Below are 139,047 nucleotides of genomic sequence, written 5' to 3' on the forward strand. Positions count from 1 at the left end.
TCTTCTACATGGACTTGGAGCTGCTGAGGCCAAGACCAATTCAAGTTATACTCTGTTCTCTGTGTTTTATAAGCTTTATTGGTACTTGCTTCACTGTGCAACTGCAATATACAAGCAAGAAAATTTCTTTGTATTTTACTGATGTATCTTCCTCAGCAAGTTTTTGAAAGTTAAAATGGAACTGATCACTGGACTTTTAGATTAGGCACAGCATACTGTAAAATCTTAACCTGTTACCTGATCTGCGTTAACTCTGTAGCACTTTCATTTAGCATATGGCCCAGGTATGGATGCAGAGAAATACATTTCATTAACTATAAATTTAGCAAAATTAAACTATCACACCAATTTAAAAATGCTATTTTAAAGAAGATTTGAAACGTACCCACATTGTTTCTGTTCAAGTATATTTGCAGTATTAGGACCACAAATCATCAAATGAAGTGTTTTGAACATAAAACCAACACAATTAAAGAAACAAACCACTGCAATTTAATAGCAACAATCTCACTTTACAAGATAGCAATGATGGAAACTTTGCAAAGGAATGTGAAAAAGAATGCAATTAAAAATGACAGACTTAAGACAACAGAAAACTTGAAATTAAATAGCACAATAATTCTAGTATGCGGAAATTTTATTCAGAATGTTTACTTATGCAGCATTCTGATTAATAAGTGACACTGTATTACCAGCACTTACTGACATCTGATAAATACTATGCCCTTAAAGTAGTATTTTTCTGTTCAGTGACCTTGCAAAACTGACAATAAGTAACCCAGAGCCCAAAACCAGTTCACAGGTGGTCAGTACAAAATTCCCAAACAAAACAGGAAAGAACCTGGCACATACACAATGAGTCAAATGTAATTTAGTGCTAAAATGATGATTTCAATATTCAATGCACTCCACAATATTTTAGATTCCTTTTACAACATATACCACTTTCAAACATGAACCAAAGCAAAACGGTGATCTGGCTTTGCGGCTGGAAAGGAGCATTGACCTGGGAACTAGGACACTGGGATTCTACTCCTGGCTAGAGATCAGGTTCCCAGGTACATACAGTACGATGGAAATTACAAGACTCGCTTTCTATGAAAACCTTGAAATTTACTGAAAATAAATCAATGAATGTGAGTTGGGGCTTCTTATTACAAATTAAATAGGAACTATATAGCACTTAAATCACTTTGGAGATTACATATTAACTTTAGTGAGCATGACTGCTGCTAATCTGCATAAAAATAACTGAATGAAACATGATAAACTGAATGCATACGAAGGATTCCATGGAAGTGGAAGTCACATACTTCCTCTTCTTTGAAGTCAATTCATGAAAAAGTGAGAAGAGTGCAGTGAGTGTGAATACCCATAGAAATCTCAGAAAGAAAACTGGCCAATGGGAATTGTGACTCCACAGGGGAATTTTGGTGATACCAGGATTTCATTTCCAATGTCTTCAATGATACTTAAGCAAATTATTATGTACTTATCAAGATACAGAGGATGCTTTTCTGAAAAGGGGTCTAAATTTCAGTATTGACTTAAGCTCATGAGAACTGCAAAAGAAAGTAAGTCACATGAGCATAAATATGCAGAGGAAAAATGAAACCAAAGTATTTTTCTTCTTAAATAACATAAAATAATGTGATAACCACTAACAGAGAAAAAAAATCCACAAAGATACTTTTTGCAGTTTATTTTCAATTATAATTTTTGGATAACCAAGCAGCTCTGTATGGAAAAAGCACAGAAGAGTAATTCTGGCACTTTTGGATAGTACATTTGTTTTTTCCCCAAATTTTTCTAGACACATTCAGTCTACTTGCTCAGTCGATAGTCCATTTTATATGAGCATGATTAGCTCATGTGATTCCAGAGGAAACTAACAATATATACAGTCAATGAAACTATCCTCTTGGCTACTCTGGGCCCTTTAAAATGTCTTCTAAGTCTATCCTGGCTAAACAGAATCCACAATATACATGATAGCTACAGAATACACTGTATTGAAATGAGAAATGCTCAGCACAAAATGGGACTCTTGGCATGCAGCTTAAAATAAAAGGTAGAAGTTCAGAAGTTTATAAAATCTCAAATGGGGTCAATTAAAAGGACTTAGCAAAAGAAGGGACTGTTCATTGTTACTGTAAAAAAGGCACTTTGAGAAAATGGTACCAGAATTGGAGGAATCTTAGTCGACACAAAGTTCAGTTTGGTTTCATAAAAAGGCTTCAATGCTAAGGGATGCTACTCAAGTTTCCTGCAGTTGTACATTAAAATAAATTGCTGAGTAGTTTATAATAAAGGACATAAAATGTTTACAACCAACTTGTAAAATTAAGAAAAGCATAGTATAAGCAAAATATTACTAAAAGCAGCAATGCATAGCCTTTCATTGAGATAATGCACAATTTTGGACACCATGTGTCAAATTCCTGTTTTTAAGATACTTTCAGTAGCATTATCAACATAAAATTGGCGTACAAAACAAAAGCTTTACCAGCTCCCATTCATAAGGAGATTGAGGTCATAAACCAACCAAAACAATTTGTCAGTATTTTCAACATCCTGGATGACCAATATCAAGTATATGGAATAACAATCACACTCTTTGTTCAGCTATCTCACTGGAGGCAGCTGTTAAATCAGAGGAATGATTTTAATTCTTTTCTAACATTTACACAGTAATGCATTTAAGTTCTTTCAAATGTTGCTCACCACAGTTTGTTTTTCTCTTTTCTCTCCACAACATAAAAAAAGAAGAAGAAAAAAAGAAAAAAAAATATCAAGCACTTCCACAGAAAGGATATTTGGCAATTTTATACTCCACTGAAGGGTGGATTTTCACAATAGCTCACTTTAGATTGAAAGTCATTAGTGGTCTTTCCTCTCGTTTCTGCCAAGGACTCTTCTTATCTTCACCTTGGTCATCTTCCTCATCCTCCTCATCTTCATCATCATCATCTTGAACGGATGTTCCATGTTCAGGACTAGTTAATGGCTCTGGTTTGGTGTCCACAGTTCTGGTTTCCTCCTGCAGGCTGGGCAGCTGCACGCCACTTCTCTTACTGGTGCCTTCTAGGAGGCATCGGAGAGCATTGTCCTCAGGGCTACAAACTGCTGTTCCACACTCGCTGCCACTTTGGTCCATATCATCCAAGTACACAAGCTGTGTGTAAGCTGTGCTATCTGAAACCTTCCGCTCTCTCTGCTGGTGCTCCTGCACTGGGGGGTGACTCTGTGGCGCAGACAGATGATCTCCTCTTCCCTTCCGGGCAGATTTTGGTTCGTTCATGTCAACACCAGAGTCCAAACTGGCATCGTTACTCCCGTTCCTACCAGCTCTTTGGAGATCAATGTATGAATGTCTAACGTGAGCATTTGAACGCCCATCTAGAGAAACAAACCATGCTCGGGGATGAGGCAATGGCTTCCCACCTCCTAATTCCATCAAAGCCTTTTCTGTAAGAAGCTGCACTTCGCTATTCATCTGAGCCAGGGATGCATCGTTCAGAGAGGCAGGAATGGAAATAGATTCAGACATGGAAGCATTTTGCTGACTCCACTCAGCCGCACCTGCATCTTGCAAATGTTGCTGAGATATTGCTTGGGATGCCAACTGCTGGGGCTGCAGCTGCTGGGCAGGGTGCGGGAAAAGCCGTGCGTGAGGGTTAGGAAGCTCAGCCTGAAGTCTTTCTAGATCAATCTGCTGGTCAGCTGGGACAACCAGGGGCTGGCTAACAAAAGGGTGTTCTCCGGGCAGCTTCATGTAATGACCTGGGATGACCAGTGCAGGCAAAACCTTTCTGTAAACACTGTCATTGACTTGGTCAACAGAATTGCAGCAGATTAACTGACCTGGTCGAGGGAAAGACGTAGGTCTTTCAAGGTGATCAACTGAACGAGACATCATACAATCAGTAGGTCTGCAGTCCAGCAGCTCTTTTTCAGGGGCTGAAGGTGTGGGGTATATTTGTTCCTGAATATTGTATTTACTTCCAGTAGCAATATGGTTCATAGATACTTGAATTTCTCTCTCCTGCTTTTCAAATAAAGGCTGAGACAGCATAGCATTGTAACTTCTCCTATATTCATCTTTGATAGGGGACTCATAGCTTTCAGATGTTTCTGTAGATTTTCTTGTCTTTAGAGGAAAACTATCTGCTGACTTGTGGTAGTCTTTTCTTAGAGACCCACTGGGAGTCAGGTCATCCAAGGAAATTCTGCTCTTGTCTTTCTCCTTGTCAGAGAGCAGTTCCTCTCGGGAACTAAACTCCTGGGAAGTACTGAAGGAGTGCTTGAGCATAGGTGTATGCATATCTGCTTCTCCAGTAGGTGATACCATCTCCATGTGGACAGCACTGATTAATTCCTTTGCCCCTGAGTTTTCAGCGTGTCCATTGCTGGCAATGGACAATCCACCTGGAAATTCTGACTCACGACGTGAAAATATTAAATTTATATGGGACATTGAAGTTGCTTGATCCTTCTTAGAAGTGTCCAGTGCTGTCGAAAGCTGCAGTTTCTTATGATGTTGACGGGGTCTTAGACATTTTCTTCTATAAAAGCCAGTAACAAAAGAAGTTATACATTTATGACTGTTGTACACAGAAACAAGAGAAGCAAGTGTGTCTTAACAGAAGATTTTTAAGCAGTGGTTAGTATTAGGGGAATTGAACTTTTATTACATAATCTAAAAATTAAAAGCTTATCCCAGCAGCAAAGATAAAATTAAAGAATAACTAATGTCATTTGGGAAATATCTCAAGTACCAATTACAAACTGGAGTAAATGTCTAGAGAAGGCAAGTATAAAATCACTCATTAGTAGGCATTTGCTGATAAATTAACATTTGTTTTAATACAACGCCAATAGAAAGACCATTTGCAAATGCTTAACAGGTACAGAGATCTTGAACCTATGTCCATTTTTGACAGGAAATTACATGGAGAACACAGGTAATGATGTGTGTGATTCACTTAACTACCATCCTCCCAAAGGCAGGGATTCATATGCTGCATGTAACCAGGAAGACAGGAAATTTAATCTCACTGTTTCTTTCTTTTTCAAACATTTCCTTGCCTTTTTTCCCCCCTTCAAAGGAAAAATGTTTCAATACAAAAGTTTAAAATTCCATAAGCACAAAAAAAAGCTTGTATTTTCAACATGAACTAAGTAACCGGGATGGTGAATCTTACCTGCAATAATACAAAAGCAGACACAGCAAGACTAGAAGTATGAGAGCCATCCCTCCTAAAATTGCCAGAAGAAACATTGTGTGATAGCTGGTAATGTCGTGTGTCACAACGGGACCTGGAAGGCCAGAAAAGAGAATTTAGACCTGTAATAATCTGCAAATAGGAAGAGGAACAACAGTCGAACAAGGAGAGGGACACCTTCCCTTATTATGAGGGTGCTAAGCAACACTGCTGCTCATAGCCCTGGAGCCTACTGAGCGGCCCATCTCTGGAGAAGGGAGCAAGTTGTGGAGAAAGCATGTGCTGATTTTCATGACTGCAAGTCCAACTAGGTCATTCTAGTAGAAAAGCAGTTAGTTTCAATGGGAGCATGCATCAGTGAATGCTGGTTTTCAGGTCCTAATGCTGACAGTGTGTGCCAAAGCTCTCACCACTGTAGAAAATCCATCAGAGCATCTCCCAGCACAGTAATGCACGAAGCAACACTGTGGGCAACAACTGCTTTTTAACGTCTCTTCACACCAAACAGTACAGGCACTGCAGTCTGATTTGCTAGAAGATGTTGGTGCTCTGAAGTCTAGATCAAGCCAAACCAAGCAGACCTTCAGTAGCTTTAATTAACAGGCCACTAGTGAAACAGTGTTGTAACTCCAGGTTTAAATAACGCTTAGTAAATGTTCTAATACACAGAGGAATGCATACATGTGGACAACATCTGTTCACAATTATGCACATGTGACCCAGCTGGTTTATAAAATCCTTATGATGATTTTGAAATAAAGACCCAAATTTTCTTCTGCAGGCAAGGAGGTACAGCACCAGCTGGCAGAATAACATGCATGTACTGTGAAGGACAGCAAACTTGGCCAATTTAGAGGGCAAAACCTCATGTGTGGATCTTGAGTGGTCTGTAGAGCCACTGCTAGGAAAACGAAGATAATTTTTGTCCATTTTTGAGATAGGAAATCAAATACATTCAAGTTGGAGATAAAATATGCAAAAATACATTGAATCATTAAAAGTAACATAAATTATATTGCATTTGGGAAATCTCAATATTTATACATTCTGTCCCACCACTACCATTACATAATTGATTTTACTGTTGCTTTAGGACATTAAGCAAAAAGAAAACAAGATAAATCACTTGAATTTTTCATGAAAATGTTGTTCCCATTGTAAGAATGTTTTAGAAACTCAGATCTAACCCTAAAGGGAAGGAAAAGTAAAATACAGGTAGAAACTCTGCCATACAAGGTAAATCACAGGGACAATTAAGCCTTCTCCTGTTAAGAGTAACAGGCCTTATAACTCGGAGTTACAAGCACAATCCAATGACTAGTGGAACTTCCTTGCAATCTGGGACAGAGTTGTTCTGGGAAATGTTTGGCTCAGAGCAGTTGCTTTTTCTTCAGGAACAATTATTTTGTAAAATTCCATTAAATTTAATATGATAGCTTATTCAGATCTGCACCTGCCTCTAAATTCAGCAATGAATCAGCTTAATATCCCAGCATTTAATATCTATCATTTAATAGAACTTCAAATAAAAAGCTCGCATATTATGAAACAACTTCATGATATGTATAAGTAGACTTTAAAACCTGTCTTTATGTAGGAGTTTGTTTTGTTGACTATTTTTAGTTTATTGAGCTTACACAGCCAACGCAAGCATGTTTTCATTTCTACTGGATTAGATTTTTAGCTGGAAAACCTAATAAAGAAAATCTGTAAGGAATTCTATGTTGGTATTTGGGGGGTTTTTTTGTTTGTTTTTGGGTTTTTTTTTGATTGACTGGCTCTTTTATACACAGAGATATCTCAGATTATTGGTGGCTGAAGAGCTAATACCAAGAAATCTGAGGCAGACACAGACAGAAGAAGCAGAAGTTGCTAATTAGAAGTTGTTAATAATCTCCAAAACACATATAATTAATGCCTAGTTCAAAGCCATTTTTTACAGTTATGCCAAGAGGTTTGCAGATGGCAACTACTCAGCTCTGTACTAATGCCATTCTAATATACCTCCTAGAACTCCTAGCCCAAGTTATTCAGTGTAAATTAATCAGTCACCAAGATGATGCAAAGCATAACTCTGGGCAAAATGGGCATCCTCAGTGCAGAAAGAAAAAAGTCTCAATCAGTCAATCAATCCACATATACATTAGTAAGTGTCTAACCCAGGATAATGCTGGTTTTAGGTAAATCCATATCTCTCTGAGTTTCTGTACAGAAACTTCACAGCACCTGTTTTTCTACCTGCTGGAACACCAACACACTGATGCTGTGACTCCCATCATTATCTAGCAATGGCTGTACCAGGCAGTGGTGACACAAATGCATCACAAAAGCAGGAACACTTTGAAATGTTCCCCATTGAAACGACACAGATATTTTGAGCACCAGGGTTGGCCCACACAATCCTGAAAAGATTTTAGCCCTTCACTTTCAGATTTCTCTTTTCTAGTAATAGATTATTGATCAAGCTGTGGCATATCAGATGAAGTAGTTCTGAAAAATATTAACATTATATTTGAATAAATAATTACCCAGTGCTGCAAATATCAATAAAATCCAATCTTACCTGGGATAGTAGGTGACATAGCTGCAACCCAGTAGCCCAGCTGAGGTGCAATATAAGTCCAAGTCAACTGATTTCCTTCTTGTTGTACAATGCCCAAACTACTCTTCAGCCACGTCCCTGTAAGCGTACAAATTGTAGGGAGATGTTACAGATATTCACACATTCCTCTGCAAACAAGAGGAAAATCAAGCAGTAACAAAACCTATCCACGTGCAGCAGAGATTGTGTGTGTTGCTGTGAAGTGGGAAGTTGTGCCTCCTGGTCACTTGGCATTTGAGAGTGCCCATGGCTTTCTCAGAAGCAAAAAACCCCCAAACTCAAAACCTTTAAGATTAAATAAAACTATTAAATCTTCAAAACCTGTTCAAAGAAAACATTATTATATTGGGTTCCCCTGTTTTGAAGCTGGATATTCCTGAAGCTGATTATATGTAGACAGCCCATTTAAAAAATGTAGTTCAAGTGACATCACATCTCTTAGACCACACCTGAGCTCTACACACCACCTTTCCACCAGGCCTGGCTGTCGACTTTTACAAGACAGAGGACAATGTTTCCTCCAAACGGTTTTCCTATACAGAAAGCAAGCTTAGTTACTGTCAATGACTGGAATTACATTGAACCATCACCGTGATTATCCGTTAATCATTCAGTATCTGTGTAATACCCCCAGAAATACTGTTTGGTAACAGATGATGAGTTTTTTTAAAACATGTTTCTCAAGGAAAACAAAATACTTTTAAAAAAAATGATGAAATGATAATTCCAAAATAAGTAAGAGTAACGATTTGAAAGCAACGTGTTTAAGTTTGCATAACTCTTGAGTCGTCCAGATTGACAATCTGCACTAGTTGAGAGTTTCTCTACTTCCTGAAGACTACTTTTATTTAAAGGGTTGGGTTATGAAAATCCTTACAACTGAACCAGCCTTTTTGTAATTCATTAAGATCCCTGATTCTGGGGCTGTCACCTTAGTTTCTGATGTAACAATTGCCCAGAATGGCTTGTAGATTTAATAATTGCTCAGAATGTTCCTGTATTCATCCTCTTTGAACAAAACACAGAACTGCTGGCCTTGATATAGAGAACAATCACTGAAAGGCCACCTCTGGTGCCAGGCAAGTGTTTCCCAAGCCTGCAGTCCTGGCTAGGCACCTCCAGTGGGTGCCATAATAGAGGGCTTGGTCTCCTTAAGGCCTCATGTATTGTGGTGGCCACCACCAGGATGATGACCTGTGTAGAGAGAAGGGTTAAACCACTGTGCATTTCTGCAGTGCAGTTCTCTATTTCTGTGCTGAAGGGGGAAGAATGCTGTATTTCCCTTACTCAGCTTCAAATGCTCACTGGAAAGGTAAGCTGCATCATGTACTTGTGATTTCCCTCCCTTTAAATAAGTCTCCTGCTTGTTATTCCCAAAATGGTGCTTTTCATCAGATGTCACTTAGGATTAAGCAACAGCATTTTGGATGACAGTCATCTGAACACTCAGCAGTGAGTATAGAACACACAGAAGAGGTGCTGCAGCTGGGTTTGTTTTCATAATACATTAAAGATCCTCATGATTTCTTCTGTGTTCCTCAGATTATCCACCCGTGCAAACCCTCTACACATAAGAATGGCTTTTCTGAGTATTTATTTCCTCCTTGCTACTGATTTTTCCTGTATAAGACCACCATCTTAGACTAATAATAAACCCACCTGAATACAGTGAAAGGTTTAAAAGAATACATGGTTGAGAGGATTTCTAGATCTAGGTGACTACTACTGCCAGACGTCAAGTGTATTTGCAACCAAACTGAATTTGTGGGCAATGGGGAAAAGGAATTACTGATATAATTATCAGTTTTTCCAAGTATCATTTCCAGTCTGTAGAGGATAGCAGTCACCTGTTATTTCATAAAGAAAGTCACACAAGACAAGTAATTTTGATTTACAGTACTAAAAGGGCCCAAATCTGTGTACTCAGATTTGCATTCATGGCATTCATAACTGCTGTAGCAGAACATCTTGACGTAGTCAATCATTTACCTCTCTTAGGGAAACATTTTTTGGAAAAATAGAATGGAATTGTCCACAGTTATGTGTGAAATTTCTGGAAAAACTAAGAGAAGTAGATTTATTCTTCTCCACTAATGTGGCCACTAACCCTTCAGATTCTCTATCCATACACTTTCACGGAAGATGTCATACTAATAGCCCTGAAGGTGAAAAACAGTCTTTAAGGTCACAAATTGCTTTTATCTTGTCTCGAAAATATCATTTGGTTTAAAAATTCTGTAACCTTGAACCTTGTCATTTTTCTTTTTCTGCAAGATACACACCAACTATTGAAATACACAACAATGTGAAATAAAACTTTAACAGAGAGATAAAGTGCTAATACAAAAAAAAAAAAAAAAAGGAAGGCCCTGGGTGATGAATGCATCAAGTTTCCCATATTTTTTTATCATCTCTAAGCCCTTTAAATTCCCACGCAAGCAGAACACAGACGTAAGTAATATAGCGAAGTTCGGAACCTTCCATGTCTATTTCCATAGCTGCCTCCCCGAGCAGAAGCTATTACCGATCCCCTCACTAGGGGGAACTTGTGTCCAGCATGCCTTACCCACATGATGCTGCACGCCAAAGAAGGCAGTCCCGCTGCCTCCCGAACAGCCTTTTGCTCAGTAATGCTCTGCATCACTCAGCGATCAAGAAGCTCAGAGAGGCTGCAGGCTTATCGCCGCGAGCAGAGCTCTGCTGCCGTCCTGCCCAACGAGCAGCAGCTCAGGTGGGAACAACAAGAATCCCTTATTTGCAATGGAAGAAAACAGGAGTCTACTGCACAAGCCTCAGAGAGGTTTCACACTTGTCTGCTGCTCACTTAGTTCACCTGTTCTTGCTAATCACTGGACATCGTCCGGGCAATGTGCTGGTCTCCATAAACTAAGGAAAAATGTAATTCCCTCTCTCTGTTATGGGTAGTTAAGAATTTCAAAGGCATAAAAGATATACCAAATACTGGTCATCTTTAAACAGAAGTGATGCAGCTTTTGTTGACCATACTCTACAAATCGGTGTATTATGACAGAAAATAGTAACTTTTAAATGGCACTGTGCCAAGCTCCTTCATCAGGACAACACCAAGTGCGAGTTCCTATGAACCATGAGAACACAATCTCATCATCAGCCCTTTTTTAGTATTTTCATTGTCCAACACTTTGGTGCTAAATTTGCCTCTTAAACTTTCACCATCTCTTACCAGCAGTCCACTAATAGAGCATCCTTGCACATCATGGGATGAAGAAAGTAAAGAACTCCACCCTTTACAACAGCAGCAACAAAAAAAGCTTTGAGTGGAAACAGCTGAAAACATAAAGTCCTGTATTGTTTCTTTTGTGATCAAATAGCTGAAAGCCAACCTAGTGTTACTGGAGGGAACTGACATACCTCCAGTATTCTGCAAATCCATCAGCATTTCCAGGTTTCTTATATTCCATCCTTTATAGTTCCTAATTTCCTGGTTGCTTTTCAAGTATCATTAAACAAGCAGTGTTCTTGCAGCTCCTTCCATGCAATGCCTTGCTGTAATGACTAATGTTGGACCTTCTATTGAGCTAAACCCAATTGCCTGGTCACGACTGGCTGTGCTCCTACCATTTCACACTGCCTTACGTGACCAAGAGTTCATTGCTGTGCAGCCTTGAGAATGAATTCCCTATCCTGCCTCAGATTCCTCCCTGGAGTGGAAAGCAAGATGTTTTCCTGTACTAAAAATGAAGCTAATTACATTTTATGTCCTCACACACTTGCTGCTGTAAGCAAAGGAGAAGACTGGGGCAGTCAGTAAAGAACTTTGTCTATTTTTCTATCCATTCCTATGCAGTAGCCTGCAAATGGAAGAAGAGCAAGCAGCATTCATTCTTTCTGTGTTGTCAGGATTACAACTGCAGAACTAAGCAGGAGAATTTAGAAGGGAAGAGAGGTCTTTCCTCCCTGTATGCTGTGTTCTAATAATTTAATTTGTTATTTTCCAAACATCCTGTAACATCTACTTCTTCTCCCCACCCAAGTCAGCAAAATCAATGAGCTTCACTGCTTATTAATATTTGCACTTGATTTGTAATAATTGTTAAGTAACAAGCATACAGGATTGTTAAAAAAAAAAAATCCGAAACCAGTAAAAAAAAGCTGGATGTAATGGAAGTGATCATTTTCGTTCAAGACTGTGTCGTTCCAAAGGAAACTTGTCAATGCCTCTCTGGAGCAGAAACAGCAAGCTCAGTATAGTTTGTAAGCAATGCATGATTTGGGCCAATTCACCATTAATTCTTAAAGACCTTCTGGTGTTTCACGGAAAACTTCTATATATAGAGACATTCTTGCTTATAGATCATTTTTACATTTCTCTTCCTCTTTTTCCTCTCTTACTGCTCAGTGGAGCCAACACGCTGATCCAAGATTCAAGTCAGGGAAGCTGTCTCCTGGCTCAAACTAACAGCAGGGGGAGAACCTAGGCACTTAATGCTTTTCTCACCAAAATTATACTGCTGGTTATGACTTTTTGGAATAAATGATGTAATTTAACAAATTTATTCTTCATTCTTTCTTAAAAAGCTTTTGAGGCATCTACCCAACACTCATTCATATATGGAACTCAAAAGCCAGGTAAGAGAACACAGCAAAGAACATAAAAATCAGAGTACTTTACAGATACAAAAAACTATCAGATAAAGAAAGCTGATGTCCATCTGACTGCAAAAAATATCAGAGAAGTTCAAGATTTCAGCAGAGCAGGACAGATAAATTCTGCTGGAGAGAAGCATCTTAATACTTCGCAGTAACTTTGACTGTGATTAACACATTTATCTGAGGCAGCATTTAGGACATGCCAATGGAGGCCAGAGGGGGGTTATCACGAGCAAATTTAACAGCAAATGGTTTGCTCAGTTTTGCTCATTAAATCCCTATTTCAAGACACATTCAACATTAAACAACACCTTTTTGTAACTCAATTTGATTTACTTCTGAATCAGACTGAAAAGTGGCACTTTCAGCAAGGGGAGTGCCCAGATGGACAGCTGTTGCAGAGAAGCCACTTAAGAACAGCTATTCTACACTATCCCCCTGCACAATCAGGTCACTGCAGGTATGGCTGGTTTGCCCAGAAAAGAGACATCCTGTTTTCTTCAAAGACATCAACTATTCCATGTGACAGCTTGCTGGAACCCGGCAGCATGAATGGATCTGCTTCCATAGTCTAGATACATGATGGCTCTGAGTAAGACATTGCTTCTATATTTTAAAGCTAGATTTTATTATTTTAAATAGATCTGTAGTGAAATCTGGGAAATCGTATGTCCCTCTGGCTTCCATGTGTGACTGTGCATGCTGACAATCCCATGCTGCTCCAGCTCAAGCAAATGGCAAACTTCCCCCTTGGCCTTCGTGAGGCAGGAGTGCCCCAGAGCACCATCTGCACTAGGAGAGATGCATGGGACTCTTGCTACAGCCAAGAAGGAAGGGGTCAACCCCCCCTCCTGTGATCTGGCTGGGAGGGGAGTTCTCTTGCTGGCACCCCAGCAGAGAGCTTGGCTCTCTGGGAGGATGTAAAATGCTGCTTGCTTCAGGCTTAGCTTCCCAAGCTGACCATTTCAGAGCCTTCCAGATCAACACTGCTGCAGGGACTTCTGCTGATTTTGATTGTGTGTTCTTTCTATCACTGACCAAAATAGTTCTAGTAAGTAACTGTCAGATCAGTGTGCTGCAGCCAGCAGCTTCCCCCAAGGACAGTCATAAAGTCCAAATATACTTGTGCTTAAATATATGGTAGCTATGGTGGTTTATTTCTATAAATTACTTTTACATGTGAGCTTTTGGTAGAAAATTCTTCCATTGATCAAATACTGTTTGCTTTTCCTTTTGTTTCTTTTAACTGGCAATAGGATCATCCAATCCCACTCAAGCAGGGAACCAAAACTGTTTTATTTACAACAAGAATTATTTCCATCCAAGCGGATTGACAAGTAAGAGAATTTAATAAGAAGAAGAGTAAATTAAACATAATCCCATTATATGAATTTATTTTTAGTCACAAAACTGTCTTCCCTGGACAAAAGCACTTTGGAAAGAAAAGAAAGGTACTTGTAACTGTACTGTTCTAATAGCATAGATGTTTTAAATAAATATTCCTTAATGAGAAGTGCTTTTCTTTCAGCATGGATCTTTTTTGTGCTGTCTATGATGTCTTGTAAGATTGCCCTGCTTAGGCAGAGATTCACGGTTAAACAGAGATATATGTGTCAAAAGGAATGAGGCAGGTTGTTATCAGACAGGATAGGACAGCAAAGGATATTCAAAATATAGCAGAAGTGCTTCTAGAAGTAATTGATTTAGACACTGCAAATGGCAGCCTTATTATGAAGAGTTAATCAAGGGCAAGTTGGTGAAAAGAACTTCCTAAAGCATGTTATGACATACATAAATTGTAGCTTTTCATTCTACCAGTTGAAAGCTTCTTATCAGATTTCTTCTTCCAACTGAAAATCACCTCTAATCTGCATCAGGAGGGGAAGTTCTACTAGAGAGGGATGGGATTTTTGGTTTTACTTTTGTTCATTTTCTAAAAAGCTAAAAGCTGAAATGGAAGTTGAAAATTCCTTCCTGAATATTGGTGGAGCTTACTCTCCTCATCACCTTCCCCCCAATACACATGGGTTTAAAAATTCATAGTATTTAAGTTAATATTACAATTTTGTTTTCAGGGTTGCTAGGCAACAGCAAAAAATAAACGTCCCTGCTCTGAGAGCCCATACCCTCATTATTCTTCCACTCTTACAGAATTTGTTACACAACCCTTCCAAGGCTAAATCCTGCTCCTGTTTTAGCAGCACCATTATTATTTCATTAACTAAAAGGGAAATGCTTCTACCATCATACCTTGAAGATTTGGCAAGGAAATACACGAGTTCAATTTATTATTGTGCCTGAGAAGCTCTGTGGGGTTTTCCATCTCTTCTCATTTTTCCCCTTAAATCATCTGTCAAGTGTTTAACAAAAGAACACACCAGTTTTCATATTTAATAATCTTAAATATATCTGGGCAGAAGGCAGGGCATTTTGCACACAGAAATGCTCGTATTGCTTTGGTCCCCTCAGTATTTCCTTCTAGAATGCCAGAACAGAAGTGACTTACTAAAGAAAATTACTTCCATACATAATTACTGGTTAATAATTGTATTTCAAAAGGAAAATCTTAGTTATGCCTGTTGGATCACCATCGCTAGTTACTGGTATATGTGAAAGATACCACCTCTAGAATTTGCTTTACCATGTTATTAATCATATTCAGCCAGTTACTGACAAAATTTTTAGAACAAGTAATAAATAAAAACACATGCACAAAACACTGCATGCCTTTTCCTTCCTTCAGCCTCACATCACACATTCAGTTTCTATTTTTCAAACTGTAAGTGGAAGCTGAGAGAGAGGTTTTCCCAAGTCCTCAGCCTCCTTCCAGCCCCATCCAGACTACCCACTCCTGCTTGGATTCCCACCAATCTCCAGGTCCTCTTCAACTGAGGCAGTTGCACAAGCACAAAGGTCTTTTCTCCACTTCTGAAGTTTTGATGCCTGCTTCTTCCTACCTTCTCCTGCCATGGCTTCTATAGGTGGAGCTACAGGGCTATCTACACGATACTGCATTATAAAAACCTGCTCCCAGAAGCCAGGGATCTGTTTCCAGTTTTATTTCCTTGACTACATACTAGTAGATTATTTGCACAAAGATCACTACACCTTGGCACCAACCTGATTCCTTCAATATTCCCTTAAGCATCGCCATCATGCCATACCTCATCTGCTTTGCTATAAATGCAGCTTAAAGGGTGTACATGGTCGGCAGAGAATTAAACAATCCATTCATTCCCTTTCCTGTGTGTAAGCCACAACATCCATTTTGAAAACACACACTAATAAATAAGCACGACTATCTCCTATGATCCTCTCCAGAGGGATCATGAGAGTGAGAACATGCCTCAGTGAGCTACACTGTGAAGCATCAGAGGAACAGCTTCTTTTCCTTTCAATGCTGAGGTCTGTCTAATACTCTGAAATGGTGTCTGCACATATTATGTAGACATTTTACGTGGTAAAAAGCTGAGTTTGGTAGCTGCCATTTCTATGGCAACACACAAAACATGAAATTCTTCGAGAGCAGTTAGTTAAGAACCTGTATTCTTCGGTGTACTTAGTCTTAAGAATAATTAAAGCTTTCCAGCTGAGATTAAAAAGGAAATCAAAATCAAATAGTCAAGGAATTTTTAAACTACAGAAACAGCTTAACTTTGAACTTCTGTGGTTTTCACCTTTACAAACCAATCTGCATATCACCACTGAATCTGGTCTAGAACCACGTGTTCTGGATCTGATTATACCAAGCTCAAAACTTTGGGGGCAAGGAATGTGATTTCCTGGGCACATCCATTTCTCATGCATAGAAAACCCACTAAAACTCATGGAGAAGTGTATGAAGTCCCAGGCCATGTGTGCAGCTGCATGCACTCCAAATGCACATCATCTCTCCAAGGTCAAAGTCACAAACTCACACCCAGTGTCAGATCAAGCGACAGGTTGCAAATATTTCTGTAAAATGATTATTTTCTGTCAGTCACACAGGGTTATGAATGTGCTGGCAGTCAGAAATTAATCAAATTCACAACAAAAAGAAATGTTTTATTTTTAAACTATAAGACAGTATTTTCTTTGGGTGGATTATCACTGCTGCCACATGGGAAGCTTAAATCTGAGACTTATAAATCATCTTATTTGTGAACAATGCACAGTGAAGTAGACAGGTAGATGTACAGTAATCTGCTTACATTTTCTGCCTGACAGTAGCTGTCCCTCTCTCCCTATAAACACTATGAACAAAAAACAAGCATCATTTCACCTGTATGAAACTGTAACCAAGTTTAAGTGGGCACCAATACTGCTTACACGTAAGTATATCCTCGTGATTTCTTTTGAGCACAGAAAACGTTATCTTGTTTTTGCTGAGGAAGGAACATCTGGAAATTCTGGTTCTACAAAAATCAATACAAATTTTACCACCGATGGCAGAACATCACCCAGAAAAAACAAGTACCAGACTTTTAAATGCATTTAGAAATCTATTATGGCATTAAGTGCAGTCAGAAAGCAACAACCAAGAAGAGCAGAGTACATATTGTTTTTTATGAAGTTACAAGGAGTTCCCCAAGATACTTTTCTCCATATTCTGCCATCACTTTATTTGAACACATGGCCGAAATTTCAGGCACTGGGGAAATATCCTCCTCTGCAAAGAAGCCAGTCACTTAAAAACAACAAGGTCATATCAAAGACGTACAGCCAAGTGTCTGGGGAGAAGGAAGAACAGAGACATGGTATTCCAAACTTCATTTACATGTAGTGCACAAGCAGTAACATATTTTAGGGAGGATGAACAAAAGAGCTAAGGTTTAACCCTTCCACTCCAGAGTCCTTTGCCATGCAACTGAAAACAGTGTTCAAAGTATTTTCCTATTATTTGATGGGAATAATTAACTAGCAGCTGCATCATATCAATAAATCTCATTTTCATATTCTGAACATTGGAATATTTGGTAGAATTTTGAAGTCCTTCATACAGCTCCAGATGTGGATCTAGAGGTCTAGGTGCAACATAATGCGTTCATACCACATGGAATGAAACTGAGGACTTAAAATGGAGAAGGCTGGACTTACAGTTCTGCTCACTGAATCCAATGAAAACCAGACACCTTAACATAATCCATAAACCATTTAAATGGGGGCTGAGGAGAATACAGCTGAGCAAGTACTGTGTTATTCAGTCCAGCTGCTGGAAGCTGGAGATGACACAGGAGGCAGAAAGTTTCATTTCTACTGGGATCTATGGTATTTCTGACTGAGGAGGACAAGGCCAGAAAGTAGTTTTGAAGAGAAATTTGGTGTCCAAGAATAGAGAGATTAATTATACTGCTGTAAATCCTACTGACATCAAGGCAAATATACATGGAAGAAGTCATGATCCCAACCATTTGTTTATGAATAAAGAAAAAATGATTTTTTCAGCCCCCTCAGATTTTGAGAAAACCAACACAGCACTTGTTAGGAAAAAAACAAACAAACAAACCCCAGAAAACCCCACTGAGCACTCCTGATTATAGAAATGAGAATCCCTGTCTCTATGTTGAAACCTTTTAAGTGTATACTGTGAAATAAAACCACTGTCCCACAGTAGTGTGAAACACAAGACGTGAGTATGCCCACAGCATGGAGTGGTTAAGTTGCATTTCAGCATGTAATGTCTCCATAACATCAATGCATCCGTGTTTATCATTGCCAACACTCAGAGATGCTGCAGGAAAACGGTGGTGGACCAACACAAAGCAAGGTTACGTGTATTTCCTTACCCTTACAATATCTCCAGGGCATTGACAGCTGATCTTCATTTTATTAATTATTCAAAATGGCATTATTGCTTTAATTTGCTTGCTGTGCACACAAGGCAGGTTTGTTTCACAATGAAAAATCTCATTTGGAACAGTATGAAATAGATGCAGCAGATTGTCTTGTTTTGATGTCAGCCTGTTTTTTCTGGCTGCTCGTTTCATCAGTGTCAGTGAAGCCACTCTCAGCCTTAAGCAGACTATGCTGCTTTTCCTGCTTCCTTCCCAAGGATGGAAAGCATGGTCATGAAAATACAGATTGTTTATGGTAAACATCCTAAAAAGCCATTAGTTATTTTTGGCTGCCATAAGATGCAAATACGCCTCATTTTTGTGAAAACTATGAAAATCTCTGCACTTCCAGTCAGATGCCTCTGGGTTCATATTAGTTCATCATGAGCTCAGCAAAATGTATGAGATACCAAGGATTAAAATATCTCTGTAGTATTTCTGTCACTTCTCCACATCCTCTAAAAGAGAAAAGTACTTCTGCTTTTTAGAGCAGAAATTGTATTTGATGCAGTAATGATGACAACCACATGGACTTTAAACAAAAATAATGGCTTGCAAATGTCCACTGTACTGCTAATCCACGAGAGAGAAGGGCTGGAAGTGCCTGGTAAGATAGTCACAGTTTTCTATCTGTGGCATTTACTCACTGTTCAGAAAAAAGCATGAAAATTTAAGCCACTGGAAATCTACTGGAGAGAGACCAAAACATAACCAGCACTGAAAAAAGCAGCCATGAAATGAAAGGCAAAATCAGAACAATAAAGTTAGAGGTCCTGTCCTGACAAGGCACAGATCTGGCACTGCAGATGGGTTACAACAGCTTATCCGCCAGCTAAGGATTTCTCCAGTAGGGAGCCATCCCAGTCATTATCCATCCATCTCCCTTCATAGTCCAAGCACAACAGGGATGTGGAATTACAGGATACCACCATGTTCATGCTACATATGGCTAGTTTGACAGCCTTAGGGTGTTAAAGTAGCTTGCACAAGATAGTGTGGCTGCTCTACTTATTAAATTAAGCTACTCTAATTTAAATTGGTTGGGATGTGGCCAAAATTCTACTAGAACTGGCATGCTGCAGTCAGGGCTTAAAATGCATCTTTGTTCAACATCTTTGGTTGCACAGAAAGATGCTTACTTCAGCTGAAGTGTGAGCTGGAGCCTGAGCACATCATCTTCAATACCTTGCTCTCTACAGCTTTGTGAAGCCAAGTGGCCTGACAAAGACACATTTTGTTTAGCAGTCCTCATGCCTTCTCCTCCCAATAACACAAGTGCTCCAGTAGTTTGCCATGAATCAAACAAGGCTGAACTTGTCTCAAGATTGGGAGCCTCAAGCCTGCAACACTAATTAACCAACCCATACTATCTATACTTTTATATACATATATATATATATATTGCACACAATAGGGTAACTAGCTCTTTATATACAAAATTAAAAACTGTATTCCATACTAAGAGAGAACTTTTGTGGCCCCACTGCAGGGGAATGGAAATTTGGCCATAAATGAGAAGGTTCCATAATCAAAATCAGAACTATTTACTTGCAATGAGTAACTAGCAATGAGGCAGACTGCAGCTCTAGCACAGCTGACACGAAGGACTAGGGAAGGACTCCTTCTTATGGGGAAAGTAAGCTAAATCTTCCCTGTCACGTTTTTGGGGTTTTTTTTTGAACGAGGGAAAACAAAATAGTTCCTCGAAGAATTATTCAGTTTCAGGAAGAATGTAGTGAAACTTATTTCCAGGTCAGTACAAGAGAAGTGTCATTTCCACAGTTAAGGGAAAAGCCAAATCCATTCATTGCACTCTTGTCTCTACCATTCTACTTTATATCATATTCAAATTTACTCTTCACTAAATCTTACTGCTTTACCCTCTAATACAGGCAACTTCTGACAGAAGATTCATAGGCATGCTGTTTGAAAAGACATCACTTTTTTCAGCAAACAGAGGAAGGTAACAAGCAAAAACATTATTTCCCCCTTCAACTCTCTCTTCCTCCATTCCTCCAATACGCTGCTTTCATGCTTGTTCCTCTACTTCTAGGTGTAATCATCAGCTGACTCAAAAGATTTGCTTGCAGGACAAACCTCCACTGATTGTCTATACAGACCCATACTTCTGGCTCCTTTTTCTCTCAGCATCTACCTTTCTCACCTTCCATTCTCCTTCTTCTTAACAACCATCTGGTACATGCTTCAGAAGACACAGTACAGTAACGGAAGGGGGATCACTAAGACAAGACTTATGCACTCCTTTGTCCTTTAAAATCTGAAGGTGTAAAGAAGGCCAGTATAGTGTACCAGCCAGCAACAAAATAAAGAAAATAAAATAAAACAAAAACAAACAAACAAAAAAAGCCTAAAACATGTATTTCTGGGAAAACTCCTGTTCACAGTGACAAACACTATTCTGTAATACCAAAACTTAAAGTGCATTTTACAAATTTTATTAATTAGTCATTCTGCCATTTCAAAATACTTCATTAGTTTCTCTTTTTAAAAATTCATTTAAATCATTTACATGTATTTTCCTGACAGTATTAGTAAATCTCAAAGCGATTTACCAAAGTCAGTACTATGTTTCCTATCTGGCAGGCAGGAAACAGAGCCTGAGCCAAGAGGGGGACCCAAGGTCAGACAGCTGGCTGCTGGCAAAGATAAGGCAAGTTTCCATTTCTACACACTTCCAATTCAGTGCTACAGTGAATATGTCTCTCTTCTTCTGTGGCTGAAATGCAGTTCTTACAAGTTTTTAAATAAAATATTTAATAACTGAAAAATAGTACATTTACAAAAATTTTTGTTTAAAATTGGCACACAATGCTAAGTCAAGTATATTTGTATATATACCATATATTACTTGATCAGTAAAACTCAATTGTCTCTTCTTCTAGACAGAAAACAAAAGCCATCTAGGGAGCCACACTGAGATGACACCTACCAAATTTTTGGTCAAACCTCCATGCTGGAACGTGTGCATTGTGTTTCAAGTTGCTGTCTGCTGGCAGAGGCACTGTTACATAGATGGGGCCATTCACGGGCACGGGGGTCCCATCGCTGCTGAGGAGGTGGACGCTGACGGCGGTGACAGGGGTGAGGTCATACCTGGTGCTGTTTCCTAGTAAGAGAGGGAATGAACACTGTCACTACAGAATGTACAGAATTTAGGGGATACCTCTGTGGTTCAACACTGCAGTATGGCATCCATGTAATTCTCAACGGATGGTAGCAGCAATTTTCTCCCTGCCTTAGAAAATAACTTTAAACCAACCAGCCAGCCAGCCAACAATCCTCCCCTGCCAAAAAAACCCACACCCAAGCCATAAAATTGAAGGAAGATGTATTTGGTCTATTTTTCACCTAATTTTGGAAAAATGTGAAAACAAAAAAAACACAGTGTAAAGATCTCCTGCATGTATTTTTTCATGTTAATTCATCTTAAATAAACCTGTATGAGTAACACACTTTCATGGCAAAAAAAAATTATCTTACAAGTCTTTACTATAACCTCAACTGCCCATATTGTTAACTACCAAACACCAAAATAAAACAGTGGCACCTCACAGATGATCAGTCACATGTACAAGAATGCCAAGTTGCATTCCCTTTGGCCTTTCACTGAAAAGAACCAAGCTAAATGGATTATTAGAACAAACAATGTTATCTTCTTATCTACGACATTAATTAGTCTTTGTTTAAACTGAATGCCAATGAATGTAACTTCATAAGAGCATACTTCTAAAAAGCATTATAATCCTTCAATGATGTAACCAAATGAATCAATGACAGGAATCAAAATCTCAGATACATGTACAGAGGTGAAAAAAACCCCTTGAGTTTTAAAACCGAGCTCTGGAGCTCAAAACAAGAGCATGAGTAGTACAAATTGGAAAAGATGGAGCTTCCAGTTTTGCAAGAGGCTTGAGCCCCCCAGGCCCATGCAGCTGCTAAGAGCACCATCCCTGCTTCCTCTGCTGTGCTGGCTCCAGGGCTCTGCAGCTGCTCTTCCTGCCAGGGGGCAAACTGGGGAGAAGGAAGAGGGATGCCTGGCAGGGCACTGTAAGCCTGGTGCCGCACACTGCCTGTGAGGGCATATTTACACCCAGCAGTGGTGGCACACCACTTTGGGTATCCTGAGGTATCCCGGCAACAGTGCTCAATAGGATGAGTACACTTGAGGGAATGGTGGGAAAGCATTGAGACCTTTATGATTTCCTGTAACTCTGGTTAAATCTCAAGGAATGGCCTTTATTAAATTCGATGTCTCTGAGTAACAGTTCACCATGTAAAGACATTACCAGGAAAGGGCCTGGGGAAGTGGTAGAGCAAAGGGAAAAAAAGGTGACAAAACTTCACCGCATTTTAAATTCCTTGAATTTTGCAAGACTGGCTATCTAAAGAAATGGAAAATAACCAGAAGTAATGTGGCTCATTTATGAAAGCATCTAGTCTGAGGCACACTTTGCCCAGGTTTCCAGGTGGGTGTCAGTGTTACACAGCTGATGTGCAAGGGACACACATGCTGCCTTCACTGACTGTGAACAGAGGGGCAGAAGCTGACCTTACAGAGCGATTAAAGTACTGAGAAAACAGGCACTCTAAAGGTGGCCATGCAGGAGAGACACAGAGCCAACCGATCAAAAACCAGACAAGTAAGCTTTGAAAATTCAGCTAGGGTGTAGGGGAAGGTTGCCAGCCTACCTATGCATCTCTAAATATAAGCTCCAGTGGTGTACAATATTGTCCCCTTAACAGCTTAGAATATAAAACAGCAAGACAGAGGAAGGAATTGGAGGAAGGAGAAATTGTTTCTTTATTCCTGATCATTTAATACACTGCCTCTGCCATGCACCTATAACTTCTGTCAGATTGATGCCTGACCCCAGGACTTGGGCCACTAAGGTTCTCAGGCTGGTATCAGAGAAAATCCTCTTGCCAAATACTGTCTCCTGAAGACATTCTTGTGTGTACAAATTCCAAATGAAAAACGGTGTAACTTCAGATTCCAGATTAATAGAAAGGATTAAATAATGTTCTATATTTTGCATATTTTTAGATCTTGAAAGTTTTGAATTTTTCTTTTATTACTGTCTTGATATAGCGTATATCTGTAAAACTAACTTTTTAGTCCCAGAAAAACCATTCTGATAGTGAAACACTATTTTTAATTAAGATGCACTAATACTTTGCTCAGCACTGGACTGAACAATCTATATTAGAAGAGGAAGAAATTTCTGAAATCCACTGACCTCTAGCAAGAAGAAATAATTCTCCAGTTTGCTACCTTGTACAGTATGTTAATGCTCATTAAAAAGACAAAATGTTTCTCTTTTTGGTTGTGAAGGCAAATTAAAATCAATGCTTATGAAACTCTCGCATCCTACAAATCCGATAGGCACACACACAGATTAAATGGAAATGGACTTCGATAAATGTCAGCTTTCATTTATTTCTTGTCATTTTTGACATCTGGTGACCTGTAAAGAGCTTTAAAAATAATCAGATAAAATTCACTGTCAGTTCAGACATGACGCTTTATAAAGAAACAAGCAGCCATGAAAAGCAAGAGGAGTGATGGTTATCAGCCAGCGTGGCCCATTGAGGCAGATGATGGAAAGTTTTGTTTAGTTGGGTTTAAAGGACAAGATTTTGCGAAACCATCCTCCTGCTCTCCAACTGGTGATTAATAGAAACAATAAGACACTATACAGGCTTGTCACTACTTGCAGTGAAATTGTTCAAATTTTTATGCTTACAACATGCTGATTCATGCAATGAATTTTCACTGCTCTGTATTATTAATTCAACACCCAGTTGGGATTTTATGAAAAATGCTGAACTCATAGAAAATAGGTTTTAAGCTAAAACTACTGTAAAGACACTCCAGACAAATACTGAGGGACCTAAATGAAGGGACCTCACCAAAACACTATAGACATGTAAATAAACTGTGAAAGAACAGAGATGAAATTGGGGGGGAGGAGGCAGAGAGGGAAGAGACAGTGTTCTGCGGAATTCCAAAATTTCCCATGCATATCTGTGCTAAGTTTTTTTAGAACTCTAAAATTTGTAAGTATTCTTTTTCTCCTGAGAAAAAAAATATTAAAAAATCTCCAGCAGGTGTTGACCTCATTTTTTATGCTTTCAAAAGTTTTCCAGGCCAAGTCTTCACCAAGTTACCTGTAGATGCAGAAAAGGATGTCAATCCAACTTAAGGATTTTAAAGTTTCATGTTTCCACATCAGGAGAAGCTTCTACTAGAGACAAAGGACATTTCACTTCTACTATATACTGCATAATAAAATACATTGTATTTGTAGTCTGTGTTATACCATACTGAATACTACAGTATTTGAAAAACAAGGCTCTTCTCAGTCTCTTAAACACCATTTCTTTGCCAGTCTTTTTGGACCTTTACAATACAGTTTTACCTGAAAACTAAAAGTCAAATCCAGGGTGCCTGGGCTCAAGTAGAAAAGTTTCTGTCATGCAAGAATACAGAAGACTAAAAAACCTAAGGCTGCATTAATCTGTTTTAGAGGGGGCTAGGAGGTAAAACAGGAGAAAGACAATACCCTGGTTGTGCAGTTCCCATGAGATGGGATCACCTGAAGCCTTGGCAAGACCTGTGATCACTAAGTAAATGCAAGAATGGGAAGCTGGGTTGCTGAGTACTTAGGAATGATTTGGGAAAGAGCAATCCCACACACACTGCCAGCAGTTTGTTCAGTTGGTTTACAGATAAAAAGAAAGGAGATGAGGAAGTAGACAAACGAGGGAGATCAAATGCATTCCTTCATTTTAAAAAAGTTAAAGAGGTTTTGATCATGTCTGAGTATGGAAAGTCAGAGAAAATGGAAGGTTGAAGATGAGAATAGGAAAATTATAGGGAGATAGAACGAGATAGGATGAGATGTACTCACTGGAGCAGACAGAAGGATCTGAGTAAGGTTGCAGACACATTTCTTGTTGTAATAGAAAAGGAAATGTGCAGATTTGTACAAAGGGAAGAAGGGGGAAGCTAGCAAGTTACTATTTACACACATGACCTAGCATTCAAAGTCACTTAGATCAACACATCAGAAGTAAATGAATCCTGAGAAACAGCAGGGAGAGACCTCAAGGGGATATTCAGACTGCTTCAAAGCAAGCTCAGCTATGCCTCTGACATCCTCACAGGTGACTGTCTAACTCTGTCCAACACCCTCAAACAAGTAATTCTACAGCTTAAACTACCCTCTCCACAGCAAGCTCTTCCTAATCACTAGCCTGAATCTCTCTTGCTACACTGCATGGCCACTGATTTCTTTCTAACCTATTACAGGCACAGAAAACAAATTATTCTCCTTTCCACACAAGCTTTTTAAGAATTTGAAGGCTTCTGCTCTTCATTCTGCTATTTTTCTCTTACCTATGAAACACCAATTATTTCACTCAAGACCAAATGAAAAGTGGAAAAAAACTAGCAGGCAGTTGCAGTCATGAAAATGTATTACAACTTTGAATTTAACAGTGGTTGTGTTTCTAAAATGAATATTCATTGTTCTCTCTTTGGTGCTAGACGAATTTGCACATTTTGGCTACATTCAAAAGTATCAATGAAGCCATTGAAACAACACAGTATTAAATCCTTTATATGTAAGCATTTTATTTATTTTTAGAAAAAAAGATGAAGAATTTTATGGCATCCTTAAGTTAAATTCTCTCTTGTTCCTTCACATTAATTTCCATCTTTTATGTGCACATGCAGTCCATTTGGAGACTCAGCTCAGAACTAAAACTGTGACCAACTCATCTGATCTCCCAAGGCCAAGGAGTTTTCATCTTTGCTATTCAGTGGCCCCATGTAAGGGATAGCAGACCTTGCCCTCCTGCTCACTGGAACAGCATATTGGTAGGGCACATTGAAAATATCAAGTCACTCAAATCTGAAAGAATCTTTGCTGGAGTGGGGAATGGAAAAAATTATAGGATCAAAAGTCAAGCCCTGGACCAATATGAAATCAGAGCAAAACCAAAGTAGTGGGTTACCTGTTCCATTTCCATCTAATCCCTGCAAATAAGGGAAACTGTCCACTTCCCAGGGTGAACTGGCTGCAGTCAGATATGCTGTCAAATCACTGTAGCTAGTGTTCTCTGGCAATTTCACAGATCTTCTCTGAAAGTGAACTTGTGGCTGAGTCCGTGCACCTAAAAATATTAAAAGTGACTTTATATCCAAGGTGGGCAGAATATTGAGGTGTTCATATTCATGGAAGCAATTTTACATTTTTTTCATTATAAATTGCAGTAACTTGAGAAGGACAGAGACATTAGAAGGCCATTATGAAAGATGGAAAATCAGTATTTTTACATTTATTTTTCAGTTGTCATTATTTCTCCACAAGTATTCCAGAGCAAAATTGTGGAAGCACCTACTGTCAGGAGCTTTTCTGGCTATGTTGTTTCTCCTTCACTTCCATTACATGCCTCTTTAAATGAGCGTAACTGAAACCAAAACTAAGTTCAGAGGCAGGGTATGCAAAAGCTTAGGAAAGCATCCAGTTCACCATACTTGTTCAAATTTTGCTTTCCCTGAAATATCAAGATAAATGTAGTTTATACTTTTCAAAATTATTTTCTAAGAGACAGTTCTACCTGTAGTCTCAATTAAGTTATGGAACTTCTGTATTTAGATTTTGCAAAGCTTTGGCCGTGAAAACTAACTCTAGAATTGAGGCCGGTTACTATTGAAATAACTGGACAAAAATATTCACTTGCCAAACCCTGGGTGAAAAGATTTTCCATATTTTCCCATGCAAAGAAAACATCTAAATAGAACCAGATTACTTGGCATGTAGATTTCTATCTTTCCCTCTGTCTTGTACAGTGTCAGCATTTCTTTCAAGCTCACTAGGTGTTAATTGAAGGGCCTTTGCTGCAACATGATTTAAGACTGTTTCATGTACTACGGCATTTCATGTCTCATTTAAATCCCAGCTTATAAAGTCAATAGTCTTTTTCAAAGGATACTCACCATTAATACTGTTTAGCAACACACAGCAAGACTCCATCTGAAAGTCTGTGTGCACAACATGCAAATTAATTTTTAAATCAAAAGCTGTTGTATTCTCCAGAGCTCATTTTGAATACACACAGAACACTTCCCACACAGCACAAAATCAAGAGGCAAGCAGTTTTCTTCTTGATTCACATTGGACTATGTGATTCAAAGATGTCAACTCAAAACAACTTTGCATCTTTTCCCCCATTAGGCTCTAGCAGCACTTTTAGGTTACATGCAGCTTCACTGTGAGAAAGAATAACAAGCTTGACTTGCTCCTAAGCTTTGTAACTGCCAGTGTCATTAACCTAGAGACTGGAATCTTTTCTTGCATAATTTTCCAGCAGGAGCTCTAGCTGTTAGAAAACAAAACTCAACAGAACAAAATGTTGTATTGGCCAAGAAAAATGTCTGTGTACAGGAGTAAGCACCTCCAAAGAGCTGATTGTTGTTTAGCTGTCATTTCTTTGGCAATTCTGCACAAAAAAACCCTATAAAATTACTTTTATTTTTTAATTTCTGAAACATTTAAATGTTTACAGCAGGCTCTCAAGACTGACAGTATCCTTAAGTGTTTAATATAGTCATTAAACAACACCTATGTGAAATGGGAAGAAATCTCCCTTATCTGATTGCTAGACATAAATGGAAAACTATATAAAAGATTAAGTAAATTGACTGCAACAAACTCAGGCAGGATTTATCTCCTGTGTGCTCTGCAGTACTGTAGCAGTTTGCTGCACCTCGGGGACTGATGTGCTCAGGCACTCTGGAACCCCCTGACTGCACTGCTGAGTGGGCTCCTACAGCCCATGGGTATACGTACCCACAGTAACAATGCAGGAAAAAAAACCCCACAACAAAGAAACTGACATTAGGATTATCACCAATAGTTCAATGCAAAATTGTAGGATTTTCTGCTGTCTAAATCTCTGGTTAAGATGCATTATTCAGTTTGGCAAGAATTGGTACTTTATTACCAAGAACACAAACTAATCAAAAGTTAGAAAACAAGTAACTGTTGTTGAATCTGTGATACAGTAGGTCATGGGTTTTCTATAAAAAAAAAAAATTGGTGGATTTTAGCACTGACAGAGCCATGAGCTGCCAAATTTTCACTAGATAAGGAGGACCCAGAAAGCCAGCCTCAGTTCCTTCAATCCTACAAACAGTACAAATCCTTGGCTGAGCCCCGAACTTGGCAGGAAACCTGTGCAAGAATGAACTCAGATACAAGACTCGAGGGTGAAAAAACAGTTTCCTCTGTGATAGTGCATACACAGACATGTAATAAATCAGTGCAGAATAGGTAATTCACACCCTAGAAAAACAAATTCCTCCATACTGATGTTCACCCAAAACCTGCCACTCACCCTGACTCTCCCCTCAGTTCCTCAGTTGGGTCTCCCATGCCTGGTGAGAGACTCCAAAGGGGCAGAAGACTGGGAGCTTCCAGAGAAAGGCTTGTGAGGGAAGCAGCTACCAAGGCTTTCACCTTTTGTCACCACCTTGCTGGAAGATAATCCAACGTTCTCCTTTACCAGAGGCCATAGTGGATTTTGGGGCATATGTCTGAGGATAAATTTATTGAGGGAATTGGAAGTGGTACAAACCTGTGCTGACCAGACTCTTGAGAGTATTTTTCAACAAGTCATCACTTATCACTGGGAGTGGGTTATTAGTGTTGCTTCTATTACTGAAGATACCTAGTTTTTACTTCTAAAACCTAAGCACATTTAAGTGTAAAATGTCCATGTGAGCTCTTTCTACATGGTTTGTGCCATGAGGTAAATATTGCTGAGCACTGATCTTACCTTCTTTAAACAGCCTCTTGTCAACACATCAGCCAGATTTACATGCTGTCAGTTCCAGTTTGCCAGCTCACTCCTGAGGATGCAACCTCAAGGAGTCCCTGTAAGTCACCTCTTGTCACACTGAATGTGTCACATGTGGCACCACATCAGCATTTGAGGTTCAATCTGTGTGAAGTAACACCTGAAGTCTCACCAATTCATGCTCTGATTGCTCATAGGTCAGAGACAGATAGAGAGTCCTCATACAGCTTCCATTCACTGAACGCTGAAATTCAGCCCGTCACTGTGCTGGTATTAAATAACTTAAATGACCCAGTGGTTGGCAAGCCCCATCCCTCACAATTACTGACAGAACACAGCAGTGGATTGTAATGCCATCATGAAAATGAAGCTGCCTGCATCAACTCAGACAAACTTCTCGACTGCATAATACATTGTTTGCTTGATTAATTATTCAAATGCAATTGGTAACTTAGTGTACCAAGACAGGCCTTTCTTTCCCTTTAACTGGTGCTTCAAACACCAGTGTTCCCAGCCTGTTCCTGGTATAATGAGTTCTGGTTTGCTCTCATTTTTTCACTAAGGTAACTTCTGATCAGCTCTTTTGAAACAGTGTGAGGTTACTGGGAAGTAAATTAGAGAAATAACAGAGAAAAACTAGGTCACAAGGATTTTGGATCGAGACTAGAGACGCTCCATTCAAATACTGGAACAATGTCTTTCTTTTAGGCTTCATCACAAGACAAGTCCCAAGAAAAGAAATGTGGACTGGACCCATAAAATAGATTTTACTGGGCAAGACTGCAAGTTCAAATCCCGATCCTTAGCATACTCCAGGTACACTTTCTCCCTTTATCCTTTTTTTTCTGCTATCCCAGTAGAAGCAGTTACATTATTCTAATTTACATATATTGTTAACACAGGGGATCAATTCACTGAAGGAAAGAAGATTATGTTGAAAATATTTATGAGTTTCACTCAGCTGTTAAATGTCCCTCTAGTCCTTTAGCATCCCCTGGTTTTTTTTTGAAGGAAGCTGTGAACATGAAAATACGGTTCTTTTTCAGTTAATTGCATAATATCAGCATATTTGCCTAAGAATAAGAGTATTTAATACAGCATGATAGTGGAATACTGTTGGTAAACAATGTTTCATGTCTTGCCTAATGGAATCCCTTGTGTTTTAACACAGTTCACCGTCCATCTAATTTACCCCATTAGACAATGTCCAGCTCTCAATCTGCAGAATATATGTACGGCAGCTCTTTCTCCAGTTCCTTCTGAGCATTCCATCAGCTACATAATTTGTTTAATGCATTTTCAGCTCCAGTCGTATCTAGTGCTATCATTAATGAAAAGCCTATTGTGTCTGGAAGGCTTCTAACTAAAAAATATGTCAGGAAGGTATAATTGTATTATATTCTCTCAGACAGAACAAGGTTATCTTGGAATACTATTGAGGGCACCATCCCCTTGTTTATTAACTATCCAGTAGAGTTTAAAATGATGGTAAGCATAAGACTTATTGTGAATAAGACACCATTTATGCACAATAAGAGTGCCCACAGGAAGGATATGCCCCTGTTCTGGTTCAAAGTATCTTTTAAAACCCCTGTTCTTTTATTAGCAGACTTACCAGCCAGCACGTCAATTGAACTAATTTACGTCAGACCCCTAAGTCAGATGAACATTTTACTCTCCACTGTGCAGTTCAGAAAACACTGTTCCTCTGACTGATACTAAAGTTACTTTAACATCTGTGCTTGGCCTTACAAAGAGGTTGTTCAAACTTTATTTTTCTGATACAGTGGGTTTGAATGTGTAGCACTTAGGTTTGCAGATTGTCTGACAAGGGGTCCACAGGAAAAGCAAGTTTATACTGGGTATACAACAATGCAGATACAAGAATTTTCAGTTTTTTCTATGCCCTAAACATCTAAGTCTTTCACAAGTGGAAGTAAGAAACAAAACCAGAGAAAAATCTTAGACATTAAGAACACCAGGATAATCTCCATTTCATGGATGGTTAAATAAGGGTAGATGAAAAAACATCTAACAGATAGCGGAAGAAATTTAATCTCTAGCTCTCAAATGGCACACTGAAGTCCAAACTCATTTATTACCGTGTAACTTGAATTCCCTAGTCACAGCAGTTAGGGATGAATTCAGCTATTAATTTGGTAAAACAATCCCACAGAGAAGCATTCCTCAGGGAACTCAGAACCCCCTAGAGAATACCAGTCTCACTTACAGGACAGAATTCAGAAAACACTGGGCTGTCAGGCTTTTTCTTTAGTGTCCCTCAAATTTCAATTCCAAACCCCCAAATCCAGCATACCTTGAAATCCTGAGACTATCTGGACTACATCATCATAGACCATCAGAGTAGCTGAGCGTTCAGGAAGCAGGCCGAGGCTCAGTGAAGAGAACACTGTGGGAGAGAAGTGGTTTAAGTGGGATATATTTAAATTCTTATAAACATAATCCAACAACAACAGTGCTTACTTTCTTCACATTTTTGCAAAAGCAGGCCACCCAAATGATTAAAATCATATTGTATACATGACAGAAACCACATGCATTTTCTGAACCAAACAGTTAAATTGCCAGAGTAACTACTGAACTAAACAAAATGTTCCACGCTTTGACTCCTGCACGTCATGCACGGTAGCTCAAAGCACTGAAGAGTGCAGTGTAAAGCAGGGTTTCATGCTTTACATGAAGCAATTCCCAACTCCACAGAAAGACAGGAAACACACAAAGAGAACTGAAATGCTAACTCAGTCTGGCTGAGTTATTTTTCTGTGCAACAGCTATACTTTTTACTTAAGGAAGATTTTAATGAAATTTAACTTTTAAGTACTTTGAGATGCTTACATAAGTTGTACAGAAAGGCAAAGTATGATGAATAAGTCTGAATAATTTGCTTTAAAATGCAGCATGTACTTACTGAGTCACCACCTACACCAGGGAAGTGCTATTTATAGCAGAACTACTGTCATCCTACCAGTGGTGTGAAAGGAGACAGATAAATGGTATTTGCTGCAAGAAGGTTGCCTGCAAGGACCTCCCTTCCCACTGGGTACTGATTCTCCTTGCAGGGGGCTCTGTCAGTATGCACACACATCTTGGCAGAGTGAAAAACAGGATATAATTTCATGCCAAGTTCTTCAGACCCAGAAGACCCAAAACATGGAAGGAATTAGCCACAGAGCCCACCTGCCTCCTCTGCATCCATGAAAACAGTAAGGAGCATGACTGCCTGCAGTCCACATGTGGTTTTCAAAGATAGGAGAAGACTAATGCAGACTAGCTATTTTTGGTAACTGGGCAGCATCCCATACCTGGAGAGCACTCATCCTAGTCTGAAGTAAATGCAAGCTGAGGAAGGCATTCCCAGAAACAGACAACAGAAGATCAACACAAACTCTTCTGATTTTCTGGAGTTTTATGAATTTCCTTTAAAATAATACACATTACTTAATCCAAGACACCATATAGATGTTAGCTACCAATAGGAGACTCCACTATTTCTGCTTAAAGAAATATAGTCTCCTTTTAGAGATTGGAAATTTTAGTGTTTGGGAGAAGTATGGGAGAAAGGAGAAAAAACTATGAGAAACACACTGCAAACAACAACCATCTAAAAGATGGTCTTAATGATATCTATATCTATATCTATATAAACATTAAAAAAATAAATATCATGTTATTGCAAGTACAGCTGGGTATTTTATTTCCAGTGCCCAACATGTGAAACAGATCTACACATTAGGCAACATAAGAAAGCCCAGTGCAAGTAGCACTAAGGCCAGACAATTACAAAATTTGCCTTTACTCCAATAATTTAATTTGTATGAAGAAAGCTAATATAATTTAGACACCTTGGGGAGCTCAATACCATCAACCATGCCAACATCTTCTTCCATATCTGCCAGACTATAACGAATATATAACCTCTAAGCTTCCCTTGGGATTTTCTGCACAATCTTTTTTCAGCATGTCAAAGACAGAAAGACACAGCTTTTAAGGCCAGAAGGATGACAGTGATGATCCAGCCTTACTCCTGTATAACTACAGCCTTCCCTGAATTAATTACTGCTGCAGATTCAACAGCTGTACCAAAACTTGAAAATATGCTGTATGAAAACTCTGATTTTATTTTTACAGGCGACCAGTGGTGAAGAACACACCACAACCTAAATGTTCTAATAAATAATTATGAGGGCAGTTAAACTATGTGCCTCTTTACCCATCAAAATTTATAGAGGTTCGATTTCCAGCCATTTGATCTTCTTTTTATACAGGCCTGCTAGACAGAAGAATTCTCTCTTACCTGTTTCCTGTTCTCTATGAGGGTATTGATGGACTATGATCAAATTACCCCATGAACTTTCTTGCTAGTGAACAAAATAAATTAAGCACTTCGAAGTCTTTCCCTGTAAACTGTATTTTCCAATCTCTTAATCACCCCTGATAAAAGTCCACAGTTTTAAATATTCTTCTTGAAGCATGGATCCAGAGATGGACACACACTTCCCTGAATGGCTATGCCAAGGACAAGTCCTGAAATACTATACTCTGCTTTCCCAGTTTTTAACCTTATTCTACAGGCAAACAATTCCAGATGAGGTCTCCTCTCCCAGAAATATCATAAGCATCATCCTCTGCTCCTAAAACTGTATTTCACCACAGTGAATACCATGGTTTGCTTTGACTGACTGTCCTGGTTTGAGCCAGGATGCAGCTATTTTGTTCTCTGTTGCTGGTACAGTGCTGTGTTTTGGATTTGGGATGACAATACTGTCAGGAACACACTGATGGTGTTGGTGTTGCTGAGTAGTGCTTATCCTAAATCAAGGACTTTGCAGTTTTCCATGCTCTGTCAGTGAGAAACTGCAGAAGAAACCGGGAGGGAGCACAGCCAGGACAGCTGACCTGGCCTAGCCAAAGGGAAACTTTATACCCGAGAATGTTATGGCCAGTATATAAACTGGGGGGAGTTGTCTGGCAGGGGTCAACTGCTGCTCAGGGATGGGATGGGCAATTGTATTGTGCATCACTTGCTTTAACTGGGTTTTACTCCCCACACGCGTTTTGTTAAGTCATCGTTGTCTTCTTCTTCTTCTAAAATTTTACTTTATTTCAATTACTAAACTTTATTTCAATTATGTTCTTATCTCAACCCACAGTTTTTACCTTTTGATGATTCTCCTTCCCACCCCATGGAGGCTGGAGAGGAGGAAGCAGATGGTGGTACTTAGTTGATGACTGGAGTTAAACTATGACACTGCCTCTACCAACGAAGTCTGAACAGTGCTGTCTCAGCAACTCCCTCTCTTCATGCCATATACTGCTCCAAAAGGAGTGTCCTTTTAAATAAGGATTACCAGTCACAAAGGTTTTCTTCCAAATTTTTTACAAAGAAAAATCTAAGCGTAGTTAAGAGCAGACAGATGAACACATCTTCCATCACGAACACTTCAACAACTCAAGTGATGTTAAATTAATGAACTGTTAATAAGTGGAGTCATGGCTCTGCTGATAAATATTTTAATGGAAGAAGAGATCTTAAATGTTTTCCTCCTACCATTTATCACTATATAAATAAATAATCCTCCTGCTTCAGCAGTAAAGTGTTAGTAATTATTTTCGTTAATATAGGAAAAGCTAATTTCTACCAAATTATAAGAACCGAAAACCCTTGATGTTTACTCCTTGAAGCTACTACAACAATACCACAAGTTCAGTGGCTGCACATCCTTTCAGCATAACACTATTACTAATGCATATTGCCTGTGATGGAGGAATCCTGATCCTTTGGCAAAGCTCTGCTATAGCACTTCAAACATTACCACGCTTTAGCTTTCAAATCTACTCCCTGCTCATGGTTATCATTTTCCCATTTGAGGTAAATATGGCCAGAGTTCATTCACCACAGCACACAGGATGGCACGTCAGCTTAAACACTGGCCTGGCTTGAATGCTTCTCAGAGTGGGGAATCTGCTCTGCGGGGGACAGCTCCTAGAACTGCTAACAAGCATTTTTGGGAAATGAGGATCCGGCTATGTGGGTGTGCCCAGACTGCACACTGCAGAACAAAGATTGAGATATGCTGCCTGCTCCCCATCATTCAAATCAGCTTTAAAGTAACAACAAAACAACTTGCACATTTTTTCAAAGTTCTATACTGTGCTAGTTAAAAGTATGATAGGCATTTAAATACAGGGAATTTAAATACAAACAGTTCTTGTAGAGTTTTTTAAAGACTTTAGGCATCTCAATCAATACAAAATATAAAAGCCTAAGTATCTTAACTTTTATGTCATGTACCTTTCCAGGATCAATTCAAAGAACAATCCTATTAAATCTACATAGGGCATATCAAGTTGTAACTTGATGTTTCTTTAATCAAAGAAAGGAATAAGTTCAAGGTACAGGAAACAAAATTAAGGATTCTACTTCCAATTAAATCAATGGCAAACTATCTACCAGTATCAGTGGGGGAAGATCAGAGGTGAAACGAATCTACTTTCTGAGCTAAGTTCACGTTTCAGCCATGGAAAGAAAGATTTTGTGGAACCTATACAGTTACTGCTCTTTAAACTTCAATGATTTGCTAAAACAAAAGCACCCTGTTTCATTCCCTTCCCTCAAAATCAGTATTTGAGAAAAAAAACCAAGCAAAAAATGAACCAAACAAACTCCAGGCTATGGAAGAGTACATCTCATTCAAGAGACCTAGGGTATGAGTCAGAAAGATATGAGACCCAAGTGAAGGTTATTGCATACTTTAATCATCTAAAAGCACATGAAGTATGCTGAGACAGCTGCACTTCATCTTATTTAAAGAGAAGAAAATCCAAAGGAAATTTCTAAACAGAGTCACAGAACAATTATGGCTGGACGGGACCTCTGGACGTCACTTCTTCCACCAAGCAGGGGTTGTCCAGTTGAGTTCCGAATGTCTTTAACAGTGGAGATTTCACAACCTTTCTGCACAACCTATTTCAATTTTTCTGCTGCTGTAATTAATTGTTGCCTTTTACTTATTTGAAACTCTCCTGGCTGCAACTCTTTTCAGTTGCTTCTTATTCTTTCACTACACCCCAAAGAGCTTGACTTAGAGTCTTTGCTGTAGCACCATTCAGTAGCTGAAAACCATGGCTGAATACAGTGCAGAAAATTTGGAAGAAGTCACTCTTATCTTATCTGAAGCAAGTGAAAGCAGATAAGTAAAGAGCATGTTGAAATGCCTAAAGCATAATTCTGCGTTCGAAGAGATTCACGTTCCTTTCCCCTTCTGAAAATACAAATTTGCTACTTGACCTTGCAGCAAGTCACGCAGTCCTTCTGGCTATGTTGATATTAATAAATAAAATGGAACCAAGGCATGGAATTCAACACTGCCCTGGGAACATATACACTATTTAAATATTAGTGCACCTAAAACCTCACATGGCTTTGGCCCACGCTAAATATCAAACCTGAGACGTGTGTTACTTAGGTGTGATTTGGGTATAATACAAGCCTGGGACCATTCCCAAATTACATGGACCCTAATTGCAGCTGAGGATTACAAGAAAGGCAGATGAAACTCGGGATGTGATCTTCATGTAGCTGTTCCATCTCAAGGTTTGAAAGCCACCCTCAATCTGTTCTTTTTAGCAGTACAGAAATAGGCTTCATGACTCAATTCTTCCTCTCGAATAACTAATGTAAGGTTCTGAGGCATTCTGATAAAAACTAGCATGCAAGTATTATTGTTATATTTGTTTGCCTGTGGAAGAAGCAAAACCATGCTAATTAAGTCAGTAAAAATCCTTACATCTGGATAACATAATTGCCGATTAAAACTGTCCTGACATGGCTAAGAACTAAAAGACCAGGACTGTTTTGTACATTACAGCCTATGGTGCAACAGTTGTTGCTACACCTTGGAAGAGAAGCGTGAGTGCATCACACTGAAACAAGCTTCTTGGAAACAGAATTCCCATAAAGAAAAAGATCTGGAATAGGTTTCTATTTTCTATGGAGCTGTAGGAGCACCAACAGTTGTTTGAAAACTGACGTAGCACTGTATCGAGGACCTCCAGAAGGAGAGTGAATCTCTGATCAGCCTTGATGCTGCAGTTTAACCGAGGAACAAATGTTACTATCTTTGAAATGTACAGATGTTTCTCCTCCCACCCACGATCTCAAGCATTGAAACACATTATACAAAACTGTGTAGCTTCCTTTAGATGCAATATCTTACCTCAGAACAAAAATAAAGATCTCTTACCAGGCAATCTTACAGGTTTCCATGGTGCAGAATTTGGCACATATGCATGTTTACTAGCAGTCACTATCAGCTGATTGCCCAACTTATACTGAAACTTGAGGAAGGCAGTGCCATCTGCTCCCGAGGTTCCAGATGCAATGGAGATTTGGTTGGTAAAAATCTCAATGAAGGCTTCAGTTACTGGCTGATGGGTGCTGGCATCGCTTACATGGACCTTCAGCGTTACTTCTGTAATGACAAACAACCACAGTGATTACTGTCTGAAAAGCTTCTGTGGGAGGCAGCAGTTAGAACATGCAGACACACCAAAGAAAAGACACCAGCTCTGACATTTTGGTGCCATGTACAACTTTTTATACTGGCCTGAAGTTCTCCATCTCAGAAAGTCACTCCTCAGAAACACTGGAGAGTCTGTTACAAGCCAGACCAGGTCCTGAATAATTGCCCAACAGCAAAGTTCAGCTCTGGAGACATTTATCTTCCACCTGTGACCCACATGCTACTGGGCAGCACATCTCCAGGGCAGATGAGAGTAACACTCCCTTTGAGGGGCAAAGTGTCAATCACAGAGTACTGTTGTACTATGGCAATTCTATATGTGTGCTATCCAACATCCTGTGTTAGTCACGGACAGCAGGGCATGGAAACTCTCTGTAAGACCCCTGCCTTGCTGAGCCTCTGCTCCAGCCAGCCTTCTCCAGCAGCAGTGGGGAGAGGGAAAGGCTGCAGCTGGGGTATACTCCTCACTCCTTCCCAAAGCAATTCTCTCTGTGGACCAGGAATGGAGGAAATCTGCTGTGATGGAAGCCCAGGAAAAAAGTGGGCAATAGAGTAGGCTGTGCTAGAGTTGGGTATTTTCAGCTCTGGTGGGAGAGATTGCCCCAGCTGGCACAGGACTTCCCTGGTGATGTCTAATCAAGGTGGAGAATTCTCACAGGATTGTGTCCATGTCCTCAAAGCACAGGACAACCAGGTGGGATGCAGAGTGCTAGCAGTGACAGCAGCAGCCCCAACACTACTGGATCAGCCCCTATACTACTGGTGAGAAGCAAAGAAGTGATAGTTAAGGCAGCCAGGAAAATCATACATGTTGCAGATATGCAGTCTAAAGCCAACACAATGGACTACATTTTTCTTGAGTAATTTGCCATTTTTCCAGAAACTAATTACTAGTTTAAATGTTTACAGATGTACAGTATTTGTCCACTCTGGGCACTCCTATGACTAAACCATGCATTGTGTCACCAGGCTTTTGTTACATAAAATGGAGTGGCTTATGCAAGACAGTCCCTCTGGAAGGCATTCTTCTGTATTTATGATTATTTTTCTGTGCCTACAATAGTTCAAGTGCCTCATGCTCTAAAGTAGCAGCTGTTGTCTTTCTGCAATAACCATGACTTAAATGCAATGCTGTGTTGAAAAGACCCAGCAATGATCTACTGCTTTCACCAAGACACTCCTTGAGTTCTTTTCACTTCCAGTTGCCTATTCCTCTTAAACGAACACCTCCCTCCCTCTTTTCTCTCCAACTCTCCCGTTTATCTCATTCCTGTCCTAATGTCTGGAAATTCTGTTGTTCTTGCATGAAGTTCCCTGCCTCAGCTTACTCCACTCCCTAAGGTAGTAGATGGTATTTTGCAAACTCCCTTTTTGTGTCAGGAGACTTCAGCCTCTCACATGCAAGATCCTCCCACTCCATGTGCAAACATTTCTGCATGTGATACCCAGAAAAGAGAGCATAACCTCCTATTCATATATATTCAAAAACATTACACTGACGTCTACAGAACAGTACTGGTGGTACAGTTCTGTTCTATTACTACTGCCTTACAAGAACTTGTTTTTGGTGTAAGCCCCAAGCCAGCAAGACATGACACCAAGAAGAAAACACAGAACTTAACAAAATCTTTGTGGTGACTTTCAATAGTGAAAGGACACAACTGAGTATGCAGAGAAACACACTGTAACAACCTAAAAGTTTAAAAGGACATGAGGACCTAATATAAAAGTAACAGCACATCTGTCCTAAGGGCATTTCAGCCAGAAAGATCAATACCTTGGGCTCCTTCATAAGCAGAGACCACCTCTGTGAATCCTACAGTACTGAAAATACCAATATCAAGCCAGTCTGAACAAAAACCCTATTAGAGAAATTCATCATCAGAGCAGCCATTGCTTTAGAACTTGGCAATGGAGGATGCTAATTTAGATGGGATTTGCATGAAATATATTCTAGCTATTAAAGATTCTGGACTTCTTCCCAGTTTTGCATTCAGCAGTCAAAGGAAGTAATGTACACTGAAAAGCAGTATCCACATACTCTGGTGCCCAGTACAGAGTGCCTCCTTTGAAACCTTGCCTTGACCACCAGGCAACTTGTGAAATCTTGTGTACGTGAAAGGCAGCCACATTAATCAGCAAAGGAAAATATATATATTCATGAAAAAAAATATACAAACATGAGGACAACAAACAGTATAAGTTTTAATTTTCAAAGTGGAGGGATATGCTTAGATCCAAAGCCAGATAGCTGTGCTCTTAGCATTTCCCACTTTGAATTTCCTAGCAAAGAATGCAAGAATAGATGAGGTTAAGAATAATGGGTGATGCATTAACGAAAAAGCAAGAGAACATGACAAGCTGAACACTGCTGTTAGCAATTTCGGTAACATGGAAATTTAGCCTTTTCTAAAAACAACCACAGATAAGAGGGAACCAAGGAGCTTTGGAATATTAAATACTAATTAAGGAAGAGGGTAAGAAAACAACAGAAGTATTGTATCAATTAAATTCCTTATATACATCCAAAATTCTAGAATAGAGACTACTACTCAAATTGATCACGAGAAAAAAACAATAAAATTTTCCTGTACACACAAATCCATCTTTCTCTTCCCAAATCAGAGAGCTAGCCATGGGTATCTTCAACAGGAAATTTCTTTATCTCTCATTCCATAGCTATGTAAGGGCTTCTGTCTGCATACTTCTCTTTCTGCATCCCTCTCTCTTTCTGATAAGGAAGGACAGGGGCTTCCAAAATCCTTCTTCTACGCAGAAATGACAAAGGCAATCACCCAAGACCGAAGACTGACATCCTGAAAGGCAGCAGACTGGAACTGCTGTTCCAAACCACAGAGTTCCTAGATCAGACACTGGGCTTGTTTTCTCCTTCTTTTTGATCTTAACATGTTTTTTTTCCTGAGGAGATAGAGAAAACCCTAGCAGCCTGAACAATCCTAATTCCTTTTCATGTGTTATCTTCCCTGACAAACATGTGAAGTGTATACAACTTGCTTAATTCAGGGCCTTCTCCCACACGACAGCTCCTTTTTCTTATCTAATGCAGCAGTGAAGTCTCGAACACTAAACCTTACATTATCTCTGTAATTTCCACAGCAACTGAATGATTAAAAGCTTAAAACTGGAAAGAAATTATTGAAGAAAACATCCTCTCAAACAGTGACGTGATGAGAACAACCTATAGAAAGAGAAAGTAAGTTTCAGAATTGCTAGGATATATTCAGGCACTTCTTGAGGATCAGGGGAAGGGAAGTAAGAGCAGAGTAAGGACAACTGACCCAAGACCAGTCTGATCTCTAATTAATAGGGAGGTCTTAAATTGAAAGACTACGTATACTAGATGAAATCGATTAGAAGCTGTTTAGAAGACTTACTTTTAACTAAGGAATAGAGTATTCAAAATATCTGGCAAACTTTTTAGTTGGAAATCTCAGCAAAGAGCGGGTGTAAAGCAGGTACATTCTTCTTGAGTTTTGCAGCCCACCACAGCAAAGAGCTCACAAAGAATTAAAGGCACATGGACGCAGAAGAAGCACAGCTCCAGATGAATGCAGGGTACTGAAAGGACTGCAAAAGATGAACTGCTAAAGGGAAGCCTGCTTCATTCTCACACTATTGAATGTAGAGTTGGAGTATTTGCTAAGTTCTAGAGGAGCTTTTTTCAGTGCTACTAGTGAGGTCCTGGAAGGAGGAATGAAACATAAAGGTGAAGAGTGCTGATGTTTCCTCATTTAAGAGCAAAGCAGAGGTGGCTGAGATGACAGACCCTGAGCTGATAAACACACCCAGGGCAGCTGTGGTCTCTCTCTCTTCCCCAGACAAGCCAGCCACAGTCAAGACAGGCTACGCCTGAGCCATAGCCTTGTCTGATGTGCCTGACTCCTGACTGGTGTGGTGTGAATGTGTCTTTTTCAGACCTCATCTGTCTGGCACCTACTTCCCTGCTGGCTGGGCAGGGAAGGGGCACTGGTGGGCACAGGTACAGAGCCAGAGTGACTTGCCTGTACCACTAGTGTGTGTCCTGCCATCGTATTCCTACAGGAAAGATTCAAGTCGAAAGCAAGAACCACTTGGGATAACTGTCATTCCCAGAAGATAAACCACAGGCAAAAACATCTTTTCTAGATGGGCAAAAAGCCTGTGTCTCCTTGTCTAGAAGTGGAAGTAGAAATGGGCCACTCGCAGATGTTAAACAGTGCAACCCTTCAACTCTGCTTTAAGAATCCCAAAGCAAAGTGGGAAAAGAGCAAATAAAACCAGCAAATGCAGGGGTAAATTCCACAAAGAGATCAAGGCTGATATATAGGTATGCTCAAGCAAGTCTAGTGCAAGTCTGCTGTCTTATAGTCCTTCGTCTTTTTTTAAACAATAAACCTCCCTACCTGTTTTTCAAGTGAGTGCAAACCAAAACTACTAGTTACTGTGAAAACAGCTGCTAAAGTACAGCTCCCTCCCAGTTTTCTAGTACTAAATTTATTGTAAGCTATATAAAAAAAACTCCAGCATCTTCAAGGTTATAATTTGGGAAAGTGAAAAAAAGACAGAAAGATCCCTAAATGTTAGCATTCCAATCCAAAATCCCATCTGTCTTCTTAATCTGATTTTTGAGATTTTACTAAGTTTAAACTTTCTCTGAGCAATCCTTCCTGTGCCATCTGCTCTATGAACCCTACTGCCTTGCCTGAAATACAATTAACTTTAAGAAAACTATTTTTGCATTTGTAACCCCTTCTTATACTCACAGCTGCTCTTTACATTGCTGTGAACTGTCAGTTTGGGAATGGTTTCCTTCAGAACTGCTATCATCACTGCTGTCTTCTATAACCAAACTCTTGAAAAGTGAAAACCACTGGGTTTTAGGTAGTTTGGGGCTTTGTTTGTTGTTTGTTTGGGGTTTTTTAAATCAGTAATACAACACAGAAAATAAAATCCTGAGCAATCTGAGCAAAGGCAAACTGTCAGATGCCACATACTGGAATAAACAGAGAAAAGTTACAACACGGATTGGAAATCAAAGATCACAACCCTATTTAGATCCCAATCCTGCAATTTGGTTTCTGTGCACACATCCCTCTGTTAGGCAGACTCCCACTGACGTCTGCTGGACAGATGATCTCTTTTGGGAACAGGCTGACACAGGCAGCTGCTATCACTTAGTTTTTCCTTTGGGGGTCCCTTAGCCATGGACAATGTCAGGATATTACCAAAGAAAGAGATATTTAAATTATCTAGGTTTTGATTAGAAAAAGAAAACTTCCTGCTCATTTAAAAAACGCCATTATGAACTTTATGTAAAATTGTGTCCTCTGCTCTGATTGAACTTACTGGCAATATGCCTGGCTTTGAATGCTACATGCCAAATGGATAAGCCTTTCTGTCTCTTAACCTTTTGCTCATGTGTGAGGTCAATCCTCAGCCAAACAATAGGATTTTCATTTATCTAAAGGAAAACTTTTTCCTAGAAAAAGGAGTGTTCCCCATGCTTTAGCCACAGATGCCAACTCTAGCATTTACACAGTGTTTCGAATGTGCTGCATCAGGAAGGCTCTACTGAGAATCACACTTCAAAAGAGCAGCAATTTAAGTCCGCATGAAGAAAAGGAAACATGTATGTAACATCCCTCCAGAAGCACACAGACTCTGATCTTCATTGATGATGTCAGCTAAAAGTAAGTTCTCAAGCAGCACTTCAAATAGCAAACTACGTGTGCTTGAACAAGATTCACAGTGAAGATAATGACATCCTCTATTCAGAACTGGCTCTGGCCCTCATTACAGGAAAATCAATAGAGCTACACAACCCTCCCCTCCACCACAGGTGACTCAGGTTTCAGCCGGGGTGAGTGTCCGGCACTGATTTCCAGGGAACCCTACCATGGAGAGAGTGGGACACAGGAGGTCTGCTCAGTGCCTGTTTAGTGATTCTCCAAACAATACCAAGGCTGCTGCAGTCCTTGGCATCAAGAAAAATGTTCCTTACTACACTAGTCAGAAATCCAGTAATGACTACACAACACAGCTTGGTTCTTAGACCCAGATTCAGAAGGGATTTAGAGAGCAGAGGGTTCAGAGAAGAGCCACATAAAAATGCAGGGGACAGGGAAGCAGCCGTGGGACTGGCCATCTGAAGAACATGACCTCCTCTTCTTGCAAGAGAAGGCTGGATCACTGTGCCTAACAACAAAACTGCAAAAGACCAAGTCAGCTGAGGACCTTTAATCTTGCCAAGAGAGACAGCCAACAGCTGTACACTGAACCTTAGCAAATTCAGGTGTCATTTTTTGGCAATAAAAGAACAGTTTACTAGATAGTAGACTCAGGCTGTGAGAAAAAAAATTGGGTTAATAGCTTTCATTTCATATCTAGGTGTTTAATTAAGGCTTAAATTAATGTTAAGAGTTAAGACAATTAATGTTTGATTCTAGAACATTTATGAGGCCAGCCCATGGGGTTGTTTGTGGTGCTTCTTTTCAGCACTGCAATCTGAATTTGCAAAACACTTTGTACTTTAGAGGTCAAGGGGACAACTATCAGTAGGATCCTCCACACACTGAGTACTTACAGTGTGATGACTATAATTAACCCCATACCTGAGAAGTCAAGGAGGAACTTTCTTCCTCAAATGCACAACTGATTGATTTCTGAGTTTTTCTTTCATTCCTCTCTTGCTCTTCCTCAGAAACAGCAGAGTGAAATGAGAACTGCATATTCCACTCACTTGACTGACACAGAGAAACCCCGACATGATGCCTGATCAGAGCATTCCGCTCACCTCATCTCTGCAGACATCCAGGATTGTGGAGGAAGCTACACTCAGGTAGCACTTGAGGCTTTTTCACCCTTCTCTGCAGCTCAAGTTGATTCATCCGTATTTCTCATCTAACATTCCTCACTGCTCCAAGTGCCTCAGGCATTGCTGGCACTGTGGCTGGCTCCCCTAGTGCACAAGAATTTAATTTCCAGGGGATTGAAAAAGTTTATATTAACTAAAATAATTAGTCTTAATCATCAATCTTCAAATAAAGCACAGTTGTCTGTGATATGAAGGTCAGATAGGTGCCCTACTTACCTCTTCAGGTTTAAAATCCATTAAACAAAGTGTTCATGAACTAAGATGATAAATACATTAGTTTATCTCACAATGCATTATCTCCTTGGGATAATGCACATAGTTTCTAGTAAAATGTCACAAAAAGAATTCTGCTATATGAACTAGAGCAATTCATGCCACATATGATGAAAACCAGGCTGCTATACAACCCCTGTATTCAAAAGGGAGGGAGGGGCAGCTATGGGATAATAAAATAAAGACATCCATCATGCAACAGTCCAACATGTAAAAGAAGATTTGCATATCCTGACCTGCTAGAGCCTAGAGCATTACCACCAAAATTAATTTCTTGGGAAAAAAGGTAGGCATTTGCTTTAATTAAAAAAAGTGGGAGCTATAAGCATTATGCCCAGATGAGACTCCGATACCCTATTGTTAAGTGATTAAACAAGCATTTATAATTAACTTGAAACTCACATGGCTATGAAACTCATGAATAGCAATAGTTGCATTAACAGGTCTGCCTTTGATCTCTACAGGAACTGTGCATGACACAAACTAATTTCATTTCCAAACCTTGTCTCTTAGACATGGAATTAAATAAAATACTGTCATGGAGCGCAGATGGAAGTTGAGTTTCAAAGCTTTAGCTTGCCACACGCATAATGTATTCTTTACAAGACATGAAAAAGTAATCCCTATTTAAACCCCTCTTTTTTTTTTGTAATAGAGTTCTTTGAAACTCTGTTTGGGGATCAATATGGAATGAGAAGCTAATGCACTGATATTTTCCAGTTGCTCAGCATTAGAGTTCTCCACTGACTCAAGACTGCAGCTGATTTTGTGACATCAGCTCTGAGGATAACACCACACCAAGCTCAGCCACTCAGGGTTTTAAGCCAACTTTATACCTACTGCACCATCAGTCTAGTTTGGCAGAGGGCAGAAATGGAAAGCTTGGATTTGCTTAGCCACAAAGGCAAGTTACATTTTTTCAGAACAACCTTATCCTAAGTCCTATTAATAAAAGTATTCATCAGATGAAAGCCATTTAAAGCAGATATATTCTATATTTAAGCTATCCAATGTATGTTCAATGGGGCAGTGAGGAGACGAGCACTTTTCTTTTTTCCTCATTTTCAAGCAGCTTTAATCTTACGTTTAATCTCTGATTTCCAAAGCCTGTTATGAAAGCAAAGCTAGCTATCACTCTGGAAGAAGGTATTTTTACTTGGGTTGTTTGTTTTTAAACAAACCACTGTAACAATTCAAACAAACCCATCTCAAGGGCCTCTCTACATTCCCACTGCAGCCTGCAGTGCAAACTTCCACATTCACCTCAGTAATTCACTGATGTAAGCTCATGCACATACAGAGGCGAACTAATGCGCTAAAATTTTATCTTAGGCACTTGCACGTTCCCTTTCTTCAAATAACTCAATAGTCGATTTATAATCACTTCATTCCTTGAAGAAGTTATCCCCAGCTGGCAGACAGGAAAATTAAATTGTAGGTGAAGCTACACATGGCAGCCATCTCATTCCTCCAACCCAGCCAGCCTGAGCAGAGAGCTCTGCAGGGTGATGAGGAGTGCAACAATAGTGTTCAGCCACTCCACAGTAAAACCAGGAGCATCCTTTCCTTTCCCACTTCTGTGGCCTGGCTGTGGTCTCTTGCTCCTTCTCTTGGGCTGCCCCACTTCTCCTTGGACCTGCTGCTGTGTTGGTTGCATTTACTAATCCAGCACTGCACCAGCCCAACAAACCGAGTGGCTCAGTGCCAGGTTATCAGGCTGAACTGCTGAAGCAACGCGGCCCCACGTGCCAAAATCAGCAGAACAGGCAAGCATGGGGGTGGAGAGTGGTGGCCAAGTGCAACACTGGCAGCAGAAAAGAAAGGATCTGGGACCACCCCTGCTGGTTCACAGGCAATTCAGACAGCTCTGTTGCACTTTGAAGGGCACCTGCCCGTCTCCTGAACTTGGCAAGCTTAAGGTCAGTATTTGGCATGTACAGTTGCAGTAAACCTTTATTCTGTATTAATTCCAAATGCCATACTGATTCCCCAATAACTTCCCAACCTCTACCGCGGCATACTGGCACCACAGCAGTAAAATCTCCTGGCTCCATAATGACAGGATGCTTGTGACAATGCCAGGAAGGGTTGGTATGGAGCAGCAAGGACTTTTGCACAGGCATTACAGAGTGTTTACAATAGTTCTTGAACACCCCAATACCTCTACAGTCAGTTGGTATTTGTGACTGGGTGGATGGAGGAGGTTACTGTTGTTTCCTCCTGACCCTAAAAAGCTCTCTTTTATTAACATCTCTATAGGTCACTTCCTGTGACTTCTGTCACAATAGCACCAATATTAAATGTCACCAAACTTGTCTATATTGAAATTTTCCTATCCTCCAAAAATAATTATTTCCAAGTTTTTGAGATTTTTCTGTTCAAAATAGTATTTCTATTTCTTCATTTGGAATAGCTGAAAAATTTCATTAACCTGTGATCTAGGTCTTCTCCTAGATAATAAATAAAAATGTTAAATAAAATAGGACCCATTACAGTTCCCCTTATCCACACACTGTAAAGCAACCCTAGCTTAATACATGGCCATTCATCATTACACTTTGTTTTCTCTTTCATCCAATCTCAGTCACATAGAAGAAGCCGTCTGATCCAAGTCAATTAATTTTTCAATTAGTATTCTTGAACCAGGCTGCTGTACTGTCTATACTTCAGCAATGATGACTGCATATATATGCTGAGCATACATAACTGACTCAGCAACCAAAACTTACGTCAGTTTAAATTACTATAATAGCCATGGTGATCTTAATTCTTGGCAGGGGATTAATTTTTAGGGCCATTATGATTTCATGAGAAAAATAATTCTAATCAGATTTAAACTCTGAATTTTGAAAAATTACTTTCTATTCCCCTACACTGGAAGTCAATTATGTAAATCAGAAGTTACTGGCTCTTCCACAAATTCACAATCATAATGGAAAGGTACAGTTACACTTGCAACATTCATCTTTCTTAGACTCACTATATTTAAAAACCACAATATGACGAGGGTTTGACATGCTGCTCACATTATTCCAAGCTGAGAAGAGCACTGGAGAACACCTCTGTATTTCTTGCTGCTTGCAGCTCTGATTCCCAGAGCTGCTTATCACAGTCACATGAATACCACTGTACCTAGAAATTAAGGTTTGGAGGTCCACAAACCAGGATTTGGGAATGGGTGAAAGTAACTTGGAAGTAGCCCATTTGTTTAGGTACTACATGTAATTGCCTGATCTAAGGGGGGTTGTCTGAAAGGGATGACGCTCTGCTGAAGGACTAGCGGGGTTCACAAATCAAAATGATAAAAACCAATGAATCTCAGCTAATCAAACAGATCAGTGAATTATGTTCTATTTAGAGATCAATCTTGATGTAAAATGTTGTGACTGGCCAATAAATGGCAGAGGAGGGCTGAGAGATGGGCAAGGGCTATGTGCCCTGAAGCTCAGGAGATAATGCAGGGTGAGACTGACCATAGCTACTGCAAACAGGATAGACTTCATCTCAACACAAATGGCACCCGAGGGTGGCCTTTGTGTTAGATGAACAGCTATCTCATATGAATGAATCAACTGACTACACAACCACTGAGTGGATCAAATATTTCTCCAAGTTCATTAAAAAAGTGAGAATGTCTCCCAGATTAGCCCAGGGAAGCCATATATGCATGGCTCAGACCAGTAAAGCATTTAAGAACTGAACAATTAGCAACATAAATAAAATCAAAGATAGCTGTGGGCTGGTTTCAACCTATGTATTCCTTCTCAGCAGCTGGTACTGGCCAGCATCATGATGGTGAGCATATTACAGAGACCAAGAACAGGTACCACATATTGGTGTAGTGACTGAATTATTATTGTTGTTAATGTATTTTGTATTAACAAAGTACAAATTACACTGACATTGTGATTTTGGTATAGTTTTTATCATTGTGCTAAATCAAAAATTCCACGTAATGTTAAACGTATCTTCAAATAAGTAACCTTGATATTACACATGCACCTACCTAAAAGAGCCCAGTCAGAGCACACAAGACTCTGTCAAATGGTCACATTATTTATTAGTTTGTCCATTTGACATCATAAAAGAGTTATTGCTTTTACTCTGGCATGAGCTCATTCTAGATATTTATAGCTGTAAGCAGCACTCTGCTCAAGCTCTTTCCCTCAGCAAAGAATCCCTCAAACTGTTTCATTATACCTCGTCTGTTTCTTATACTTGTGTTATAAAACACACATCTGCTTAAAAGTAACACCATCATATAGGGCTGCTGGTGTTTTCAGTCCGACAAATACAAGGATGGCCACTTTCCCATTTACAAGCAGATATGTAGAACTGAAAACATTCCAGCGGCGTGCTCTGATTCCTTGGCACAGACAGCAACATGAATATTTTGTAGGCTGCTTAGTCTATGCATTAAGCAAGCATTATAAACTATTATTATACTGGTTTAAACAAACAGCTGTATGTCTGGGAAGTGATCTACTGTGTGCAAACAATGCTTACAGGAGAAGCAGGAGAAAGGCCTTTCTAAATACCCAAATCATACAGATGCTTAACTTATATACAGAAGTTGCATTAACAGGATGTGCCGGGGAAATCTGCTGGGATGCAAATGAAAAAGGAGAGCTACAAGACCGATAATCAACTTCTAAAAGGGTAAAATATGCTCTATTATATGTTGTGCCCAGAATGAATACACTGTTAGCACTTGGGGACATGCCTTGTGATGCCTGGTTAATGACTGGACTTGATGATCTTAGAAGTCTTTTCCAATCTTAGAGGTTCTATAATTAGCAGATAAAATGTTCATGTATGTTATCCACATACTTATGTATGCTAAGTTAAACTGAAAACACAAGGTACAGCTAATCACACTAAAAATGACAGCATTTACTCAAGTTTCCTTGACAGTACCAGACCTTATCATTTCCCTGAAACCCATTCAAAAACCAAGTTTACAGATACTTTCTTGAAGTTAAGAAAACAAGTATTTCCCACAGGGATATCTCCTCTTTGTTCATTTGTAATTTATTCTGTTCTCACACTTGCAAAGGAACTGCTAAAAAAAATTACAGTATTCAACAGTTAATCATTACTTTAAATGAACTAGTCCAATAAATTAAAAACCTATTCTACCATATTTAGTCAGAAATACAATTCCAGTAACACCAGAGTGCTAACCTAGTAAACATGTAAAACAGAGATACAGATTCCTCATCTCCCTTTTTCAAATTTAACAGCCATAGGAAATCTATAAATACCAATTTTTAGCAATATATTCAGTGTCACTTCATGCTATGTTTTATTTTGGAATTCACTTCTCTAAATCACCATGCATTTAAAGTTCACATAATTTCAACATGTCCTGAAATTTAGGAAATCAACATTCCACAATACAAAAGTATGGTATTCTTTCTGCTTCGCTGAGCGTTTGTTCGAAATCAAAAATGCTCTTTACTTTTTCTGCCCCTCTTAACACTAAGACTCTGAAAAAAACCCCAATACACAGAATTCAAAGGATGTGTGTATGTATATACACTCACAATCTGAAGCACTGAGTTATACAGGAAGGCTGATTTATTTATTCCAACAACAGATCCAACAACACAGGTGGTCAGTTGTTCTCTTGAGGTTGCAAAATTACTAAAGGGAAGAGGAAAAATGACAGTAGATTGCTATTACTGCCCAAAGCCATCCTGAATTCCCAGCTAGCCTTGTGCTACCATAACAGCACAAGGGAGACTTCCCGTCATCAGCTGGCCAAGCACAATATGCACCCCTCTAAAGAGCAGAGAAAGTGGAGAGGTTAGAAAACCCCACAGCACTCATCTTGTAGGAACCAGCAGTCTACTGCAACGACGACGACAACAGTTGCCTTAGATGTTTGTAAAGACAAAAGGACTTTGGGTCTACTGCTCTAGCACAAGATCAGCAACAAATACCATAGCAAAACAGCGACAGTTCTATGTAGTTACAGTAAAATTCTACAGACAATTAACGTTCTGTATCCACACACATGTGGATGCAATATAGGAGAAACAAAATAATTAAAAATGCAATTGCCTTTAACGGCAACTTAAAACAGCTTATCTGCAGATTCAAGTTTCTCACAGAAATGGTGGAGTTACTCTAATGCTAAGATGTTCAACGTGAACAAGAAGGATTTTAACTTTAGCTTTGGACCATTCAATCAGATACTCCCATCCGAGTTGGTAGCTAAATAAAGAAATATTGAAGCAAGTAAGAATTATTACCAGCTAATTAATATTTGCACTTCAAGTTCATCTTTCTAGCCATTAAATGAGAATTAAAATTAGGCTGAAATTATTTTGTAGTTACATTCACATGGAGCCCAAAATGCTTGGGTCTCAAATAGCACGTAACAGCAAGCTAATAGTTCAGCTAAGTATGGCGACTCATAGTATATAGCTACTCCTTTAAAACACGATTCTGTTAGCTGCAATACTAAAGCCAGGCAAAATACATTTCATATTCTTTTCAATGAGTGTGTTTACATATAAAACATTGCTGCCTACTTTGGAGTTTGGTTTAGAAATTCATTTTTGTTACTGCCATGCTAAAACTGCAGTGAAGTGGGTGGAATTTCTTAAAATTTCTCTTTTCAACTAGGAACCCCAGCCAAAGTGTTTTTGAGAGCCACTGCTCCAATTCCCTTGGTAGAACGAACTTTTAGAAAATGAAATAGGTAACTGTGAAGCAGAACGGGTGAGATTTCACGATCCACTTAGGGATGCAGTGCTAAACTTGCTGTCAACACAGACAGTGGTAGAAGCAGATGGCTCTGCAGGCCATAAGCTACTTTTGCACCATGCCTATCCTTTCCCACAAATTAGAGGGGTTTCCTGGAAAAATGCCCTGGGGACTGCCTGTTACATTAGCAGCAACAAAGCCTGAACTCTGAAGATGTGGCCTTCACCTTGATAGTTCTCCTGTTTCTGCTGCTTAGGCTACATCGCATGCAGAAAGGGTCTGTGGAAGGCAGCTGCACTCCAAGACAGAAATCCTCTCTGTCAGGCAAAGACGTTGCACAGCATCTTCCCAGCCAGGGCCCCTGGAGCAGCACAAGAACGTGCTCAAGGCTGAGGGTCTCACCAAGGAATCCTGGTCTGGGCTACTTTCTGCTCTTGTGCTGAAGACTCACATGGTTTAAAATCTGCCACCTCTTTGGCTTGATGACCTACTGCTGAAATAACTTGGTTAAGATGACATAGACTCTCAGCTATTAATTTTCAGAACTGCTTGTGAAACATCTTGCTTCATATTCAGCTACCTCTGTCCTGCTGTCTTCATGTTCCAAGACTCCATCACATACTAATACACTTTTTTTAAAAAAGAAAACCAGAGAAAGCTCTGCTAAATGCAATTAACTGTAATAACATGAAATAAATTGACTTACACTGGTGAAATATGTCTTGTTTAAACTTCATTTTATTTAAGTAGCAGTGGTAGCAACTATATTTAAGTAGGAGACCTGCCACAGTTTTAAAAAGAGCACAACAAACAAAACACATATACTTTACTTTGGCTCTCTCTGCAACAGTTTAGGACAAAACCTTCCAAGTTTCACAAGATATTATATCAACATGCAGAGGAACACAGGCTTCAGAAGTTCATTCTACAAAATGCACAGAGAATTTAAAATTATTTTTTAAAAGAAGAGTTTTCATTTTTCAACAGCTTGATTACAACCCTTGCTACGTTGCTCCCCAAGAGTGTCCTTGTGAAAATATGCATCCTTTTTAGAGCACTTGCAGTGACAGCAGGCACACTGATTTCAGCAACTGTAACAGCTCAGTTGTGAAGTCACCAAACCTTTTTGCCAAATCAATCAAACCCAGAGTTACAAGAAGCCCTAAAGCATGTAGCAAAATATGCTGAATATCTGAAATGTGGTATGATCATGAAGATCAGAGCAGCAGTAAGGCCCCTTGGTACAGCAGCATCCTGGAGCTCCTTCCTCCAGGGTGAGGACGCAGGTTCCAGCAGACTCACACAAAAGCAGCATCTTCCTGACATTTTGTGTGGGCAGCCCCAGTTGCTCTTGCCTATGACTCAATTGCAAAAGTGAACAGATGGGACTTGATCTACTCCCTTTTGAAGAAAGCAATCACCTGCCAGTCTGTTTTGGTTTTCCCCCTCCTGTGGTAGTTTTTTTCAGGCTCCATATAAGGCCCTCAAACCTATATATTACATCAAGAGTCAAAAACGACACCTGAAAAAGAGCAAGGCACCAGGCTTGCCAGAGTTATAGTGCCATTTTTACTGTTACTGGATTTTTTAATATATTTTAAATAGGATCCATAAAAGCAAAAATTTGAATGATGAAGGAAGTCGATTAAGATGGCAGTGGGACTGCTTCTTGGTTTAAGGGCTCTTAGGAAACAGTCACAGACTCTATTTAGGAAAAAGAGCTCTGAACTCGGAGGAAGAAAGGTAGTACAGTAACAGAGTGAAAATGTAATGAAGAGAGGGCAGCATCTAGCTTTTGTATGAGTTTAATGAAAGCCTATGAATAAATTAATTCTAACAGTTTTTTAGCTTGCAGAGAATCGACAAAATGTTTCATGTTCAGTGGGACTTTCACCTCCTATTAGATAAAAAAAGATGAATGAATGTAATCTTGTGAAAGGAAAAGCCTTTGGGCTGAGCTGGCAAGAGCAGTAAATGGACCTTAACACCAGAGGCACATAGCTGGGAGCCTGCCTGGTTACCTGCCACATCTGTGAGCCTGGGTAAAATGGGAGGGGATAGGAGGACAACGAAAGAGGTGGACAACCTCCATTCACTGCAACAGAGAAACAAGAGTGAGGAGAGATGTTTACACGAAAGTCACAAGTCCGCAGGTGTTGCCCCCCCATCTTCCCAAAGTTTAGAAAAAGCCCCATAAACGGGTTTTTCTCCCTGAACACTGGACTCTCCTTCCTTTTTAAGTCCTTATCACATTCCAGTAATTCCTGTCAGCTCTAGACTGACTGTTGCTATTTGCTCTTACTTGCACTGGCCTTAGAAGTGATCCCAAAGTGTTCAGAAAAGCAAGATGCAGAGAAAACTTTTCCTTAGTGCAGCAGTAGAAGACTAACACCTATGTGATGCCACAGGCCCTGCTCACTGACGCAGCCAGTGCCATCGCTCCTCTCCCCTGACGTGCCCAGGTCTCTGGGCTGGAGGTGTAAGGCGGCAGGGTCAGCACACAGCTGTGTTCCCTGCTGACAGCCAGAGCTTTGCTGGGGAAGCTGCCCCATCCCCCAGCCTTGGCCTACGCACTTCACTGACATCATCCAAGATTCACTCCCCTTCCAGCACATCCACCCCAGATACTGACAACATCTGCTTCGGGCCAGAATACCCTGGCCTTTTGACTCCCATTTCTCCTTTCTCTTTGCGATCATTTGCTACATTTTATTTATTACAGCAGCTGGATGTTCAGGTTTAAGATCCTCCTATGCATGTGGGCTTTGTACATGTAAGTATCATCTCCCCCTGGATATGGGGGTGTTGGGTGGGGGAAGGGAGGAAAAAGATGAGAAGTTGAGTATTTCAAGCCACTCCCTTTGATTTGCAGGGTAAGTACATCACTGCTGTGTGCCGAGACACTTCGGTCCAAGGGCTGTACACAGCTGTCATGGAGCCAGGTCACAGAACCAGCGCCTGCATTATGGGTCACTTCTGCCGCTTCCACAGATACCACCCTCAGCCCACCACATCAGGGCTGTCAGCCAGCTGGCAAGGAACTGAGGTGGGGAGGGGAGACCAAAGCAGCACAGGCTCTGCCTTCTCCTGTCACAGCAGTCAAGCCGAGCTAAGAGATACAAACACTTGCCTACTCACACATTGTGCTGTGATGCTGCTCAGGGCTTGCAGGACTACTACACCCATCCCCTCAGAGGAACACAGTGACTCAAAGCAGCTTTGACTTCACACCCTGCAAGCACCAAAACCAGCAGCAGGGTATTTTGGGGAACAGTGTGCCCCAAAACCACCCGAGTGGTGCAAAACAGCAACTCCAGTCTTGTGCCATAAGGACCCAGGAAAACACCGTGGCTCTGGGATCTGTACTCACTGCTCCAACAGATCCCAGTCCAATGTTGGGAGGACACCTAGGAGTATGCCATCCCTCTGACTTCTGCAGCTTGCTCTCCACAAGATAATTTCTGAAATGGCTGTAAGCCATCAGGGTCCCACCCTAGGCAGAACTGCAAAGCACATGGTGAATCACTTCTCCCCCTGAAGCTTTGGCATAGCTTGTGTGACAGCATTCAGCATCTGGGACACTTGCAAGATAAAACCAGAGCAAGCTGCAATCAGAAAGGCATCTAACACTAGCACAACTCTTGCAAACACTTAAGCAAATCATAGGTTAAGTAGCGATGTAAGTGCTAGAAGATGATCTGCACATTGCTTTATGGGAAAAAAAAAAAAAAGTCAAATGGAAAAGATTTCTCACTCAGGAGAGATGAACAGTGGTGGAGAACATCTATACACATCAGCAATCGGATACAAAGCAATACCTAAAAATATCCAAAGGGAAAACTAGTAAAATAGTATGCTTAAATGCAATACATGCGTTATATATGCAACATGTGTGTTATAAACGCAGGATGTGATATAGATGCTTTTTATATCCTGCCTTGCCTCCAAAAATCTTTGTGGAGATTAAATTCCTTTGAAGTTAAATGTCTACAGATTATTTTCATTTTTTTAAATGAGTTTAATTATGTTCCTTTTGGACAGTGAAATATTTCCCAGCTTTCAGGCAAGAATTTTCCAATAGTTTGATTTGGAATCCTCACTGGTTTTGCAAAGGACAGCTCTAGGACTCCCACTTGCACATTCAGCTACTTCAGAAACTGCAAGCTTTAGCAAGTCCAGAAAATGAAGTTTTCTGAGTAATCTGTATGTAACTCCATGATTCCAAAGGCTGTAAGGATTCATGCACCTGTGACATCACATACTTTGGAGAAGTCAAGCAACATTTGGAGTGTAGGTCCAGGCTATATTTGAATTCTCTGGCTTTATACATCTAAAAAACTAGTTATAAACTAGTATAGGAAGAAAATAGTTAGTTCTTAACGCTAATACAATTTGACTTTGAAGTACCAGAGACCATAGGGAAAATAAAGAGGGTTTACTAGGCAGCTGTTTAGTTCTATATCCTACTCATGTCCAGCTGACAGACCACCATAAAATGAGCCCCCAGAAAAGCAAATTTTTAAGGTTCAAGCACATGGACAACATCTCCAAGGCCAACAGCACCAGAAGTGTGAATAGTATTATGTAGCATATCTACCCTCTATAAACTCATAAGCTTCCTTTGCAGTATTTTGGCTTTTACTATACTGGGATTTTTGAGAGATTCACATGTGCCATTGGTGAGGAGAGCTTATTAATAAACAGAGATTATTCAAGTTTTATATTCCACAATATGAAGATTTAATCGACCTTTGTTTTTAAACAGCACACACACAGTAAACTCATAGTTTATCAAAGAACTTCAAAACCCACACAAAACAGGTATTTAGAATTATTCTTACTTATATCTGGTCTGAAAAACTCTACAATAATTTCTTCACAGAATTCATCTTTAAAAATAGTTATTAAAAAACCTCTAAATCATCTGATGTGTATGAAACTTGATTCCAAGAACACCACTTTCATAATAGTTCATATGTAGTAAAACGGGCTGTGAAGGTCACCAAGTTACCAGACCTCTCCCATTTTCAGCCTGCATCCTGCCTAGACTTGGAAACAGAGGCAGGTAGGAAGGTGACTGGCTAAAGTTTTTTAAGGAAGAAAGGATGACAAGCACTCCTGGAGTTTGAAGGACCAGACTATAGTCAGACTGGGGGAAAGTTTCTCAGTTCTCAACACTCCTCACATCGAGGAAACTGGCATGTCTAGCCAAAGTCCTCTTGCCCACATTGCCCCCCTCCAGGGTAGTGTGACAGATGCTACAGGAAATTGATGTTTCTATTTACTTCCTTTTTGTTTTGTTTGTTTTTTTTTTTTGTTTTGTTGTTGTTGTTTTTAAAAACAGATTGATAAAAACTTGATATTTTGTGAGCTGTGTGGTGACCACATAGAAGTATTTCTTCATTGTGCTGAAGGGAAGACTGACTCCCTGGCAAGTACGTTCACAATGCCTCTTTATTCAAAGCCAGCTCAAGAGGGCTCACAAACGGGTGAGTGGGCTGACGATGACAACCTCTTTTCGAGAACAGGCAGGAATCTGGTGACGCACTAATCGCTGCCTTGCTTTTTTCACTGCAGAACCCCTTGTGTGACTGTTTCAGAAGCCAACTCTCACCCTGCTCTGCTGCCACAGCAACACAGAAACCATCATGTGGGAGTGCTGAAAACAGATTTCCTTGTATTACTGAAACCAAGAGATCCAGCAGTAGATGAGGAATCAAGAACCATTCTTTTACCATCTTGTGAACTCATCAAACGAGTCTCAGAGACAAAGCACAATTTGAGGCTCTTCCCCTCACTCAGTCTTCAAACAAACACGCACACGCACTCCTGGCTCCCACAGTTGACACTAGACAAGAAAAATACTCCTGGCTTTTCTTGTTCTTTGAGAAGATGACTGTTTTCTCAGCTTGGCCTTAGGCTGACTTGAAGATCTACAAACCTTCACAGTAGCTCAGTGGAAAACAAAGACTGTTACAGGAATTTGGGCTTGTTTTGCAAAGATGCTGCTGCCTCTTTTCACTTTACAGGAAAAAAAAAAAACACAGTGAAGGAGAAAGAAAGGCTGTGCAGATCACTGAGACATCTAATTACACTTTGCTTTTTTAACTTAAGGTAGATTTGCAGCTTTTTGACAAGTCTATAACAATACAGTTTTTCATTTTGCATTACAAACGTTAACGGTCAATACCCCGACAGCTACTGAAACAGATAATAGGTTGCTGAAATTCTGTAATGTAGAAAATTCAATCTGTGGGTGGTGCTTTAAAAGTAGCAGTTACCTTCCTTGTGTTCATAGGGAGGCAAAGGTAACAGCAGGACACTAACTAAAAGCCCACTGCTTCTGTCATGCTCTATGCTACAGACAGAGCACAACTTGGCCACCGCAAGAATCCAACACATTTTGTAACTATACACCCACATATAGTTAACAATTATTAGTGATATTGCCACATCACCTATCTTAAAATTGTATTTTCATACAGGAGAAGGAAAGAATGTTTAAGATGAGATATTTATTAAAAAGGAAACAGTTAAATGAGAAGTTTCTAAATTCCTTCAGCCAAGCTAGAACTGAAACACTTGAAAAACAGAGTATCACTTAATTTCACTGCCTCAGAGTATTCTCTTACTTGGGTGACTATTTCCCCAGAAAACTCCGTGGGTTTTATGCATTACACATCTTATGCATTTCCTCTTTTAACAGAAGTACTGGTTCAGAGGCACAAAGGAGAGTGAGGACTAACTTCCTTACAGATAAATCAAGAAATCCGAATTTTCACCTCATGTGGGATTTGCTTCAGGGCTGGAATAATCCATCATATGGTATTAATATTGAGCTAAGAAACCCAGTCAGAAAGGCCTTAATCATACTACAGCTGTAGACAAACTTTAGTTCAGCACCATTCAATTTAGTGGTTGTTAAATTCTAAGTGGCAAGCAAAAACTTACTGTCCCTGATACTTCGAGGACTAGAAGATTCCAGCTGTAGCTCAAAAATCAAGAAGGAATATTTATTTATCATCATATGAACATAATATGTTTAAGAATTGAAGTATGTCATCTCAAAAGACATACGGTAATGTGGTGTGGCTGCTGGAATCACCATCTATGCACAGCATGCCCATTGATATAAAATTACCTTGATGCAAAATCACACAGTGACAGAGCCAGAAGCAGAGCTCTGTGAAGATTCTCCTTTCCTCCTGGCCAACCAGACACCACATGCTGGTGGTTGTCAGACTGTGCTGGGGGCAAGACAATTGTACCACAATGGTCTCTGGTGATCTCCAGGTATACTGAGGTCATTCCCCGTGACTAGCAGTCTCCAGGGGTTCTGCAGGTTTCACCACCACAAGAAAGCAAGAGGACTGCTCCATGCAGGACTACTACTCCCTGACATCTGACTTGCTTTTCAGATCTTTCATCTTACTTTGACTTCTTTACCGATCAAAAGTGTTGCAATTATCAGACCAAGCTCCAAGAGTGTAAAAATGCTGCACTGAGAGACATATTGAGTGATTTCATATCATCTGTTTTATGTTGCCAGAAGTGTTCCAATACAACAGTTGAGGGAAGGTCAATATTTCTCCAGTAACAATGCGGAATACAGTATGCTTTTTTTGGTACTTCTATTTGCAAGCAAGTTATACACCAATACTAGCTCGACACTGAGATGGAAAAACATTACATATATCTACAAGGTGATTTATGTAAAAAAATCATAGGGCAATTGGAAAAAAAGTTTATGGTCAAACTGTCTTTCCAGGGAGTACTTGAAAGCAAAGGGAAAAGGAGACTGATGGAGAAGCATTCTCTTTAGTCAATTAAGTTCGCTGTATTAATTTATTTAACAGATGTCAAAGACAACTCATCATTATTTGTCAGTTTCGAGCAACTTCCTACGTGATCTTTAAACCTCAGTGGTATTATCCCCCTTTGCTTTCTGAACACTACAAAGCTGCTAAAAATGTACTTAAGCAGCCTGCTATCAATGTTGATACCACTATGAAGGTGAAAAAAATGCATAAACCCCTTAGTTGTCTAGGAAAATTATCCAAGGCAATGAAATTAAACAATGTTATAGTTTTCAAATGTTTCAATTCCAGATTTCCTGGAATCTCCAGTAAATCAATCCACAAACAAACAGGTAACAATAAAACCTGCCTACAAAATTAAGACTCCTGCATTTGATACGCTCACCTCATTTTTTAATTACACCTAAAAATGAAGAGGGTTGAGATTTTAGTTGAGATATCCCATGTCTTGCAACTGTATGGGTTTTTTTGCCCACTGCCCACTGTGTTTAAAAGAGAAAGTAGAGTGGAGGTTGTACAATTTTATACAGCAAGAAAGACACTTCATTCAAATTGGGCTGCAGAAAGTTATTCTAAACCATGGTGGAAGAGAGAGCTTGCTGAGAGATGTGCTTTAAGAAAACAGCAAAAGAGTTCTATGGAAAAGACAGACACTAAAGCAGCCTGGAAACTGATATAAAAAGCAATCCATTTTTTCTCCATACTTAACAGAGAACACCCTCATCAAGCTACGTTTTGAAATCAATTGGATTCCATTTCTCCTTTAAGTGCTTTCATTCCTGATGCCTCCTAATGACTGTTTGCATCTCAATTTCCTTTGATATTTAACACACACATTAAATGCTAGCTGAAGGTGCAAGTATAAGGTGCAACTTAATAGCTTCTATATATGAATATAAAGGATATATTACCTGAATTACAGCCAATCTCCCTCCCAAACAACAACCAAAAAAGCCCAACCACAAGCAGAAGCCAGAGCTGTAACAATGCATTAATTCACCACAACGTCATAAACAAACGACAGTAGTGGGCAAGCTTTCAAAATACATATTCTTCCTCTGTGAGAGTCCTCCTGTTTTCAATCTGTTACAGCTAAATGCCCATGCTCATTAAAAGCATGCTTTGTACAAACAGGAATTAAAGAGCAATGAAATGTTTCCTTTCAAGTAAAAAATGTGATTGCTCACAAGTCAACATGACACAAGAAAGCAAGATGCAAAAGCAGTATCACTTACCTGTCAAGAATAATATGTATCAAACAAACCCACATTGCTCCATTGTATTTTTTCCAATACTAACTATAATCTTTCACTTTGAGCTAACTTAAATTGGTTAGATGACTACCATAGTTTTTGTGTCCTTAAGGCTCTTAGTCAATTTCAGCATTACAGTAAATGACCAAAATTTCAGTAATCTGTAATTGTGGTAAATTTTTAGGAAAGTTATTTGATGCATGCCTTCAATTAGACCTCCTCAATGAATGTAGAAAAGGCTTACTACCTACCTTAGTTTGCATTTATAAAGTAAAACAGTACACATTACTTCATACAACCTGCTTATGGAAAAGAGAGTGGAAAAAGGCTACATGAGTGAAGAAATTGCAAACTTAAATCTTCAGAAAATGTCCTCAACTAACTGCACGAACATTTGACTGAAAAGCTGGTTTTTGCTGAGTATCCAAGAACATGGCAGCCCCCAATCCTTACCCTCATCTGTCTTTGTGCCTTGGGCTGGGGAAAAGGACAAAAGGAACAAATGTACACAGTTTTCTTCTGAGGACAGAAAAGGCCTCTGGCACACACCACTGGAAAACAGCACTGATGCAATTATCACATGGAAGCAAAGCACACAGAATTTCAAAGTGTACTTTGACTACTTTCTCATTTTTTAAAAAAATCATATTTTTTCTCCAAGATACTAATTTCTGGTAAGTGCAAACCTTACTGGCATTATAAGCATGCCAACTTGTAATGGACAGAACTTCATATTCAGCTGTACCAGAATTGTTCTGAGCTCCTTCAACAGTATCACACTGATGCCACCCATTCTGGGACTCTAGATTAGGCAACACACCCCACAGAAAGGATAACATCAAAGAAATTAACCATTAAAGGGTTCCATTTCTCAAAAGGAAGCTTGGTTAGAAAGATTTGGAGGGTCTGCAGTATTGTCCCTCCAGTGCCTCTCTTGTTCTGTAACTTTATCAATGCAACTGGAATATGACTACACTGTCTGGATAGGAGGGGGAAAAACTCCATTAAGAGTTTTAAAAACTCCATTAAGAATGTTAATACTTATGGGTACTTGAAGTAAAGACATTTATATTTTTAATAGCCTCCTGATCCTGTGTAACGATTCTTCAACTCTACAGCAAGTAATGCGACAAGGAAAGATCTCCATCTCGGATTCAGAAATGCCAGTTATTACTTTCTCCCAGCCTTGGCTTGTTGCTAAAAAGAGCGAGCGTGAGCATATGTTTGTGTAGGGGAGGAAAGGAGTGCTATACTGCTACCTGCTATAAATACTGACGCGTAATGACCTTCAGAAAGTACCAGATGAGGCTCCAACTTGGTCTAAAGCTACTTCTTTTCCCAAGAGAAAGAAGTATTTCCTCCCTCTTCTTATGCCCAACTATTAGCTTTTTGTCCCCCTACATCTTAGCAGCATAATTTACATTAAAAAGCAGCAAAAAGTCAAGTTCTTTGGTTTTACTCAAATTGCTGCTTCCCTGTTGCTGATTGTATCCAGAGTCCTCATGTGTCCACTCTATAGATTTACATCTCTGTGGTAAGTCATGATAGTTGCTTTATTGTCTTTAAACATCAACTTTTCCATAATCCATCCATCCTAATTATCTTGCCAGTGAATATATCTGCAGCAGCTTGGAAAGAACACAAAATGAACACATTTGCTGGTATAAAAAGACAATCAGACATCACAGTTCTACTGAGACAGAAGAAGGTTATAGCCTCGTGAGCCATAAGGATTTTGAGAAGTGCTTTTTCTCAAGATAAGAAAACTATCTAATCAGAAGACTCTTCCCCAGGCAGTTCTAGGAGTGTCTGAAATCAAGTTCAATGTAAGCCACTGTCAAGCATGGTTAAGTTATATCTTGACAGCAAAGGCAAAATCTACAATGGAGCATGAATTACCATCAACCTCCTCAACTAACCACTTAAAAATCAGAGAGCCCCTTAACCGGCCAGTCATTTTATATTTGTTACGTAGCAACAAAAATTATGCAAAATACTAAAAGCACTGAATGAACTTTTTAAAGAATAGGACTGTATTGTCCTTAAAAACAAACATATCCAAATTATTCCCCTACTACAATGCAGGGTACAGTGTCCTTTAACTGACAACAAGCAAGGCAGAGAATTGACTAACCCATTGATTTCTGATTGTATGTTTGAGATGGGTTTTAGCCACACAAATGTAGGGTTATCCAGAGCCAGAGGGTAGGTACAGTGCACCTGATAAATCCTCTGTGACAGAACTCAGTCAGTGCTTTGACTAAAACCAAGTATCAACGCTGGGAAATGAATCTGAACCACTAAAATGTGCCTTCCGGCAGTTTGCTTTTTTTTTTTTAATGGCAGCTGCAAATGTTACTTTACAGATCAGAGACTCCTGAATGATGTATATGGGCTGAACTCAAACCAGTGATCCCATAAACTGCATTATCTTTTGCTGGGTTCTGCAATTTACTAATGTGACTACTAAAATAATTAAACCTATTCACCTGATTAAACCATTATATTGACATTCCCAAAGGCCATACACACTTTATACTTTTAGACACAGCTTAATCTACACTCAGCCTCAAAACACACAATTATAATAAATTAGCAATATTTTACTGTGGTTTGGATTAAGTTAATCAGACTTTAAACTAACACATATTTTAAAAAAAAATTAAAGAATGAAAATAGGATTTGCCACACCAGATCAGGCTACTACTGCATCTATCGTGGTATTTGCCTTCGGCACTGGTTCAGTACTGTGAACTGGCAAGAAAGTGACAAAGTCAGTCTAATTAGAAAAAATGCATTACATAACATACATATATGAAAGTAAAAGAATAAAGGATAGTGTAAAGGGCAAAGTGTATTGCCTTAGATAAAATCATGTAATACATCATGCATTTGTCCAAGAGTTAATTCACCGTTCAAGGTTATAACTCTGCAAGCAGTCCAAGGAACAATTAAGAACAATGTCAAAGTATTCTCACAAGCACTACAAGTGAAAGCAAATTTAGAAATAGAACAGATAATGGTAAAATGACAGATGGGGCCCCATCTGTCAAGAACATATATTTGATAAAGTAATTTCAAAAATCTAATGGAGATGAAAATTTTCCAGTGGATGCAAGAAGAGACACCCTTCAGATGTCGTTCCAGAAGAGACTTATCCTGGGTACAGTTGCACTTATACACACATATATATATGGGCTGGTTAACAGACTTTAGCTAAAAAACTTAATTCAGAAGGATAATTTTTTTAACCCGAATCAAGTCACTGACATGGTTTGACAATGGGCAGTGATGGTCCTACTGCAGCCAAATGCTGATAAAGGCAGATGAGTGGTTGGGGCCAAGAACAGTGGAATTGTACCCTGATTTTCACATTTCCAGAAGTACAAATATATTCATTTTTCTTATGTAGTTTTGCATTTTGTCAGGTGAGATTAGCTGCTCACAACGTATAGACTTTAAGATGTTTCATGGTTATCAAGGAATTCCCCATGAGAGACTTATTTAGATAATCAGCAAACAATTCCCATATCTATGTTACTGAGGGGGGGTGTTTTTCAGGCAAAAAAATGCTCAGTTCAGACCGAACTAGGTTAAAAATCTACATTTCTTGCAGACAGACACAACAGCCATGGGGTGGCACAGTATGGTCTTTCAAGGTCCAACAAAACTCTGAAATAAAGGATCAAGAGAGGAGAAAATTAAACTGGAAAAAACCCCAACCCATTCCCCTGTACCGCCTCCTTCGTTCTCCCCTGACAAAAGAAAAATCTAGGAAAACACTTGGTAAAACTAGCCAGAAAAAGATCAGCTTGCCAGTTAAGCCATAGTGGTATAGTATGTATGACACTGGAGCAGTAAGCAAGGCACAAGACAAGGCCACACAGCATATAAAGAACTTGTACCCAGTATCAGCTTTTATTGCCATTTCACTTTGATGGGTTTTCAATTAACAACCCAACAACTAACCTATCAACTAACAACAACAAAACCAAATATAAAACCAGAACATCCTTTGATTAAAAAATTGTTAAAACATTAAATATTCTTGAAAATAGCTGAATAATTATTTGCAATAAACTTGGACAGACTTAGCTGTGTGGGGGACTTTGTGAAGAAGGGTATTCCATAACCCAAAACATTCTCACAAAATCCTAACCTAAAATTCCCGCTAAGAAGCAGGCAGAAAAACTGAGTTAAAATAAAATATTACATTTTAAATATGGATGTGAAATAAAGGCAAAGGAGCATGCAGAGGGGATTGAATTTTCCAGGAAAAAGGACAACATACTAAACTGCAAGACTGCCATTAGATATTTCCTAGATCATGTTTTTCCACAGAAAACATCTAGAGGTTTCTGTTGCTCTCCTGTGAAACTCAGCAATATGATGTACCCAAGTTAATACCTGTGCCAAGGTCCTGTTTTTGGCACTATGAAAGGCAAAGAAAAAATTACCATATTCTGGCAGCTTTACAAGCTTCTTGAAACAAGTCAGACCACTTCCTCTCCAAAGCAATTTGATTTGTATACTAAATGAGCTGAGATTCATTAAAACGTTTTGCACAAAAACAATCTAGTATTTCTACAATTCTGAATTATTTCAGTTGTTGGTCAAAACACCACACTATAGCCAAATATGACATCAACTAGCTCTCAAAACAAAGAGTATCTCTGTTCTTATCCAAGTGGTAAGAATACTTGGATAGTCTTTTTAAAGCTTCCACTTATGCTGCTTTATCACCCAAGCCTTTTACACTAAAATGAGCACACAAAGAAACTCATAGACTAATGTTCTGCAAGCAGATTTGCTGGAGAACACAGGCACCATTAGATACATTTCACTCCATCAACTCAGAAGGCAAGGTGTGCAGTTATCACACCTTCGTGTGATACCAGAACTAGCACTTAACAGACATTTAACTCTTCCCAAAATTAGGAGCGACAAGTTGCCTTTGCTTTTCAGTTACTCTTGTATTAGTGTTTAACAACAACCGAATCCACCACAAACAAGAGAGCAAATTCTTCCATATTCGTCATTCACATCAGCCCTGAAACGCAGTTACACATTTCGCCTTTCAATCCCTTAACTAACATACTAATTACTTTCCATGTGCACTGAGAATAAAACTGTAAGTACTTTCAATTGAGTACAAGTTCTTTTGCAGCAAAAATGGAAAAAATTACTTTGAAAACAGCAATCTGTACAAAAATTATCAAGGAATACTAACATCCAATTCCTAACTGCAATGTAAGTACAAAAGAAACTAAATCTCAAGAAATTAGAGAGTCACTTTTTCCACTTCTTCTGTGGACTTCAATTTATTATTTAAATACCCAGTCACCTCGGGCCATTTTTAGAACAAGGGGTTTTGTTGCATTCCAATGAAAAGAAAAACCTAAAAACAAAGGAAAATATTTTCACTGGACCTTCACGTATTACCTTTTTTTGTGCTTCTATTCTTCTCACTTGTTCTTAGTAGGAGTGTTTTAAATTAGAATAAAGAACTTAAAGGAATCTTGCGGGTAGTCAGATCCAGAGCTCTGTTACCAGAACAAACATGCATCATAAAAAAAATGCAAGATTTTCAAGTTCCGTCTTAAAAGAGGTAATTACTTCTCTTCCACACCCACACAACTGGCTGCCTGCCAGAACCCCACTCCTCAATGGCTACTTCTTTCACCTGCATACTTTTCTCAAGGCCAAACTGTCAAGTGCAATTCCTTCCTAAAACAGGTCCTTTCTGTATCTGCAGAGAGTGTCACTGTTCACGTTTATTTGGTGTCTTATAACCTGTGATTGACCAACACTCTTGTATCTGTTTCTTCCTCTGTAACTAAGAGCTGTAAGCCTCCAACTTAGAAATTAATGTTATTGGTCCCGAAATAGACAAATTTATACTGTAATATAGTCATTTCATTTTGTAAAGACTTATAAAAATCAAAGCTTTATAAATGTTATTATTAAAAAGGATAATGAAAACCTACTAATATAAATATGCAGCATCTGTTCAGAGGCTACTGCACTTGGTCAAACAGAAATACTTTTACAATGCCAAATGTAAGGCAAGATCCTTATGAAACACTAATAACAGCTTTGTTACTACAATTTTGGGGACATAATCTCTAGAGGAACACTATTATCCTATTCAATACTAACAGGAGCTTATGTGCAGTGTTAATATATTAGAGAAAAAAGATCCAAAATAGCTTCTGCAGCAGTCTATCAAAATCTCAGCTTTGTAGAAAACAACTAAAACAGTCCTGAATGTTCTTTGCAACAGACATTTCCCATCTCCTACAAATAAAGTGCAAAAGTAGTATAAAATGACATTTTCTCTAACAAAACAAACTGTCAAGAAAAACAAACAAGAAATCCTAACACTGAAATGCAATTCAAGCAAGGAAGGGCAGTAGGTCATATGGATTAACCTGGGGATGGCAGAGTCCAGCCTTCAAACAACCAGCTTGAGTAAAAAAACATCAAGAAATCTTCCCCAAGCCCTCTGTATCCCCTCTTTATTTTTTTTTTTTCTTTCCCCTCTTTGAGAGTTTTACAAGTACCAGGATGAAGTGTTAGGTCATCAAAACACTTCAAAAAAGAAATTCAAAAAAGAACACAGCAATCTGTACTACACAAATACTAAGTTAATAATGCCACAAGAAAAAAATGCATGATTGAACAAGTTCATGTGTAGTTCAAAAGCTAGGTAGGAATGAACATTATACAAACAAAACATACAGTTTAATAATTCATTTATTATCTCCAATCATCATTCAAGGCCTCAAGTGTCTGTTTCCTCCTTTCTGGGAAAAGAGGAAAAAATTGAATGTAATGGAGCTGTGCCAGGTGGCACAAACTGATAGCAAGACAATAAAAACAGTCCCACATGGCTTCACCAAGCTGTGAGCTCAGACTAGCCATGACAACCTTCTCTGTATAGGTAAATAACATTTGCCTCTGATTAAGCAAAGGAGTAAGACCGCTTTTTGATTGGGATCAAATACTGCTAGAACGGCTGCTCACTGCAGTTACCAAAGGTGCATGAAACTGGAATCACAAGCAGCAGCAGCAGATGAAGATGCTCATGCTCAAGTGTTTTCAGCACCTCTGTTGGTAATGACCCCATGTGCCCAATTTTTAGTTTGTAAAATTTTAAATTTACCTTATTTTTTTTTCACCTGGGTATTTGTGCAACTACAACTTTCACTGAACTCAATGAGATGGATCAAGCTGTTGGCTTACAACCCTGTCTGTGCACATGGCAGTAAAGGCCAGCAAAATACCATATTTCCTGGACTTTAATATTTCAGTTGCTCTGACAGATAAAAAGTATTGAAAAACTAGCAAAATATTACTAATAACAGTGAAATGCTTAGAAACATCCTCTGACTCATAATGAAGTCAAGCAGAACTCAGTCTGAAGATGAGGTCAGTGAGATTCAAAAAATGCTTACAAGGTACTTGCTAAAGAGATGAAAATCCAGTCTGTTCCAGTACCATACTCCTACACTTTCATAGGGTTCATGATTCACATTCAGAGTTGTGCTCCAAACATTTTTGGTCAAACACAGAAGTTAACATATTGCTGCCCTTCATTATCTTGCCCTACAAAGCAAGTTGTGGGCACATCTTGCACACCACCTGTAATTTCTGCAGTATGACATTCACAGATTGGAGGGCAGAAGGGCCACTTGGTATGATCCACAACATAATACTAAGGAATTTCACCAAGTCTCCACTTCTGTCCTACATACAAGCACCAATGGCAACCACGCAGAACAAGCTAGCCACTCTGAAAACAACATGCAGTCATTCTGCACACCAGAAAGGAAAATGAGACAGCCCTCCTTTACTTTTAGCTTGCAAATATTTGCTTTTCATGTTCAGCAGGTAACAATTATCCTGCTCCAGGCTGAAAGCAAAGCAGACAAAGTATGAGACCAAAGCAGTGGGGAAAACAAAGTTTAAAAATAAAAAAAAAATAAAATCAGTAGTCCAAAAATCAAGTACAGGCTATTGCTGGTGCCTACAATAGCTCTCAGAAAGTCAAATAAACACAGATGACTAGCAAGGAAATCTGAAGTTTGCGTAATACACAAAATCTCAAGACTATTAGCAAAAGTTATTAAGTGTTCCAAAGTCAGCAAATGGCCCTCAAGGAAATAATTCTAAAATAATAATAATAAAAATTAACCAGAAATCACAAATTGCATTTATTCTGGCATAAGACCTGTGTATTTCTTGGAATTAAATATATGTCTTTCTATTAAAAACATCCATATCTGTTCATGCTGGGTTTAAAATATGACCAGGAGACATTTGCTAGATTAACACCCTTGCTATCATGTTTTAATTCTTTAAAGAATCACACAATAAAAAGTCAGCATCTGATTCTCATCAGTTGACAATGTCATCAATTCTTTTTCATTAAAAAAAAAAAAACCAAAACAAAACAAAAAAACCCCCCAAACTTTATTCCTCACTCATAATATAAACCAAGAAAGAAACTAAGGAGTTAAAGCTGTTTGACAGCTGCTATGTTAAACTCCCTTGGGTTTTACAATTTGCAGAGCATGTCAGTTCCTCCACATTGGAACTTTTTTAAAACACCCAAGCAGAGGAATGTCACAGCACCATCATCTGCTGTAAGTACAGTAGTCAGAGATATGATACAGCAGAGGACCTCCTCCTCCAAATCTGTCACTTGTAATAAATTACGGTGTAGCCAGGAGCTGGTTGAGACCAGACAGACAGAAAAATCAAAATTAAGAGAATATGTAGAATCAGACATGACCTATATAGAAGTGACGGGTAAGGCTGAAGAGAGCAGTATGATTTTTTAGATAGAGAAGACACGTATGGACAAAGGACAAGGACAGAGACAATGACTACTGGGTGAAAAGGACAAACAAGAGCATAAACCCTTCAGTACTCTTATTAAAAAGTAGCAGTTTGAGGCCGTATTCAAGCACAAAACACACTGGTTTCTTGTTAAAGATGCTCAGAAAGTAAAGACCAAATATGACACTAAAACCCAGCCACAGCAAATTTAGCTCCAAGTCTGCACTGCAAGACCTGCTGCGCAAGTGCCACACAGCAATCAGATACTGTCTTTGACCAGAATACCTAGAACAGAAGGTTTTGCCCAAATAAGAAAAAGAAATGCTTATGTTTATAATTCTTCAAACAAATGCTGTTTACCCCATAAGCTCATGTTTTCCACACCCACTGAGAAAGGCTACTCTATCATACACACATCCTGTCACTACAAGTTCCTATATCTAGGTAATACAAACCCTCTCTTGAAGAGACACCCAATGCGAACTGAATAAAGAAGCAAGCATTTAGAGATGAAATGACAGGGTAGCATTTTATCTATAACTCTGCACTAAGTTTACTTCCTCTATTAGCATACACTTCCATTAAGTCCAAGCTGTCAACATGAACTAGTAAACAGTAAACTACCCTCCAGCACAGAGTCAGTACCACAGGACAGCAGCTCTGAAGCACTGCTGAGTATGCCAACCTTTGGCAAATAAGGGTGGACATCTTCTTCATTTACCAGCTCAGAAAAGCAGCCAAAAAACAGTAAGACACCAGTAATTACCTGTCATATTTTCTATTGTGTTTACCTCTTTCAACTGTTTGCATTTTTAGATGAACTTTTTTTCCTGTTTCTACATTACTTGCTTTTCTCTGTTGCACAGCTTACAGGGTTAGAAGGGGTCACTAAGCAGAACTTTTAGTATTTAGCTCCCTGGCAATGGAAGACATTAGAAGTCACAATACCTTGACAGATTACAGCCCAGCAGAATCACAGTCACAAGCTGGGGCCCTCATTCACTACTATTATCTACAGGTATCTAACAGCCAAGCAAGAAGTTACAATGACGGTAAGCACTGAAAGCCCAGCATCTGCAAGTACGGAGAGCAAAACAATGAGACATTTGTTCCAAGCTCATGCAACAAGGCAAAAACAACTACACAGAAGCCACCATTCTTCTGAACAGGAGCCAATAAAATGAATGTTTCTTCATTTTCCCCAGTGAGTTCACAAAATGTTCATAAGAATCATCCTTTTATTTTAATTACTGCACAGATCCATACAATCTGAATGCTTTTCACAAAAAGCAGCTGCAGTGGGGCATGGATGAGGGTGAAGAACAGGAGCACAGCCTGCTCACTGCTCTACATTCAGCCATACCAGCCCATGCTGAAGAAGCTGCAGTTTAGGATCCTCAGTTGACAGAAAGCCAACACAACAGACCTTCCAAGTCTGGATGCAACATGTCAAGAACACAAAGGACTGACCAACACGACAGCAGTTGGTAGCCATGAGATACTGCCACGGCTATCAAGCTAACCAAGCTTCCCTCAAGCATGAACAACAAAGAAACACAGTGCTCACTACAGCCCCATCTCTGCACATTCCTCTGTGGTACTGAAGGTCAGCAAAATGCCTCATTCCACCTACACATTGAGCATCTCTGTCCAGGAACTACTGAGCAACGAAATCCTTCTCAATCTCTTCTGAAGGGAATTAAGAATCTGGGAAAGGAACAAGACACATGGATTAGAGTCTCTCAGAAGCTAAAATGCAGCTGTATTTCAAGCAACTGGAACAACAAGTTGAAACACTGCAAACTGTCAGGGACTTACAGTTATTAGCAGGGACATAACTAACTCCTTTATGAGATGTAGATGTGACAATTAGGGACATGGTTTAGTGATGGACTGTTGTACCAGGTGATCTTAAAGGTCTTTTCTAAATGATTCTACGATTCTTTGAGTAAACATACAGGGAAGAGACCTTCTGTAACACACAGTTGAAAACACAGGTCAGAGGCAATTTAAATGAACCTGACAATGCATTAAATGTCTCCAGAATCGACACAAGGATGTGTCTGGACAGCCTCCAGAAAAAAAGAATCAGGAAATAACTAAGCAACTCTTAGCAAAACTCCCTGACGAACTAACTATTCATCTCCTTCACACTTTGGCCTGAGCATCTGGCCTTAGAGCTCCTTGCACTAAGACAACATAGCAGTATGCTGAGGACGACACATGTTCATCTCCTCTGAAAGTCAAGGCCATCATGACTATGTGCAGAAATTACTGGCCACTCCACAAGGTGATTATCTACACCAGAACTGCCGCCAATTGAAGTTCCTGTTGTCAAAAATTACAAGTATGGCAGAAGATTCAACTACTAGACATATTCTAAAAGGATGGCTTGGAGTGCTTACAAAATATTATTAAAAAAAAAAAATCAATGTACAAGACACATCATGTTACCTAAATATGTATACTTTCTTTGTTGTTTTATATTCCTGATAGAGAAAAATGACTGCAAATCAGTTGCAAACAAGTATACAGGAATAATAAGAACCCAAGGACCTACTATGACTACCTAAGAGAGAAATATCTACCAGTACTGACTTTCAGTAGTGTCATTTACAGAGTACGACATTTGATTCAGCATTTGGTCAATATTTAGGGTATCTTATCCACCCTACTTATCTTAATACAGATAAAAGTATAAACAATAGGTCAGTTCTTCATTTTAATGTTAAGTGTATTTGTGTGTCTAGAAAGGATAATTTTTAATAGTACCAAAGGCACCACCACAGCCTAAAGACAGAATTGTCTTGAGCTATTACAACGAGAGAAAAAATTCTAAGTGCTATAGTTTACACAAAATATCTAAAAGTCTAAAATTAAAATTCACTTTTTCTGATAAAGTTGGAAATTTCCAAGAACTCCCAATAATAGTATGAGATACCATGAAAACTGCAGGGGAAAAAAAAAAACAACCCCAAAAATACCAACCAGGAGCCAGCAATGTTTAACTAGAGGTCTCAGACTGTATAAAAATCCTGAACAAGGGAGTACATACACTCATACACTCAATTAGTTCACATGCTTTTTATCTGCTAGCAAGGGTTTGTTGCAAATCTACTGCCATGAGCAAGAAGGAACAAACACATCTGTATGCATTTGCAAGCCAAAGCTGCTTTAAACAAAGCCAATGAGCAGAAAAGATGACAAAACTTCTGGTGTTATTGAAATATCTGCAGCAATCCAAGGACAAAATGAAGCTAAGTATCCTGGAGAACACATTAATTTCACAGAATAATGACCATTTACAAAGGACAATCTCTGCAAGTTGTTCAAAATACAGAATATCATGCCATGAACACGTAACTGAAAATGGTGGAAAATGCATTACAGTTTTACTACTGTGAGGTAAGCTTTGATTCATACCATATGGCCTTACAAGACAAGCATATGTGCACATCTGCACATGTGTGCATTAATGCTGAGGTCTCCAACCAACTGCAGCCATCCCAGCTTCTTAGCAGAAGTAAGGAGAAGACAGTATTCCAACAAACAAATACATAGTTTTTGAAGAGTCATCCAGAGAAACGAATCCTATTGACTCCCAATTTTTGTTTCAGAAACATAGTAATTAAGACAGAGACAAACTAAGGTGTGAAGATAACTAGGTATTATAGCAATTATAATTATTATTTGTTTTCCTCTTTACAAGGGTTAAAAAACCCCTAACAAAACAAATCACACTAATATGTGAATAATTCATGACAAGGAAAGGGATCAATAGACTTACAATTAAGTTCTTTTCTTTTTCCCTATTCTTTTTAGGGTCGTATAAAACACGTAGTTTTTTATTTTGCCCTCAGGCAAGGTCCAGTGAATAGAGAGTTACCTCATAAAAAATCACAGGTCATTAGTTTAGGTTTAAAGTAACAAAAATGTTAAACTAAATATTATACTGTATACATGGAGAACATTGAAAAATGCAATTGGTTATCAGCAAAATTCCTGAAATCAACATTTATCAGTGTTGTCTCACTCTCTGAATTAAAATAATTGCTTCCTATGGTATTTTCTGCATTGTAACTACAGACAAGCACTGACTTTTTAAAGCACCTTGAATTTGAGGTGCTTTATATCTCTGCTGCTTCAGAGCATGAAATGAGATTCTGATATTATCTGCAATGTCAAGTTTTGTGAGTATGTTTAAAATACAAATTTGTTTACATGACTGTGTTTTAAAATGTAGGTTATCTTGTGTCAAAATGAAATAAAGTTAAAAATTAAGCTCAACTCAGAAGGAAAGGGAAGGTGAAGGAAAGTGCAGGAAGAAAAGGAAGAAGGCTCTTAGTACTCATAGCTGGAATCCACTCATTCATTTCCTATATAGGAACTTTCATGTCTTCCTATCACCTTTATGTTTTTTATTTTTGCTCCCTTTATTTTAATCTTCTTGGTTTCTTTACATACATATATTCAGAAACAAAGCTTGCCATTCATTTTGGGGACAAGTTGCTGTGTACACAGAGAAAAAAAACCCCAAACCCTCAGATCTGAACAACAGTGTAACAGGTGGGGGCTCTCTACCTTCCCAGGAGGCTGAAAGCAAGCCCAGACTGCTGACACACCACTGTGCTGCCCACTGCCAGGCAACTTTCTGGCTTTACCCTTTACACTCATGCAAGTGTGACAAAGAAAAGCATGGAACTGTAAGAGGAGGCGGAATAAATCTGAACATTATTTCACGGGGGTCCAAGCAGAAGCTTCATCACTATCACTTAATTCATTAAAAGTTCCCTAACCACTGAAGTAAAAATAGCACGAATTAAGAAAAAACTCTTGTGTGGGCTTGACTTACTTTCCAGCCCTGACCTAGACAGTGTATCATCATGGTCACTGCACTTCCTCTTTATTGCTGACCTTATTTTATGCACAACAGACATACCCTCCTCATCCAGTGACTGGAGAACAACGAACAAGCCTTTCTTTTCCAAGGAAGATACACTCTTTTATTAATTTGAACTTTTATTGCTTTCATTGTACACTCAAGAAGCTGTAAGAATAACTTGAAAGATGAAACTCAGCAGGAGAAAGTGCTGTTCTTGCTGGCAAACATACCCATTGCTTTCAAAACCTTTGGGCTGTTAAAAGCTCTTCTGAATTTTAACATTTGGAGTAATGAAGACAGAGACACACCAGAAAGTAAGCAATGACCTGTAACCCAATAATGTCAGATATCATTTGTTTATAGCCAGCCCCTAGATGCGCCAAGGCTCTGTCAGGATGGACTCTTTTGAGTATATGCTTACTAGCAGTTAACCTGTACAGCAGTAGACAGAATGGCATGAAGTTACAGTGAGGCCATGAGATTTTCTGCCCCATGTCAGCATCATGGTAAGGAAACAGTGCTGTGCATTTACTTTTCCTCTTATTCAATACATTCCTTCTTGGAAATGCCAATATCACAGGCACAGGCACACAGAGTACCTCAAAGAGCTTGGCCAAAAGAATTCACACTTTAATATTTTCTCCCATGCAATCAGGCTAGGGGTAAGGGAAGATGACATTTGATTACCCCAAGCAGCTAACTGATGCAAGACTTGATCCTCAAATGCATCATATATTAAAAAGCATCTTTGTTTATGTGCAATCACCTATGGTAAGCAAAGATTCTCTACCACTCTGAAGGAAACTACTGGTCTATCACTTATTAATGAGTTTCATCTTGAGAGCTTATTATACATTTTTAAAATTTTTTTTATTTCACCACAGAAAAACGAAACACTTTAAAGCATGCATTAACTTGCACATGGGAATAACCATTACCTTTCTAGGAGCCCACCACAAAAACTGCTCTACTCTGTTTGCCTAGCCCCTCACCCCTCAAAACTCAAGGCTGTTTTTCTGTGCATAAAAAGTCTTGAGACATTAGACTACTCTGACCCTCTCTCTAATGACAACATCTGCTGAGAGGGCTCACTCAACTCTTTATGCAGCAATAGTTAACCATGCCTTAAAAAACCCCAAACAAATCAAACTACCCCTCCAAGATTCACTGAAAGATTACATACAGGTAAAACTACTAATTAAAATAACATCTTCACCAAGATTCTGAACATAGCTAATGAATGGCAAGTAGTTTTTGCTGAGGTAAAGCTTCATAGAACAGGTAAGTGTTCCTAGCCGACCTTAAGAAGGACGGCCTTATCAAAAGTCTGGAAAAATTAATGGTTTTCAGTATGGCAGACTCTCTCCCTTCAACAACTGATTTTTAAAGTACTTTTACTAATTTAACATTCTAAAGCCCACTGTAATTAGAGCTTACAGGAATAAGCAAACTTGAAATTCATCCCATTTTAAGCTCTAGCTCTTACTGCTTCAGGCTGCTTGAAGCAACTGTATATTTAATTTTCATGTAACATGCTAATAACAGTATTTACATTGACTAAGTTTAATGCCATAGTTGCCTCTAAAAAGTTCTAGCACTATACTAAAGAATGAAATAAAAAAATCCTTTTTTCTTATAAGATAGTTAACTTTTAAAGAAATTGAGTATCTTCAAATTAAGATTTTTATGGTAGGGAAAATGTAACAGTCCCCACACACAGGTTCACCATAAACAATGAAAATACAGTTCTCATTTCAAACATGTGTTCCTAGGTCCTGCAAATTATACATCATGAACCTAGAGACTGACCCAAGATCAAGTTATTTGCCAGGACTTCAAATGCTGAAATAAGCTGTGAATAGTGCAAGAATATTCTGGGTACTAGCAGTAAAGATAAAAGAGCAAGTATATCGCCGTGCTTCACTGTGTCTGTCAATGTTATTCCCCCAAGTAGCCTTTTTAACTACTGTAATAGGCTTTAACTACTGTAATATTTGTTCAGGTCAGGATATTACTCAGCACGTTTCAAAACTTGCTGGGACCACAATGCAGAGAGACGTAAAGAAAGCTCCCATCTTGAGCTGATGGCTCCCATTCTGCAAACACAATGGACTGGACAAGTTTATCCTCTTCTGCCCTTGTCCACCTCACCCCCTGCAGACCATCAGTCCTGTCTCCAGAGCCCCTGGATACATTAATTCCCCTAGCAACCCTTGCCCAACTCAAACAGAAACAAGAAACGACAGGGAACACTCCCTAGGACACTTTCCTGCCTGTCATCAGCAAAAACAAAGCCTTTCAAGATAGGAGAGGGCCAAAACAGGGACAGAAAGAGGAAGGGTAGGAGAAAGAGTTAAAAGTTCTTTAAGCAGACACTCTAATCTTGGAGACATCTATGCAAAAGTGCAGTGGCTAAGGAAAGTAACACAAATTAGCTGAATGAAGGTGGGAATCACTCTGGCTGACAGATAGATCAGAGAGTAGTGACCACACACTACCAGGCATCATGTGCTAATCATGTCAAATCCTGACAACTTGCTGGCAGAAGTTACTCTACCAGAAGACTATGGAAACTGGGCAGAAATTGCCCACGTTTCTTTAGCATTCAAATGAGCTAAAATATATAATTTCCTCTCAAGCCACTTAGAACATCCAGAGAAAAGATGACACAGGCACTAACTCACCTGTTGCCCTACAACTGGGAGAAACACTTGTGAACACCTGAAATGTCACAGTACATGTCACAGTACACTTGACCTGAAACTGTGGATGGAAGTCTGCTTAAAATTCCATGCAGGGTACCAACTGGAAATCCTAGGCAGGGACAAAAACCTGTTCTGACAGCTTCAACTCAAAGTGCCTCAAATCACCTGTCAGCACCCAGGTCCAGGTCTGCCAGTATTAACGGTATAATGCAGGGTTTTTTCTACTGTAAGCAAATCGGTTTTTCAAAAAATTCTTTATGCTTTTACTTTAAGTAATGGGATGGTATCATACTTTAAAATAAGAGACATATCCTTTAAGTGGTAACTTTTAAAATGGTTACCTTTCTAAACTCTGTGCCTTAAGTCTTATGCTTTAGTTCTCCAAAAAAACGTAATCCTGTGTCAACTGGCACTGCTGCCATGAAGCCCTTGTTTACCCTCACCAGCTCCTCCCAGCCCTCTTCGCTGCACCAGCAATGGCATTTGTGTAATTTCTGATGAATCCAGCCAGGGAAATGATCCAGGTGAAGACTGAGCTGAGGCATACAGGAGTTTACAGCTGGATAACTTCCTGGATCTGGTTCACCACATTGCTGCACAAATGCCAGTATGAGAAAACAGACAAAGATCAGAGTAACGATGCAATTTAATCCAGAATAAATCAACCCCTGGGAATACAAAGCTAATTAAAAACATGTCAAAAACATATAGGCAAGTCCAAACAACTCTGCAAGCCTCCTTACTTGTTTCTAAACTTTTCTTTTTGTTTATTTACTCTTGGGAGTGAAACATTTAGGTTCATAAGCATAATGCTACAAAGACAAACGGTTTAGAAATGTAAATTGACAATAACTCTTGTTTGAGTCTTGAAAAGCACATAACCCAGCCAGGTAATCCAAGAGTGTGTACCTTCACATAGTTGATTACACTGTATATATGCAGTAGCTCAAGGCCAAGCCAGAGGGCAACGCCAAGGGAGGCAACAGTGAGGGAGGATTCACCGGACTAAATGGGAATTCAAATAGTGTTGTGTAGGCTGTCATGCTCCGAAGTGGAGGTTCACACAGTGGATATTCATCAGACCAAATGTGCTTACTCCAGGTGACAGGAATGATACTTGGCTCCATTAGCTGAGAAGATCAGACCTTGCCTGTAAAAGGCCCCTGGGCAACTCACTACAATGCAGACATTTGAAGACTGCAGACACTCAAACAAGACAAGATGCCTCCTACCTGGATGCAAACTGCATCTCCCTCACATGAGGAGTACTTGTTATGTACAGACTGAGACATGAGATATTTGGATCTTAACCTTTCACAACTTTTCACAGTATGGAGAAGAGCAAGAGGGCCGCACAAAACTGCTGATATTTTAATTTCATTGCAGCAGCAGTACAAATGCAGCTTTTACCTTAATTTGGTGCTGTTTCCTTAGCAAGTCTCACAAAATCACCTGTGAAATACTTGTTTCTGTGTTAGTACATACCTTTGCTAATAAAGGATGAAAGACACCACATTTCAGTAATATCACAAAGGTGGGATGAAACAAGAGGAAGAACCCAATACCACTATCACTTCTGTTAATCAATGCAGGAAGAAGAAAGGGCTTTGTTTCCTTTAACAGAGCAGGAGTACTTCATCTACTTCTACCTCCTATTTATCTCACCATTTATGGACTGTCAAGGTGAGCTCCCCTTTACTTTTACATACTGTTATTGTATTATACCTACCACATAGCACAGCAGCTCTCAGCAGTCCTGCAGCTACAACTAACTGGAAGCATTATGCACCTCTAGATTCAGCTTCTTTGTTGACCCCAAGTTGAAAGGATGCTGCTACTTCCTTCCCTTTGGCTTCCGCTCCATGCTCCATTTCCTCTCTGCTAACTTCAGCTGCCACTGTGTCTCCTCAAAGCCCTCAGGGCAGAGAGGCTGAGGGTGGCCCCTACAAGTGACTCCAACTCCAGCAAGGCCTATGTGGTGCCCTCTGTAGTGTTAAATGCTTTTGCCTCTCCATCTGAAAGGCGCCCATGACAGCAGCAGTGTGCCATGGTGCACTTCCCACTCCCAGCGACAGGGAGGCTTCACCTGCCAATGCAGGAGGTGTACAGAAAATGAACAAAGACACGAATTCGCTCCCTAGGATGCCTCCACTGAACGGCACAGACAGTGACAGCTCACAGAACTGCAAAAAGTAAGAGTAGGAACAATAAAAAGGTAGCTTTGGTGTTGGATTTCAAGGGACTTTTGTGCCCTGCCTGCACACACCGCTTCTACTCAAAACAAACTTTTATAACCACTGCAGCTCAGTTTAAACACATCCAATCGCCCAAGTAGGTAGTGATGACCCCTAAGTAATAGGGAGTCAAACTCAGAGACTATACTGAACATAAATGAATTTTTCCTTCAGTTTTTCCTCAAGATCTGTTGCTCTTCAAGCTAGCAAGAGCGGCATGGGTATATCCGAATCAGAACATCAGCACTTCACAGAAATGAAAATGTTGCTCTATGTTCAAACATACTTAAAAATACTCCTTTCAGGGCTCAGACATGCCATTATGTCAACTGCGATTCTGTCTTACTATTTTAAAGTGGAAGATTCAATGCACCTAGAAAAAACAACAAGAAATGATAGTATGTTAACATTCTTACGGCTCTGTATTAAAAAATACATACATATTTTCCAGTTTCTTATAAAATTAAAAATGGTATTTGTTAAAAGCATGTGTATAATGCTTATTACCCATGCACAGCAAGCCAGATATTACATTAACTGAAAGCTTAATGTAAACCAGCCTGCAGGATAATGTTTCTGGAATTTCTGAAGGGAAAAAAAGCACTCAGTCCTCTATGGCACTTCCTGAAACAAAATGTTTTAGTGTACATTATTAACATGTATTATATTAGTATTATTACACCGATTTTTTCTAGTAAATACAACCATTTACACAGACTACTTGCCTCCATTACTTTTGCTCCCTGGCATGTGTATAGTAAAACTATTGGGACCTGCAGGAGAAGCAGAATACCAACAACACAGTTCTCTCAGAAGTTGCTTTTCTTCATATCTAAAGGCAGAACAGATATATATATACATAAAACAGATAAACTGGAGCAAAGGAAAACTGATCTTACAAAAAATGCAGCTTGCATAAGGTAATAAATGAATGTATAAGCCAAAACAAATACTGAAAGTGCATTGTTTTGACTTCAAGCTGTATGTATTTCTTAGAGATTACTTAGTTTGCCTTTGGCTGACTGGAAGAAGAACACTCCCTGAATTATAATCTTGAGATTCACAACAACTGTACTGACCCAATGTACTGGAATTTGGGATGTGGAATAGAAGCATTACTCCCAACCACACTGCTGTTCAGTGGTGAGACTTCAAGCAGCGCTGTTAAGAAATGCCATTTAAGCTGAACCTCCAACCCACAGGTACAGCACATTCCTATAATGACATGACCAAAGCATTGCATTTCCTTCACACGCATTTTCTTCTTGGCTTTATTTCCTGCGCCAAGCCTGGCTTTGCCCACAGAAGACCAGAGTAAAAAACTAATCTGAAGTTTGTAATAACAGGAAGCAGAGTGACATTTCTGTTCCTCCATTTACCAGAACCACTGGAGATTTCTTATATTTTCAAAAAAATCTAAATGCACAATTCTTCTTCCTCCCCAGCAGACAAATACATACAGCCAAGCTTCTGTTAACCATTACAATTAAAAATTGTAAAATTGCATTTCACGGCTACCAGAAACTGCTATTTGAAACCATTCACTTAGCCAAAAGTTGACACAGCCATCCGCAAAAGCTTCATGAATCCAGTTTTAGTCTCAAGCAGGAAAAGGGATCTCTGTGGTTTTTAAAATGACAAAAATAAGGAGAGAGGGAGAAACACGTGGAAATTAACACTATCTCAAGACACAAGTGGGCAAAAAAGACAAAAGTGGGGCCGCAGGGAAAGCCAGCATACGAATTTGTCACTTCACAAGTGCATACACACATTATTAAAGGTAAGTTGAATCACTTAGTGCAAGGTATTAGAAGACAAAAGGATGAACACAAATTCTCAGGAGAAAAAGACTGCAGCTTTAAACCCTCAGATCACCTAGGTAACTTGTTCATCTGACTGAGGGATATCAGTTACCAGACATTTGCAGACATTAGTAGTTCAAGACAAACACAAAAAAACCCAACCAAAACCTCTCTTTACCTGGATCTGATAATTGATAAAATCAACAACCACCTCATCTTCATTAACATTTTACAACACTATCTAGCACTAAGTAAACAACTGGCTCCTCCACTAAAATATAGCAACGTCTTTTGAACTGCTTTAGAGCAATTTAGCCTCTACTCTGAGGAGTCCATTTGTGGTCTCAATGAAATAAACCTTTGGATTTGATGGTCATTAGTAATTTGCAGCCGAATGAGAAGAGACAGTACGGCAGTGCAAGAGGAAAGAGAGAAAGACTATAAAGACTATTTCTGCATCATCTAAACTTTAGAATCATTGTTAAAACTGCAAGCTGAGGGTAAACAGCTTAAAAACAAACCAAAAAAAACCCCACCAACCCAGAACTGGAGGGTCTTTTCAAAGCTGTTACTGTGCTGTCCAGAAAAGCAGACTTTGCAGAATGTCCATCTGAAACATTTGTGAAGTTAGTTTCCACGAAGTAATGGAATGGCTGCTTGCAGGAAGGCAATTCCAAACAGCAGCACTCAAGCATCAACCCTCCCATCCTCCATGCACACAGAGGGAAAAACACTGCAGATTCTGACTAAGCAGCAACATCTGATTTTTTTTTCACCATTATACTGGAAAACAATTATCTACCTAATCTCATTCTGGGCTTCGTAACTTCTTAATTTTGAACATCTAATAAAATACGACAACCAACTGAAATACAAGTTAAAACCAATACACACTGCAGCAGACAAATATAATACCAGATTTCAGCACTAAACCAGAATATTCTAGGATTTCTCTAAAAAGACCTCCCTAGCAGCTACAAATGAATAATCCTCACCTTCTACTGAGAAGCAAAATTTACAGGTGATAAAGAAATTTAATCCCTTCCCAAATTACACTGATTCTGCTTACGTTCTCCCTGGGTTAATATCACATCTTCATATAACTCTTAAATTCCTTAAATTTGCCAGGGGTCTGCTCTTAGGTTTTACACAAGACCTATTCATGTGAAAAACATGCACCATATATTTTGTGTATTCACCAAACAAATCACCAGTGCCAACAGGAATTCAGCTTAAGGGTTTGTTTCAAAATTTAAAATTTTAAACAATAGGGGTTTGTTTGTTTTAAAATTTGCACACATTCCTTTCAGCACTAAAAGAAACTGAAGCTCTGGAATACCTGCTAGAACAATTAAAAAACCCAAACAAAACAAAGACCAAACAAAAACCCCACAAAACCATAATTTGTACAGAGGTAAAGGTTCTAAAGGTTACCTTCATGGACATCTAACATCCTCACTGCTGGGGTTCCAAGCACCAACACTGACAAACGCAAACAACTCATCTGTGAGAATTTTATCCTGTTAAAGCAAGCAAGTTACTGAAACTTAGAGGGTACCTCTGTGACCTTCAGAAGCAACAAGAGATCTGCATAAAAAAGTCATTCAATTTTCTAAATATGGTGCTAAGTGCAGAGCTTAATAACCAGTACTTTCATATTCACAAATTACGTCATCAGTCTGGCTGAGGAGAATTTGAAGCTGGGACTGTCTGAACATATGTCTGAGACCAATGAAAGAGAGAAATGCTTGATGCAAAGCATCCCTCCTCATTCCTTCCTTAATCAGAACACTGACTACACATCCCACCTTCAAAAAGCTCCAAATCCAAGACCTATCTATTTGGTTTGTTAACACAGACATGGAATATCTTAACCAAGACTCATTTAATCTATCCCACCATGAGGAGGGTTCTCCACCCTAGTCTCATGTAACCTGACCAACAATAAATACTGCAGCTGAAGCAGTTAATGGCACAGTTAATCTGGCTTTCTAACCTCTACCTTTATTTCAATCGCTTGGATTTTAACTAGTCCACTCACAGTCACAAAGGGAAAGACAGTCATGTGCAAACATCCCTGAACTTTGGCAATGGCCTGTTTCTTGTAACTACAACTGTGACCATGGTACTAAAAGGGAAAGAGGGAAAATCAGCTAGTCTAGGTTTTACAACCATTTAGCACTTACTGTGCTGTGTGTTTACAAACTGGGAATGTACCTGGTACTAAAACACTTTCCCCCAGAAAATCATCATCACACCTCATGTCCAGGAAGTTATTCAAGGCTACAAGTTGGCATCACATAAACTTTCAAAAAAGATTCACAGTAAGGAGGTGGTAATTAGAAAGCAGAATACACTTTGACATGAGAACAGTCCTACATATCCCCTTGTACCAATATACATGTCCAAAAATAGTGAGCTTGTAATCAGGCTATGGAAAGCAATACTATGAAAACTCAGATGTTCTAACACGGAAGACAAAATTAGACATTTCTATTTTGATAAAAATAATCTCAACTCACTGACATAGCTGTTATTACTCAAATAATCAGCCATCAGTCTTGATGTGGATGTAGCAGCTACAGACAAGCCTTTCCATGGCATCTGAATAGAGCCTGACAAGATCAGCAGGGCAGCTGAAAGGCACTAATTCTGCCAATACCTCACCACTTCGATCACATGAAAGAGATTTTCCATATGATACAAGAATTATAATAGATTTTGATATTACCTTGGTATTTGAAGTGCTGAGTTCATGGGCCACACAAAGCTCTGGTTTTCTGGCATGCTTATCAATAAACTCACTATATCCTGAGTTTAGTGGCCTCGAGTTTTAGTTAGTGGTTCTTATTCCAGAACAGCTATTTTTTTGCCCTTTAAAGGAGGCAGAAACTGGTATTGCATTTGATGTCAGATTGCCTGGTGTGGTAGGTTTTCCTACAGGACACCTCTGCCTTTTGACTACTCTGTGTGTGAACACATGGCCACCCAGATTCTATTTAGTATACTTAAATACAACCATGAAAGAAGGAGACCAAAAAGGTTACTTTTAACGTTTTATTTCTTGCAGCAGGTATCACTTACGGATTGTTACAACCTGTGTGAGATAAGGAAAGCTCTGAGGAAACAGGACATATGCGTACCCTTCACATGGTGCCCGTCCACCCTAGCACAGGGGGAAGGGTGCTGCCAGCCCACTGCCATGAAGGCTCAGCCGGTGTATGATCGCTCATCCCAGAACACACATTTAGCCATTTGACAATACACGCCACAAGGCCGACGCTGACCACAGGGGAGGATGCATTTCCTTCTAACATGCCTGGTACCCCTATGTACACAAGTTTTCTGCATCCTGACATACCCGTGGTCCTGGCGGGCTCGATGCTGCCGCAGGACCCCTGTCGGAGCCCTCCTGCCACCAAGGGCAAGGCCGAGGGCGAGGAGGGCACGGCGGCGTCTCCCCCCCTCGCCGAGATTCCACACGGGGGAGGGCTGGAGGGCAGGTGCACCTCGCCGGCCGAGGGGCTGCCACACCACGGCAGAGGTGAAGATCAGGGCTGCGCAGCCCAGGGCAAGACCGGCAGCTCGGCACAGGAGCATCAGGAGCTGCTCCAGGTGCCCCCGGGGCGCTCGGGCACTGCCTCGCTGCGCCTTCTGCTCCCGCGAGGGCGGAGGACAACCCTGCCCGGCCGGGGAGCGTCTCTGCCCGGCTGCCCAGGGGCAGCGGTGACAGACCCCGCCCGGCCGGCGGGAGCCACCGCGCCGAACAAAAGGCCCGGCGGAGGCCCGGAAACGTCCCGGGGCCGCGGCCGAGCCGCGCCGTCAGCCCAGGGGGCGAACCCCAGCCTGGCGGCCCCGCACGGCCTGCGGCCGCCGGTGCCCCCCACCCGCCTCCCACCGCCGCGTCGGGCCCTGCAGCGGGCACGGTGACGAGAGGGGAAACCGGGGGGAAAGGACGCAATGCAACAGCTCCGGCGGCGCCGAGGGACGGAGGGAGGAACGGAGGGGGCAGCACAATGAGGCCAGCGCAGCCCCTGCCCCTGCCAGTAACAAAAGCTCCCCAGCCCCGAGGCTGTCCCCGCTTTTCCGGGCTGCGGGGTCTGCGGCGACCGGTGGAAGCCGGGAGAAGTCTCACATCACCGACCCGCTTCCCCGCCGTACCCTCGGTCCGGCCCCCGCACAATGCAGCCCCCGCCGCCCCGGGGACAGCCGCACAAAGCGGGCCAGTCCCGCCGCCCATCCCGCACCGACCTTGAGCCGCCTCGGGCGCCCCTAAGGTTTTGGTCACCGCCTTCCACACGTTGCAGCCCAGCAGGCAGAGGAGAAGCGCCGCCGACCTGCTCATTTCCACCCGCCGCCGCCAGCCGCCGCCAGGGAGAGAATCGCCGCCGGAGCCGCTGCCCGGAGGAGGAGGAGAAAGAACCGCATCAGGGGCTGGCCCGCTCCGCGCCTCCCTCCATGTTGCCGTGCGCTGCCCCTCCTGCTTTCTCCGCCTGCTGCATTGTCGTCCCGCCGCTGCGCCCCGGCTCCGCGTCCCGCGCTGTCCCCCCGGGCGGGCGGGCGGGCGGCGGAGACGAGGGGGAAGGAAAGGGAGGCGGGAGAGCTCCGCGGCCTCGTTCCCTGTCCGCTCGAGTTTATTCTTTAATTCCTCTCCCGTTCATCCCCCCGCTCGCCCCGCGGGAGCGGCCCGGGCTCCCCGCCCGCCCCTTAACCCTTGGCGGCACCCCCTGCCCTGCCCGCGCCCGGCGGCGCAGCGCCCCCTGCCGCCCGCGGCCCGCCCTGCCCCGCCGCTGGGCTCGCCGGCAGCGCCGGCGTTGCCCCCGGCCCGCCCGGGGCGGCCGCGTGTCCCAGCGGGCAGCCCGGCCCGGCCCCGCGCCCGCCGCCGCCCGCTCACCTGCCGCGCTCACCTGCCGCGGGGGGCCGGGTCCCGCCCGGCCGCGCCCGCCGCCCGCTCTCCCTCCCTGAACGGCTGCAAAATGGCCTCCCCAGCCGTGCCGGCCGCGCTCGCCTCCCACCGCAGCCAGCGAGAGGGACAAGGGGGAAGGCGGGCGCGGTGACCTGCTCTCCGCACGCCTGGGACGTGTCGGGTCGCAGGGTCCCCCGCGGCCCCGCTGCCACGCGTGACCTCCGGCCGGGCCCCTGCGGCTACTGGAGTATTTAAAGCGAATTTTTAAACCAAAACGAACCAACCAACCACAAAGCAACAACAAATGCACCCATCTACTGGTTTTAATACAAAATAGTTTTAAAAAATGCTATAGCAAACTGCAGAGGAACGGTGAACTCTGGGTTGGAAATCGTGGCATTGAGGGCTGAGACCACGCAGGGTGCCTCCCGCCCCACCCCGTGCGGAGCATGGCAGGGGTAGCACTGAGGACATTCTGCCGGGGACACGGTACTCTCCCTCGGAGCTTTCTCACTGGGGTGATTTGCATCTTCCCTAAGAGCATCTCTTGGCTTGCTTTCCTTCAGGACAGCGGAGGCGGAACACAAGGGCACAGCAGTCACTCCTCCCTCCACGGTCTCTGCTGAGCATTAAGCGTCCTAAGGGAGGGAGAACAGGCGCTCCTCATGTTTCCTGCAACACGGAGATTGCTGCTCCAGACAGCTATTATGGCAAGTCTTTACACAGCTGTGCAAAGCAAAAACTCTGCCCCACTGCCTCACGGATTTCCCACGATCTGCTCCCAGATACTGCCTGTGCTTCAGTTGGCCTCCAAGACTGAAGCTTGTAAACCTACAAATTTAATCAATCTCTCACTGAGGTGTCTTAAAATTTCAGGATTTATTTGTAAATCTATTTTTAAATAAAATCTTCCAGTAAAAGTGTGATGCATTATAGATTGATTTCTAGAAAGGAGTACAGTTGTTTATTTGGTCATTTCAGTATTTGACCAGAATAGCTACATCACAAACTACAGGTAGTTTATTTTATGAATTTTATGAAATTCTAGTACCCCAGAAGTGTTAAAACTGATTTAACAGATCATTTTCAGAGACAGTCCAGTTGATTACAACTTTCACTTTGGTTTTGCTGTTTCCAAATACATTTTCTGAGAGCTAATAAATACTGTGTAGATGCTGCAACTTTATCCTTTTATACCAAGAATTTGGAGCATTTCTTTGTAAAGCTCAGCCCCATAAGAAACTTAAGTACAAAAAGGCCATTCAGTTCACAGAGAAGACTAAATGAACCAATATAGATCATGTGATCTTACTCCTGCTTGTCATAAACAGAGATTTCAATATCGTAAACTCATGGCATGTCTTAACTGTGAGGCAATTTGTTCCTCAAAGAAAGGAGGTTGGCCATGTAGCAAATAATATAGCTGCCTTTTTTTTTTTTTTTTAATTTTATTCCATTTTCCCTTCTCTGGATGTTTATGAACTTAAGTTAGCATACATAGGATGAGCTCAGAGTTAGAAACTTATATAAAACCTATTTCTGTCCATAAGGAAAGGTAAAGCATTTTGTTACAAAGAGAAAAATGCATTTTCCTGAATACAATTGTATTATTTTCACAAAAAAACAAACAGATACAAAAATTATTGCAACATCAGTGGATAACACAAAACAACTAAGGCTGGAGAGAAGTGAGGTATTGCACAGAGAAATCACAGAATTATCATATGGTTTGGCCTGGAAGGGACCTTAAAGATCATCTAGTTTCAATTCCCCTGCATAAGCAGGGACACCTTCTTCTAGATCAGGTTGCTTAAAGTCTCATCCAATCTGGCTTTGAACGCTTCCAGGGATGGGGCATCCAAAACTTCCCTGGGCAGCCTGTTCCAGTGTCCCACCATGCTCATAGTAAAGAATTTCCTCCTGCTATCTCATCTAAACCTGCCGTCTTTCCGTTCAAAGCCATTCTCCTTTCTCTTATCACTGCATGCCCTTGCAAAAAGTCCTTCTCCAGCTCTCTCTTGCAGTTCCCTTTAGGTACTGGAAGGTGCTACACAGTCCCCAGAGCCTTCTCTTTTCCAGTTGAACCACCCCAGCTCTCTCAGCATGTCTTTATAGGAGAGTTGCTCCAGTCCTGTGATCATCTTCATACTCATCTTCTGGGCTCCTTATTTGGGGGCCCCAGGACTGTTCACAGTACTCCAGGCAAGGTCCCATGAGAGGAGAGGGCAGAATCACCTCCCTCACTCAACCTCCTCGTCACTTCTTGTGATGCAGCCCAAGGTACAGCTGGACCTCGGAGCTGCAGATTTTGAAAACCAAGCTGTGTATAGTACCACACACTCCCCACATTTCTCTTTATTTCAGCCCAGATATTCTTACAAATTATGCAGGGCACACAGGGCTTGTGTCTTACCTGAAAAGGCTAAATTTATCTATATAATTACATGGTAACACTCTCATAAATGCTGCTATTCACGTAATGAAACTGAGCTATTCCTCCAAATAGCTTTTCTTGAAATGTTCCTTTCTTTGTTGCCCCAGTGAGCGCTGAGGCATCTAACACTGACATACTGGTAATGCCATTGATTCCTGGATGAAAACTCCCTGTGACACAAGGGATAGTTATTATCTTATAGCACAGTTCAAATCCTCTTCAAACTTAAGCAAATATAAGCTATACCCCAGTCATGTTTTCATGCCTTGTTTGCTGACACCCGTTGGCTAGAGACCCTTAAGGAAAAAAAGGAGACAATTTACTGCAGCCTGAGTAAACACCACAGGAGCAGTGTCAATATATAACATTAATACAATAACATGACCTAAGTCAGGCTGTAGTGACAGCTCAGTTCTAATTTGGGTCATACATGAGCCAGCAGAGTGCTCTTAGAGCACAGAAGGTGAACGGTATCCCAGGCTTCATTATTCAAAGCATTGCCAGCAGATCAAGAGAGGTGATCCCTGTCCTCTACTCAGCACTGCAAGCCACACCTGGAGTGCTTAGTCCAGTTCTGCACTCCTCAGTCCAGGAGAGACAAGGACACACTGGGGAGAGTCCACCAAAAGGTCATGAAGATGATGAAGGACCTCCCATGAGGAAAGGCTGAGAGAGCTGGAACTGATCAGCCTGGAGAAGAAAAGGCTAAGAGGGAATCTGATCAATGTGTATAAAGGGAGGGTGCAAAGAAGATGGAGCCAGGCTTTTGTTGGTTGTGGCCAGTGACAGGACCAGAGGCAATGGGCACAAACAAATACAGGTGGTTCCCTCTGACCATCAGGAACCACTTTTTTTGCGAGAGTGACTGAGAACTGACACAGGCTGCCCAGAGAGGTTGTGGAGTACCCACCCATGGATATATTCAAAAGCTATCTGGATACAATCCTGGGCAACTGGCTCTATGATGCCCTGCCTAAGCAGGCAGGTTGGACCAGATGACTTTCAGAAAGTCCTTCCAACCTCAACCATTCTCTGATTTCTATTCAGAAAAAATACTTGAGCCCTAGCACTGGAGGTGCAGTGGCAACTAGATGGCTGGGCCTGTTCCTATTCCCATCCAAGGTGGGTGCTTTTTCTTTTCTGCAGTATTTCCTATTTGTCCAGTCCATGCTGATGCTACACACAGTACATTTTTACATTGTACAAACAACCTAAATTATATTTTAAATTGTACAAACACATTTTCAAATAGCTGAATATTCAAGTAATGAATACTAGCATACTTAGAACATAAGTACCTATTAATGAGGCTCTCTGTACCAATCATTAGTAGACAGACACATTCAATGAGTACCTTGGAGACTATATGGATTAGTTTGCAGGTAGGCTTACAGTCAAAATTTCCAATTTTTAATTTTACAATATTCAGACACCCTTGAAAGGTATGCTGAATATGCTTAAGCAAAAAGTTGAGCGAATTAGTTCTTTTCTGTTCTTTCTCACAATATCTACTACCGTATTTCTTGTGGTATTATTTCCACATAGACAAATACAAGTTATGAGAGCAGTGCTCAGACAGCCAATGACAAATCTAAAATGAAAAATTAACAGTTAAATATTTCATATATATAGCAAGTTAATTCAGTGAACCAGAAGGTGCAAATATTTATGATAAAGACATAGCTTAGCAGGCTGTTATCTAGCCTCTCTGGTTAGCAGTAGCAGTGTGTGCATTTGAGAATTGTTTTGAAGTACTGTTATAATTTCTAGAAGAGTCCTTGTTTACCAGTGCACAAGTTACCTTAGATATGGAGGATCACACAAATCTAAATCTAAACCAAAAAACCCAAGAATGAACATCAGATATAAATCCCTGAAGATTATTTTGCAGTGCTCCTGGTAAATTAAGCCAGCTACAAATTATGTGGTATTAAACATTTTTATAATGTTTAATATATGCTTTTAAATTATAAAAGCTATTTAGTCCTGGATCTTTCAAAGAAAAAAAGCAAACTTTTATGACCAAGACAACAATTATTTCATATCCTTTTGAGAAATCTAGCAGTGATTGAGTACTAGTGTTGTTTTAGTTGTAGCCATGCTGAGTATGGATACCAAAACATAATGCTGTCTTTGCCATAAATACCTTTCACCCTGAAGATCTCAGATCATTTCAATATTGACATAAACTTGCTGTGCTATTAATGAGACTCAGCTACTGCTCGTATGAGCTCATAAGGTAAAGAAATGTTTGGCTCAGCAAGACCCAAGTACTTGTTTTCATAGGGAAGCCAGTGTGAAATAGTTATATGTGAAATACATCCCAATACCTGACTGCACACTAAATCCCTTAATAGACAACTGGATGTGAACTAGCTCGAGACTTCAATAAATATTAGAGCCAAAAGTAGCTTTTACTGCCCTATTTCTATATGATATAAAATTATGTTCATTTTATGGGAGCTGCCAGAATAGGACTAGGCTGAGATTAAAAAAAAAAAAATCTGTAAGCATTGCATAAAGGTTGCAGAGGAAAAGCTAGTAGGGAGTCTTGAGGTTAAATGAGGGTTTTGGGAGGCCAGGCTCAGCAGCTGAGACAGGACTGGGATATCTGAAGCTGGGATGAAAGGATGACCAAGGGGTCAGTGGGTTTGGGGACAGGGGAAGGAAGGAAGGAAGAAGGAAGTATTTTGTGGGGCCTCTGGAGCTTTTGGGAACTATGGGAGATATCAGAACATTTTGTGACAGGCAAGGGGGGTTTTCAACCTCTAAGGTAGTTCCGTTTTCCAAATTTTCCTGCATTTCTGAAAGGTGAATTTAAAACAAACAAAAATATCTGAGAGTTCCAGATGAATCCCTGACTGTGGAAGTTAAGGATTTAGTAAGAACACCAACATAACAAAATTCTGAATAAAATAAGGTGCCAACATTCATACTAAGGATTATTATAAGGTTAACATAGACTATAATTAAGAGGAAGTTGTTATTCAGCTTCAAAATCCTTCTTTGCCCTTTTCTGTTTTTTATGGCTCCATTCAGCTGAAAGGATGTCTGTCATTTGCATATCATCTAGGTGAACCTGAAACTTTTTCTGAAGAAGGTTTGATTTAAACTCTGCTGGATATTATTTACATCATTGTCTGAGCTGCCACAAAGCTTTTACGATACAACAACAAAAAAAAGTCAAATTAAAACAAACCAAACTTTCCTTATGCTACAGCAAGTGATGACAAAATATACCAGTAAAATAGAAGCTTTCTAAAATGTATTTGGTATAAAGCCTTACTAAAACCACTGCCTTCCCTAAAGCTCTTAATAACTAAATCTAAGAGCCTTCCCTCTCTGTTTAATCATTTTGATGAAATACACCCAAAGCAGTTTACATCTGAGCTCCTCACCACCAAGTCACACCGTTGCTCTCAGTTCTCTCCTGGAGGCCACCGCAGCAGTACAGCTTTTGTGGAAGTCGATGGCGACACAAACACCCATCCAGGCACAGCTCTGTTCATGGAGTTTGTGTTTGTGCTTCCTTGTGCCTTCTGATGACAGCTCATTTGAGTCAGCAAAAATAAAATGCAAAAGAGTCTTGCTTAATGGCCTTGAGCAGGACTAAAATCTTTGGGGGAAAAAAAAAAAGAAACCCCTTTATAAATCAATACAAAACTGGCAAACACTGTTCTCAGAAGCCATAATCTTACTCAGATTTTTAAGAAGCATTTTCCCTCAAGTTCTAAAGTCAGTTATGTCTTCTGTGGCTCCCCTTCCTCTTCTCCCCCTGTTACCTCTGCTCTCACATCTCCTGTCATCCAGGACACTTCACTTACTCTCATGGTTTCGGCTATTGCCTACATTAACCAAAATCAAATTTATCTTTCTGCTCCAAATTTTATTTACTTCAAATTTTAGCTTCAAGGATATCAGTTTTACGATTGGAAATTATAACATTATACTCAAAAACCTTGAATTTTCTTTACCTTTTAAAATCTGATTACTGTTCCTTCTCACCCAAACTTCTAAACAGTACTTGCTTTTTTTTTCTTTTTCTTTTCTTCCATTTGCTTTATCTCATGCATTTATACCAGTTTATATTTCTGAACTTTGCCATACCTACTGCCATAGTCTTGTTCAAGAAGTTTTATGTAACCTCTATTACTACAGGTACCCCTACCTTTCTACTTCAACCTCTTTCCTCTCTTAATCTAAATTGAGGAATGGGGATTTTTTTACTGATCAGAACCCATCCCTTATCTTTGGTTGGTGTCAATACACCTGCTGAGTCACACAGACAGTGCTGCATCAGTATGAATCATTTTTCTTCATAAGAGGTGGAGACTTGCCATTTTTAAAGCTCAGGGTGTTTTTTCCAAGTGCCATTATGCAGCAGCTTTAAAATAGCTCAGAGTTATTGGCAATTTGCAAATACCTAGAATAGAATAGAATAGAATAGAATAGAATAGAATAGAATAGAATAGAATAGAATAGAATAGAATAGAATAGAATAGAATAGAATAGAATAGGCTATCCTGAGTTGGAAGGGACCCACAAGGATCGTCCAGTCCAACACTATCTAAAAAGCTTGACTTTTAAAATATTTCAGGTATTCATTTCACCATATTATGCTACCAGTTCTTACTGGAAATAGTTTTGGGAATATTTTAACTACCTAGTTAAAAGTCCCCAAACATTGTGGCACTTATTTCTCAGATGACTGTTCTGCTGCATCTGACTGCCACACACATCCCATCATGCCTTAGTAATCCCTTCGACAGCTACAGCTGTGCCAGCAAATACAAGTAGTTTCTTAGCTCCCAAGGGCCCAGCTTTGAATTAGTGAGTGCTAAACACTGTCCCTCCCACAACAATTTATGTGATGCATTTTGTGATGGTTTTTGTTTTCCTTCTGTCACTAAACTCAAGCTCAGGATTTGCTACCAAGCTGTTTCACATGACACGTAAGTAATTAAATTCTGTGATATTAGTATGTGGAAACTGCTTGGGTTTTCACATGTGTTTATGCTTATGAATGGTCCTGATCATCTACTTGCTACTATTCTGAGTCTTACAGGTCCCAGGATGTCTCAATGTCTCAGAAAGCATCTTGGTGTACTTGTGTTTTTTTCCTTGTCCTGCCATCTCCCAGTATTTTGGAAATAACCAAAAGCCAAATCAAATATCCTTAAGATTTTTGTCATTTTGTCATCCTTTATGCCTGAAAGGAAAGATAATCACAGTCCTGCTGTTTTCAGGTTGCTCTTGAAGACCTGGAATGCACTTGTTCTCTGTGCATAGCCCAGAGTGAGGAAGCAACAGAAATGAGTTTCTACATGAAGCAAAGTGTCAAAGGAGCATCTGGCAGGGAAGGAAGTAAAACAATGTCAGAAACCCATTGAAGGAAGGTGACCAAAGGACTGATGAGCAATACAAATGTTTTTGTCAGCTTGGGGAAGAAGAAATGATTTTGTTCTCTAGGCCAGAGTTTAGGAGAAAATTAACTTAGTCCCTGCTTTAATGAAAAGGAGATAGCAGATCTTTCTCTATGCATTTAAAATACAAATGGTAAGATTAAAAATAAAGGGTGTTCACCTGCAGACTAAAAGACAATTTAAATGCTCTTCTCTCTGTCTCTCTGGGGTTTTTTTTTTGTTTGTTTGTTTGATTTTTGGTTTTGTTTTGTTGTGGTTCTTCTGTGGCCTATGGCTTTTCTTTTCAGAGTGCACTGAGACAGAACATTTTATGTAATCTTGATTCAGCCAAGAAGTTAATTACCATACTGGAAAATACTTACGCACTTGTGCCAGAACTTCTCCACATCAGGGTTTGCACATCTTCCGTTGTATTTCCTGTATATCTATTAGAAATGCACAGAACTCTGTCTGCACTGTTCTCTCCTTTTCATTTCCCCCGTTGTTTGTCCAGGGCATGGTGTAGGCACATGGTATGATTCTTGGTCCTGTGCTGCAATAGGAGTTGGCCTTGATGATCCTTGTGGGTCCCTTCCAACTCAGGATATTCTATTCTATTCTATTCTATTCTATTCTATTCTATTCTATTCTATTCTATTCTGTTCTGTTCTGTTCTGTTCTGTTCTGTTCTGTTCTGTTCTGTTCTGTTCTATTCTATTCTAGAATAGTCTGTGGATTTTAACTGTGATACTTTCCACAGTAAGTTTGTGTTCTTGATAGACAGTATATCATACTGGCTGAAGACATACTGACAGAACCCATCCCTGACTTCTAATTAAACCTGACATTTGTGTTGCTGATTACAGATGTATTAGAATTGAATATTTGTGGAAATTTTTACTAAATGGCATTAAAAAGATGGGAGAGTGGTTATTGTCTCAGTTGCTGAGAATCATCTCTTCCCAACTTTTTGGAGGACTGTATATCTGAAATAGATACAGATTTCCAAAGGAGGGGAGGAGGTATGAGAGAAGGAGCATCTGCTGATGGTTTTGCCTAAATCATCATCTGGAAAAGACAGAGGTTAACTAGTGTGCAAGGAAAACACAGTGAAATGTGAAATACTGAAATGATGGGCAGGACTGTATTATCTGTCTCATGACAGAGTAAGACCAGGCATTGTAATTCATCAGAAATAGAACTGGCTGTGAAGGACTTGTCTCATGACTACTTAGGAAGAAATTGAGGCTTCCTCAAGAGGCACAAACCTCAGGAGATGGGGACTGAAATGTTGTGAAATGCTTTTGTCTCTGGCATTCCAAACCCTTGGAACACTCATGTGAGCAGGCCTGGCTCTGGGAAAGGCAAAATGGATAGTTGTCTATTGGAGCAAACTCCTGTGAGCAACAAGGTGCTGCTGTTCACTGAAGCAGAGATCAGCTGCTTCTAGGTAAGGCAGCAAACCTCTGGCTTTCCCAGGCCCTTCCACTTAGCTTGGCTCACAGGCTTTGCCTGATCTGTTGGTGTTTCCCACCATGCTGACACACCATATGCCTGTTTGATTATGGATTACCCACTTGAATTTTACAGCAAACCCTCCGCTGCTTCCCAGGGAATATTTACTGAGCACTCCTACATCTCAGGATGCTCTAAGAACAGTTCTCCAGCTGACTGTGTGCCTTCTATAAATTAAAAATAAACAAAATTTTAAAAATTAAAAAAAAAAAAGGAAAAACAAAAAGAAAAGAAAAAATAAGTTATCAGCTCCTGCATCCAGCACAGAGAAAATTAAGGCAAGAACATTTGTGGCCATATGTTGGATAGATGGGTAGAGACTAATAAGAAATTTAAAAATGTGGTGGGTTTTTTCCCCCAGGATGGAAAAAATTTATGGGTCGGCTGAGTGTGAAATTGTGGAATAATGTCCATAGATAAAAGCCAGGCTACCCCTGAAATGCAAGGCTCAAGGACACAAGGACAACTCTGTTTCTCTTATAACTCTTGTACACTGAAAAGGAATATGAGAGTGTCCTGGTTAGTCAGCCCAGGACAGGGAGATAAGAACTGGGAAAATATATTGAGATCACTTATTGACCAAGGTGGTATGGCCATCAAATGGAGTACAGAAGTACTCTGCTACAAACCCCGAGATGATAGCAGTTTCTGCTTTCAACTGAAAAAAATTATGCAAATAAAGATTTTAATTGCAATGTGTTCTCCAGAGCACAGTGAACCTAGCTTTTCTGGGGGAGCCCAGAAAATGAGAGGTGTGCTCATTACAGGTATCTTTATGGTGCTGTAATTTTATGAAGCTTGAGAAAATGAAGACACAAAGGAATGAGTTTGACCCAAGAAAAATAGTCAGGCCCCTAAGTGGATCACATGTTTGTGGAGAGAGGTGCTCAGAAATCCCTGGATTTGGCTTGAAGGGTCATTTGTATTTGGTTGAAAGGACATTATTTCAGCATGACAGTGACTCAGACTAGTCCCAGAAGTTAATCTATCCAAATGTACACCGAATTTGTCTGCCTCTGCTTCAGACTGGCCTAGCACATGCCAGCCTGCTTTTGAGATGTGCTCATTTTGCATTGAAGGACTTCAGTACCTCCATCAGGCATGGTGTTCACAGGAATGTTTAGACACACAATTCCTATTAAAACGAAGGACTCAGGCTAATAAACACTAATGAAATGTTCACTGTAGGAAACTGAAACTCTACAAAAATTAGGCTTAACCTTGCAGATACACACAGGCTATTGGAAATCCAGTAGGACCAAGACAGAAGTTGTAAAATTTAAGCGAGTTTTTCTTGGATTTCCTTTCCATGAAAAGCATTTGTTTATGTGTTGGCAATGGTGCCATGAAAAATTGTCCTTTTTCAATCTTTCTGTACATATTGAAAAATGAATTGTAGTTATATATCAAGACATAAATACATACATGTAGGCATAAAACTGTATCTGTGCAATGTAGGCAAATATATATATATATATACACATACAATGAAAGTACTATCTGAATAAAAGACTTTTATCCTTCATTTAGTTTAAAATCTCTGGAGTTAGTAAAATTCTTTGAGAATTACTGTACTGTATAAAGGCACACAAATACCACATATTCAGCAAAAACAGCTTGACAAAACAAAAGCACATTGGTACAATCTAACTGCTCATGTTCTTACTTTTCAGTCACTAAAGTGTGCTTGAGAATAATAACATTAAGCATGGCTGTGACTGGAGTCCAGGCTAGCAAACCCTGCTGGGATAATTAGCATGACCTCCCTGCTCTTGCCATTAAGAGATATTAAAATGAGGGAATGTACAAGAGTAAAACAGAAGTGGAAAGGACCAGAAAAAGATGAAGTCTAGGGACTGGGAAAGTGGAGAAGGTGGTTGCAGAGAGTTACAGCTACAGAAATGTTGGGAACAATGGTTTCGTATTCTACAGAATATATGATCTAATGGTCCCAGCTGGTCTTAACTCTGATGGAAAGACTTCGTTTAAGAACTATAAAAAACTTCATTTTTCATAAACTCTGAGTAATCTGGGAAAAGAGAGACTTGGTCTGATCTGAATTATGTGGTCTTTGTTCACACTGTATTCCTTACTGAATCTAGGGAACAATATGAGAGCCCTCCTGTGGCCAGCTGAACACCTGTAAATTCCCTTGATCGCAGTCAAAGACAAGACGGCCCACTAGATCATTACCTAGTGTCTGATTTCTTGTTCAGTGGGAGTAAGTTGTTATTATCACGCCATTTATTGTGTAGAGGTGTGCATGGCATTCTCAGCAATAAATCAAAGGCGACTGTCCTCAAACACTGATGTTAGAGCATCTAAGTTTGAGCACAGAGTGAAGTGAAATACAGAGATAACACCAGTACAGAACAAAATGAGTTATTATCTACTGCTGTAAGTCAGCACAACTCCTCCAACACAGACGAAAGATGATAAGTGGATTGAAGATGTAGCCATATGGAACACTTTAACAAAAGGCAGTGGACTTGAAGTGGAAAGGATGGCTCTGAGGGCCAGTCTGTCTTCATTCACAATGCACTGACATTTATACCAAGATGGAAAAGATGTGAAATCCTGTGCTCTGACTGGGTATTTTTGATATATCCCTTTGCAGAATGTAGATACTGCACAAGCTACCCAGCAGGATTCTTGTTAATAGCCTTCCACTTCTAGACAGCTTGGACTCTCCTGGGCTAATCCTCATTCACATCAACTTGGTTTACAGAAGTATCAGAACAAAAGGATTCAATTGCATAAGAAAGGCTGAGAGATAACATTTTCAATATCCATAAATTTTCCAGTTAAAAAAAAAAAATCCTTTTGCTAAAGGGGCAGAAAAAGATTCTATTTAGCCTCTTAAAAAAAGTAAAAAAAGTGAGTAGCTGGTCTAAGTACATAGAGACCTTGAAAGGTTAGGAAAATAACTTATAATTTAAAGAATATGAACCAAAATAATCCCTTTAAAGCTAAAAAGTTTGATACCAATTTATCCCTTTCATAGCTACAAAAATGAAATAATCTTTATTTTATACGGTCAAATTCAAGAGGACATACAGAGAAGCAACAGCTTAACTCTTCTGAGCAAATATGTTTGAAGCTTAGCCTGAAAAACCAAATGTGTGCCCTATGGAATGCAATGTGTTACATTACTGAGCTCTTCAAATGGACATAGGCAGCTGAATACCTTGGGAGACTTGTCAAAGATAATTTACACAATATTGGTGATGATTTTCATTAGCATAAGTGCAGAAAGAAAAGGCAATATTGTATCCTTTCAGTGCAACATGAATCAGTGTTGCCTACCATCAGCTCACCAGTTTTACATGTTTTATAAATCAGAGCAAAATGCTGTTCAAATAATCTGTATCTGCAGTTTCTCCAGCAGCAGATCAGCATTACTCAAAACCCCTAAATAGTTGCTCCCTGAAATTTTGTGCTTCACGATCCTTCTAGACTTCTAGATTTAGCTGTCTTTGCTCTCCTTGTCAGGCATGTGCAACATGTGACAAACTCTGGCTCAGTACAAGAATTTTAACTTGCGAATTTAAATCTGCAAATCCTAATCGGTCCAGGTGGGGGCCTTTCTCTCTTGGTAGTACAGCAAATTGATCAGTAGATGGTGGTAATGCACTGTCACCTGATGCAATTGGCCGACGACAGTAACCAGCTGTTAAACCATTTTTATTACAGAGTAGACCAGTAACAGCCTTGGACATGACTAAGTTTTTAATATATCGGAACATTAGAACATTAAGAAACGATAAATACTAAATATATGTGTCTTATAAACGAGAAAAAGTTGTGCTTTCTTTTTTGTTTTCTTTTCCCCCCTAGAGTTTCAGCAAACTTCTAAACTTCCTTTTCCTCATCCTGTATTTCAGTTCAATGAGAACAGAGTCCTTTAGCTTCTGCTGTTTTCATATACTAAATAGAAGCAAGGAGAAATAAAGAGAAACAAAATAAAGAATGGGAAGATGCTTAATGAAATTGTCAAACTCCAGAAATCCTTTAAAAATGGTTATTTGCCACTTTCCCTCCCACACTGACTTTGTCACAGCAGCAAATGTTTGGAAGTGAAGAAGGGACAGAAGGAGCTGGTTGAAGTCTCCTTTTTCCAGGCAGGTAAGGTGGAAAGCACAAGCACTGGGGACATCCTTCACCTGTTCAGGTGCAGGATTCTGGCATGGCTTTATCTCTGAGTCTTGATCTGTTTGCACTGCTGTGGGTATTTTAGAGCATCTTTCTAGGGATATATATGCCATTATGCACCTGAAGTCAGGGTGCTTGTCATGGAGATGTACTGTATTGATCTTGGGGCTTCTACTGAGGAAGGAAGAAATGAAGTCGGAGCAGGATAACAAATGAGTGAATTAGAGCTGCCTTTCTGAGCAGTTCAAGTGCTGAAGCTTTACAGCAGGACCTCTGATGGGAGTGACAGGCTGAAAGCAGTTAGGAAATATTGTAGGCTAGGAGCCACATAGCAGAGGCAGTTCAGATTTCCAGTTAAACACGTTTGCCACCCGCTGGCCAGGCTGCAGATGTGCCTGCTGCTGCAGTGAGAATTAGCAGCTTGTAGTTAGAAGTATTTACATATGATGGATGATTCGGATGTAGGATGTAGAAAGCATAGTTTAACAGTAGAGTATTTTTGAATATTTATAGGGTTTTGTTTAAATTTTAAATGTAATGACTCCAGAACTGGGCAGTGACGGGGCCGTATTAACACTTTGAATTTGCAACTCACTCCAGCCATCAAAAGCAATTCTTTCTCAGTTCCTAAGTCGTACTTCCTAGGCTGACTGACAGATTATGTGCACGAACAATCAGAGCTAAAGGAGCAATTTCATTTGGGCTGTGCATAAAACCTTAGTTTAGACATTAGTTCAGACGGTAATTCAAAATTGAATTAGTACTTGAGAAGAGGTAAGAAAGCTGATCCAAACTGTTCCTGTTCCTCAGCCATCTAGTGCCAGAAGAATCTGGTGTCAGAAAACAGAATTGAAGAGGAAGTCCAGAAGACACGGCTCAAAGTGTCTTCCAGCAGTATTGGTTCCTATTCAGTTTTGGCTTTGGTCCTATTTTCACCCAAAACCAGAACTGCATTGTGGGGGTGAATGAGTCTTTACCTCATCTCAAAAGCACCAATACAAATTGGGTAGAGAAACAAAGAAAAATGGGCCCAAACACTAGCAGGCCAGAAACAAGAAATGACCTTTTCAGATTTACCCAATATGAGTCAGATTATTTTTCTCTTTTCCTTCCTCTCTACTTCACTGTAATTTTTCTATCACCTAGAAAGAAAAGCATGTTTAAAGATGTAATATAAAGAGTAATTCCCATGCTGCCCCTTTTGGATTTGAAAGCTGGTAAGAATTTATTGCTTAGTAAGTTAAACCTGATACTGTGACATTTCTAAGGGCAATGGTTATGTATATACATCCTTATACTATCTCTGGGGTGCCACTGCAAACAGAAAATACAGTCCCCACAGGGTAATGATATCACCTTTACATGACTGAATATAGAAAATGGAAGACTATAAACTTCTACAAACAGTTTCTCTTTTATTAGGTCCTGGAAAAATATGTATTGTTTTAAAAGGAAACAAAGTGGTGAAGGAGTGAGAAATTTAAATAATTTTTCATGCTACTTCAAATATTAAAAAGGGAATACAATAAAATACAAAGAAATTAATAAGTTCTGATTGCCCAGACATAGGTAATTTTGCACTATGAAGGTGTCACTGCAAAAACATTATCCATGTCAGAAAAAAAATCAAGTCTCAGGATAAAATTAATATTTTAAAGAAAAATCAAACCAATCATACCACAGCTTGTACTGTAAGGCTTAGTCATTAGTGAAGTTATTTAATATAGCTGTTTCATACAGTATAATTAAAATGATAAGTTAACCTTAGTCATGACAGTTCTTTCTTGATTAGTGTATATTATTCTGATATCAATCTTAGAATCATGAACTTTAGTTAAATTGGGTCAAGAACCTCCATATGGATTCATGAGGTTTTGCACACAAATAGAACTTCTTACCCTATAAAGACTGAAGAAAATTTACCTAAATTTAAGTATCTCCAGTAACCAGATGAAGCAACTAGTCCTTTAAGGCATATGAAGTCATGAGTCTCTCCCTCTCTCTCCCCACATACATACATATATATATATATATATATATATATATATTTGATGCAGTATTAATGTTAGTTATCACACCTATCCATTTAATATGAAATCTCTATTTTTCTTGCCTAGATGCATGGCAGAAGATTCAGGGACAAGGTAACACCTAAAGAAAAATATCACTGTCAACACTGCAATAAAAGAGTACCCAGGTGCCTCTGTTCCTTACCATGTTATAGGGCACGATACTCCACTCCCTGATTCTGTAGATGATGCCTATGTGTAAAGAAAGGCAGACAACAGAAGTCAAAATTTGGTCTTTGACTTGAGTGTAGTAATCTATTTTGTGCTGACTATTACCTCACTGAGACTCTTTCCAAGAAAGCAACATTTAGTATTAAAGTTGAATTTCACACTTTCCAAAGTATGGTGTGGGAACTTTCCTGTTGCTTGAAGAGCTAATGAATTTTTCAAGATGATACTTTAAAAAATTGCCACTCAGCTGATTACCTCTTTCTACAGCTGTTGATAGACTTATGAGCAGAACTGGAAAGACTTCTGGCACTGGGAAGAACTCTGCAAGGTTGCTCTTGCCTTTCTCCTGCCTTAGGCTATGCATAGTCTGAAGTTCAGCCCAGTTTTCCAGACCGTATGTCCCAAGTCACTCCCCAGGGAAGATGATTTGTATGCTTCACTGCTCTGCCTGTTCAGAAACACTTTCTAACATCTAACCTAAACCTCCCTCAGTGACACATAAAGCTTTTAGGTTTTTATTCTATACAACATGAACATGGCACACAGATTACTTCCTTCCTTTTGTAGCAGCAACCTTTTACATGTCGGAAGCTTATGTCTGTCTCCCTCCTCATTCTTCCCTTCTTTTGGCTGTCAATCTTTGCAGACAGTTAATCATTCTTACTGCCCTCCTTTGGACCCCTTCCAGATCATTCACATCTTTTTAAAAATAACTGGAGTTGCCAAACATCCCTTATAATGTGGGATTGCCCATGTTTAAGCCTCAAATCTCACATGCCATATTAAAAACATGTGAAATATTGCCTGCTTGAATATCTCCTCTTTATTTGAATAGGTGACATGGGTTCTGAGGTTGAAACATAGAAACTTGCAGCTGCTTTCCTTCCCATTCTTTAGAGCTGCCTTTGGCAGCACAGAGCTGTGACTTGGATGTGGCTGTGACAGAAGTAAAAACCAAAGTGTCCCTAAAGGAGCTGGGGAGGTCTGAAGAACAATGCACACCCTGAAGCTCCAGGAAGGTGTATCAGTGTTTTTAAATACAGAACTCAACAATTCTGAGATGATGCCCTGCATCAGATGTAATCCTTCACCCAAGGAGTCACTAATGTAATAGGAAAAGAAATACTCCTATGTTTTGTACACAATGCTTTTGTTTATACAGCTCAGGAGATGACATTTTAGGTCCCTGATTTCTGTTTTTCTTGAGATTCCCCATGCTCTCTTCTCTGCAAAATGCTATCCAGCAAGTCATGCTCCATCCTGCATTTGCTCAATTGCTTATACCTGATTACCTAAGGACCTTGTCTTCACTGTACTTTCTCTTTTTCTTATCAGAACACTTTTTTAATTTGCCAAGATCATTCTGAGTTTTGGTCCTGGCCTCCATTACTCTTGCTGTTTCTCCCTGCCTGTTGTTATCTGTGAATTTAATGCCTGCTCTCCTTTCAAGTACACAAATTATTTTTAAAAAATCCCAAACCAAAACTAGAACCAGATCTTGAACAGACCTTTGAAATTTATCTGATGTATCTTTAATTTCAACAAAGAATCATCTGCTATGTTAGTTGGAGCAAGTCAGAAGCAGAACAGACTCTACTCCTCAGACACCATTTCCATGGATACAATGTAACACAGAGATGTGAGTTTGCTGCTTTTGCTAGCAGATGTGTGGAAGTACTGTGTGGCTTGTAGAAGCCAGTATCAGCTCTTGTCTCAGGAAGGAAAGATTGGAGAATCATTCTGAGTGTCCTTAGCCCTGTCTACTGTGGGAGAAGACCTGTTTCAGAGATGTGAGTGCACATTTAGCTGGGGCAGAGCAGGAGATAACCTAAAGGAATAAACATCTCCTCTCAGAGCTAAGAATACTCCATCACTAAGTATATCCTCTGCAAAATATCTACTTCAGCAAGTAGGAATGCTTTTTCTTGGAGTCCCTAGGTAACTGATAATAACAAGAGAGAAACTACAGCCTCTTTCAGGCTCTAAGACATGTGACATTCAACTGCAGCAGTGTCCATCACCTCTAAAAATATAAACGTAGCAGATCCCAACTGCATGAGAAGATCATCAAAAGGTCTGGGATCTCTCACTTTGTGAAGAGTTTTAGAGGAATCTTTTAATAATTTTCTATGAATATGTATGAATCTTTCCAGTCTGGGCCTATCAGAGGAGTGAAGCTTGGCATTTAGGAAATATTTGAACCTAATTCACTTCATTTTTTCCTCCAGCACTCTGATGACATTTCAGCATAAAAGGCGGCTTTGCAGATGACCTTTCCATTCCTGCCAGAGAGACCTTGCAGGCAGTGGCAAATTCTGTCATTACCCAAGGTGAAAAAGATACTATTCATCCATATCCAGTCTGGACATCTTGGAAGGATAAGAAATTTATTTCTAGTTAATTTGATCCCAGTGCAAAGCTTTCAGTGACAAAGTGGGTGAAAGGGAGTGAAGAAAAGCAAATTGAACTATGTTTGAAAGTTAATTTCACTCACTTATACTATTTCCAGCCTTGGTTTAAAATTTGTTTTAAATTTTAAACCAAATTATTATTTTCCAGACCATTAGAAAATAAGTTCCTGTTGAAAAGTGAGATGGTAGTTTATACCATCCACTTGCCTACAGTGAGAGTAGAGGTGGCTGGACAGATATGAAATGTATAGCCTGTGCTGATAGAACACGGTCTCACAGGATTTATATATACTCAGGGATCACTTACAGGACTGTTTTGTGCCTGTGTGGCCAGACATGTGAATGTCATGGGTTAGTTTTTCTTTGCAATGATGCAAGGAGGTAATAATTCCCACATTTTTCTCTCAGTGACAGGGGAAAGGTAGCTTCAAGAGCTGGAAGGCTGAGGATTGGGACCTCTAGTTTCTCTAAGGTGATTTAAAAAGATTCTTTAACTCCAGACACTTTGTATTACTAAGGTCCTTAAAGATTTATGATGTTTATGACAATCATTTTTCCCTGTGAATTTTCCTTTCTGCTCAAGTATTTACAGGAACAAAAGATTTTCTTTTTTCCCCCATCAAGTCAGCAAAGCTTATCCTGTGAGGATTTCTGAATGAAAGGGGGAGATTAGTGTTTCAGGAACATACCTTAACTCACTTTAGAAGCCTTTACTGGACTTCCTGCTATGCCTCCTGTCCAGCTGGCTGGGCAGTCACTGCCCTGCCTCCCTCTGGGCTTCAGCTTTATTTCATTGGAAGGAACTGGGGAAAAAAAGTCCACAAACAAGCTTTGAGATGCTTTATATCATAAAATCCCACTTGGGATGTGATTGTTTTTGACTAAAGCAGGGAGCTTTACTTAATGGGATTAAGGAAATTTCCAGCTGCTTAGAGATCCTCCTTTTCTCTGCCTCTCATTGACAGGGGAAAAAAGTTCAATTGTAATTGTAATTGTATTGCAGGATAATACATCCAGTGGCTTTTGACTCAGTGCCCACAGCTATCACTGCCTCAGCTGTACAGAAGGGAGCCAACTGCCCTTAGGAGTTTTACCAAGACCTATTTCTCACCAAGACAGAGAATATTTATTTTGGTCCTTAGATGCACTTTGACATTTACAGAATCATAGAATATACTGAGTTAGAAGGGACCCATCAAGATCTTCAAATCCAACTCCTGGCCCTGCACAGAACCCCCCAAGAACCGCACAATCTGCCTGAAATTAACAGCTCCATTTTTATGTCCTGCTCAAGATGTTTGGGAAAAAATGTAAAACATCTTTTTTTTTTTTTTTTTTTTAAATATTAGCTTTTCACAGAAAATTAAACTAATTTCCTTTCCCACATCTTTCAGTTTTGGAGTATGTTTCACTGTGATTGTGATGGAGCTGCATATTAGGATCACACAACTTTCATAAGGACAAAGAAAGATGTAGACAGACAGTGAAATACAGCAATCCATCTTAAAAACAGTAGCTTCCACACCACTGCACAAATAAGTTACGTTATGTTTTTGAGATTAGCACAGTGTGCTTTAGAAAGTCAGTTGCCCTTTCACCCTACTCTACAACTTTTTCTACCTTCACTGAGCTTTGTTTCCCCAAAATATTTAGAGGGGATATTAAAAAGGGGCTTTTTTGAGGTTGAGAACTACATGATCAATACGCTGTTACTGGGCCTTTTCTTTTACAGCGTAATCAATCCTTAGTTGTACTTTTGACATGTATGTTTTGTTAGCATAATTGTATCTGGCAATAAGTTCATAGTTAGAAAGACAGCCCTATCCATAATGGTTTGTAAAATCAAACCAGTCTTGGAGAATGGTGTAATTTTAAAAAGCAGATCAGTACTCAATTATCTGCCCAAATATGTGTCGTTATTTAAGGTTACTTGGTATTTAACACTATCAGCGACTTTTTATCTGGGGAAATTAAAATTCTGTGCCCTAAGGAGCTTGCAGAAGGTTTCATCAAAAGAAAAAGGTGCAAATGTTCATAAGTAGGCCTTGTTCCAGTTTGAGGCAGAGAAAATACGTGTGACACTATATGTACTTAGAATTTTTCTACTTTATCTTCTAATGTCCAAAATCTGTTTTACCTTTTCATTTCTCTATCAAAGTCTGTTATGCAGGCCTATGTCAACGACAATCTCTCCTCATGAAGGTGGATGCTGATCATCCACCAGGATGACAAATGCAGCTGGTACAGGATGTGTAGGCACTGGGGTCCTCATGGAACAGCCCACTCTGCATCTGAACCATCCCCAGCAAGGAGTGCTCTGTGCCCTCCCCTCTCTCCTTCATCTAGGGGCCTCTATACAAACATGCATGATTTCTGTATGTGTGTTTAATCTTTGATATTTAATTCAATATATGAAACTATTAAACAAGTACAGTTGTTTTGATGAGTACACCAGCATTTTTTTCCTAGATGGATTCAAAGAGAACGGATAAATTTTGCTTTTACTTTAAATATTTTCAATGGAAACTTGTATTTTTAAAGGAGCTATAAAGCTTGCAGAAACTCTTTAACAAGATGAGGCATTATCTTCTAAATAAGTTTTCATTTTTTCCTAAAGAATCCAAAATATTTGGAAAGTTGAAATTAATATTCTTTGATTTTGCTGCAAGATTTGCAGGAAGTCTTGGGGATTTTTATAAGGAGCTCTGGCACCTTAACTTTAACATTTCTTTATGTAAATGAAGCTCTTATTAAATGCTAAGTAAGGTTAAATCAGCTCTGCAGAGATTGCTAAGAAGTTTGACTTAAATTTATGCCCTCCTCTTGATTGCCTGAATTTCTTAGGAATTCATAATTTCACTACTTCTCCAATTGCCATGGAATCTAAAGAACTTATTGAAATGAGCCAGAATTTAAAAAATAAACCCCAAAACTGCAGAAAAAATAGAACAGAAGCAGAAAAAGGTTCTGACCGGTAGGTAGGAACAAAAATTTCATAGTATATTCTTCAGAGTGTGTCCCACTTGCACATCATTCTTCTGATTAATCAGTGGTGTGAGAATACCAAGAAAAAATAGCCAAGCTCCATATTTCTTAAAAAACCCCCCAAAACCCCAAAAAAATTACTTTTCATTAATATGTTACTGTTCATTGCTGTCTCTTCACCATTTTTTTTCCACCACATTCTCCAGCTTTAACCCACAAACCAGCTAAAGGGGCCTCAGGGCTCCAATGTACAGCTTGAATGACACATTAATCACTATTGGAAACTCAGAGACTTCATGCTCACCTCATTCCTCGGTGCCTACATCACTTAAGCACATTTTTAATACAAGCATCTCCCAAATGAAGCCCTCCACAGATTACATGCTTCCCAGAGGAGGAGTTTTGTTGTTTAGTTCTTGCTAAGGATTGTTGTCCAACAGGAAAATGTACATCTGAAAAACTTAGGTTATGTCCATATGGACAGGTTGAAAATTTGACTAAATGTTGGACTACAACATATCCAAAGTGTTCAGTTTCCATAATGCAGCAGGCTCATGCCCAGTCTCTCCAAAACACCAGGAGAGGAAAGATGCAACAGTAGAGTCTTTTATGTAGAAAAATACTTAGCAAATATACAAACCTGCTGCAAAATCCCCTGAGAGGCTAAACAAATTTCTACCTGTAATTCTTTTATAGCTCCTTTAAGATGGTATTTCCTCCCCTAAATACAATGTTGAAATTCTACTTTTAGCATGTTTAAAAAATGAAAGTGACATTTTTAAAACTGAAAAAGAAGTCTCTGTGAATAACTAAATCTCAAGAACTATAGCTACAGAGTTATAGATACAGGCATTACACCACTCAAAAGTTTCAAAAAACACAGTGTTTGAGCTTAATAAAGCCCAGCATCACCTGCAAGCCAGATTAGTAAAAGGGTATGGTCTCCTGCCAAACTTCAGGGAAAGCTCATATTTTCAAGAGTTCATAACTCTGTTGTAAAATGTTAACAATTGTTTTCCAGACTTCTCTTTGGTACACAAGTTTCAGTCCAGAAATCCTTCCATTTAATCAAACATAGTTCACATTAAGGGACAAAGAAATCAACTTTGAATCTATTTTACAGTGGTTTGTTTATAACACAGAAGTTTTATCATTGGGAATCACTGTAAGGCATAGAATTCAAGCAGTTATGTTTATTTGTAGAAATTGAAGAAGAAATGTTAATTATCTAAGTACCTATTTTTGCATACTACTTTTCACCAGTAGATTTCATGAAGTCAGATGTCATACTCCATGTTAATTAGATGAGCACCTAGTTCTGTGCAGTACTTTTTACCAGCAGCTGCCAAGAAGTCAGGTTTGAGGCCTCTCATCTACAAAGAAACAAGTTGAGCAACGTATAAGCTGATCTACCATACTGGGAACTGAGGCAGGAGAAACATCTGGAGATCTTTACTCCTAACTGGGCGTGCTCACCACAAAGCAAGTTACATCTGCAGTAAAAAGTACAATGTACTATCACCACACACGAATGTGTATAACAAAGTCAGGTCTGCAACAGCCTGTTCACCCCACATAGCTCCAGTAATGGATGTAGCCATCCATGGCTTGCTCTGACCAAGAGAGATCAGTAACCCTACAGGGCTCCAGAGAGGGTTTCATTCACCTCTCAGGGGCACCAGGAGTTTGTCATCCATGAGCTTTGGAGCATGCCATGCTGGTATATTTCTTCAGCAGTAACAGGAGATGTTATAATTATACTAACAGTATAATAATTATACTGTTATAGTATTCTAAGAAACAGGTTTTAGACAGAGATTCTGCAATTGTCCTGAACACCTAGATATCTAGATATTAAACCAACAGGTTTTAGTGGTACAGAAATTCAGTTACCACTCATCCCCCTGCAAAACAAAGCAGGGAACAAAGTCACCCAGTATTATCCTTCACCTGAACACCTCTAATATCAATAGTTTTGTAAAGTTTTCTTTTACAGTATATATATCTATATATATGTATAAGTTTTGTACACTTCATGCAGAAATATGTCATGTGTGAAATCATCTTCTGTTGCAATTTGCGTTCCTTAGTCTATGAAAACTCTACTAAAATAATAAAGTTTCTAAAAAAATTTAATAAAATTAGTGGTCTCATTCCTTGCTCAATATAAAGTTTAATCTTCAGTTGTCAGTCACCTCTGTGAGCTTATTTATATCTCAGGTCAAGCATGCCTGTGACAGTACAGAAGGAACATCTGTTTATGCAGAGCAAACAATTATTACCCATTATGAGAACAGCACTGGAACAGAGATATAATTAATTACAGTAAATTTAGCAGCATGAATTGAAGGATTCAACTCCCATTAGCAAACAGGGGAGGGAAGCTCAGCAGGCAGATAACATCTTTTATAGACAGGGATCATATAAATGCCCATTTCACACTTATTTAATCTTGTAAAAACACTATTAGGGGAAAAAAAATTGTTCCCGAAAAGCAAATGAGCTAAGGCATTCAGACACTCCATACAGAGTTTTTGTTCAAGAGAGCCCTAAACAATCAGGACAGCCCATGATCCAAGCTGGCAGACCCACTGGGACATGATGGAGCCCTGAGTCCCCCCATGGACAGATACAGAGCAATGCTGCCAAGGCACCTGCCTCACCCCTTTGGAGGTGTGCCAAGGTAGGGATGCACCACAATCCATGCTCTGCACCACAACCCACATGTGGTGAACACAAGAGGCTGCCTGGGGTAAAGGATACCAGGTGGGGCAAGGAAAAGGGTGCAGGGTCATGCAGGCAACCTGCCCAGCATTTAAAATCTTCAAGAAGGTTCTGCAGTGAAAAACAGTGTGTGATTGTTGGCATGCTGCCATTCTCTGGAGGTAAGACCAGCCACCAGAGTGGGCATGTTCTTTTGAAGATTCCTGCAAATGACACCACCATGTATGGGACCAAAATGTGGTAACACCTTTCTCTTTATTTCCTAATTATGCAGCAAGACAAAGCAGAAAACAAGTTATTAGGAAAACATTAGTGGCTTTGAGATGGGAATGCAATAAAAACCCCAGAAAAAACAGCTCATATCTACCAGCTATAGATATGAACAGCTCTACCACATCTAAAAACCCAACCAGCCAAAATTTCACCTGTGGAAAGATTTAAGTATTAATATATGGACTGGCCATGAACTGGGTCCAACTAGGTTGAAGGGTAGATGCTGAAGTTTCTAGAGGACTCTCTCTGAACCACAAGCTGCTTCAGAGAAAGCAGAGCAGGAAATACTTCCAGAGATGGAAAGGTCTGTTACATTCCTTAAAATATTGGCATCTAGTGCTGGTACCTTTTTCCCCTTATGAGGTACAGATGATGAGAACAGCACAACAATGAAGAAGGTCTCTTGCACTCTGTCTGTAGCTCTGATGTCAGGGAAGAACTAAGAAATGTGTAACTGCTTTGGTAGTTTTGTAGTCTTTGGTCCATGACTGAGTAATTGGTGCTGAGGATTCTGGAGTAGGCAGTAGTACCCTGTTTTTGTATAGTCACTTTTTTCATAGCTTGCAGGTAGGAAAACTTTAATTTAAATGTTACTGATAAATATAATAGAAATAGTTACTGACTTTATTGACATTTTAGCAGGCAAGAAATTTTTAGAATGCAATTTTTAGAAATTATTTTGAACCTCTTCCTTTTTTTTTTCACAGATAGGTATTTTTCTATGTTGCTTGGGAAAGAATATAATTTAGGTGCAAAATATTTGAGTTAATTCCTCTCTGTTACTACAAACATTTTGTTATTTTTATCTGTAACTTCATGATAAACACCATCAGTTGCAGAATTCGGTAATGTAATCTTTAGTTACTGAAAACACACCAACACATCTCCAAATTATTGCAAGTTATGTAAAGCGTTCAAGTTAGCTGCTAACCCTGTGTGAAACTGAAACTTGGGAACCAGGGATTTTGTCACATGGTCTAAGTGTTCACTAAAATTGACAGAAGGAAAAAAGACATGAAAAGGAAAAGTAAATTCCGGAAACTAAAATCTAAACCCAACACTTGGCTGAGACTTGAAAACAACTTTCATTTGTAGTTTTCTCAGGATATCAGTTAAAAGTCAGCATGAATGTGTACAAACAAAGCACAGATCTGGAAATACTGCTGTGGCAGATTCTCATCTTTTACCACGGACAGTGCCAGCGTGTGTATATCAAATTGTTGTGGCTTTAGAGATTACACTGTCTTCCTAATCCTTCATCCCTGACCCCCTTGCACAAACAGAAGGAACACCAGCAACATCAGTTCCTGGCCTGGCAAGTGCATTGTCCAGACCAAAACACCTAAAAAGTAATGTTAGTGATTAGAGGGAAACAACTGTCCCGTGGGAGCACCCACAAAACTGTCTTTCATGTTTTTCTATTATCAAAGGGCTAAACAGTGATCAGTGTATGACTTTACAACTGTTTTCCTGGATATTTCGTAATTCAGACACCATGCCTCCCAAAATTTGTCATATGTAAATGACAAGATGCATTTAAAAGCCTGTTTTTTATGAAGCACTTAAAATCATGTCCTGTGCCCTACATCTGTGTTCAGATACTTCCTGGTCAAGTAAAATGTGTAGCAAAATCAAATTGGGTATACACAATCAACTGTAGTTTCCTTAAGCAAGGCAACTTCAGAGAAGCAAGACTAATAGTCTAGGAAGTGTTGAAGAGCCTTTTTTTTCCCAGCCAACACGCACAAATCTACAGCTACTTTGTTCCCAAAGGCCAAATTTCCTGTACCACATCATGAAAATTGTTGCTTCATTTGGCCTGAATTTTGGTATATGTTTAACAGTTTCCCTAATGTCACTCTTCATCTGCTATTATAAAAGAATACTTACAGCTTGTTTACACTTCTAGCTGACTACATTCATATATTCTTCATGGAACAGTTTTCTACAACAATTCAGGAGCCACCACCGCAATAAACCAGAATGATAATCCAGTACAATCCTTCCCATCCTAATAGTCAGAATTTATTTCCATGCAATTTCTGGATCAGTTGCAGCCTTTGCAAATCTTATCTAACACTATCTCATCTAGGGAATGTTATAAAATCAGAGTCATGCACGTATATAATTGAGCTTGTTCTTTGGCTTTGCTGCAATTTCTATTCTGTAGCAAAGAGCATTTATAGTTCTGACAACTCTCAGAGTTTGCCCCTTATTTGAACGTCATGTATTTGCAGATGGGTAAAAAGTATCTCTGTATTTTAGTTACAGTATTTGCAATACTAGTCCCTTGTGATGATGGCAACAGTCAATTTCATCTGATGATATTTTCTATAAGGACACTACATTTTTATTTCTATAGACCACGCTCTACTTATTTGAGTTAATTTCTGATAGCACCTCTGGCATACATCTTTTAAGCATCCAGTTTTCATGCTACTGCTGCAGGAGATCTGCATTAATGCACTTTATTGAAGTCTAATTTAGACAATCTGGGTTTGCCCCTACCACTGCTGGTGAATCCCAACAATTTTGTCAAAGACCAGTTCCAGATTTTCCAGTTACAGTCACCTTGACACTTCATATCATTCTGCTTGTTTTCAGGGACCCACATTGAGCTTAAATCTCTAATTCATTGGAAAAGCTCTTCTTGCTTTCAGGAACTCTGTATTAGGACCTAAATGGTCCAACCAATCAGGCAGCTAACATCAAGCAAGTCTTGAGATAAGGAGGAATAGATGGGAGCCCAAGGAGACAGGAAAGACTACAGCAGAGGCCTCAGTGGGCTGGAGAAAGAGATTCTGGTTGCAGATTTTTGTGCATGTGAAGAATTTCAGCTGCTGATATTGTCAAAGTGCCAGAAAAAGGAGCAGCTGCAAGAGAGGGAAGGAGGACTGTGTAAGACCTCCTGACTTGACCCCACACTCCTGTAGTGTAAATTTTTCCTCTCTCTCCCTTGCTATACTCCATCCATAAAAATTTGATTACTATGATTTCATGCAGGTGAAGTGAATTTCACTTTTAAGGTTTGAAAGTTGTTTCATTTTCAAACCCTAAGGGTTTACAGTAAAAGAGTGGGAAATGAGCTGTGAGAGATCATGGGTGTGATTTTACATGTGGGGTTTTTGGGCACTCAGTTTCAGGAGCTAACTTTTTAATACTGCTGAAAGAACTCCACACTGAGGATTGCAAGATATCAGGTGAATGCCATAAAATGAAATATCATCTCTGCAGGAAGTGGTTAGTCTGGGTTAAATTTCACATCTGCCAGTCATAATAGCATCCCTGTAGACCAAAAAACCCTCAATGTTAATGTTATTCTGTATTTAAATGAAAAAAATAATTAAAAACCTATTTTAAAGCTGTCATTTCTTGATTCATGTCTTACAGAATAAGCTATGACTTTTCAGCACATAGAGTGACTATAAAAGAGAAGCTGTAATTTCCTATGTAGTTAAAATTTTTCTAAAGTCCTTATTGCTCATCTAATATATTTTGGTCATATAATTATTACATGACCAAGAGAATGTGTTTTTCTATAACTGAGCTCCTTATTAGATATTTCTCTTGCAAAACAATTCAGAACTTTCCATTCTATTTTTTCCCTACAATGCACAACTGCAGATTGCACCTTTAGTCAGACATATTCATGTTGTAGCAGATTTCAGTATTTTCTTCGAAAACCAGTGATTCTTTTTATTATTTAAAATACGTTAATATTTTATAGACAACTTTACAGCTGATTTAGACAGGTCTGTAAAAAGAACCTTCATGACAGCATTATGACCTGTGGGAAGCTGGGGAACAAGACCATGGACTACTGGAAGCACAAGGCTTCTCAGATAGACCTTGCTCCTATGTGGGCTAAAGCAGTGCCAAGTTTGTGGAATATTCTTTGACATAAGAAGCCAATGGGCTGACTGAGAACAACTTGGGTTTGGTACCTACAGTAGGATCCAAAGATAGACCATGAGAGATGGATGTGTGTAGGATATTGATCCTGGCTGTGGAATTGGCTGGGTGTTCCAATACAGACTTCCGTCTACCTTCCTGTAAAAAACATTCTGTGTGGTAAGAAGAAGAGGGCTGGTAGGACATACATCCACAGCTCACACTGGTAAAAGACTTACCAGTCTGGGTGCAGGAACTTTTTCAAATCTGACTGTTCATATGTTACCTATGGACTATAGAGCCCTGCTCTTTCTTCCAAATTACTCATTTTCCCTTGTATCAACAAATTTTAGTCCTTGAAAGTATTTGGTGGAGTCTTTCACCCCAAGCCCTCCTTCCTACAGCTCACAAGGGATGGCCACTTCTCTCTGGTTCACAAATTCCTTATCCAGAGGGAAGCTGTACTGCAAGCGCTGCTAAATAAGAACACACCATCTTCCACACTTAATAAAAATGAAACACAGGGATGTCAGACAGCAAATATAAACACTCCCACAGACCTCCTGCCACCATAAAATAATTCATGGGGTTGGAGCTGGAGTGGCATTCTGTCCCTGATAAAGTTCCCAGCTGGCTTACTAGCACCTATAGTTTCCCTGGCTGTTTGTAGAACAGTCCCAGCTCTAGTTTCAGTTCAATAACTTACTTTATTTGTGACCTGCTGTTAAGGAAGTCTCAGATGTGGTCAGTGAGCAGAAAAATTGTGTCAGGTATATCAGAACAGCCATTACTGAGCTCACTCTAAGTACTGTGGCTTTTTATAGAACAGTCTCAAAAGAAAAAGTCCAACTGCCACCAACTCATTTTTCCTTTCTAAAATGTCTCTCACAAGTCACTATAAAAAGTCTAGGGAAGAAAAATCTTTTTTAGACAAATAAACCCAAAAAGAGAAAATAAAGATAGGTGCTATGGATAACATTTAACATAAAATCCAATACTCTTCTACCTTCAAACCTGTAATTTTGTGAGATCATGTGGGAAACTACCAAAATTTCCACCTTTTCTCCTGCAGGTGCTATGTAATAGCACAGTTTTCAGTGGGGGCCACATTTTTCTGGCCTTATGAGATTTTAATAACATTCTTATTGCTTTCCCATTCAAAAGAATCTCTTTTTAGGAATGCTAATAATTGGTCTTTTAGAAAGTCAAGTCTATAAGAGAAAACCTAAATGAAAAGTGCAAAATGAGGGTTTTCACTACTGTAAAAGCCTTTTCTGAGAAACAGCTCCAAGTCCAAATGGGAAAGGCTCAGGCAATAGGTAGAGGAATGAGTTTGCATATACTAAGTCCTTTAAAAGATACAGCTAGATGTGGTGCCAGAGAAATGTCTATTATTTTCTACTAGGCATGGAAAAATCAATGACAAAGAATGAAAAAAAGAATGATGTAGAAGGAACATGCCAGTGGCAACCTGGGGACCCAGCAGAATACTGCTCTTACAGTCAGGGATTCAGAGCAGCATAACAACATTAACTCAAATGTTTCTGTCAAATTTCTTCTCTTCTGTTTTTTGACACCATCATTGCAATAGCCCTTTTACTCCCATATGGACAAAACAATCCATCAAAATGTGAGAGCAACAGGTGAACTGTAAACATTTCTACACTTGAGTGATGCATGAAAGGTAGAACCAAAAGAGGGAAAGAGTGAACTGAAAAGGTAGTTCTCATATATAACATAAGATTGGGCTTTTATGAACATAAATCTATGGATACACAATGCAAAATTCATTCATCCATATCATTGACATACCATGAATGAGCAGCTTCTCATTGAATGCTCTTTCCTTTATCCCGTTATTCCTCTACTAAAGCGCGTGGCTGCTCTGACAATCTACACTGCTGAAATGAGTAGCAGTGTACATGACACTCACTGCTGCATCATTGCACATTTTTCCAGCGCTAACAAAAGAACTAGAATAAGAGTCTGAAAAGAATTTTGTTCCATTATAAACTCAGAAACTTAGAAGCTTGATTAGTTCTTCAGTCATTGAACTCCACTGCAAAAATCATGCTGGATGCAGTGTACTTTGGATAGAGGGGAAATGCATTGGCAACACATCATCGTAGAGAGTGTTTGCTGCACCAGAAAGCCTGAGCTGAGAGGTGAAAGCTACACCAGGAAAAGGATTTAGGGAAAAGGAAGTATTTTATAGAAGTCATGGAAGTTATGATCAGCAATCTGGATCCAAATCATGAAGGCGCTATCTTCTCTGTAAAACCTCCTGTAATTAAAATCTCCTAAGCTCAAATGGGAGAAACAACATTTTACTACATTCTTAGTGAAAGCCAGGATATTGGAGCCTCATTACCTGAAAAAAGTAGGCTGAAATTTTGAAAGTCACTGATGATAAATATAAAAGTCAGCTTGAAGTGAGCCAAGACTAGACTTTTTTGCTGATAATAAAGTTAAACAAAGTAATAGTTGTTTCATTAAGTGTGACCTGGAATTTTTTCTGTTTTAATCTCTTGAGTAACATAAAAATACACTGTAAGTAAAAATTCAGAATAATTAAAGCAATGGCTATATTTATAAACACTGCTACTTCTTTTGCAAGGTCATTTGGAGTCTTCTGCTGCAAAATAAACAGATGTTGAAAATAGTAACTCACTAACATGAAAACAGCCTCTTAACATTTAAACAAGGACCGTTTGAGAAAAACACACACACACACACACAAAAAAAAACAATCAGGAGGAGAAAAAAGAATGGATAGAGGCAAAAATATAAATCATGCATGAAATGTGACATAACTGAAGCCCCTCGGGTGCAGAATGCAAGGACAGCCAGAAATGCCCCCTAAGATGCTGTCTTCTGATAATGTGTAGGAGAGGGGTAAAGCCCAGGTGCCAATACAGACACCCTCCAGTGCTAAAACTCGTCAGAAGCACCACGGACACATCCTAGGAGTGTTCCCACTCTGCCACTGCAAAAAGAAGGAAATGAGAAAAGATGAACACTTTCTGCCTTGCAAGGTAATCATTGGCACAATTCTGTCCAGGAATGTGCTGCTGCCAGAGCTCATGGGGAAGCAAACTTCACAGGACAAACCAGTCTCATCCATGCCCTATCTCCAAAGGGAAGAGACACCTCAAGAGGAGTGTTGCTGCCTGGAGAGATCTGTCTGTGCCTTAGCCCTGTGTCTCTGTCCCTTTCCCTGCCTCAACCAGTAAGCTGCAAAGCTGGAATAGGGATGGTCTGATCCAGAAAACATCTGTTAAGAATTCAGGACTACAAGGGAGCGGGTGGCAACAGATCATCATACCCTTGGCACACAGGGAATCTCCACAACCCCTAAGGCTGCTGAGGCCCCTAAGACCAGGTGAGCCACCAACCTGCTTAGCATTGTAAACAGCTACAGAAAACCTCCTTTGATGGAGAGAACTCCCAGGATCATGGGTCTGTCACCAGCCATGACAGTGCACAGGGGTGACCTCTGAACCACTCCACACACCACTTGACATTTCCAGCTTCAGATGTTGGACTTAAGAATAGAAAAAAACCCAACTCAAATCCAAACTAAACACATACTTTCTCCACTTACAAAAGTCTTTGCTTTTTCCTCCTCAACTTTAAGGCTTCAAAATTACCACAGAAATTTCCTGTCCAAGAGTAAATAAGCCCTAAGCAATTTCATGACACTAAACACCCCCAGCGTTGCTCATTCACCTTTCTTTAAAAGAGAAACAACACTTATATGTCTCTTCAATAGTTCTGTGAGACCTGAGGCTCCCACCTCACAAAATATTTAAACAATTGCCTAACTTTAAGCACTTAAACTCACACAGAGCCTAGAGCAGTTAATATAAAAATGAGAGTGCAGAGTGTAACATAACACTTTGTGCAACAGATAAAAACAATGTATTGTTTTGGTACAAATTCTGACAAATAATATTTTTTTCTTTTTAAAGGAAGGACCAATATTTTGAAATTAAATTAAATCAAAATCTGAGCTTGGTTCTGTGTTCTGATACACACACAAAACTCTTATGAAGTGAATAAATGTCATTAATGTAAGTGTAACACCGACATTAAAAGACTGTATGGAGACATTTAACTGCCTCAGAAGAGAAATTGAGGAAATGCTTTCTGGTTTTGCTGCACAGTGTGAGCACTGACTAACTATAAAGTTATTCTCATCACTGGTAACACCTAAGCACAATAGTGTTGAAAAGCATGTCTGAGTTATGGATAGGAAATCTTTATCAGTGGTATTTTTATAGAAGCCATTCACCCACTTTCATTAGGAGGAATGCTGGATATGGAGTGTACTGAGTCCTGTACAAAGTACAGACTTTCTGGCTTCAGAAATTTAACTCTTCATAAAAAGTCAGTAACACTTTTCATTGGCAAGTACCTGAATAAAAGCTTGGGTAGGCTGGGGATACTCAGACTAGCATGCAGTGACAGAGACATCACTGTACTTGTAAAAGGTCTTGCTAGTCGGGGCACACAAGTTAGGTTTCCTTCCATTTAAACAGGGCCTGAAAAATATGCTATTAAAATTTAACAGAGTAAATTATCAATAAGGAGAGTTCTGGGAACATTTGGTGCTTCATATTCTTGACTGCCTTCATACAGTTCTTTTTAAGTCTTAATCCATCTTCCTGCTTTAGGAAGATCTATTTGATCTCTCTACCCCTAGAACAACTATGGTAACCACATCTGAAATGGCTGAAGTGAATTTTCACACAATGTGCCCATGCTTTAGCCGTGCTTTAGTCCTGGGGGAATACAGCATGGGGCTGCTCATCCTCCTCTCAGCTACATGCCTCCTTCTTCTGTCCCTGGGTCATGCTGTAACAGAAAAACCAACCTCAGCTGTAGAGCTCCTCGTCTGGAAAGGTACCTGACCTTGAGTTGTTTAATTTTAAATAGTCTTTGCTGAAGAACACTTAGGGAAGAACTGATAGGTTACACCAAGATATTGGCTTTTTTATGGTTTGGCACAGGGAGTGGAGTCTCACACGGTGTGACTGGAGTTCCACACAGAGATCCTAAAATCATGGGGCCAAATTTATTCTCAGTGTGGCTGTATTGGCACTAAGGAAGTTACATCTGGGATGAATTTAGCCCTTACCTTGACAAAATGGAAACCTTATGAAAATCTATTGCTGAGTTAATGACAATGCTGAACAGTAAACAATTTTCCAGTAGGTTCCAATACACATGATAATGAATTGTTTTCCTTCTTTATTGGCAGCCATCCCTGTTTAACCAGGTTGCTAGAAGGTGGGCAGTGTCCAGAAATCCTATTTGCTCTTTGCTTCTTGAACACAGGTGCTTCTGTGCACCTGTGATGCACCAGCACAGCAGCTTCTCCTGACAGGTCTGCTTTGCCCACCAGCATCCAGAGACAACCTCCACAGTTTCCAGTGGGCTGGGGGTGGTGGAGAAAGCAAAACTGATGTCCTGCCAGAATGGTGGAATGGGACAGCTCCCTGATGCACTAACTTGAATGAGATACAGCTGGAGATCAACTCTCAGAAGAGATGGGGGAAAGTCTGTAAGAATAGAGTCCCACAGAAACATGGTCTCTGCCTGAGACAGCCTGGAAGAAAACCTCACCTCAGCAGGCAGAATAGGTGAAGAAATGCCTGTTCCCAATGCAGCTGTTTTACCCTGCACTCTTGAGAGCAATACCAAATGCACAACTGGCTTTGCAGAAGGCTTGCATGGGGCACAGGAGTGTTCACTGTGAATTTATCTCCCGGCCCCAAATTCCCAATTCTGTTTGGAAGGGGATGTGTTGCCATCTCAGCAGACTTTGCCGCTGAAATCAATTTTGCTCTGTTTGCAAGATACTAGGATGCATTGTGTTGCTGTAAAAAACAAACAAACAAAAAAACAAAACCAAAAAAACCCAAAACAAAAAAAAAAAAACCCAAACAAAAACCAAACAAAAACCTGGAGAAGAATAAAATACTTATTTTAAAAATACTTTATTTAAATGCTCCCAAATGTTAAAAAAGGAATTTTAAAGAGAGAATTTGAAAAAATCCATCATAGAAAGGTTTTCTAACTGTCTTTGGTTTTCAGCCTCTTTCCTACCACTGAAAACAGTGACCTCTGTCTAGCATTTAACTTTTCCTGCAGCTTCACAGAAACTTCAGCTGGAACACCAAAACCCCATAGTATGTGCTGTTGCTTCACACTAACCATGTTCTCATTATTACAATACAAATAAATGTATCTTTCATAGCAGTCATTATACCTATAAAGAACTCAATGGCCATAGTAGCTCTAAAGACCTCAAACAACTTAATGAATGATGAACCACTCTATCTTTCCTTAATCAGAGTGAACCTTTCCAGGTGTCCTTTAGCCAAATCACTTAAGCAGTGTCCAGATTTATATATAAACAATGTTCCATTTGCTAGTTTATAGTTTCCTGTCCTTTGCCCTCTTTAAAACGTGAGATTCAAATCTGCTAATTCTTAATCTCCAGGAATCTCTTCTTGACTCGTGTGATCTTTTAGAAAATGTCAGTGAAAGGATTACAGATGTGCCTTTCCTAAAAACTTACATTATCTGGACTTCAGGCTCTGTTTGATTTTAGTACATCTAGAGTTTTTATAGCTGATACTGCTGTTACCTGTAACACATGGTAGACTCTCACCCTCCCTTTCTGCAGACAGTTACAAATGAGCTGCTCAACAAATGTTCTGTTTGCTATCATCCAATATCTATTCCTCACTATCATTTTTATTGACCCTATGATTATCCTTTGTCTGGTGTGTGTATATATATAAGATCATATAACATTTATCACACTAACCACATACAAATTCCAGACCTGGACAGTTGTAAGACATTATTTTATGTGTAACCAAAGTCACTTATCTGAACAATTCGCAGATGTGATCTCAGAGCTGCCTCCAAGTGCAGAGGGAGGAATGGTTACCATGACCAAGAGCCTCCCACTCATAGCTGGAGTGGGACCATGCTTTGCAGGGTTTGAGTCAGCCCCAGCTCCTAAACAGTAAGATAATCAAATTATGCAAAGTGGACAAAAACCCTTTTGATGACATAAACAGGAACACTTGTTTTCAATTCCTTCAGGAAAACCAAATTAATTAATGCTTGTTCTTGGATGACTATACTCAGAAGTACATGGTGGATTTGAAATGGTTCCTGTGATGATGACTCTGTCACTGTACATTGGGGTTCTCTGCATGATTTCTAGAGCATGTTGGAAGAACTGACAGTGCCCTATTGCCAGTAGCAAAGGGGTTATTCTTTATTTGCTTTTGAAATTATCCATTATATTTTATTTTCCTCAGTAGTTTTCCAGAAGTCTTCAGCCTGTGTTTCTACACAAAATGTAGTGGTTTTTATTTACTAGCACATTTTCTGCTTTACTCTCAACCTTTTGCCTGTTCCATAATTGTAACAACCTGTGATATACAATGAGGATTGAGAATGCAAAAGTCATTAGTAACCTACTGTCACTTGAAGTATTATTTATGTTGCTTAACAATTCACTCTCTAGTATTGTATCTATTTTTAAAAGCTATCTTGAGGTATAGCAGATATTAGTATGCATTATAGGAACTAATTTAAAAACCATGACCAACGAGAAAAAAGATCGACTCACTGTGACATCCTTCTCTGTAGTAGCCAGCCTGAAAACACTTCCTGTATTAGAAAAAAAAAAAATTTAGTTTCCAAGTAGGAATAAACACCAAAAGCCAACTTCATTTATTTAAATAAATGCAATGAATATATTTATTACTGTACCTTCAGCTATAGATGTTTATTTGTGCAGTAATAAAGTAGTGATTGGCAGTAAGAAATGGACCAATTGACGTAGCTCATGTGCAGCACCCAGCAGACACTAAGTAAATCACAGGGGTAATGTGATTCTCCTGAAAAGACTGACATTTACAAGGAGAATTTAGCCTTTAAATGTTCAGTAAGTGTATGGTAGGATGTTCTCACATCTTTTCATTTTCCCCACTTTGTTCTGCATGGTTCCCTCTGAGCTCCCCTTTACTGAGTTTGAATAATAATTAATTACTATCTGATAAGCAATGTGGTTTACAGATCAAGGGAGAGTTTATTTTATAGAGATTAAAACACAGTAAAGTCAATAGATTTTGAAAGAAGTTATCCTGTAGTCTCATTATTTGATTTTCTGCAGAACATCAAATTTTATATTCCCGTAGTAAACCAGGGCTTTTCCATAGCAAAAGAGAGACGAAACTGGTCATAGCGTACCAGATAAATATATTCTCCACCAGAACACACCAGTGATTTTGCTTAAAGGTGTCTGTTTCTCCCTGACAGAAGTCACTTCAAGTTTTCACCCTCTCAGTACCTCCTCAGTTTATCAATAATGACAAATACAAACCGTGCTTTACGGCTAATATTTAAGTACGAACATTTGACGTGGTCTCCCTGCTCCGCGCTAGCTGCGGTGCAGGTACCACACACAATTATTTTCATTGTGTAAAGCCCCCGGGGGCCCTCAGCGCCCGCAGAGGGAGCGGGGCAGACCCGCCGGCCGTGGGCGCGGCCCGCTCCCCTCAGGCGCGGGGCGGGGCGGCCGCCGGGGGGCGCTGCGCCACAGGCCACGGGCCGGCCCGAGCGCTGAGGGCGGGCAGCGGGCGGGGGCCGGGCCGGCGCAGGTGGCCCAGGGCAGCGCAGCGTCCTCCTGTCCCCTTCCGCTCGGCGGACACAGCCGTGTGACCGCGGAGCTCCCCCGGCGTGGTTCAGGCTCTCACCTCCCCGAGAGGGGACTTCTGTCCCGCCACCCCCGGGGTGGGCGCAGCCCGAGCCCGGTGACACAATTCTGCCGGCAGAAGCCTGCAGAGAATCAAGGACAGCTCTTGGCCACGGGGCAGGGACCCGTTTTGTTAGCTCTGGTTTAAAGATAAAAGCAACTTCTTTCATGTCACTGACTCCATTTAAAAATTATTTTTTAACTTACTGTAGAACGTTCATAGAATCATAAAATTGCCAAGGTTCAAGATCATCAACTCCGAGCGTCAACCTGGCAATACCACTGGAACCTGTAAACAACTAAACCACAGTACCCAATGCCAGATCCAGCCACCCCTAAACACTTCCAGGCGTGATGATTCCACTCCCTTACTAAAAGAGGGGGGGTCAACTGTTAGGGCATTGAAATGGACCTTAAAGATCTTTCTAGTCCCAATCTCCCTGCTATGGGCAGGGACACTTCTCACCAGACCAGATTGCTCAAGGCCTTATCCAACCTGGTTTTGAACACTGTGAGGGATGGGATGCTCACGACCTCCCTGGGAAACATGTTTCAATACCTCACCACCCTCACAGTAAAGAATATCTAAAAGAATATCCTAATATCTAACCCTCTTTCAGTTTTCTACCCATTGCTCCTTGTCCTATCACTACAGTTCCTGATGAAAAGTCCCTCTCAGCTTCCCTGTAGGGCCCCTTGATATACTGGAAAGTTGCTATGAGATCTCCGCTCAACCTTCTCTTCTCCAGACTGAACAGCTCCAACTTTCTCAGCCTATCTTACTTTCAACTTCATGGTCCTCATCTGGACTTGTTCCAACTTGTTTCATGTCCTTCTTATGCTGGGGACACACTTCTCTGGCTTTTTTTCCCTGTCTTCATTTTTATATCTCGCTCCAACATTTTTGCATTTTTATTTCTATTCTCAAAACAAACAGAAAAAGTGCTTTCTTCTGATTTGTTTGCAGCCTCAGGATACCATTCTAAATATTTTCATTTACTCTTTTTTTTTTTAATCTGCGTATTTATGTGTGTCTTATTCAGAGTGAAAACAAATACTTGAATATTATGTCAGTTCCTCTCAATTCTGCTGCTTGCCTGTGATTACACAGCACTATCTGAAACACCCTTGAGACAGTGAAGTGGTTCAGAAGTGCTGTTTATAGCCCCTGGCAGAGGCCCTGTTCCTCTTCCAGCTCTGTCTACAGGGCTGATTAAAGCAAGCACAGTATAAAATGAAGGTTGGGCTCATTTGTGCTGCCATCCTGGTCAAATGATGCTTGGTCCAGAATTAGAGAATTTTAACGTTCTGGAGATTATATTCACCTCTGAAAGTCAGCTGAGAGACCCAGCAGTCCTGGGCAGCTGGCTACAGTTGTCACCCTGATTTGTGGCCAAAGATGATGTATTCTATTTTAAACATAGTATTTAAATTAAATAATTATTTTTTTTTCCCTGAGACTTTATAAAATATCATAAACAGGTAGAAATTAGACCACAAATTCCTTGATATTTCTGATCTTTAGGCAGTTCTGTAGTCTTTACTTTCAGCTGTGCCAAGACAGCACTGACTGGCACATTCTGCTCAAAGCTGTCCCAACCTTAGTGGAAGGCAGTGTCACCTGAGGGGGGGAACTGCAGACCTTCTGTAACTGAGATTAATTTTGTGTGAAAAAAGTTGGTCATATGATCTACCTGCCACGAATTATACTGTCAAATAATGACATATTAAATCAGAGAAAACATCTAGAAATATCAAGATCTGGTGGTTCAATTCTGGGGTTTTTTTCTCTTTTTCACAACAGTCATAGTATCAAACAGGGAATCATAAGAGCCCTTCCTTGAAAGAAATCTGGATTTCTTACAGCCATGGAAAGTTTTCTTTCCTGCTTACATTTTACATTGTAATACCAAGTTATATTTGCTCTCTTTTTGTGGGAACACTGTACAGGTTGCTGGAGAGCAAGTAGGACTAAACCTTGAGAGGCAAGTTGACAGCAGATGAGTCAAAAGAATTACCTAGAAGCAACAAAATTTTTGTTTAAAAATTTTATGTCCTTTGTTTTTCTACTTAATATTGGGCATATGATTACCCCGCAATGTGTGATGCTCATTTATTTGATGAGCCTGCAAAGAAGTTGTTTCCATTTCCCGTATATGGATGGAATCAGGGGACCTTACAGTGAGCAGTAAGGGACTGTGACACAGACCAATTTCTGAGGAGCAGTGTACTTTAGGTTGGTCACAGTGCTACACCACTGTGATGACACAGCTTCCACACAGGAGCTGGTTCCTCTCCTGCCACCTCAGGGCTCAGGCAGAATGAACACGTGTCTGCCTGCACCCATCTGCCCAAAGTCTCTCAGATTTCCCCCAAGATAAGAAAATGCATTATCTTGCAGAACATATCGATTGCTCTATGAGTCCTGGTTCACATTTGTGCAAATGTTACTGATTTCCATATATTCCTGATTCATCTTTAAAACATCAAATATTCAGAGTTTACTTGATGAAGCTCTGCTCCTAAAATACTGTCCTCCTGCTGATTTTCTAGAGTTCATGTGCAATTTCCTTCTCCTGTAGAGTCTGGGGAAGTGATACTTCGTGATTTAAAGTGGCTATTTAGGAACTGAGTAACAATTCTACAATGATATGAAGCCATTTATGTCTTTCCTCCTGGGTGTTTGGCAGTGAGCATGTGGGTTATGCCATCTTGTACAATGCACAACCCTGTATTAATATACAGAGAAACAATCTGGACTGTAATTCCAGTTCCCCACACTCCCTTCTGAAAAACATAAATGAATCCCAACAGAACAGGATTTTGCTCTCCTGACTATACCAATAACCATCCCATATCCTCCAGAATGTTCTTTTAATGGTGTGTTTATAGGATAAAGTTTTCCCACTAAAAATCACTGCAGGAACATTCTCGGTTCATCAAAACGTGAAACCAAGTGGCTGCTGCTTCTTGAAAAGCATGAAGGCATTGTTGTGAACATTGCTCTAGTACTTACAGGGAAAAGCAAAGAATAGCAGCCTTTTAGAGAGGTTTAACTCAAATCCCCATGCGCAGCAGTGTTGCCTCCAGCCTAAAGCCAATGTAGTTTTTGATCCTAAGCCTTGCAATCTGAAGTTATCCTGTGGTTCTGAAGTTGTGTTTATTTTGGAAGATACACAACAAATAACAAGAGGAAGGATATACAAAATAACACAGAGAGCTATAGGGAAAGGGGTTGCAGCTCCAAGGAGGAGGTAACTTTTTGCATGTGGCCTCTGAAAACCAGAAAAATGTCTGTAGATAATATTTGCTTTTTCTACGCTCCCTTGGGCAAACAAAAATAAAGGGCAGAGGGAAATGATGTTTTTTCTAAATTATAGCCCTGGGTTACTAAGGATCAGATAATGTTTTAATCAGTTGATCTACTGAGGAGGGAAGCAGAAAGTTTTAGCCTCAAACTCTTGGAGAAGGTTGTAAAGCAGACAGGAAATCCATGCACTGTAAATGGGAATCTGCTGTGAGTTGGGTGAAATGCTGAAGTTCTCTTCTGGGGAAAAAAATACCCACCATCTGAATTTGCTTCCACCTCAGTTGGAATGAAAGGTTAGAATTCATACTCCTCCATATACTAAGTGTTCCCCAAAGCTGAGTTTTGGGAATGCAAAAAGGGCCTTATCAGAACATTTAATTTGAATGAAGTCATAGCATTTTGTCTTGATAGAGTCAACAGACTTTGTTTTAGCTTTTGATCTGGAAGCTCTTTGACAGAGAAAATGATGGAAGCCTGTTCTCTGAAGGATGTATTGCTCCCTCAGAAATCTCATGGATTGTTTTTCCAAGTAAGTTGGGGCAGAAGAAGTTAATTGGAATATAACTCTGCAATGATGACCAGCTTGATAGTAATCCAAAAGCCACTAAAGCATTCTAGTAAAGGGCAGTATTAAGAGTGACAGCGGCTTGAAAATCCTTGATGCCGGCAAGAATACTACATTTTATAGATTTATACACATATATATTTGTGCTACAGTATAATGAAATCTATTGAAAAACTGTCGTATTTTTCAGTAATATTTTAATTGAGCATAATTAAGCATTTAAGGTAAAAGAAAAGCCTTATTAGTACCTGAGCAGTTAATTGTGACTGGTTGTTTGTTTTTAGTGGTAACTAGCATTTGTTCTCGGAAGGTCAGCTCCTCTAGAAGATGTCAGGATAGCCTTGCTAAGTAGCCAACAACCAGGAGTGAAAAAATAAGGATGGAAGCATTATAAGTAGATTAAATGTTCATTGGTGAGAACAAGGAAAGAGCAAGGCTTTCAATAGCCCCACAGCTCAATGGAAGTGGGAGCTCCCAGACTGTTTGAAATTCACTCAGAGATACAAAGATGCAAAGCAAACCATGCACTTCTAGGACTATGTACTTTGACACCCATGCTCTTTGTGATGTAAGGTCAATGCCAAGGGAAAAGGCTATTGTCCTCAAAGGAATTATAAAGGCAGCAAGCTAAGGAATCTGCAAGCAAGGGAGAACAGGATTCTCACTAAGAACAAGTGAAAATGCATTATCTCAGCCCAAAAGATCCACCACTACTAATTTTCTTGAAAATTCAATCAGATGCAGATCCAAATATTCACTAATATTAAAGAGATTATTTTAAAAAGTTGTGTGACTAAATGCAAGAAAAAAATTTCACAGGTGCGCAAGTAAAGAAGAGGGGACTATTGGGGACAGCTGATGGAAGCAAAGTGCACAGAAAAAGCAAGAAAGAAGAGTGATGAAAACAGTGATTATCTGCAATTGAGCTCTTATTGAAAACAGATTAATTTCAGGTTCTACAGGAGAAAGACATGAAATATTTACTCTATTATCTGATCTGATACCGAGGAGGAAGGCAGTTATTTTAAAGGAGATTCATATGGCTGATAGGGAGGAAGGAAATAAGAGCAAGTTTAAATTAAGACATGGGAAACCAGGAAGAACAAAACAACAAACACTGTCAAGGAGATGGACTGGGTGACCTTGCAGGTCTTCTCTATCAGATGCTTCCTTGACTCTTTATGAAGAGAGCAGGGTCTTAGTAACTGATATTTAGGATATCACATTAATGGCCAACTTGAGCAGACTTGTCCTGCTCAAAAGAAATAGTTTGTTTCTCTACAATCTCTTTAGAATAATGAAGGTACTATAATGCAGCTCAGAGATCATCAGATCAACTCTTTAAAATATTGTCAATGAGCAGAGCTTTTCTCCTCTTACTGTCTAAGTGTAGTGATATCTGAGTTAAGAATTTTGGTGTTTTTTCCAGCCGCTTTGTACTCTACTGAGGATAACCAGGATAATTGTCTGGACTGATCTGCAGTCACTTCACAAAAAAGCCACCCTGTCCATCTAGGGGCTTGCATCCAGTTCATATTTGTTGGTTGGAAGGAACCTTAAGGATCATCTAGTTCTAACTGCCCTGCCATAGACAGGGACATCTTCTGCTAGATCAGGTTGCTTAAAGCCCCATCCAACATGGCCTTGAACACCTCAGGGATGGGGCATCCATAAATTCTCTGTGCAACAAATTTCAGTGTCCCACTACCCCCACAGTAAAGATTTTCCTCCTAATATATTAAAAATCTACCCTCTTTCAATTTAAAACCATTACCCCCTCAACCTATCACTGCACTCCTTGATTCAGTCAGTCCCCATCCTCCTCAGGGCCCCCTTCAAGTACTGGAAGGCCACTAGGAAGTCTCCCTGGAGCTTGGCTAAAAACCCCAACTCTCTCAGTCTGTCTTCATAACAGAGGTGCTCCAGCACTCTGATCATCTTTGTGGCCCTTTTCTGTACCCGTTCCATCAAATCCATGTCTTTCCTAAGCTGGGGGACCCAGAGCAGAGTAGACAGGAAGAATCAGCTCTCGCAGCCTGCTGGACACACTTCTATTGATGCAGCTCAGGGCATGATTGGCTTTCTAGTTTGCCTGAGTATATTGATAGCTCATATTCGGTTTTTTTATCCATAGATACCCTTAAGATCTCCTCTGCAGGGCTGCTATCAATGCAGTCATTGCCCAGCCTGTGTCCATGTTTGGGATTGCCCTGACCTGACCTTGTTGATCTTCATGAGGCTCACACAGGCCCAAATCTAAAGCCTGTCAAGGTCTGTCTGGATGTCATCCATTCCAGTCAGATTATCAATTGCATCACCAGTCAGCTTGATGTCGTCCACAAATCTGCTGTGGGTGCACTCAATATCACTGTTCATGTCCCCACTGAAAATGTTAAATAATATTGGTCCCATATGGCTCCCTGAGAGACACCACTCATCACTGGTCTCCACCCAGACATTAAGCAGCTATTTGAGCACAACTCTCTGAGTGCAACCATCCAGCCAATTCCTTATCCACTGAGTGGTCCACCCATCAATTCCACATCTCTCCATTTTAGAGACAAGGATGTTGTACGGGACAGTATCAAATGCCTTGCAGTAATCCCGAACTGGGCTGTTCTGGAAGTCCCAACATTGTGGGGAAAAAGAATGAGAAAATACAAGTCTTTGCACCCAAACCTGTGGAAGTGTCAAAGAGAATTGCTAAAGGAATAGCCAGATAATCAGAGGAATACTATGCATTGTTGAAGTCAAAGGATACTAAGATGATAAACCAGTGGGGGCCCTGTATTGTCTGCATTTAGGTGAGTTGGATGGGATTTTTGTACTAGATACCAGTGTCTTGGATTTGATTCCTGCAAAAGAAGTAACTGAGTACTGCCTGGTGCTGTACTGTATGTGGGAATCCAGCTGAGAGCTAGTAATGCTGGCTCTAGGCAGCCTGGTCAGGTTCTCCTCATTCCCAGCCTTTTCTCTCTGAGAACACGCATGTTGGAAAAAGCACTGCATTGGAGTTAAACCTCTTGTCACCAATCACAGAATTACAGGTCTTTAGTTTCAGGCACATGCAAAGTAGTTGCTTTCTGAATTCTCCTCATCTAACAAGAATGACTACAACTGTGCAGATGATAGTAAGGTACTTTCCAGTAGTCCATCCACCAGTTGCTTCCTTCCTAAGCCCTTATTTTTTCCCTTCTTGCCTGTATTGCTCTTTATTTGCAGTCATGCCCTGACTGTTAAAAAAAAGATAGCTACAGTATGACACAACAGGCATGACTGCTGGAAAACAGCTCCTCCAGAGTTGCACTTCACCCCCTATTTTCCTTCTTTGTTCGGCAATCCTCTGACTTACGCTTAACCCCCAGCCCCTGCACAAGAAGCACTTTAGAATCCCCCTTCAGGGAGGGTATATGGCCAGAATGACCCACAGGCAACTATTTCTGTCTTTTATTTTCATGCAAAGAGTGAGGTATTTCAGTACAATGGGAAATAGTCTTATTTAAATTAATGTCCAGTTCTGCCTGAGTGAATTTATCAGTAGTAAAGCAAAGGCATGTCCTCTCATATTTGCATTAGCACCAGCAAGTGCACAGGGTGATTTCATCTCATGGGACATGGTCTCCCTCTACTTGGAGGGGAGATCAACAGTTACAAATCAATAGGTTGTGTTAGAGGCTTTCAATAGCCCCCAGAGCCCAATGGAAGTGGGAGCTCCCAGACTGTTTGAAATTCACTCAGATATAAAAGGATGCAAAGCAAACCATGCACTTCTGGGACTATGCACTCTGACAGTCATGCTCTTTGTGGTGTAAGGTCAGTGCCAGCACTGAGATGTCTTGCACAGGGAAAGCAAATGGAGGACATCAGTTGACATCAGCATTGCAGAGTTTTTTTAATGACTGGAACCTGTGATTACTGAAACCATCCACTGAAATTTTCTCTAGTTCTACTATCATCATCATCATCATCCTCATCATCAACATCATCACATAAATGAGTATATACATGTCTTTTAATGAAGGAAATACAGTAAGTGGCTTACCACTGTAGTGCCAGTTTCCTGAAGGATCCTGCCCTCTATTTTGGTTTAAAAAACAAACCCTAATGATCTGGAAGTTGTTTTTTCAGAATCCTTTGGAGGGAGAGGAGGCTCTGTACTAACAAACTCCAGACACAAACTCTAGGCAATGTTTACTAGTCTTGAGAAAACTGACCTTTCAATAATATTAGTGACTTCTTTGTGGTGCATCAGCTTGCTGATCAGTGTTTGTAAACTTCTCAGTCAGTTTCCCCAGGGTCCCTGAAAAGCGTGGAGCTGCCACAGCTCCCCAGTGGTGCAGCTGACACCCAGCTCCTCCAGGCTGTCCCTTGCTTGAACAAATCTCAGTAGCAAACTAATCTGAAACACCAAGATCCACCACCAGAGAATTTGTGAGCAAGGTGGAGGCTCAGACTAATCAGACTATCTGTTGCAGATAATTTGTCCAACTTTAGCTTTATAAACAGTATGTAATCTGCCTTCTAGCACTGTGTGAGGGTGTGGGAGACAGTGTGTACAAACACAACTGGAAAAGCCCCTGATACATACTGCCTTATAATCGACTATGTCCTTGAGAGGGAAAGAATAAATATTAGCAAACAATTCTGACTTTCCCCTAACCTTTGCAATGAAATCATCCTATAATTTATGGTTTGATTTTTTAAAATGACTTCTTATTGGATGAAAAAGCTCATGCGTGCATAAAAGTTCATCAGTCAAGAACATGTATATACACACAGCTCCTAAAGACTAGGAAGACCAGAGTCCTTTTTAAATTTTTTTCCCCCACAAAAAAAGAAGAGAGAATCATGAAGAATGTCTTGTGTATGAGTTGGAATCCAGACAAAAGTGAAAAAAACACCAAAAAAACTTATCCTTTTTTGTGTTTTATGGCATTCTACTATCTTTTTATATTTTTTGTGTCAGCACTCAGCAGATTTTAGGTGAGATAAAGTGTCCATTCTTTTCTTTTTGCCTCCTTTTTTCCACCATAGCATCTGGGATCTTAAAATCTAAGAAAGCCCCTAGTGATTTATCAGCCCTAATTGTCTTGCAGTGGGGTTTCAGAGAGATCATTAGCACACTCAGACATAAAGCAGATGTTCCAGTGATGACATGTCAGCAGAAGGGAGTGTGTTTTTCTTTTACCTCCTCCCTCTTTCTTATTCCTTATCAAATCTCATTCCCCCACATTTGTCATTTACATGGGTGTGATGTTTGTTGGTGGGAGCAGAGGGGCAGGAGCAGCTCTTGCAGCATGTGCACTGTGAAGCCACCTGTGTCCTCTGCTGTGTCTGCCCATAGCACACCAGCACACAGGTACTCTGGTTCAGGATGGTAGGCAGCACACAAGGATTTGCAGCACTGCCATGGATACACAGGTGAGTGGCTGTGTTTATGTGTCACACCTGAGAAAACCATCTCACCACAGTTACCTGAGTAAAACATCTCAGCTGTTGTCCTGATTTCATGTCCCAGCAATGAGGCCCTTTCTTTCATTCGCCAGCTGCCTGGGTGGAAATGGCTCGTAACAATTCAGCTTCTGAAGTACGCTTATTTAAGCAAAGTATTATTTATGAAAATTTTCCTTTAAAAAATAGATGTCCTCTGGCCTGAGGGAAAGCAATAAATGCTTTAAATTATGTTCTCAATCAAGAATTAATCTGGATGACTAGACAAGGGAGTAAAGAAAGAAAGAAAGAAACAAGAGCTTCAATTTATGAAGAAACATTTTCCCCCCAGCTGCCTGTCAGTCTGTGTTGGGAAGCACAGAACCTAGGGCATATCTGAGTCTGAAAAGGCAAAGAAAAAAAGTTGTGATTATAGCTAGAATTTTAAAACATTTTCTCTAAGAAAAAATGCCAAGGAACAGAAAAAAATGAGAAAGATCGCAGATAGCCATCTTGATAAGAAACATTTCCCGAAGAAAAACCAATGGAAATCCTGCCAAATCAGGATCCTTGGTGCATGGCTATATATCAAATCCTTCACTTTTCCCCCTTAAAACTATGCTGCATGCAAGATTTATTTTATTCTTGTCATGGTAAATAAATCAATGGCTGCTTTCCATTTTAGGAGTGAACACCAAAATTTAGGTACAGTTGCTCCCATTTTAGGTTTCAGTATATCTGCACACATAATTGTAACAACACATTTACAACCGAAACGTGACACAGAGGCATCATATTTCCCACTACATTTTGTTTCTTATATGAGGAAGCCAGAAATGGGCTAAGCTAGAATGCTTATCAACTTCCAGCTTCCAATTTCCCTTTCCAGTTAAGAAAGCTGTGGAAGGCTTTGAGAAGAGCTGAAGAGCTCACAGCTGCTGTTCTCCCATGCCAGAGCCAAAATATCCACAAAGACACAATCACCCTTTTTTTTTCCCACCTCCCATCACTCTTTGTATGGAAGGAAGAGAGGTTTTGGTAGCAGTTCTGACTTTGTGATGGCGATGGGATGGTCTTCAGTGCTCCTGAGTCTTTTATAGATGAGCATTACCATTAAAATCAGTAACACTTCAATCTAGAGTAAGTCCTGTAGTTTTTTGAGTAACCCTGTGTTCTGTATGGATAATGTTCTTGTCTACCTTTCTCTTAAAAATGAGATAAATAAATGTAGTTGATAAAAGCTGCAGCACTGATTGAAGGCTAAGTTCTTTAAAACATTTGATTTTGGAGGGTTCTTTGACTGCAAAGTAATTTCAGTGTGAATCAGAATCAGTGTGGCTCACATTGAGTGGATTACCAACTAAACAGACAAGAAGTGGCAAATTTTAATTTGGAAACAGAACATTGGCAATGGAGTCTCATTACTGAGCAGGTGTTTCTAAAGGTATCCAGTTCTGCTACCATGTTATCTAATGTTTTTTATCAATAATCCCATAAACTCCACAAACATTCCTGTAATATTCAGATAGAATAAATATTGATATTGATACAACAATGATAGCAAACTCCCTATTCAAAGGCAAAGTGTCAGGAGATGAAGCAACTGCTGCAACTGAGACACAGATTTTCTAGAGTGAGGATGGCTAAATAGTTGGCAAATCAAAGTACCTCTCAGATGAATTTAACATAGTGTGTAACTAATTCCTGTGTAATTGGATGCTCAGGAGAAGCAAATAAGCACACAAGCATGAAGAATGGCAAAATCCAAGGCACAGTATAGTCTTTGGGTTCATCATGATGGACTGTCAGCCCAGTGCTTCCATAACTGTCACGTTGGGACCACCGGATTTGTTTCAAGAGTGAGCAAGGAGATGTCCTCCAAGGAGAGGTCTCTGCCGAAGTTTTTCCAAAGTGTTTTTCACCATTTTCCAACATTACTTCTCCTCCACATCCATTCTGGTGACACATATAGATACCAGGAATAGTTGCTGGAGATGGTGCAGGAACCAGTCAAGCACACACAGAAATGTTTGAAAAGCCAGTTGCTAGATGCACTGCAGATGTTGCTTGTTTGGAACACTGGTAGCTGTTCTGCTCACAATTATTTCCAAAAATAAACTAAACAGTGACGTGAATAGCATATTCTTTTTCTAATCAATAATTTCACTTTGCCGTAGTTTTGTCCTACATTAGACATTTCAGAGAGGAAAGAAAAAAGTGACTGCAAAGAGAAGCTAGAATATCTCAGGAAAAAAAGAGGAAGATCCACAATGGGGAAGCTAGCTTTTGTTTTCCGCTGAATGGCATTTTTAAAAACAAGTAGAATTCATTATTTCTTCCAGAACCTTGTTCTTAGTCTGGCATGCTTATGAGAGAAGCAAAACAAGAACAGTATGCACGAAATTGTACACTGCAAATACTCTATGCCTTACAAACGGAAAAAACCAAAACTATCACTGTAGATGTTATTGCCTTGTAGTTTGTTTTTTTTTCCTCTTCCCTGAATGTCATTATTCCAAAATCAGTTTATGAACAAAAAAACTTCTAAAACGTGTAAAAAAATAGGAGATAATGGTTTTATAGATAACACATTATTTAAAATAAATTTGTATGTTTTGCTTACATAAAAATTAAATGTTTCAAACATTGAGCCATTTTTTCAAAAATGGGGTTGTTTTTAAGCAGTTAAGTTTAATGTCTTTTAAAAAATCTGATGCAGATATAAAATGAATTTTAGAATCTGAAATTAAGTTCTTGTTTAAAAAAATTTTAATGACAAAGTTTTGCATTTACTTGAACAGGGAGTGGTTTTGAACTGCATTCCACTCACCTGCATGGAACAATAAGAAGTCAACCCTAACCTTTGAGAGCTGTAGTCTGAGGGAAATCCTACACATGCAAAAGAAGTCAGTTGTACTTTCTGGATGTGTATTTCCCCATCACTAATTTACACCAAAGAAAAGTATTTTCTTTCCTGTCTCTTCATTCCACATGCTCCTCAAAATTCAGAGTTGTGCCTGAAGGTGGAAGATGTCACCCTCCAACATAATACCTGTCACAGGTTAATGAAGCTGTGAGGCTGTGGTGGAGTCGGTGCTGCTGATCTGAGAGTCACCACCTACACCGAGTCTTTACCTCTGCCAAACACCCCCAATGACAGTGACTTCAACGGCGTCTACAAGCACCTGGTTCCTCAGAAATCCATACCAAGAAATGTCAGAGTTGGTCAATTATAAAATTTGCTGCTACCACTATGGCTGTGATTTTTGTAATTAGTTTCAAGACAGGCAGTTTCTGACGGTGCTCCTGACAGTGCGCATGAGGCTGAGAGGGTAGCACCGATGTAAATCATCGACCCTGCTCTCAGCATGGATGCTGTTGGCGCTCCTCACTGGAATGTGCACTGGGGCTGTGTTCTGTGAGCCGCAGCAGCCTGTATCTGTCCTTCTCAAGAAGAGGAAAGAAATGGCTTTGTGGAAGACACTTCCGCATTACTGACATTCCAGTTGTTCCTTTGAGCCACAGCCATAACTCTCTCCAGATGTAACCCTTCACTTCTCCCACTTTACAAGTTTATTTTCCTTGTAAGGAAGAAAAACATGGAAAAGATTTTTGGTGGGTGTAAACCAAACTGAGAAGTACTGAATGTAAAGAATGAAGTGGGCTTTATACAACATTTGGCAACAACCAGTGAGCTGAGTCACAGACACAAAGCCATGGAAGAGCTAAACCCCATCAGATGCTTCTGTGTAGGTGAAATTCATCTTCTTGCCTAATGTTGCATGGGAGAGGAGTATGTGTGTGCTGGTGCAAACACAGGAAGGGAAATCTTTGCCCAAATTTATGGCTTGACCGAGGAACTCTGGCCTCTATAGCTCCTGCTACAAATTTTGGGTCAGACTGAAATCTGGAAGTTCTGTACACATCCTGCCTGGGAGGGTTCTACCATAGCAAACATGTATGTACAACATGTATGCAGCTCTATAGCTCTTATGTTTCTCTGTAGATGTTCTCTAGAGCAGGAAGAAGGTACAACGTGAAAGCACTCAATTTTATGTTTTTAAAGTGTTCTCCTGGTAAAAGTATGGTGATAATTCTGGATTTCAGTTAAGTTTTGGGCATAGGTATGTTCCCTTCCACTTTTTGCATGAATACTTCCTAGTTTTCAAGGCTAGAGTGTCCCTGTAGCTAAACCTATGTCCAGGCAGGATAAAAGAGTAAACACCTTTAATTTCCCCACTTGGGAACCCTATCTCACACTGTGACTAAGGGCAAGGGTAAGGGGACCACAATCATGTGTGCCATTTTGACCTTTTGGTGAGTAACAACATTGTGGTAAAAGCTGAAGTGTTGATTGAGGTGTGCTGCCTTTTACCAGAAATTCCCAAACTCTTCTCTCCTCCCAGAGGAGCTGTGGATGGACCTGCCCAAGCATGTTCACAGCTGCGCTGTTCTCCAAAGAACCAACTGACCAGAGAGAGGAGTTGCAAGAATGAAGTGTAGACCACAGGAGAACTTCGGGGTTTCTTTGGACTTTAGTCTACTGGATGGAGAGATCATAGCAGCAGTCTCAAAGTAGTCATTGTATCGACTCTGCTGCTATATTGTTTTTCTGTCTGGCCACATTAATGAATTTAAAAACGTTGGTTTATTTTCCTTGAACAAATACAAAACACAGCTTGTCAAGGGACCTTCAAGCAGATACTTGCTTTTCCTGAGGTTGCAGGTAGGATGGGTAGCCTATCATATTTGTACCTTTAAAAACAAGCCCCATTGACAAATTGTAAATTTAAAAACAGATCAAGTAATTTCTGATGCCAGCAACCCTGGGCATCTCTTAGATACCACCAATGTGGCCTCATACCATGTCATTAACTTTTTCTTCACCCAGAAGCCCTCCTGAGGCTGTCAGTATGCAGCATGGGATTGATGCCCAGAGTTGTAGCCTGAAGGCAGAGGTCAGCTATGCTGTCATAGTATAAGAACAGAAAACATGAAAAACTTTACTCATCAGTGACGCCAAAATTCATTTCTGAGAAGGCCAAGGAAATTACTTGGGAGCAAATGAGGACCTTCTGCTGAGGCATGGTGGGCACCTGAATGCCACTTCAAAACATCTCAGTGTCTTGGTATGTGTGAGATACAGTAGTTCTCTTCCAAGGACAAGCTGAACTACTGATTCAGTAATTCACATTTGAAAGAAAACTCTGCACATACAGATGCAGTGGGCCAGGATTATTCCATATTTTATGTCAACACATAGATATCCTACAGAGCATTGTTTTTATTTCCTTCCCTCCACTTCTATGTTTTTTGGTCTGGTTTATGTTTAGATTCTTATTGAAAACATGTGAGAGTATGACAAATGTGAATTTGGCTGCCAAGACTTAGGTCCCTAAAAGCCGTATGTAGGTATCTAGAGTGGCTGATTTTCAGATATCAGAGTTCAAAGCATGGCAGAGCAAAGTATTGATTTAGGTGCCTACATAAAAATCCAGTTGTTTGTTTTGAATGATCAAGTTAGAAAAAAATTTCCCAGTATATTCAGGAAACTGAATATGAAAATAATGAACCTTTGAGCATTTGACAAGTTAAATGTTTAAATGATTACCAGAACATGGCAAGGCTGTAAACTTTCCAAGACATTCACTGGGGATCTCAAACAACATAGCTGGAATTCCAGGCTTCTTCAAGTTCATTTATTGGCAAGGGATCACATTTAGACTGGTTGTTAGGAGACCTAGGACTGATTTAAGAGAAATTTAGGAGCCTTAGTTCAGCAGAGTAATTTGGACCACATACTAGTAGTACATAGAAGCCAGCCCACAGAGGTATCCAGCCTTCACACTGCTGCTTCTACTGCTGCTGTCTGCAGATGCTCATGCGTGATTGCACAAACTCAGAAGTGTATCGGCATGAGCACTTCATTGCTGGAGTTTTTGCAACTGGTGCAGAATAACTCAAAGTCTGTGGAAGGCCCAAGCTACTGAGCCTGTTTAGATGGTGCCACACACAGACAGGCTCAAGAAGGGATCAGAGAAGAAAGGGACACTACATGTGTAACAACCTCTTGGCCACAGTACTCAGCCAAAAAAGCAGAGCAAGTGAACGCTAGAATTAATTCAACCTGTCGGGATGTGAGCAACCATTTACTTCTCAGGAGAGGACCATAACTGGGTGATGGACATGTCTGGGGAGAGATATATGCATTGTCTTTCCCACAGCACTAGTACCACTGGTGCAGAAAAGGACACTGGACACCTGGGAACCACAGGACAGCAAGCATTGACACTCAGAGAGAGGATATCTTCTTGGGGTTCTAAATGCCCATGCTTTGAGCATTTTGTAATACAAAAGATACAACCCACTCACTTATATGAGTACAGAAGATGCAGCCCACTCAATCCTATGAGCACAACTTTCCAGTCACAGGAGATCACTTTACTCAGTTGACTGCAACCAGACCCTTCTCTCTCTGCAGTCCCTCTGCATGTTGGGCTGCTGTGAACCACAGCACAGCCAGAGCAGAGCATATAACACAGGGCTGAGATGAGCTCCTGGGCACCACCTCTGCCTGCTTGTCTCCACTACCTTGCTACCCTCCCCTACAGTGCTTTTCTGAAAGGTGGCCTTGGGACAGTACATCCCAGTGGCACCCAGTGCCTCAGCTCCCAGCAAGGCAGGGAAAATAGCACAAGTTGATGCCTGCTGTTTCCTCCTTGGCACCAGACTTGAATGTTACCAGATGGGCTCAAGATAGTTGCTGGAGAGTAAACTCACAGCTATCATTTCCATTGGAGTATCTAGGAGAGAGGCCCTGGGTTGCCATGATGGGCCAGATGACTTCTATTTAGGTATTACAATGCCCAATTTAGGAATCCAGAATAGGAAGTCTGCTTATGGCCCTGGCATGCTATGACCATTGCT

General features: G+C 39.9%; 1 protein-coding gene across 2 annotated transcripts; it reads right to left on the reverse strand.

Moving 5' to 3' along the window:
• Positions 1-469: 469 nt before the first annotated feature.
• Positions 470-85,788, reverse strand: FAM171A1 (family with sequence similarity 171 member A1). 2 transcript variants are annotated; one of them, XM_066198298.1, is made up of 8 exons: positions 85,349-85,788; positions 37,421-37,648; positions 31,474-31,566; positions 26,310-26,468; positions 21,220-21,396; positions 7,789-7,905; positions 5,205-5,319; positions 470-4,565 (listed from the first exon to the last, which is right to left on the reverse strand). In XM_066198298.1, exons 1-8 carry the CDS (start codon positions 85,440-85,442, stop codon positions 2,861-2,863), a joined length of 2,688 nt encoding a protein of 895 aa, XP_066054395.1. In that variant the 5' UTR covers positions 85,443-85,788; the 3' UTR covers positions 470-2,860. The 2 variants fall into 2 exon arrangements, with proteins under 2 accessions (XP_066054395.1, XP_066054403.1); XM_066198306.1 differs by lacking the exon at positions 26,310-26,468.
• Positions 85,789-139,047: the final 53,259 nt, after the last annotated feature.

Source organism: Chamaea fasciata, unplaced genomic scaffold (genome assembly GCF_029207755.1).
Source record: "Chamaea fasciata isolate MVZ Bird 193981 ecotype frontalis unplaced genomic scaffold, bChaFas1.0.hap1 SCAF_1, whole genome shotgun sequence".
NCBI lineage: Eukaryota > Metazoa > Chordata > Aves > Passeriformes > Sylviidae > Chamaea > Chamaea fasciata.

Excerpts from the sequence above, each read along its gene's own strand:
- FAM171A1 (XM_066198298.1), bottom strand. The coding sequence starts at position 85,442 with ATGAGCAGGTCGGCGGCGCTTCTCCTCTGCCTGCTGGGCTGCAACGTG. Across the intron at positions 26,469-31,473 it reads GATAGTCTCAGGATTTCAAG|GTGCACGGACTCAGCCACAA; the intron begins GTATGCTGGATT and ends TAATATTTTTAG. Across the intron at positions 7,906-21,219 it reads GAGGTTTGACCAAAAATTTG|GGACGTGGCTGAAGAGTAGT; the intron begins GTAGGTGTCATC and ends GTACGCTTACAG.